Source organism: Phragmites australis, chromosome 1 (genome assembly GCF_958298935.1).
Source record: "Phragmites australis chromosome 1, lpPhrAust1.1, whole genome shotgun sequence".
In the NCBI taxonomy this organism is placed as follows: Eukaryota; Viridiplantae; Streptophyta; class Magnoliopsida; order Poales; family Poaceae; genus Phragmites; species Phragmites australis.
Genome location: NC_084921.1, coordinates 51,589,842 through 51,732,871, shown reverse-complemented (window position 1 = coordinate 51,732,871; position 143,030 = coordinate 51,589,842). Strand labels below are relative to the sequence as shown.

Sequence of the window (143,030 nt, the reverse complement as noted above, 5' to 3'; positions counted from 1 at the left end):
CTTGGCCTGTCAAGTTGGTAGTTTAGTGTCCACCCGATCCACGAGAGGCTGCAAATGGTGTCTGCGAAGCCGACCGGTCGTGAGAGTCACCCAGAGATATTGAATGGGGAAGGAAGACAAGCCGCAAGGTAGATTGTCACTAATTACGCGGAGGTCCTCGTTGGAGCAGCATATAGGAACTATTGTGCACTTACTTAAGTTCGTTTGGAGGCCAAAAACTTCTTTGAAGAAATGTAGAATATCCAAGTGTGCCCGGATATCGTGCGAAGTTGGTGATACGAAGATCATTGCAACATCGGTGTATAGAGAGCATCGATGCACAATCGACCCATGACCCATGGGCTGAATAACGTGTGCTTCCCCAGCCTTGGTCAGCAAATGATTGAGGATGTCCATCACCAACATGAACAAGAATGGGGAAAGTGAGTCCCCCTGCTGTAGCCCACACACGTGGTAGATATATGGTCCTCGGATTGAGTTGAGAAGGATAAGAGTAGACGAGTAGCCAAGTAAGGCCTTAATACATGAACACCATCGGGGGTCAAAGCCCCAAGCCCTCAATACCTCCAAAAAGAAAGCCCAGTTGACGGTATCAAAAGCCTTAGAAATGTCCAACTTGAACAAAATCTTCGGCCACTTAGATTTCTTGGGCAACCTCGCAGTTGAGTGGACCAATATGAAATTATCATGAATTGAACGACCGGCGATGAACACACTTTGGCTACTAGTGATTAAGGAACACAACCGAGGCGCAAGGCGAAGAGACATAGATTCAAAGATCAACTTGCTGATGCTATGGATTAGGCTTATAGGTCGGTAATAGGAAGCCGAGGCTGCCCCTTCCATCTTCGGTAAAAGAGTGATGAGAGCTATGTTGAGCCGGTTGAAGCCTCGGCGGTCGCCAATGCCGAAAGCACAAATAGCGAGGGCTACATCATTCTTGATGATAGGCCACACGACGTGGTAGAATTCTACGGTGAAACCATCGGGCCCTAGATCCTTGTTGAGAGGCAAACTCTTGATAGCCCAGAGAATTTCATCCTCATAGAAAGGAGAATCAAGGTGCTGGAGATCAATGGGGGAGATGTCAAGACCCGACAGGTCCATTGAGTGACTGGACAGGATGAAACCCAGGATAGCTTTGAAATGGCCAGACAAAGTTTGCTCCATAGCGGGATGGGAGGAGACCGGCCCATCCGACGTGGCTAGAGAGGTGATTGCATTCTTGCGTGCTCGAAAATTGGAGAAGGAGTGAAATAGCCCAGGAATTGGCGTCACCTTCATGGAGCCAAGCCAAACCAGAGTGACTACGAGCGATCGTGCGCTCAAGGGAAGCTAGGCCAAGGATATAATCTTGAGATGCTTATGCAGCGCCGCCTCTGCGGTCGTGAGCCTTCTGCCATCCTGCGCGATGTCAAACTGAGCGACAACCTCCCGTGCCATGAGCAACTGATCTTTGATATTGCCAACACACTTGCTGCTCTAGCGCTGGAGGACTTTGGTAGTTTGCCGATGCAAAATGGCTAGCTAAGTTAGCTGAGGTTTAGATGAATCACCTGACAATAGCTTCTAGCTGTCTTGGACATCATCAAGGAAGCCAGGCTATTTAGTCCATAAGGACTCAAAGTGAAAGCGTCTATACCTCCAGGTTGCCACCGAAGAAGAGAGCAAGATGGGGCAATGGCCCGAGCATTCAGATGATAAGGCCTGCAAAAGGCAGTTAGAAAAGGCCATGTTCCATTCCGAGGAAGCTAGCGCCCTGTCATGCCTCACGAGGGTGGGGGCGGCCTACTCATTAGACCAAGTGTAGTGACGGCCAAAGAGGTGAAGATCCTTAAGCTCCTATTCCGCGATGAACCTCCAGAACCGAGCTATGGACCTCCTACTGAGGTTGGCATTGTTCTTGTCAGCATACGAGGAGATCATGTTGAAATAACTAATAATCAACCAGGGGCCTGGCATTTGCGCACGGACCTGAGCGAGCTCTGAGAGGAAGGAGTCCTTAAGAATCTCGTCATTTGGGTTGTAGACAACAAACAAAAGGAATGAGCCATCTACAGATGAAGTAATCTAGATGTTGACAGAGAAGCTGAGCACTTGCACAACAGTTAAGGCAAAAGGTTGCCGGCAGGCCATGATGATGCCGCCCCTGGTGCCGATGGCAGGCAGGTAGGAGTAGGCAGAAACACTAGGACCGCAAATCTCTTTAACAATAAACGGAGTGACAAAAGCTAGCTTTGTCTCAAGCAAGGACACAATAGCAGCCTTGTGATCAGCAATCAGAGAACGAACGACGTCACGACGAGCCTTGAGATTGAGGTCGCTAACATTTTAACTAAAAATGTTAAAATTATCCATGTGAGACTGCAACGGCCACTGCGAGCACCAGGCTCCTAGCAAACTAAGGACTCCATGGTGATCGTGGAGGCGCCAACCGGCACCCCCTGGCACAGGAAGAGCTCCTTGAGTGCCCTTAGGTGTTGTTCAGACAGAGGTTTATTGAACAACTCAAAGTAAGACTTGAGAATCTTTGATGAGATGGCCTCAACATCATTTGCCAAGCCTAGACGGTGTATGATCAGAGCTTCCTGAAAGGACAATGATGTCGCCTAGAGGGGGGGTGAATAGGCGTTTTACAAAAAATTCACCGCTTTTTACCGTTGGCCTAAACTTGCAGCGGAATATAAATTAACGGATTTTTCACAAGTGAAAAACCTAAATATGCTAGGCTCAATTAGTGCACAATCACCCTAAATAAGTGTGAAAATTATAATCCTAAGGTGACTAAAATTATTCAATTCTAGCAAGAGATATGCAATAAAACTTAAATTGAAAAAGGCTGAAAACACTGTTCATATACCTGAAATTACTGTTCACCAGAGACTCAGGTGTAGTCCCGATACTCCGGTGTGTACAGGTCCGGAAACTCCGGTAAAGGCTGGATTCTCCGGGTTCTGTACAGAACTGAGCCCGAAACTGAATAAAATTAATGAGTAGAGAGTTCTAGCTCAAACCAAGTGATGCCGTGTGTTCCCGGAGATGATTCCAAGTAGATTCACGAAGAACCTACACACAAATACACACAAACAAGTAGATCGAGCAATATGCACAAAGATTTGAGCAAGAACATAAAAGTAAGGAAACAAGAGAGGAGACACAAAGATTTGTTTCCCGAAGTTCGGATTCACCACCGTGAATCCTACGTCTCCGTTGAGGAAGCTCCAACGAGCCGGGTCTCTTTCAACCGCTTTCCTCGATCCACTAGCTTTATCTCTTCCCTTTCGGAGGCGAGATCGACCTTCATAAACTTTTCCACGGCTCACCACACGCGCGGGAGCTCACCGGGCAACACCTAGCCGGCTAGGAGGCTTCACCTCCAAGAGTAATAAACGCAATCGAACTTCTTGCCGAGAACTCAAGTGCTCAAGATTGGATTTTAGCTCACTTGCACTCAATCTTCCAATCTCTCAACCCAACTCACTTTTCTTCTCAAATCACGTACTAGAATGGAGTAGGAGAGGTTCTTTTGGCTCTAAAAATGTGTTCTTTCGTGCCCCTTGCAGCAGCCCCAAAGGATGGGGTGAGTGGGGTATAAATAGCCCACTTCAAACAACTAGCCGTTACTATTTTTGTCAGAACGGTCCTAAATCGGAGTATCCGGCCCTAAATCCAAATACAGCGTCAGAACGGTCACAGAATGTGTCAGAACTAGCCGTTATGCTCTTTTCTGGACTTTTACCGGAGTATCCGGCCTACACTGGAGTCTCCGGTCGGCACTTAACCCAGAAAACAGCCACTGAGACTTCCCGGAGTCTCTAGCCACTCCAGGTACCGGAGTATCCGGACTTCACCGGAGTCTCCCGCCTTTCCAGGTACCGGAGAGTCCGGCCTACACCGGAGTCTCTCCGGCCACAGCACAGCTGACCTCCGAAAAACGGCGATAACTTTTGATCCCGGAGTTCGATTTCGACGATTTTGGACTCTATGGAAAGCTTATTCAGAGGGCTACACATCCCAACTGAATTCATGACTTAAAACACATAGGATCAAATTAGGAACACTCCAAAACCCATTTTGGACACTTCCGCACTTTCCGCTCCGGACTCTTAACAACAAACTCTCACTTTGGGTTTGGTTGGGAACTCTTGAGCACTGAGATGCGACAATTAGCTCACGTTGCATCCCTCTTAATAGTGCGGCATACCTAGACTCAATTTCAAATATAAAACACATTTGAACCAATTTGAGCCTTTTGAATTCTTTCAAGTACCGCTTTTTTACTTTCAAACCTTGAGGGTTGCCAACTTCCATATATTCTTCACTTGATTCTTCATATGATTGATGTGAATCATCCATAGCTTCCCATGGCCTCGCACGGTCCATAGGCGCAAAGCCTTTACTCGCTCTTCACCACCGCATTGGTCCTTCGGCGTCAAGCCATTTACTTACCCTTCACCACGGATGGTCCATCGCAGCCGAGTCTTGCTTGCCCTTCACCGTCTTGCCATAGAAAACCACTTTGTATTCGACATCTTCAAGGAATTCATTTTATCAAATATGAAGTCCACTCTTGTTCTTCACTCTCGGCATATATAATTTCAATTCAACTTATGCCTTCTTATGAATCCTAACCCCAACTCACTCTTAAGCATAAAGCACATGAGTTAGTCCATAAAATCTAAATGGCAACATTTATACCTTAAGTTACTTGATCTCCACAAGTAACTTATTAGCCTTCATGCATATTGTCAATCTTCGTATAGAACCTAACCCCATTCATTCTTAAACACATAGCACACGGGTTAGTCTATAAAACTCTATTGACAAGTCATACATTTAGTTACTTGATCTCCACAAGTAATTTAGCCTTCAAGCTTATTGCTAATCTTATTGAGTTTCTTCTTCTTATGAGCATCACTAAAGTCTCAATGACTTTTGATGCAATTCTTTGAACTCATGGCATTTCTCAAATAATCCATGCTTCATCATAATGCATCTCCTATGGAATAACCTAATAGCAATTCTCAATATGATTATTAGTCCATAGGCATTGTCATCACCTAGAGCTCATTCATCTTGATGCATTTTCAATCTCCCCATTCACCTAGAGCTCATGCGTATCTCTCATCCATGCATCACCTATGGAACAACCTACTAATAAACTCAACACCATTGTTAGTCCATAGGTATTGTCATTAATTACCAAAACCACACATAGGGGCTAGATGCACTATCGCTTTGAAGGCCTAATCGTGGAGGTACTAGACTGGGCGGCCAGCCGGGCAATACGCTGGGAACAACTCAAAGTAAGACTTGAGAATCTCTGATGAGATGGCATCAACATCATTTGCCAAGCCTAGACGGTGTATGATTAGAGCTTCCCCTCGCTTTGAAGGCCTAATCATGGAGGTACTGGACTGGGCGACCAGCCGGGCAATACGCTGGGAACCGAGGTCAGAGCTCGGCAAGAGGGGAGTAACACGGGCAGGCATGGCCAGAGGTGTAGGATTTCCCTCGAGAGCCTCTGAAGGAAGGAGGAAACTACCGAAGCAGCCACGTCACCCTCTGCAATGGCTGAGGCGTCTGGAGGGACGCAGATGCTCGCAAGAGCATTATTGACTACTAGTTGCGGGGGGAGGGCGGGGGGTGTAGTCCGACCGACAACATGCCTGACAACGGAGCTGACAGCCTAGACACGAAGCTGAGGACTGTCGGGCTGAGCATGTGGAAGACCGGCAAGCGTGGCCCATAGAATGTGGCCCGTCTAGAGGGTGGCCCAAGACGTTGGGGGAGATGGGCGCCGAAGTAGCAACTCTTGGGGAGGGAGCGGACCCGTGGCACCTCAAAGGGGGGAACAACAGCCGACGCATGATGCTGATGCCTTGAGTACACGAGAGAGACATGCCGAGATGCAACGGGTACCCCACGGGCTTGCTTGACCGTAGGGACGGAGATACTAGGCTCCTCTACCATAGGGTCGCAGGCTCTGAACAGAGCGACGTCACGTGAGGGAAGGTAGGCCGCTATAGGGTCTAGAGGTGTAAACTGCGATGCGCCAAAAGTAGAGAGCGCAACATTCATGCCCATAGGCGCAGACACGTGAGCGGCTATCACCTCGAGAGATGCAACCTAAAAGGAATCAAACGGCATATGCACGGAAGCCGAGGCGATCAAAAGGGCGCCAGCCACCCAACGGATGCCATGGCCGCGACCTTGAAGAGCGATGGAGCAGACCCAAACACCATGGCCGGTAGTGGCAGGGTCGACAACCGGCGCCTCAGAGGAAGGCCTGAACCCCCCATGCCGCCCTGCCCGGCCTCATTGCCGGAGGAGAAGGCATCCTCACTACTTGAAGAGGAAGGGACCCAAAAATCTGCCAGGGAGATAAGTCGAATGGAGACATCATAACGCAGTGTTCGCACATCCATGATGTATGGTGGAATGCTTCCAAAGAGTTGCTGCATGTTGGGGTCATCGTAGTGGATGGCGCAACCGGGCTCTGTGATCTCCAAGACAACATTGCTGGGGATGTTCGCAGGAATATCACACCAAGCAACAACACGGAGGTCCACAAGATTTTTCCTGTCCGTTAGCAACGTCTCTCCCTCCAGCTTTTCAACCCAGCAATGGTTGGCTAGGAGAAGCTGAGCTGTGGAAATAGACCCAGTGTGGGGCAGAACGCCTTGGAAGGAGATGAGAACATGGTACGATAAAGTACCACCGGCCGCGTAAGCTAGGCGTGTCTAGGGCATGAAGAACCAGAGGACGTCGAAGGACAAAGGCATGCCGCTGGCGACGAGGATGGCATCACGTGCTATCTGGGACCGGGGACGATCAAGAAGTTGTCGGGGTAGAACACCGTAACTCTGAACTCCGCCGCTGGCACACCAACGCTATCAGCGATGTTGGTAGAAAGCTCTGACGCCTGGAAACCCTAACAGGCACAGTCAGCATAAGCCAAGACCGCCCAGTGGTTCGATTTTCCTCTACTGAGAAAGCCTCCGACCAGGGAACAACACACTATGTAGGTGCTAGGGCGGAGACGTGGACAACGACCTCCTTGGCGGAGTTCTGCGATGAAGTAGGAGCCGCATGCGCCGGTGGAGAACCTGGAGGGGTAGACCCAAACTCCTCAGAACCTGAGGGGGTGGAGCCAGCCCGAGAGGAAGGTAACTCAGACTTAGTAGAGAAATATGGCGTAGAGCCTGCGGCCCCGAGCCAACTGGGGTGGAGGCGGTAGGCGAAGTCCGCCTAAATTGACGACGACGGCCAGAATCGTCTGATCCTGAGTAGGCGCGCCACGGACGCTTGCACTCTCTGGCATGATGTCGGAAACCTCTGCATCGGAAGCACCTTGGTGGAAGATGGTAGTCCATACGATGATGCGTCGTGGACAAGCAGTTGAGGCAACGGCCATCAAGAGAGGCGGGCACACTTCGTTTACGAGGGGGAGGTTGCTAGCGGGGAGCGCCACCCCTCAACGCTCGGGAGCGATGGTGTGGAGCGACCAAGGTCTAGCCAGCATCGTCGGATGGAGACGCGGCCAGCAGACGAGGAGGGAGAACCGGCGGGGCCCTCCTCACGGCCGCCATGAAGCCAGAGGGAATAGCCTGACGGGGAAGGTGGCAAGCCTCCTCATCACGAAGGATAGACTTCCCTTTAACGACAGCGGACAACCTCGAGGCCTCAAGAGAAGGTGACCACCCCGCTGAGGATGCAGAGAGAGGGGTGTCGTGGAGCCAGCGCTGTGCTTTGGATCTACAAGCAGAAGAGGCGCCTAGGTAGAAAGGCCTCGCGAGAGGAGAGAGCGAAGAGGGGCGCACAGGGGAGGAAGGAGGGGAACTGGCCAACGGATAGGAGTACCAATTTTATCTGCATAATCCGGCTAACAAGATTTTTTTTTTTTTTTTGGTTTGATTCCTACTTGTAAACTGCTCAGCCATCTTCTTATCATAGCTTCACTCGATCGCTTTCCACTTTTCGTTGTGGTTAGTTGCATGAAAGGTGCAAGGGTACAGCTTAATCTCATCTCCAGCTCTGCCAGTTAACTGCATAGTTTACACGGTCTAAAACAACATGTGCATCTGGGCTAAATGGAAAAATAAGTTGATATATAAAACGATGAAAATAATGTGCAAATTAACCCAAATGAAAATCAATTTATCAGAAGATCTGATGCCAACAATACCTGAAACCTGCAAAAAGAAGGAGCAAATCTTTTTGTTCTGGAGTTCTGACAAACTCTGAAGGATGAACTGCTGAGGATAATCTTGCTTGCCAGGCACTTCCATTGTTGTTACTGTCACTTGATTGGAACCAGGCATTGGCTTTCATCAATAACCTGTTGCTACAAAAATAGACGTGATGATCACATTTGGGGAACTTTATCTGTTTGTAAAAGTATTTCTTGTTATTTTTCTTTTCAAAACTGGGTTAGGTATCTGTGCGAATCAAGTCAGCTTCTCTGAGAAAAGGGCGACAGGTAGAACAAACAATGCATCCGGATGAAGGTGATAAAATCATTTGTTTACCATATCTGTTTCTGTATAAAAATGCCCATGTTTGGCTCTACAACAATAGGTACGGATCAAATTAAACAACTAAGTAAAGAATGAGGCTAGAAATTAAGCGAGATAATGTAAATTTCATAAAATGGAGTTGATCTCTCAGATTCGTTGTTGCGAAACCGTTTTGGCTGGTTCTTTTGTTTTTGTTTTGTTTTTTTTTTTTTGGAAGAAGAAGAAGAAGTTTCTGTGTCCAAAATTGTTGTGTTCTTCAGTCAATGAAATTTTTGTGACCAAAATTCAAGTGCGCTCGCTTGGATTTTTGGCTGGTTCTTATCCAGGCCAGGTCTTCTGCAGAAACTTGCCGTGGCGAATCAAGCTTCCCTCCCCTCCACATCGGCAGCACGTCGTCATTCAATCATGATCGGAATTCCATATAGCAGTATTGGAATCTCAAGTTTCAACGCTGAACGATACCAGACTGATTACCAATAGACCGATCATAAAATCTTATCAGGTTGTTTCTTCTATTTAAGATGCGAGGACCTCTGGATTAGCATGATAAACCATGTGGCGTTTCGTGTGATCGTTGCACGTCACCGGTAGCTCGGCATCTCTATCTTGTATAAATAAAACCACCCATCTTGTATTTTGTAAACTGAATCGAACCATGTTAGCTTGTTCGGTATTCATGTCACCAGATGCCATCAGTTTGTGCATTTCTATGCAAATTTGCGCAAGATGAAGCTGGGATCTGTAAGTTGATCCAAAGAGTTGAGTACTCATGCTAATTTTCCCCTTTCAAGAATTTAGTGTTTTGATTGTTGTGACCAGAAATTTGGAATGAATCAGGTCATCGTTGAGCTTGTGTTAAGTTGGTCTGGGATACTTGTCAGAACATGTCTAGCAGCATGGCGCATTGATTGGTTGTTGCAAATCTGGAAAATGTGCCCGCCTCAAATGTAACGTATCAATCCTCTGGAAAACCTTATACCGCTAGCGATGGCGTCAGGGGTCAGGGCACCGTTGAGCTGACCTTTTGACGCTACCTGATCGCTCTCTACCACATCAAAACTGACTTAACGAGCAACACGGCACGAACTCGGTCCTATCTCTATCCTAATTGCATACTGCATTCTTTAATTTCTTCCTGCTTATACCGCCGTTTCGAAAAAAAGTCTTACTTCCTCATCTTTCCCCCAACCATTTTCTTTTTGACACTTCGTCTAAAATTTTTCTTTTGACACACCCTAATCAAATGATTGCCCCATTAAGAGCATGAGATTCTAGACATTTCAGAAGATAGAAACATCGCCAGAGCTTCAATAATGTGGCATACCGGGCCACCAACCAATGCTTGCACAGTTCTGTTTCATCAGCTGGACAACTACAGTTACCCAGGACGTGTTGGGATTTCTTGCTGCCGCTTGTCTTGCAACAGACGAGTTTATGATTAATCATTCTATCACATGACATAGAGGATGATAGGTAAATCTATAATAAAAAAATTATAGTTTTTTTACAATATATATTAAAATAATTGTAAATTTTTAAACATGTATTAAAATATAAACCTACAACATGTGTCAAAACCTACAACTGGCAGGCAGAAGCAACCGATCGAAGCCGGAACGGCCAGGACCAGGAGGCAATCGACCACACGCAAGAAAAAACAGCCCAGGCCAAGCGACTTTTCTGAATCCGTCTCCTGAAAGTGAAGCTCGGAGGAAACCAGCGACGGTGGCACGGCGACTCCCCCACCTATAATACAACCAAGCGTCCAGCTCACCGGGCTTAACACCAAAGCCAGCAACCATTTCACCGGCGACAGTGGTAGTGATTGGCATCGCGTCGGGTTAACCAAATGGAGGGGCTCATCCCGTTCATCTACAAGGCCATCAAGGAGCGGCGGAGACGGAGCTACTCCAGGTGCAGCTCCACCGGCTCGGCGCACGGCCGGTTCGGGGCCCGCGTGGACCACGGCGTCTGGGAGCAGAAGCAGTGGGTGGCCCCGGCGGCCGATGGCGGAGGCGGCAAGTTCTCCGCGGAGAGGGAGATGACGCACCGCCGGCACCGGTCGCTGGAGGAGCTGGCCGGGGAGGTAGGAGGCTCGCCGGGGTGGCGGTCGGGCGCGCTGCCGAGGGGCCGGAGCGTCAGGATCTTCTCGTGCATCAGCGGCATGTGAGGATGAACTGGACGTGCATGCGCGGGCGAGAACGCCTGGGTGCGTGCCGGATGAAGAAATTTGCTCGTTGTTCTTCCTTAGTTTTGATGTACGATTCAGGGGGTGGAGTAAGGATTTATGTAGCGACTGTACCGTGTTATCCAACCAAGATGTATATACACATGAATTTGTGAAGATGTAAATGATGGTTTCTATGCATGTTAGCCGTTCGTACTATTGATCATGCTGTTACAGAGGAGATTTCCTGAGCAAATTTGCTCTGCCTCGGTCAGGAGCACAAACAAGTTCATAACCAAACACAATTTTAAGCTCTTATCTTCTTTCGAAATATAGAGTTTGTTTAGCAGAACTCTGACTAAAAAATAGATATTCTTAAAGTGTTTGGATGAATTATCTAGTTTAAATTCTAGACTAAAAATAAATACACTCTCTACATCTCATGCGCCTGAAAACGCCTAAGCGTCTCAAGCCACCGTGTGAATGCACGAGTTCACACGGTCCGTCAGGATTCTAGCGAGCTTTAAGGTTTCGGTATTAGAGACTTTTCATAGCTACCATCCTTAGAGAAAGGCCTTGGGTAGCACGGCCGACTGGCGGTAGTGGCGGGCGCGGGGGCGGAGCAGTGAGGTGGTGGGGACACCGCCGGCCACGAGTGACATCGGACCGTCGGATGGGCGGGGAGAGGGAGGATTTGAGAGGAAGCGCACCGACAGAGCCGGTTTAGTGTGGTGGGGGCAGCGACGGTGGCTCCGCTGATGGGCACGTCACTGGAGACGGCCAGATGAGGACGAGAGGTGGGGGGTGAGGCCAGTGGCGACACATGGACACAAGACAGTTGCGAGGAAGAAGAAAGCCGAAGGTACAAGAAAGAATGTGATCTGTCCAATGCAAATCGTGTGGTTGTGGATATCAATTGAAAAGTGACCCGTTTTCAGGTGTCTAAACAGTAGCATCACCCAAAAATAAGTTCTTAAATCTTTCCCTTGGGTTTGAGCAACGACCGGCTAAATTGGACTGCAGAGAAAACATCATCCAAGCAGGTTCTGCCATTCTGTAGGACATCAGAAAAAAAAATATGGATGATCCCACTTGATAATATTAATTCCATGTGCAACTGAAATTTGCAAGTACACATCAAAACATCTCTTTTGGTCTGTTTGATCTTGTTATTGAACATGGCGCCATCACCGGCACGACCTCCACATGCATACGCTCCTCATCCAACGAGACATGACAGAGCTCCCCAACTGCTCTACTCTGACAATGTCGCACCCCTGCGGTAGCGTGACTCTCCCCCCAACGGTGAGCTCCAACAACGGCTCTTGTCAGGAGGCACAACGAGATCCAGAGGCGCGGCGAGATCCAAAGGCATGTCGAGCTTCGACTGCGGGTGGTGCTTAGACGATGGGCTACCCTCTGGTGGGATTGGGAGGGTAGCTAGCGCGGACAATGGAGTCTTTCCCGTTGGCTTGCTTTGTGTGGCCACTGACCGATCGCATCCGTAGGAGGGAGGAGAAGGCGGTGGTAGGGAAGATGTGGGGAGGAGGAAGCCACATGGATGGAGAAGAGGGAGGCGACAACGCAAGGCGCCTGTGCTGGCGGAAGCGTGTCATGGGAGGCGACGGATTGGGTTAGTCGGGCGCAATGGAGGTGGTGGTGCAGGCCTTGACAAGAGAGAAGAGGAAGCGATGCAAACATGATGAGGTGGTGGAGGTGCGGTGGATGGCACGAGACGAGAAGATGTTCCAAAGCGGAGACGGATTGGGAGGGGAAGAAACTTAGCGGCAACAGTATTTTCCTTTCCTTCAATCGGAATGAGACATCCAGAGTGCACTAGGCTCGTTGTGAACCGGTCGGCGTCATCTGTCCCGCACCCAATGGAGGCCACCCAAATAGGCAGCACCACAAGATCAAAATCAGATGGACGAAAATAAGTGGATGACGTGGCCAAGTTGAGGGCAAGCGAAAACACCTGATTGAGAGCAGTAGAGATTGCAGAGACAAAAAATATGAACTCAAGAAATAAGATTCGTTATGTTTCGCTGCATTGAATTATGTATTTATATAAGATGGACAAACATGAGCACTATAAGGATGATGTTAGCGTCCGAAGGTTCGATCCATCAGACACTCTAATAGTCTGTCAATAGTCTATTGTAATATCTAAAAATAACGTTTGCAACATCGAAAAAATACATCAAAAATAGTTCGTTATATGCATCCGATTCCGAGAGAAAAATTTCTAACACAACATCCTGTTATGTTCCACGTAACATTTCATGCAAAACCTATGTTGTGTATGATTTGGTGCAACATATGAAAATAACTATAGGAACAAATTTTTCATAACATCTAAAATATTAAATTTGAACATCTGAAATATTGAAGGTACGAAAATATAGAATTAACTCAAATGTATAATTCTTTTGAGTTCGGATCTGTACGCAAAATATTTCGAGATGCAATATACGAAAATAACTATTTCAATAAATTTTCATAACGTCTGAAACATTAAATTTGAACATCTCTGGAACATTGGAAATACAAAAATATAGGAATTAACTCAAATAGATAATTTTTTCGGATCTGGATCTGGATGCAAGAGATTCTGAGATGCAACATATGGAAATAACTATTGCAACAAATTTTTATAACGTCTAAAACATTAAATTTGAATATCCGAAACATTGAAGATGCGAAAATATATGAATTAACTTGAATATATTTTTTTGTTTAGCCTGAATCTGTGCGCAAAAGATTTCGAGATGCAATATATAAAAATAACTATCACAACAAATTTCTATTACGTCTAAAATATTAAATTTAAATGTCTCAAATATTAAAGATACCAGAAGATATAAATTAACTCAAATAGATAATATTTTCAGATCCCAATACATGACCGGTCCAATCAAACGTCCGATGCTCCGGACATCTGCTTGCCAGTATTTTCGACACTATAAAGTAGCTATCCGTGTTGGTGGGTAACAATTCCGTCGGGCTGACGATTCTGGTGCCCTGTCCTAGGCCCCCGATCGATCTCCATCACGATATCCACGTACTGTTCCACATGGATGCTTTTGGAGATGTCCTGTACGGTGCCAGGCCGTAGCGTGGCTGGGCTTAATTTGCACAGGCGAGACAACTCGTCAGTACACGTGCTGAATCCCGTCAGGATGGCCCAAGACTTGAATACAGGGGCAAACAGCAAACCTTTGCGCACCATTGGACGGAGCTAAGAAACCTGGGATTTGGGCTAATCTTCGGACTCGGCAAGACAAACCTGGGGCAACACTATAGAAGGACGTCGCAGAGAACCAGCGCCATGGGCGTCATGGTGTCAGCTGCGGGGTAAACCTGCCGGCCCGGCCGGCAGCTGCTCGCCGCGGCCAGGAGGGGTGCAGAGCCGGACCCCGCCCGAGAATCTCCACGGACAAGCCACAGGACGGTGGCCGAGCCCGAACACGCGCGCGCACGTACCATCTCACGACCGAAACCGTAAAAGCATGCGTCCGAGCCGCGCCCCCGCGCCACCCACCGGCTGCCTCCCGAAGACTGGGCGAGCTACGAACGTCGCAACGTTGCGGCACAGGGGAGGGGAACGGGATCATGGGAGGAGCCAAGCCGGCCGGCCGGCCAGCCAGCCAGGCAGGAAAGGAAGGCATGCAGCGCGGCATGTGATTGCACGGTACGTGCCCACCAAGCCTGACAGGCCAGGCGTCACGCATCTCGAGGCGTATCTCACGGCTAATCAACACCACCCGGCGGTCGTGTCCGGACAACCTGAAAAGGCTCCGGCTCCGGCTCCGGCTCCAGTGGAACCATTGTATTCATGCCTTCCCACCAACCCGAGGATCGAGCGCTAGCTGTAGTATGTGAACAGGCGACTGTAAGGTTTTTTTCCCATACGAGGAGATAGATGGATTATGCTAGTAGTAAAACTGTGAAAGCTAGTCCATCTCTTATGCACAGCAGGACAGTTGGAACGGTGGTGAATGTACGACCCGCAAGAAGTAAGAACGGTCGTGCTGCGGCAGGGAAAGCTTTTCACCTTGGAGCCAAAAACTGGAGCCTTTTTACGCCAAAACCGAGGTCAGTGGCGCTTGCACTGCGCCTTACATGTTAACGTAAGGAGTGAACTGAACTCTTCTTCCTTCGTTCTCTCTCTTACAAGAGGAAGGAATCAATACCACAGAGCTCTCTCTCTCTCTCTCCCCTAGCCCGGCGTCGTCCACTCTAGTCTCACTCTTCCAGCTACTCTTCGTCTCTCTTAAACCCTAAAGAGCTCTCATCTGGAGCCGCGCGGTTCGAGCGCTCTGCTGTAGCCCGCGGGCAATGTCGACGTTCATCCCCCCGACGCCGCCGGCGTCAACTCCGCCATCGCTTATGGTGCCGGTGACGTACGGCGGCGGAGGAGGGGCGGCAGCGAGGGAGTCTTACGGGCCGGTGATCGCCATGCTGGCCGTCGTCGTCGTGCTGGCCGCGGCGGCAGTGGCCGTGGGGCGGCTCTGCTTCGGGCGCCGGGCGCTCGGCCACGCCGGCGGCCACGACCTGGAGGCCTGGGTGGAGCGCACGTGCGGCCCGTGCGTCGGCGCGCCCCCGGCCCCTGCCACTCGAGGCGGTGGCCCGGCGAAGGAGGAGGAAGGTGGTGGCAGTGGTACCGCGGTGTCGGTCGCCGCGGCGATGGAGCAGCCGCCGAAGGAAACAGAGCGAGGGGAGTGTAGCAGCGGCGGCGGCGGCGGGTCCTGACCTCTCCTTCTGAATCCTGATACGAGTCTTGTAAAATTTTCCGTCAAACATTTCTTGGAATTCGTGTCAGAATTTTTGTAATGCTAATCTGTATGCCTCTCCTTGGAGGCGAGATAAACCCCACCGGATTCTTGGTGAGGCTGTGTGAGCTGCCGCGACGTGGCATGCAAAATGGAATGGATTTGATGTCTGATTTACGCGCTCCGTAACTCAGTGTTCGACGCGTTTCTTCTTCTTTCGGTTTAGCCTCTAGTCCGTACACTGTTTCAGCTTTCGCGTTCAGGCGCTCGCCACCATCGTCGTCAGTCCCTGTAGCGTAGAGGTGTTGCGCTTTCGCTGTTGACCCGGACATGCTGATACGAGGGAGCAGGGCAGGCGCAGCCCTTTTTGTTCGGGGAAAATACACTGTCAAACTGGTTTGCGTGCGATGTGTTTTATCCACATCATCCGTATTTGTATTGAGATTTATGTACTATATATATGGGACAAAATACATGGGTACTACACATGAAAATCTCATTGCACAATAAGCCACCTCACCAAGATAACATTTGGGAAAACTTTGTTGTTTTGTTTGGCATCGGGTAGGATGCACGAAGGACGAAGCCCCCCCCCCCCCCGGGCAGCCTGGCAGGAGCGGCACATGAGGAAGCCAGAGCATGCAGCGTTGACTGTCCTTGGTGGCACGGGATTTTTTTCGAAAGGACTTGGTGGCACGGGATTAGCCCATGAAGACACACTCTTTCAGATGGTTTTTTTTACAAATCAAAATGATTAATACCACCAAATGGACACCTATTCACTATAGTAACTCTATTCGTGAGTGATGTCTCCCGAATGACTATTTATCATATATAAATACCAACATCTATCAATGAGAAAATCAATAATTGAATCTACTATTATCTTTCTACTTTACATTACGATCATAGTTCTAACACGTTATCAGCACTCTCTCGGCTGAGCGATCAAAGAACGAAAGAGGCGCGAAGGCCTCTGCACAGAGAAAACATCCAACCAAGCGTCAACGACCTCCATCCCCAGCACAAGGATTTGCCGACGGCCACCGCGCTCTACTAAGTTCAAGCACAGAGGTGCGAAGGCCTGCATCCATCAAAGGTGAGAACCATGGAGGATTGGAGCTTACCCTCTCTGCCCATGTCATTGGAGACGGCTCTGTTCTTCATCTTGCCTTTGCTGAATCATCCCTGTCGACGTCCACTCAGCCATCGACTTCACTTGGGTCGCCACCGTGGAGCCCCAAGATTCTATCATGGCCGAGGACGTCGGCCCTACCACGGCTACCACCGTGCGTCAAGACATGGCCATAACAATAACGCCCCCTCCACCATTGTGACCCCGACGACACTTTCAGGCGGCAACGACGTGGAAACTAAACCCCCTTCCCCGACATCTGTTGCACCCCCTCCACGTCGAACCCTTCTGCGCGATGTGACTGGTCTCGACCTCTACGACCCCGCTACCGAGGCTGGCTTTGGCCTTGGTGCCAACCAACGCCTTCCCGCCGATGACAATGGAGGCATGATGACTTTTTTCACCGCGGCTGTTGGCGAATCTAGCCAGGTGAGGGCCACCTAGGGGCACCCGATCTTCGTCCTCGGCACCATGGCATCACGCCGAGGTGCGCTGCCCATCTTCACCGAGTCAACGACGGTGACACCTTCTTCTTCTGCATCCCCGACGGACTCCGCCTCCACGCCTCCAGCTCATCGGCTCTGGCACGCGGCTACCAAGACGGCCAACTGTCATCCGGGCCACAAGTCGTGGGATTTGGAGGCCCTTGGCCTCCCCTACAACAGCATCTAAGTGGCGTGGCGCGGTGGCGTGGCAGCGTGAAGGCAACGGCGATGGAGTAGCGCATCGGCGCAAGCAGTGTGTGTGGTGCGATGACCGGGGTGGGGAAACCCTACCCTAATCGTCGCCCCACCCTGGTTATTTGCAGTCGCGTGTGAGCCCTAACCTGAGCTGGCCGAAAGGCTGCCAAGGTCCAGGCCCAGGCTACGGCCTGTCTTTTACCCGCATGCTACCCTGCTCCCGACCGCATGGGCTGAAAGGCCGCCTGGGCTTCGATCCAGGTTCTCTCAGCCCCTAGCGCCTACTTAGGCCACTTTACAAGAAACCCCCCGTGTTTCCAACATATTGCATAATAGTCCAACTATTAGCACTATTTATTCAGTACTTGTCATGTTTAGGCCACTAATGTTTTCTATAATTACATCATGTATTATTTCATGTTGCAATTTAACATGTCAGGCCCTGTTTTTCTAAAATATTATGCAATGTTCAATGTGTTTGCTTTGTGCAATCCCTATAACATGCTATTATGATTATGACATTGTTAATTTTGCAATTGAGATTATTTTCTTATAGAATTACACATTAATTCACCTTAACTAAGCCCAAAGTGCTTTTATGCTCAATAACTGCTTAACTCAAACAGAATTAAAATACAAAATCAAATAAAGTGATTAACTCCATTTAAAATTTGTGAAACACAAGGTAGTGGAACTCTTTATCTACTGCATATTTACAGATTATCCACCATTATTATGATGTCTATATTTTATCATCTTGACTTAATGACTACCTTCAATGTGCTCTTCTAAATATTCTATTTAGCCTAACACAAGGTAACAGAAATACAGGCATCTACTGACAAATATCAGATTATGCCTCCTACTACTGAGAGATCTACACCACATTTGGGGATTATCTTCAATGTGTTAGCTACATAATTTGAGGTCTACACTATATAATTCAAGTTTTAACTTGACTTTACAAAATTTTGCATCATTATTACAACAATATCATGATAATTTTTAATTTACACACAGTAAATTAATCAAATCTATAGTCAAATCCATTTAGGATACAATGACCGGCCAAGAGTTCGATGAACTCGCGCTTGACGGTCACAATTATCCAATATGGGTAATGAACATCAAGGTCAGTCTTGTGTCCCATAGAATAGCAGTGGCACTCCAAATCTCCTCAATAGTGAGATCCACCGCTACCAGATCAAATTAAATATAGAGCTTTATACATAATAAGACACCATATCCATTCGGATCTCAAATCTAAGTATCTAATAGAAGAAAATTGGATCACAGTATAGCTAGCTCTCAAAACAAGATATGAACATCAAAAGATGGTCATTTTACTTGATGCTAGTCATGAATGGACACATCTCCAACTACAAGACTTTAAGTCCATCACAAATTACAATCATTCTATTCATAAAATCTATTCTAAGTTGCGGTTTTGCGAAAAAGAAACTACAGAAGCGAAAAAGATAGAGAAAACTTTATCTACTATACTTCCCGCTAATAGGATCTTACAGCAACAATATCGTGTAAGAGAGTACCAAATTTATTCTGACTTAATCCATGTATTACTTTAGGCCGAAAAGCATGATGCTCATTCTAAAGAATCATCATTAGCGTCCAATCGGTGCTGTTTTTTTTATCTGAAGTACATACTAATGTCCAGAATAACAACAAGTTTGATGACTCTTTTAGACGCCATCCAAAGAACTTCAATGGTAAACGCAAACGCAGCAAAAAGCAGAAACCCAATGCACCGAATCAGGGTTAAGGCATTTCTAAACTTGAAAAATCTAATATTTGTCGCAAGTATAGATGCTACAAGCACTCCACTAAATAAATAAATGCCACACTCTAAGTCATTTAATTTATCTACATTTATAATCCCTGGGACGTAACCGACCTGCTCAAGGACAAAGATTTGAAGCAACCTTCAATCTTCAAACTGGCATCACCAAGAAGACTAGTTTGTTCACAACAAGTTCTACAAGAACCAAGTAACAACTAGACTCTTCTGCAGCTAGAAGATTCCATGAGCACGGAAAATATGATTGTCAAATTTGATTTGCACGACATGTTTGGAGACCCTATTTAGTCTCCCAATTTCTTCGATGCCATGTTATCTACGTCCCATTAAACATTGTATATTACAATATTGTATCAGCACTATGGTACTGCATAAAGTTTGTATGTATTTTATATATATGATAAAGAATTTTATATCAAAATGTTCAATTCTATATATAGATTTTTACAAGAGTCAATCCGATGGAGGAAGAAATGCGTTTAGTGGATATATGCACCACAAACTCAATATATGGAACTAAAATATTTTCAAACTCTTACTAAGAGACAAGGAAATATTTTAACAATTGCTGGATGCGATGCAGTAATTGATGACTCTGGTTGTGCCATAATTATTCTCTCTATGGGTACTCAAGTCATAATCGATGATGCTCTATTGTATCTCGATTCAACTCGTATCTTACTAAATTATAGAGATATCTATCTGAATGGTTTCTATATCGAAACTCATGATGACAACACAAGATAAATTTCTCCTCTTAATCAACGGATATGGCAAGCTTCCCTATATACCTTATAGATTGTACTATACATACATCAAACTCGTATAACATATTACGTACAAAATAATTTTTCTATCTTGATCAAATCAAGACTTAGCATGATTGCCTTGGTCACTCTACCTTAGAGATAATGAGAAAAAATATTAACAATTCTATTAGTCATAGCATCAATTCACAAATTCTTCAGATTTATGTGCACCACATGTGTCATAGGGAATTAAATTTTAAAGCCCTATTACCTTAAAATTTATAATGCGCCACCCAATTTCTTGGACACATTCAAGAACATACATGTGACTCGATTCAGTAATTTTATGAACCATCTAGATATTCTATAATGCCAATTGATGCATCTCCATAGAAGGGTTACTCCAACCACGATAATTGTATATGTATGTTCATAATGAAATCCCAATTGAATTTTGTATCATCTCCAAATCACACACGACAAAGTATGTAATCATCTTAAGACGGAATTTGAAATGGATGATTTGGGTAAAATCAAATTTCTCTTAAGTCTATAACTTAGCATATTCATTCAGAAATATTTATCCATCAATCCACAATATCCAAATGATATTGGATAATCATATTCATCAAACACTTATAGTTATTCAATCCCTAAATATGAATAAAAATATATTCATACATTGGGTTGACGATAAAAAGATATTGAACCTAAAGTTCTATATTTTAATGACATCAAAGCGCTCATGTATCTTGCAAACCGTAACATGCCTGATATTGCATTTGCAAATAATTTGCTAGCTCAAACAGCGTAGCTCCAACAACACCATTAGGTGAGAGTCAAAGAGAATATCCGCATATATCTTTATGACACTAAAGATCTAGATTTTTCTATCAGAAAAATCAAGATATGACCATCCTAGGATATCCATATTCTGGCATATAACTAAGCCTCATAATGCCAAATCATAGAGTAATTTTATGGCGATATAGCCATTTCATAGGAGTCATCAAAATAGATTCTAGTGGCTACTTTTACATATCATTCTGAAGTATCACATATTTATGTATACCTTTGCAGAATGATCAACCACATAAAAAATTATGTGGTATTGATTCCATTGAATCGTCTACCATTATCTACGAAGATGATGTTGCTTATGTTACTCAGATGCAAGTAGGTTACATAAAGAGCAATATCGCTAAGCATATTGCCCCTAGATTATGTTTATCCTTATGCAATAAACTTCTTACAAACTAAATCTTATAATAACCTCACAGATTTATTCATAAAGTCCTTACCAACTTTGATATTTTAAAAATATATTTATGGTATTGGTATGCGACGACTTCGAGATTTGCAAAGTTTAGAGGGAGTCTTCTCCTGAATTTTAACCTATTTATACATCATATTGTACTCTTTTTCCTATATGAGTTTTACCTATGAGGTTTCTCATAAAAGATTTTAATAAGACAATATCTACACAAGAATATATGTCATATTTTCTATTTTCCCTATTGGGATTTTTAAAGAAAGTATCAAAGACATATTGATCCACAAATCATACATATTGTTCTCTAAACTTGCTTATGGGTTTTTTCTTTTTAAGTTTTTCTCATATGAGTTTACAATAAGATAATAATCAATATATGTTGTATTATTTCTCCTTATTTTGTCACTAAATTTTAATATAGTTTTAACAACATATCACTATTAATCTCATATGAGATTACAAACTGAAATGATCAACACCACTTTGCAATAGACACCTATTCGGAAGTAATGTCTCCCGAATAAACACGACTATTCACCATATATAAATACCAACATCTATCAATAAAAAACCAATAATTAAATATATTATTATCTCTCTCCCTTGCGTTGCAATCTTAGTTCTAACACTTCACGTTCGCCGCGTGCGGTCATGCACGTAACAGAGGCGGGGTGACTGCATGCACGCGAGGGTTGAGAGCTTGGGGTTGGGTGCAGCGCAACAGAAAAGCTATTTTTTTTGACGGGGTCCTCCTTCCTCCAACACTGTCCCGCAGGCTGCGCCATACGTATCGCGCTGTTCTTCTAGGTTCTTTGAGTGCCTTTAGCATGAAATCGTCCTGATGTACTCCACGCAGATAAAACCACGCATGCTCTGTTACTCCGTCGACAGATTTGATGTATTGTGAAAATGCGAACGCTTGCGCGCAAGAGATGCCGGCCAGAAGGTTAGGACCGGGGCCGGGCTTGTGAAGCAAGCTCAAGCTAGCTCGAATGGTTTCTGATTGCACGAGCAGTAGAGAATTGAATGGTTCCCAGTCCGGAGAGTACCGTGGTCCCTGTTGCCTTTTCGAGATCAAGAATCGATGATCGATCCATTCGTCCAGTGGATGAAGCACGTACGTAAAACATAATTGATCGATGGTACTTTTGAGGCCTTTAGGTTCTGACGTCTATCCCTAGCTAGTTCTAATCTGGTAACATAAGTACGACTAATACTTATAACTGGACGAAGCAAACGACAATGATATATTCCCGTCCCGGTGGATACACGATCTGGATCAGAGGGGCTACAGTTAGATAAAAATTAATAGATCAGATCTGATACTACAGTAATCGATGAACAGTAGAAATCGTCACTATTATGACGAAATACTGCTGCTAAAGTGTTTCTGCTACAGTTACACTGCAAAATCACTGTTTATATACTCATATTTTACTTTACTGTTCCATGTGCTGCAGTAAAATACATTGCCTTCTCTACTGCAGAGGATCGGGATCCGTGGATACAACACACCACAATAATTCGTCAACACATATGAAAGTTCATGTATAAAGGTGGTACGTACGTAATACAGACAAAACGCATACTATGCGTCGTGTACATTATATTATTCCGTATGGATGAAAATCTGGTGGATATATACTAGAAACCATTTGCGCATGATTGAGCGTGTATATATTTTAGTTAACCATTTGAGCATTGAACGTACTATTTGAAGCGACGTACAAGGTAGACCGTTGTGGCGCTGTCGTGTTTCAATATACCATATACGGTATATATAGCCGAATTAATCATTCCCGTTGGACCATTCGTGCCGTACCAGCATGATAAAGAAACTAGCTAGGAATACCATTCTGAAGCAATATTAAAACAAAATGCTAAACGCCATCAACGTCGTGACAAGGTCGTTAAATTTTGGAGCTCGGGAAAGCATACAGAGGGCTCATACATACGATTATACGAATTGGAACGACCAGCAGGCAGCAGCCGCACCAACGGTGCTGCCTGCAAGCAAGACCTCTTGAACAGTCTTGATCATTTCAGATTGAATGCGAAAGCTGCTTCATACTGTGACTCGAGTTAAGTTTTTATTTCGAGAGGATTAGAGGATACTCGGAGTAGAGAGTACACTGAAAGTAATTAAGAGATCTTGGGCCCAAGCGGCCCGCAGTTAAGATATATGCAAGATCAGATAAGCAGGGAGGCCCATGCAGGGCCATGAGCCAGCGCTAAAATCGCTGAATTGATCGGGGCCGGCCCGTGACACGACTTTGGTCAGGATCAGTGTTGGGTCAGGGCGTCAGGATGGCAGCAGGGCTCGGAGATGCCAGTATAGCTCTGTCGGAGCGAGATTGAAGTTCGAGGTCCTTCCACGAAACCACTTCTGTTCATGTAGTAATAAATTCGAACAAAGAAGCACATAGCTGACTAGAACCGCTCTTTAGGGACCGTTTAGTTAGACCGAGGATTTTTGTTTTTGGTTTTTGTAGTTTCTGATTTGTAGTTAATGGTATTTTGTTATTGACTTTTATAATAAATGTTAAAACGCCCACACTCGAAGCCTGGTTATTTGACACGCGTCACAGGATCTGTATGTGTATAACCAACCAAACGGTTTGGAGAAAAACAGGGGCAACACAATTACGAAATTGAAGATGCACGTTTCAACTTCGGTGAGTAATCTTTGACAATCCTGTGTTCCATCCCGATCACGATAACCTTTCCGTCCGTCTAGCTTAGGTGAACGCGTGCTCGGATGCCGGATATATCGCCGATCCGTCGTGGACCGGACAAGCAGAGAAGATGGCAGGTTGGACCATCCAAATCCGATGCGCAAGGTGATCCAGCACTCCAACGTGCGTAACCCCTTGGCAAAGCATAGCCAGGAAGCTTCGGTTCGGCTGGTGTCCACGTCGTCGTCCCTTCGACCACAAAAGTTGGTGCACACGTCATCCTGTCTGGGATTCTAGGCTGCGTTTAATTTGGTGAGCACGTCACTCGTCCGAACTCATCCGAACCACGTCACTCATCCGAACTCATCTGACGCAGGTGCGACTAGCGGCGGTCCAGTACCGTAAGACCATCTCCATTCATTTTTTTTTCATTTTATTTCTTTTTCGATTCCTTTTTCTGTTTTTTATTTTCTCTTTTATCTTCAACAGTTTTCTTTCGAGGGAATCGTGAAGGAAAATGGGAGAATCCTGTCCTGAAGAAAATAACTCTAGAAATTCCTTCGTGAAGGAAAATTGTTAGAGTGCTGAAGGGAACGAAAATCACTTCACAATGAGATTTTCACCCGCGACGGGAATCCTTTGGGCATAGTCTAATAATGAGTATACAGGGTTATAAAAATTATACGATAATAATGATAAGATTTAAAGTACAAATTATTAGTAATAATGATAACATATTAACTAATATAAAAGACCTACAAACGAAAATTGAAATACCACTTTACATTCTTCATCTTTTAGAATTGTCGGTGTATAGAATAAGATCTCATATTCTGAGGGTCCATATCAACTAATATCAGTTGGTAGAAGATTTTTTTCTGCGCCACATTCTCCCCGTGCGACCAGTCTGTGCGATCAGTCTGCATCTTTACGACCATGATCCTTATCACATAAGGGATTCCCGTAACCAACCTACACTGGTCGTGGGACAGATACTCATCAAATTAGTTTCTTCTCATTAAATGCATTTCACTTAAATATTTTTCTTCCCTAAACACTCCTACTCAGTGGACAAGTCGTGGTTCGTGCAGTGGTGTCATGCCCCGTCCTGTAGCATTAAACGTTACGAGACGTGCTCACAGGTGTGTCAGGCTCCTCGATGGTCTTCGTGGCGCCATCAAAACCTTCAGAGATGGCCGGGATGAGGTATGTATCCGGAAGGTGCTCGTGGACGCAGGCTAGGGCAAGACAGACGCTAATGGCTCTGATATCCAGTAAATGGTCATCCACCGTCATGTGTAACCTATCCTCGATGCCACTCATCTCCTTAGAGGCCACCAAAAAATAGTCAAAGTGACAAGTCATGGTGCCCCTAGATGTTGAGCGAACCTGAACATTGGCGTACCGTAACAGCGAGTCAAAGGGTGTACAAGCTTGGTTAAGGCGATCATAGAAATATTTCCGCCGATGGTCACTTTCTCTAGCCATCTGTTCCAGGTCTCTCCGCGTCGTGAGCAGCTCCTCCCGATAAGCTAGTCAATGAAACAGGTTGCACATCACACATAAGCTAGCCGATCGGGTTCCACTCGGCTAGCCTAGGACTAATGCATGGCTAAGTGGTGTTAGGAATGACTCACCTCGAAGATCACCCTGCAGGTTCTCTCGCTCGACCGCAAATTCCAACTCACACTCAACCACCGCTTCTTGGGTACGCCAGTCAACATAATCTTCAATAAGCGTTGTTAGGGGTTCAGGGCGAGCATGTGTGTCGGCCATTTCTAGTCGCACCACTTCCAGCCGGCACTGGTCGTGGGTGTTATCGGTAGGTGTGGTCGGGGGCTCGGGGCGGGAGGGAGTTTTAGTCATTTCAGGGCTTCTACGATAAGGGCGGTAACAACAAAACCCATCAGAGAAATCAAAAAATTTCATCCAAATATAATACATAACATAAATTATAGTTTGATATCTACTCCTCGATGACCTCCACCCGAAAGATGGATCCTATATAGTCCATCGCCCCTTGGCACTCCTCCTGCAGTCTCTCCTCGGTTACCGCAACCGCCTCCTGAATGAGGTCGAGGTTGAAGTTAGGATTGCGGTTGCGATAGCACCGGAGGACGTACCCTGCCACATCCCTCATCACCTGCGCCACATCCTCGGCACCCCTCACTGCCAAAATTCCTAGGAGATTGGAAAGGTTTTCCAAGAGAACCTTGGTGGCATAGGCCCAGGCCTGAGCTATGTGCGTGTCCTTCAGCTCGATGATCTCCAGCTCAAGGCTCCTCAGGTGCTCCTTAACGCTTTAAATGCATCTTGGAGAATGCTATGAGTGGTGGTCTCGTCCTCCCTGAGCTGGGTATGTTCGGCGGTGAGCACGGCTTTTTCTCGTTAGAGCTCACCACACTTCTGCTAGAGCACGAGTTGCGCCTCCTTTTCTTCCGCCAACTGTCTCTCCATTTCAGCACATCTGCTAGCCATCGCTTCCTTATCGTTAATCAACTTGCGGATAAAGGCCGGGAAGTGGGTGGCTAGGGAGAGTAGGTCGGAGGCTGAAACGAGCTCAATGACCGGCTCAACGTGCGCGAGAGCCGCGATCAATGCTCTCGAGGTTAGAGCTGGGGGCCGAAACATGTTGCTGACATACAAGTGAAGGAGTTACAACCATGGTCGTGGGTAGGGTTGAGGACCTGTAGTGACAACAAATTTACAAAATCTGGAAAATAAAGAAAACTTGAGGTGTCGACACAAACCATGAAACCCTGACCCAGGAGAAGACTTGGAGATGGAAGTTCCAAGAAAAGGCTTAACATATCAATCTAAGCCGAGCCCTCTCCGACGAAGAGAGGTCGCACAATGGAGGAGCATTTCATGATGGACCATCCTTCCTCAAGGCTGCCGCCATGAGGAATTTGACCTGTGACTCGACATACTCATCAAGGAGATCTGCATAAGAGGGATACTTAAGACATTGCTCGAATAAACAAAGAGCTCCATGGAAGCGGTTGCGATGTTACCTAGGGAGCTCTCCCTGGTGACATCGTCACTTCCAGTATACATATATGCCGGATGTGCTCTTTTCTACAAAGGGCACAACCGACGCTTGATGAAGTCATGGTCAACATCTGATCCCATCAGCCCGGCGTTAACGAGGTTTTTGACCCTGGCTGCGAGACTCAACAGATCCGGAGGGGTCACGAGGGAGTTCCCTTAGCTCTCGGAGACCTGTGTCGGTCTGTTTGGCACACAGATGTTATCTAAGTAATCCTCTGTCTTGAGGTAGAACCATTCTTCCCTCCAGTCCAACTATGACGATTTAAGACCCATCTCAAGGTAGGAGCCCGCGATGCCGTCTTGAAGGTGGAATCCACATCTCCTAGTGGCCAGCCCAGTTTGCAACCTAGCCGTGTAAAAATACCTGAAGAGATCGAGGCATGGCTCGACCCCGATAAAATTCTCGCACATGTGAGCAAAGACGCTCAGCATGACGATGGAATTGAGATTGAGATAGAGGTAGCAGATATCATAGAAGTAGATGATGATAGTGAAGAATTCAAAGAAAGACGGCACAAGGCCAACCAAAAAGAATGAGACAAACAACATGATCTCCCCCTTGCGGGGGGCAAACACGTCCTCCCCTGGGCAGTACCCCGAAGAAAGGCGGTGAAGGAGCAGACAGTTATCGTACATCTGCTTCAGCGTCGCCGCGGTGCACTTAAACTTGGGAAAATCTGGCTCTTTACCAGTGCGCGGTGCCATTAGGAGCGGCAGGGATGGCTACGGGAACACGAGTGAAGATGGAGACGATGGGCTCTGAGCACAAGGGCTGTGAGACTGTAAGGGATGGTGAAAGGATTCATGGGCAAGATTTGGCTTTCCAATTTATAGGGCCAACACAATATCCCAAACATCACGCGAAGCTCAGCTGTCTCTAAATTCGAAAGGCCATGCTTTGGAGGTCGAAATTCTCTTAGGTCCGACGGAAATCAATGTCTCTATCTTTCACGACATTTCTCTCTCTGAAGGTTTAAAACTTTCCAATGGGATACAGTTTTGTGGGCCTACCACAAAAGTGAACTGCGTTCTTATCTTGATGTAACACCATGCCGGCCGTATCTAAATTTGGGACACGACTCTACAAAATGTCAGACGCGTGCACGAAGATGCATGCTGATATGCAGTTCAATTCTCAAGAAAACCTACGAATTCTAAAGAAGAATGTTAAAAGCAACTTGATCTTAGAGCTTTTCCAATAGAGTATGTGAGCGTAGGAAACAACCATGGTGTTCATTTTTTGAAGCCTCATAGGCATTAGATTCCAGTAATCGGACCAAATTCATGGGATCAGCCATAAAATTAGCTCCCTATAATCTGATAATAACATAGGGAGGCGACTAACGCCTGTACGTGTGTCCAAACGCACTTCCGTCTGCACACCCCTCTTTAAGAAACAAATCCTAATTAGTAGCCTTTCTATTCGGGCCACCCATATTAGAAAAGCGCGGGCGTCCCCCTAATCACCCAGCACGCTCATCCATATTAGAAAACCCACTCGTAACATGCATGTCCCCTTCACTAATGAACTGGTGACCCAACTGTTCACTAGCTATGTGCGCATGCCTTGCTAATCAGATTCAGCATATATGCAGAAGGAACGAAGTGAGATTTCACAACACTAGAAGTGAAAAGCATTTTGATTCATTTCGCTAGGAAAAAAGTGAATAAATATATATGCATATCAATACAAAATGCGAAGCAAATTCGTAGAGAAGATAATGAAGCGAGACATTTTGCCACAATACAATACTAATGGCAACAGCGAGGACCCCCTCCATCGGCGGTGGAAAGCCCCATCGCACAGCACAACATCCCATCTAGGCAGCACAACGATCCATTTTGTGGTAACGACAGTGCTGCGAGGAAACATCATACCCATAGTCAGCGTTCGTGGCATCCTAACGCGACTCGACACCTTGAGGAAGCGGTAGGGATAACGAAACCCCAGCACCTAGGCTAGATTGGAGACAACAAAGGTCGGGCCTTCACCATCGCCGCTTCCTCCTCTTCCATCACCAACATACCCGAGTGCATCACCGGCGAAGAATCCCTCCTTTAGGAACGAACAATAAATGAAAACAACAAATAAATTGTTTCAGGTACATCATACCAAAGAGTTGTATCATATATAGTTAGAATGTGCTTTATGAGATTATTGAACTCGTACATTTGCAAGCTTGCAGATGTGCATGCAAATCTCATTTCTCCATTAACTACACAAATCTGGGTGCCAAGAATGCATTATATCAATGATCACATGTGCAATTTGAACTTGCTTTCAATAATTAGAAATTCTTTGCAGTTGACTATGTATTGCTTTCAAAGATGCTTAAAAATGCTTTATGAAATATGAGATACTCAATCAACAGTTTATTGAAACCAGAATTGTGTGATTCATTTGAACTTGCTTTCAGTAATCAGAAACAGTGCTTTGAAGTTGACCGTATATTGCTTTCATAAATGCATAAAAATGTTACAGGAACATGAGGTGCTCGATCAACAATTTATAGTAAATGAGAATTATGATCCATTTGAACTTGCTTTCACAATCAGAAAAAATGCTTTCAAGTTGACTATGTATTGCTTCCATGAATACATAAAAATGCTTTCAAATGTCATTGTTCTGCACCAGAAAAAGCATGTTTGTGTCAATACAAAATCAACTTGTTATTCACTGATGATCTGGACTGGATTGTCGACACATGGATAAGCAAATTATAAGAAATTTAAGATATTTTTTTATGAAGTCATGACAAAATCACACACAACCACATAAGCAGAACATGGGAAATTCAAAAACAAATTAGATTAATTTCTAAAAGAAAGTTAAGATATCTGGAAGATGATTGAAAAACAATTTGACGCACATTTAGGTAGACAAAATAGCATTGATTTTGAACAAAAATTGCTTATGAGAGCAAATAAACATGACCCAACTCGGGAACCAAAACCAATCCTAGAATTTAAGAACATTCTTTATAATCCGTTTAATCCTAAGAACACTTCTCTCCAACCAGACCTTATCCACGTAAACACATATTTCTATAATGCAACTAACCCAAACAGATAGATGATATGTTCAAGCATGCTTCACCGCATCAACTTTACGAGATCCCTTCAGTTTGCTTGAGGTGACGCTACAGATCAAATCCGAAGCACGAAAGACTAGGAGAGCGCATCGGGATGGGAGTCTTGCGTGGAGGGAAGGCTTGTCGGAGCTGCGCAGATCGAGGGAGAGGACGACCTTGGTGACGACAGGGTTGGGGTTGGCGTCGGAGGAGGAAGTGACGGAGGCGACCTGCCAGGCGCGTGAGACTGAAAGGGGACACTTCATGAGCCACACGGAGCGGTCAGCTCGCGTCGTCTCCGAGCACTAAGCCTCCTCACCCATCGGTCCCGCCGCTGTGGGGCGACTCTAATCCGTAAGGCTATTGCGGAAGGGGAGAGAGCTAGTGAGGGGGCATGCGAGTGAAGGGGAATGAGATAAGGAGCAGCAGGCGTGGAGAACGTGATTGGAATCAGACGACAGAAATGATGTCCGGACGGAACGTAAAAATAATACACACTCCAAATTTAGTCTTCAGGATAAGGTAATGAAACCAGTACCAATTTATGTACGCTAGCTAATCTAAACCAGCTCGAAATATATCAGCAAAACAAAAATGGCCTTTCTACAAAGGGGACGAGGCGGCGAGATGGCTCTGCGCGTCGAGCGGGACGAACGCCAGCGCCACGAGGACAGCGAGCAGGCCCACGGGCACCAGCAGCAGCAGGAACGGCGGCGGCGACAACGGCGGCAGGACCAGCGGTAGGAACACCAGCGACGCGGCCACGAAGAGGAGCGCCATCACCAGCTCGGCGGTGTAGTAGCCCGGCGGCGTGGGCGGAGATCCCTGATGGCTACGGCTCGTCACCGTCCCCGGCCGGCGCTGCTGCTTGTGCTCCCCGTGCATTGCTCCCTTGCCGTGAGGAGCGCCTCTCCTCGCCGCCCTCCTCTCCATCATGCACCGGTGAGAATGTACCGCGAAAGCTTCTTTTTGCGATGGGATCGAGAACCAGAGTTTAGGCTCAGAACTTCCCCTGAATATTAACTGCTCCGATCATAAGCTGAGGAATCGAATCAGCAGGAAAGGACTCCGGCAGGCTAAGAAGGGAAGGTTGCAAGAAAATGGGAGCTGAGCTATATACAGATGCAAGAAGGGCGGCTCCTTGCTTGCTAAGCAGGCTCGTTGAACGACGCGGAGGGCCAGCTTAGGAGCAGAGCATGTGCTTTTGCTCGGTGCAGCTGCAGATTTTGACCGGATTTGCACCCGCGAGCCTCATATTCCATGAACCGTCAGAGGCGAGTCGGCTCGTGCCCGGTCGTGGCCGTACGCACCTTGTGTGGGAGGACAGGGATATCTGCTTGGGGATCACGGGGGCCGCCCAAGAGATCGAGATCCTGGACCCGGCCTTTCGGCCGGTGCAGGTGCGGTGTATGTGGCCGGTGCAACAGGGGTATGAATGAATTGAAGAATCCCAGGAATGGTAGGAGCAGAGCAGCCGTCATGTTGGTTGTGGCGGCGTGGGGTGGGGGTTGTCAGTTGTGGTTGTTGGTCGCCTTTTGGTTTGCTGAACTTCGCGTGCCTCGAGCCGGCCGACCGTTTCGGCGTCGGGCGCTTGCCTGCAGCAGGTCAGTGTTGGACTGTTCGGCGAGTTCGTCCCCCCTGGTTGAGGACTAGTTAGATATCTATTTAGTTGTTTAAAAAACTATATATTATATCTACGTATAACTTAATTATTTTATAAAAATAATAATTTTATATTTGTTATTATTAACAAATTATACTAATTAATACTAATCATTACTAATTCTAGTTTTCATAACTTAACTTGTCAATAATCACACTAAATACCTATAATAATTAGTTATTATTAATAACATCTAATTGTAACTAATATTTAATTAATAATCCTTAATAACTACTAATGGTTACTAATTATCACTAATAATAAATAATTAGCGGAGTTAACAGAACCTGTACGGGTCGTTCAATCGATTTTTTCGCACGACTCGATACAACATCTTCTCAATATATTTTAAAAATCTGAATCATCTCATGCTAAATAGAATGATATGATTCAATAAATCAAATATATAGCTAGAACTATTCACATCCACATGATCACATGCATATATCGTTGATTCAACTAATCATGTCGCTTTCTACTTCCCGATGCTGATAAGCATTTATCCGTAAACAGTGACCGAAGTCATGGACGAGGGGTTGCTTTTTTTTTTCTCTCTCTCCTTTTTATTCATCTCATATTTCTCTTTTTCTCCTTTTTCTTTTAAAAAATGGATAAAGCTATGGAGGAGTGGCAGTCGATAGGTGGGGTTTAAGTCCCTCCCCAAAGATCCGCCACTGTCCGTGACTGGTTTGTTGATATCATTACGTTGATCGATTGATCGTTTAGTTACTGTATTAGTTAGAGCCTTAGAAGGGACACTACATGTGGAAAATTATAATGCTAGTTGCGCATCGGATCGACGTCAGTTGTTAAGGGTGACCTTGTACCCTTTTCTTCCCTCGAAATGGGACGTCTCATATTCCATTATTTACGTAACAGAATACATGTTCATTGTTTACACGAACGAGGCAGAGAGTAATTAAACCTGAAGGTAAGTAAAACGACACAGGCTAAACATTACAAGCCACATGCAAAAGCATCAGGTTTCTGAGATAAGAAAGTCAGAGTCACTCCTGCCGTTTCCTGGAATCTGAAAGCTTCCAAAAGTTGACCACAACCCTTGTACTCTTGCACTGTCAATTGAGTATGGTTCATCAGAGCATGTTCACTAATAAAGTACATCATTATGTATAAGCATCTCCATATCATCGGGTGTTTGTCTACAAGTTTGTCTCTTGAAAAGCTAGTGGTATGGTCCAGTCGTTCCTTTTTCGCTCTTTCTCTTTCCTCCTTTGGTGTATCACCATTCAAAATCTATTTTTATCTTAATTTAAATGTAAGATAGATTATATACGTATATCACACCTCTTACTTTTCTCCTATAGGATTAATCCACTATGAAAAATTATCCCCAACACCCAAACATTTTTATATTTACAAAACTACATGGTCATGTAAAAATATTGCACCTCTAATTTACCATGACTTGTTGGATGGGTGATACCAAGTGTCATCCCAATGAGCGATACTTTTTAAAAAATAAAGGTATCGCACATTCAATGGACGACACCTTAAAAAAAAATAAAAAAACACGGCATTCCATTACTCTCAAAATTCAAAAAGATATCGAAATTATCATGATTTTTTTTGAAAAAAAGTATGCTGTAAAGGATTCTATAATATATCTCTAGAAAAATTCTATAATATATCTCTAGAAAAATTCAACTCAAACAATAACTTGTGCAATGAGAAAATAAAGAGACAAATTTTATTGTACGCAGTCTGTGCTTCACGAACGATTCATCACTTTCACGAGTTCTCTAGGGACAATATGTATAGGGAGAATTGACCATCTTGCTATTGTACTGATCATGGACGCGAGATATGGCTTGACGTGTTGTATCTCGAACACCGGCGATGAAGGTTGCTATTGGGGCATTGTGGAGTGAATGCCAACAACTTGACGAACATCCATTCCTTTATCTTCGCTTCGCTCGTAGTCGTAGATGGTGACTGCTACCTTCCATTTCACATATCCAGTTCGTTGCTTCTTAACTCCCCTGTAGATTGACTTTTTTGTATGTCCAAGTCCAGAAAGTACTCTCCATAGCAGATGAGGAAGGTGTCCAGTATAAAGACCATCACTCTCATAGACATTGGGAACGAGATCTATGTTACGGAAAGTGGGGCTACCAATCTCCTTTTCGGTTGGAACACGTTGAAGAATGGGCGGATAACCTTCAGTTGACTTGCGAGTAGTGAGCAGCTGATTTACCATATATAAAGGAGAAGATATAATATAAAAAAATAGCCTTAAAGATAGCAAGAGATGAGACAAAGAACTAAGAAAAACTTCTACGAGTTGAGATGAACTAGGAGAGACATTAAAGACGATCATTTTAACTAGGCTTACGGTCCTACAGTTAATGTAGCTCTGATGTCACCTCTGTCACACCGATTTTAACGGACAAAAATCGGCTTACGTATAACTAGAAAGTTCAACACATATAAGGGCATCACATGTGAAGTAACACAAGTAATATTTTAACTTACAATCGTTTAACTCTTAAAAAAGACTTCAGCTAATCAACTCTATTAGCTAAACTATAGTAACTAAATGACGGCAGTGAAATGAAAGCATCGGCGACCATATGACTCTACAGACACCGACCGGAAGACACACTCCTAGAGCTCTAGATCGTCATCTTAACGCACCTGTTTTGTTAGTATAAATGATATGAATTCAATTGAATTTGTAAATACGTGTAATATATTGACCCCCTGCGTCGCCTCCTAACCAAAAAGAAAGTTTATTTGATTTTGTAGATTTCTGGAATTGAAACATCCTTTGGCACATATGGAGCATATGCTACAATAAATATGTATGAGCTCTTTGTGAAAGCAGTAAACGGGGACCACAGTGCAGCTTGGGTGCATATCAATAAAGGGCCTAGAGAAGGGATCGGAGAAGGCTCTATTGTAAGTGTACCCAGTGCAACTATTTCAATTTACAACAATCAAGATTGTTTTAGTATTTTTTATGTCAAAAAAACAGATCTGAACATACATAGGACACATATATAAGGAACATAACCCTTTTTATTATCACTGAAATGATGTCAGAGATAAGTTTGAGCAACTAGAACTAGATAACTTTTTTTTTTCTAGTTCTAGTTGCCCTTGTTATAACCTTCCAAGATTTAATTATGCGAGATCATTATAATGTACATGGCCGTTATCGCCAGAGGCAAAATGACACACCTGTTTTTGTTAGTATAAAGGATAAGACCGGATTTCGAAGATAGATCCTAGATAGATCCAGCGTTCTCCATCTACAGTAGCTAGAGGCGAATCGCAGACGATTTCGAAGAACCGGTGTCGATCTCACCTTGTCCCCTCCTTCGACGGTCTCATCGGTGCCAAAGGGGTGGGGATCAGATGGATCGACGTCCGGCGAAGCTTGTATAGTAAGTAAGTAGTTGATAGTAGCTTGTGGGCTTGCTAGGTTTTTTCCCGATGGAGCTATCGACAACGAATCCATGCGGGGGTGCGACGAGCTCGGCTGGATGCCGACGCCGTGCTATATTTTGGGTCTCCGAGCTACCTCCGGCGATGAGGCTGTCTGCAATGTCATCTCGGCGGGAGCTGTGCGCTCTAGGTCTTCTTCCTTCGCGTGGTCAGGGGTAGAGGCGCCAGTGGAGTTTCCTCGACCGTTCTGGTGATGTGGTCGCCGGCGTTCTTTCAGAGGCTCAAATGCGTTCCAGGTGTGGTCCGGGATGTTGACTGTTGCGGCTTTTCCAAGGTTTGGAGGCCGTCATCTAGATGGATTGGAGGCCTGAGCTCCGGCATCAATGGTCTGCATTGTGCTCGAACGGTGCATCGTTGGTCGTTGTCAGTGCCGGAGGTTGAAGATGACAAGAAGACCCTGATCTTACTTCTTTCCATTTTCGTTTCTTCTCAGGTCCTGTATGTAAAAGGGGTTGTACTGTACTTCTATTTTAATATATCCCACCACTTCCCATCGCAAAAAAAAAGACTAGAACTAGATAACCAGTCCAAGATTAATACACATATCTAATATACATGTATTTAGAAGTACAGTAATTATTTTGACAATATTATTCGACATAACTTTCGCAGGTATGGTCAGGTTTCAGCGGGGACAACTTTGTTAGATTTCATATTTATTGGGTATGCACAAATAACTGACTACTACTTATAGTTCTTAATGACCACTCGATCAAAATCACAAGCTCACAAAAATCCTAAAAATTCTTTGCAAGATTTTTGTGGACAGGTTGACAGTGTGCTGAACAAGGAATACTATGACTTCAATGTCCTGGTTTTGTGCAAGTTAGTCAGAGTATTGGTCTTGGAGGCAGAATAAGTCCAGTTTCGATTTACGATGGACCACAATATATAATAAACCTTTGTGAGTAATGCTATTAAGTAGTTGAGATGTTGCGATAAGAGGTAACATTAGTGGTATTGCTCGAATTAGTTGATGGAGAAAGGCAAGGCATGAAATGTATTGGAGCCATTTATACGAAGGTAATTCGATGAAACAGATATTTGTGTCCACTAGGTTAGGTGGATGTATATATATATATATATATATATATATATATATTAGTTGGCCATTCAATATATACAGGCACATGTTCATAATATGCATTATGATTGACTATGTACACTAGCTCTATTGAAATCCTTACCATGCACGTCCTTCGGGAGCCCTTTTCATGTGGTTCGAGTGGCCTTTTTTTGTGTTGCGATGTCGGAGGCTAGGTTTTGTGTTTGGGAAGTCGAAGTTGCTTGGCTGTTTTGTGCAACGAGTTTGACGACGATGACTTGGTTGCAGACTTCATTTGTTTGTTCCGAGGTATGGTAGTGTTCGGCCTTTGTTGTCAGGGTGCTCATGCCATTAGGTATTCCGCCGGTTGGCCCTAAATTAACTATACAGTTATTAAGATTTTCAGATCTAATTTTTCTTATAAACTAAGTTAACTTTCTTTTTTTTTAATAACATCAGTATCACTGGTACCATACTTTCAAAAAAAAAAAACTTACCATACAGTATGGTTTTGCATAGGACCCGAAGACAAAAGATTGGTGGTTATCATACGGTGAAAACAAAACTCCAGTACCAATTGGATACTGGCCAAGTTCACTTTTCGCTTCCATGAAAGACAAAGCCGATTATTCATTTTTCGGAGGATATGCTCGTGGCCCAACAGTCAAAGCAGAGCCACAACAAAATGGGAAGTGGACATTTTGCTTTGGAAGGTTCCAAAAACGTAGCTTTTGTCAGGAACGTGCAAATTGTAGATGGAAGCAACAAGATTATCGTTCCACCGTACCGCATGGCACGTCCAAACACTACGAGAGAAAAATGCTACACCATGGATAATTGGGGACAAGATGGCGGCGTCATGCATATCTACTTTGGTGGACCTGGTGATTGTATTTTAAAATATTGCTCCTACCAATAATAAACTTGTTTTTAGTTGCTTGCCCTTGTTCCTTCTTAGTAGTCCTCACCTTCACCCGGCCGACAGTTTTTGAAGTTTTTGCTACGGATGTGCATGGCTGCCTGTTTGTCCATGCGGCTCTACCTGCAGGTTCAGATCTAGTTCATTCCCACTGGCTGAGGACACGTACTACAGTTCACTGATAAAGCTCACCCAGTCACAACGAACTCTGTGGATCCTGAGATGGTCTCTGGATGAAAATCCATTTTTGATGTTTTAGATTGATTGACGATAGCGTCTTTAATGTCGTGCACGGTTAAGAGGTTTTGTCCATAAGAGACTCTCTTTGTAGCATTCGGCTTTCTTCCGTTTTAAATATTACTGATTATCTTAGATGTAATCTAGCACGATAAATATGAATCGTCTCTGTGGTGCTCTAGATCTAATTTAGTTAGATAGTTTATATACCGTGTCTTATGATTTTTGATTGGTTTTCTCTCAACTAAGTAAACAAATCAGCTCATCACACTATAATCTTAATTAATACAATAAACAGTTCTCCGGCTGGTTGTTTAGAAAAACAACCGTGCGGGCATCGCCCCACGCGATGCGCTGAACAAGACGGTAGGTCACATGCCTGGCAGCAGGCTAGCCCCGCGGTCTCACCATAAGCATGCTTCAGGTTCAGATGGATAGAATAGGAAAGCTAACTGCGCTGTGCCCAGCGGCCATAGAATCCGTCGAGTTACGGTCGTTCCAGTACAGAATTATAGCATTGTAACTGAGATTTACGCACCATTTACAGCACCGTCAAAACTCGCAGTGCAATCACTATTTGCAAATGACGATGCTCAAACGATGGAGCAAACTGTAAATCCCTATTACGCATTAGACACAAACTTCGGTAACAATAATTTCACAGAGTATAGAATAACTCTTATGCGGCCAAGAGTAGTAGCACCGGTGAAGAATTTCTAGAACTCTTAATTTCTTACGAATTACACCCATAGCAAAGCAGCCTTGATGTGGGAATTTGTACCATCATCAGAGAGCCCCCTAATATTAGAATTGAAATTTTCGTATATTTTGGCCAGCTATATCTATATATGTGCGTGAATCATATGTAAAGATACATAAGAGAATGATACATCAAATTCTTCTCATAAGTCATAAACGTCCAACCGACTATTTGTGCAAATTAATCTAATGTGACGAAATCCGTTCTGGATACGCGCCTGGCTGTGCTACATTAGTTTGCATTAGTATCCTCCAATCAACTATATTATCTTATGAATTTTTTTAGCTCCATAGAATGAATGAATACTCAATTAGTTTTTAAAGAATACTAGCTCAGTGCTCATGAGTTACAACAAAAATATAAATATTGGATACAGTAATATCAAACATGTTAACGTACAATGGGAGCGCCACTGAACAAATATGTTTGGAGCACTGTCGTAATTTGATTTCATATTGAATTTGAAAAAGGAGGAGAACATTATCTATTAATTTTTCTCTAAGTTTTTTTTATCTATTTTTATTAGTGAAACATGTTCTATATTCGTAGCCGATAACGAGGCGAGGTGGCTAAAGAATGAGAGTGAATGATAAAAAAGGATAAATTATTTGAATTTTAGAGAATCTGTTAAATGAAAGCAGAGTATGAGAAGAGCTAACGTGAGGACTAACTTGTGCTTTATATAGTAGAGATAAATTGTAAATATTATTTTTTGTATAGTGTGAAAATAAAATGATTATTTGAAAAAAATCGTAGGGCCCCTCCTCGGTCCAGCTAACTATGGGCCTCATGATTGCAGAGCCCACCTCATCCGATTTCACGCAAAGCCCAAATCCGCCATTATATAGCCCGTGAGCCCATTGAAGCTATGTGACTGATCCCTAAGCCGTACACTGACGTTGCGCCGCCGCCTCCCTGGTCCGCAGCTCTACTCCACGCCGTCGCCGCCTCGCCGGGACGCATCCAGCCAGCCTGCGACACGCCGCCGCGCGTGCTCCCCCGCTACCCTTCGCTTTCTGGGGACAGCGTTCAGCCGACCAGCACCCGCCTCTTACTGGGTCCTCGCCGAACAACAGCTCTCTGCGTCCCTCCATCGCCGCTTCCTCACTGGTCTGTACCACCACCGGCAGCAGCAGGGGGAGGCCATGAAGCTTGACGTGAACGCCCTCCGCTACCTCTCCAAGGACGACTTCCGCGTCCTCACCGCCGTCGAGATGGGCATGCGCAACGTAAGACCCCAAAACCCTATACTCCAACAAACTCCAGAAAGAACCTACAGTCCAACCTCTCACCTCGTTACATTTGCATTTGTGAAATTGCCGATTTCTGCGTCTGACGGTTGATTTTGTTGGACTATCAGCACGAGATCGTGCCCGCGGAGCTCGTGGACCGCATCGCCGGATTGAAGTGAGTCTTTCGCTTTGAAATCCTTCTATTTCTGGCTGCTGATCGATGCTTGTGGTTGCTAGTTTTAGGTGTTAACTATGAGGATGGGAGTTTAGATTGGAAATTGGCGCTCTGAGGCAATTTTATGTTAGACTGGTTCCCTTTGATGTCCAAATTATTGTTTTGAAAGGTGATTCCAATCGTATTACGTCGATTGGAAATAGTACTGGTGTTTGGACTTTGAAGAATTTACATATTTTCTTAGTTCTGGATGACTTTTGGAACTTGCAGCTTGTGGTTCAGAGTCAGGCAAAATTATTCATATGATAGCATAAATTTGCATCTTTTCTGCTTATCCTTTGCAATAGGCGAAAACGAAGTTCTACTTTGTACTTCTTTGATATAAACATTTATGTGCTGAAAAAAAGGCTTAACATGGAAGTTTCAAAGCAGATAATGTTTGCTCTTAGTAATGTTTGTTGTCAATCTGACCATTTAACTAAGGAAAATACCAGCTGTTGGGTGTAAAAGATTTGTACTTTATTTTGATGGAATATGTTCTTATGCTTCGTGAACTTAGGCATGGAGGCACATACAAAGTGCTGCGGAATCTTTTGAAGAACAAGTTGGTGCATCATGATAACACTAAATGTGAGTCGTCAGTTAATCCTGATTATTGAATTTTGGGTTGCTAAAACTTCGCACCTAGTCTTGGTTGCTTTATCGGTTTCATCCCATACAGATGATGGATATAGGCTCACATATCTTGGATATGACTTCCTTGCCATCAAGACTTTGGTTAATCGAGGAGTATTTGCTTCAGTTGGCCGTCAAATCGGTGTTGGAAAGGAGTCAGGTGTGTCTTAGTGTTTACTCCCTGTTCTTAATCAGGCATATAGTTCTTTCTAATGTCTCTGTTACATCCAGACATATTTGAGGTTGCCACGGAGGATGGTACAGTGCTTGCCATGAAGCTTCATAGGTTGGGTAGGACATCTTTCAGGGCTGTGAAATCCAAGCGTGACTATTTAGTGCATCGAAGAAGCTATAATTGGCTGTACCTCTCACGACTTGCTGCCTTAAAGGAATTCGCCTTTATGAAGGTCTTTTATCCTGACCATATTTCCATTTGCTCAACTTGAGCTATGCCCTCATTTACCTTTTTTGTTTAGTTATCCCTGATTGAGTTAATACTTATATTTCCAGGCTTTAGGGGACCATGGGTTCCCTGTTCCAACTGCCGTGGATTGCAATCGGCATTGTGTGATCATGTCACTTGTGCAGGGATATCCACTGTGAGAATATATATACACTACCCAATGTACTTATATCAACCAAAGAGTATGTTCCTTGCGCAGGATTTTATATAAGTTGCTTTCTGTTATGTAGTGTTCAAGTCAAAGAGCTACAAAATTCAGATGATGTTTTCGACACAATTCTTGGTCTTATTGTTCGCTTGGCAGAGCATGGGCTGATACATTGTGATTTTAATGAGTTCAATATCATGGTATTTATTCTTTTGCCTTTTTGAGTTTGTGTTGATTTATAAGTCTTAAATCCTCGACTATGCATAAAACCAAAATTGCATAATAGTTAAATAAGATAATATGGAAATTTAATTAGTTTTTGTGGAAATCACCTGAACTGGATCCATCCTTTTGAATAATTGCTACTGCTGCTTTTCAGCATTTGGTTATTTGACATAGGATACAATTGTACATCTTAATGGTATATAGTTTTCTTTTATATGTGGGCATATAATTTACTTTCACCAATGCCAATGTTATGCAGATTGATGATGATGAAAAAATTACGGTTATTGACTTCCCACAGATGGTATCTGTATCACATCGTAATGCCCAGATGTATGTAGCTTACTTGTAGGCTTGTAGCTAATTGATAGTGTCATCTGTTTTCCTTTTAAATGTGTTTTGCATTTGCAGGTATTTTGATCGGGATATTGAGTGTATCTACAAGTTCTTTAACAAGAGGTTTGTAATATATGCAGAAACCTTCTAAATCATCCTGATTCGGTATCAATTCCTTTTTTTATCGATTTTTCTTTCTTGTTAGGTTTAATCTTTCGTCAGAGAAAAGTGAAGAACAAGATGGATCTGAAACTGATGGTGAAGATAATGGCAGGCCATCCTTTCTGTCTATACAAAAGGCTGCTGGTTCCTTGGACAAGGAACTAGCTGCCAGTGGCTTCACCAGAAAAGAGCAAGTGGATATGGAGAAGGTGGGTCAGATGTTTCTGCAACTTTGTTATTTATGCTTTCATTTATAGATGTTTCATTGTTTGTCATGGTGATTTATGATTTTCTGTTTTTGAAACCGATTACAGTTCATTGAGGAAGATGCTGAAGAACATAACTCTAGCTTAGATGATGACGATTCGACATCAGATCAGGGATTCAATGGAATTGGTGATGCTGTGCCTATTGATTCCCTGAAGATAGAAGACCAGGTATGAATCTGCTTTACAGAGACAATTTAAATATGTTTCTTACTGTGGAAGCAGTAAATCTAGTTAGAAGCCACAACTTTTATAATATATTTTGGAGGTGTTTCTCAGGACCGTTCTGGTGAGCCTGATGGTAGTCTTGCCTCAAGGGATTCAGATGGACCTGGAAATTTTTCTGAAGAGGTTAGTAGTCAATTCATCAGAGTGACTGAACAGAATTTTTATGGACTTCTCTTACATTTTTTCACTGCGCAGCATGGAACAAGTTGTACTGGCGAGACAAGATTGAAAAGCTCTCCCTCAGGTAGCAATGGAGATGCTATGGAACCGCTTGAATTAGGGGGCAAAATGCTTTCCCAGGGTGATGATTCTAATGATGATGGCTCATCGGAGGATGCTGATGATGAGGAAGATGCTGCGCTCGCAAGACAATTGAACAAGCAAAGGAAAAAGGTAATAGCAGCCGCTCATGGGCGGAGAAGGCCCGTGTCCTCCAGGAATGCCTACAAGGACAAGGGCAAGGGCACCATGAATTCCAAAATCCAGAGGCAGGCATGCAAATGGTGATTATTGGTCTCCAGCGTTTCTTGCAGCAAAGCTAAGGAAGATTAAGAATACGTTTGTACGGCTGTGAAATTGCGGGAGTCATTGTTACATAGCAAGCCATATGGTTGTATTTTGTTTTTCGTTGTACCTTCTGCACACGGCCTCGGTCGTCTGAGTGATGCTTCTGTTATTGCCTGCTGAATATCTGGAACAAAATTGCTTGGCATCCTATTCAGTGCAAACTTTAGTTTGGTCCTAGGTTTGGTAGTATATTCCTTTTCGTGATGAACAAAACTCACCAGTATTTGTTCATTTTCTTGGATTTTAACGAATGCATTGCAGCCCCACTGTCAGTGTCTTCCTACTAGCGCATTATGCGCTCGCCATCGGATTGACTTGCCGACGTCCCGTGCCTGACGCTCTAGCCGTGACCGGTTTTCAGATGCTGGATCGCGCGCCGCACAGCGGAGACGCTGGTTCATGCCGAGCGCGAGCACCGGGCCTGCAGACTCCAGATCGTGCGCCGCTCAGCGGACGTTGTTTCCGATTTTGTGCCACCGCGCGCGCACCGGCGGAGCAACCCCAGCTGCCAGTGGCCGGCAAGGATTACGTTGATCGGACCGTCAGCCTCGGTGGTCTCGGCTACCGCCGCTGCACCCCGGCACCACGCCGCCCGGACTGCGACACGGATTCGGTGCCCCGCGAGCCCCGGTGCCTAAATAAAAGTCGCCTCCATGGATGCGGGTTGGACTCGGTGCTGTTAGAAATAATAGCACTTTCAAATTTAATTTACTTTTTTATATAATATGAATATAAAAGAGGTAGATAATCAATTATCGGCTAGTTCGAATGAGTTCCAATAAGATTCGAGTAGAATCGACTAGAATTTGATCAATTCCAATCAGTCTCGACTAGATACTCGAGAATGATCTTAACTAGCTCACTCGAAAAATGTATCAATTAAAACACTTAAATAGTATATCGACTAATTCACTCGATTAAATATTCGAGTATTATTGTAGTATACGTACCCGATGGCGACGTGAGATGCAGAAGTCACCGTAATGTCGATGCAGTAGACGATGACGAAGATAAAGTAGTCGAAGTTGATCTCGATGTAGCAGACGGTGGTAATGTAGACAAAGTAGTACACGATGATGTAGAGGAAGCAAATCGTGAGCAATCACGACGAGCACTTTCAAAAACCTTATTCGTCCTCTCCCGTTCATCGGTGCACGCCCGCATAGCGGGATGTAGTAGTTTACGTGCGACAACGCAGTAGAGAGAAATTGATAAAACCCTAATTGCGAATATGCAACTCGCATCTCACCTTTGCGCAACGGTTGACAGGTATATATAGAGGGAGAATCACGCAGTTAAGACGCACCACGATTAGAGTTAGTTATACTATCACGATCAGAGTCTTGACCGACATGATTTTAATATATTTATCCGTTTGCCCAAACAGCAAAATAGAATAAAACTGTAAAAGAAATCTAGATCTGCGCAAGCAATTAGACCCGATTTCGACAAACCATTCATGCAGGTGCCATACGCCCTCGCCTGCACTTTGGACATGACCTGCCCCAACGAGACGAGCGAGCGTGTACGTGTTCTTTTAATTCTTTTATCCACATATGCTAAGTGGTGATGAATGAGAGAAACCTTTTTAAATGAGCTTCATACACATCTACTTAGCAAGATAGGACTAAAAACATAACACCTATAATTAGGTCTTTAAGATCTATTTAGAATTATATAAATATAATAAGCTAAGTCTATATATTCTAGTGGCCCGTGCCACCGTCACCGCGTCGCCACGGTTGGCTCTGCCCTTCCCATCGATGGCAACTCCCTCTGCCCAGCCAAACCCACGCTGGTCGGCCGCGCGCCCCCGACCCACGCTCCACGCACGGGTCCAGAGCTAAGAAATAAGAAATATGGGGCTCTCCTTCTTCTTCCTCCTTTCCACGGCCCGTGCCTGAAACTGCGCATAGGTCTGCTGCCCTCCGCGCGCCGACCGCGGAATCGTTCGCATCTCACACCAAACGAGTGCTTGGATGCGACAGTGGTCGTTGTTCCAAACACCGACCGGGGTTACAGAAAGCTCTCTGCATAGCATGTCTCAACCGAAAGCATACAAACATCATACCACGCTACAATACTGCACAACATCTTCTGACTGTCCCGCACGCTTCTTGCTGTCCCAGACGCGTTCGCTACAGCTTTCGGGCCACAACCCCGTCGCTCGATCACACTGCATTTCACCGCCGTTAATCGCCACCGCTACTGCCTTCTTCCAGAGCGACAGCCCGTCTCATCAGTTCGAGCCTCGCAGATGGATGCGACGACCCGTTTGTGGATCCGGCCGCGCCACTGGCGCCATTATTCTTCAGTGCTTTCCTCTTCTTGGCCTTCTGCGCCCAGCCCACAAGGCCCTGCTGCACGTGCTCGTCGAAGATCTCTTTCTTGAAGAAGGTCCCCATCTTTGCGAACAAGAAATAAAACCATGTTGATTAGTTTTTGAATTACCAAAACGGTGGACAATCACTCATGGCAAGTATCGGCACACACACCTGGGTGACAATTGCGTATAGAGGCAAGGTGCTGTAGCTGCAGACGAGTTGGATAATGGCCCTGCAAAGTTAAGATCATCAGTCTCCAACGTATGGATGGCTTGGCTCTTTGATTGTCTCAAAATTCACGAGTAGCTGGAAGCACGTGAACTACCCGACGACGAGCCTTGGCACGATGAAGGGGACGTGGTCCATGATGCAGGAGTTGAAACCGTAGGTAGTCTTGCAAAGAGAAAGGGGACGAAGTGGCAGTAAGCCTTGAATCTTAGTTGTTTCGTACTTTGAGGAGTTCAGTTACACTTACAAGAATCCAGAAGAAGAATGCAATCTCAAACGCATTCTGGAAGAGGATGAAATGGATCAGGTATAAGACTATCCTCGGCCGTCCAAACCAGAAGTGCTCGTCTGACGGATTGACAACCAAGTCGCCCTCAATTGCAGAGTGCTTCTCAGCAACCTCATGTGCCAACTGAGTTATGACATGCTCCAGCTTGGTGCCAACAGCCAACAAAAGCTGCAAGCAGCAAATAAAGAAGTGCCCAGTACGTAAGTTCTCAGTCTTGAATCCTTGCACAACTCAAGCTTTAATCTGTATGCTGGTGTCATAGTAACTTCAGAAATTCCAGCTGAATCTCACTAGGAACCGCAGGTGTATTATATAATTCATATCTTTTTTTTATCAGGCAAGTCACACTATTGTTCTGTGTAAGCTTATCTCTGAAATTCGACCAAAACTAAGTTTGCACTTTCCAAGCATCTTATTCAATTACACAGAAACACTTACGAGAAGGGGAATGAAAGAGATCCAAAAGTATGTATGCCAACCTGCAGATTTGCAAGAGATATATGATCATTAACATTTAGACGCTGAAAAAATACTAGTTAACTATGAATACTAGAAAGCTCTAGAGCGAACATGCAGTGGCAGGTAGGTCTAAAAAGAAGTGAAGACTGCAGATTCTTGATGAAAATAGAAACCACAGAGCGGTTCATTCAGAAATAGTGTGATTGGAACTCACCATTAACATTCAGCAACATGAATACCACAACAAATATCCACAAGTACCAGCTAAGTGAGAAAAGAAAAGGCAAGATAGTTAGGTTCAATAACCGTTAGTTCATGACCCAGAAACAAGCATTTCTACAAACTGAGCCGGAAACCGTATGAATTCCAGTTTGGAGTACCTTATGCCAACCACCTTTTTAAAATCAGCCTCCAAAGCTCGTACCATGTATCTGTGGAAATCAAATTTCGGGTTTCCCCGGCAATGTGTCTGCAAAGAAAAATTGTCACCTGTTACAAATGAAAAGGGAACATAAACTTAGCTAATGGCTGTGTTATCCTTACCATGATGAAACCAAGTCGCATTGTTGTGTAGTCTGATTTAGTAACTGACCCATAAAACTGCTTAACAAAAGAATGCTGAAAGAAAAAGCTAGACAGGTTGGTCAGACTGATACTTGATAATTAGTACTTCGAAAAAATAACTTGATGATGGTGTACTAAAAAAATTGCTTGTACAGAAGATACACTCTTTTGACTGAACACGACATGAGATCCATTTCTTACCAGCCAGCTCAGTACTGTGGAATCTCTGCCAATGCCCTTAAAATGTTCCCTGATAAACTCAAATTGATGCACATGGGTCACCTTCCTAGGTCCTGCAGTTCCATAGGATTGTACCAAAAAGTCAGCCTTAATTTTTTCATTAACGTAAGCATTAACTTATTTACAAAAAGGACAGTTGCTACCAGACTACCAATCATATCATTCACCAAAATATGAGTAGCAAACAAGACACTAGTACCATTTCCTGTAACATCCTTCTGAATTTCATCCTCCCAGTGTTTCCATTGACGAATCTGAGTAATAAGATTAGTTAAAAATTTACTTGAAACCAAGATTAATATATGCATGAATCAAACGAAATGTCATCAATACTTTACCCTCGCGCTTCCTAAAAGCATAGTCAAAACACTGAAAATCACATGTGCAATGGCCAAAATGAAAATGAAGATATGCAACTGATGTAGCGCTTCAAGTGACAGCAAAGGAACTTCTCCCTGTTGACAAAGGTACTGGTGTTACAACAAAAATCATAATATGCCTTGGAACCTTAACTTGTATTGCTCCATAATGTCACATATTTTCAGGTTTTGAAAGGAAAAGTTCAGTCATGCAGCAACAATATCATAAGGAAACATCATTATCATTGACTGTTAGTGTCCCCCACATAATGTTAACACCATTCAGTGAGCAAGGCAAGCTGCAAGCACAACTAGGCCCTGAATGGAATACAAGAAAGCCAATATCAGTAGCTAGTACATGACAAAAGTTGATATTTTTGAACGGAACATCTGTAAGAATATGCTCCTTGAACTAATTGGTAGCCTTTTGAGTTTTGAGGCTAATTCAGTCTCCAGGCAGTTTTGAACGGAACATCTGTAAGAATATGCTACTTGAACTAATTGGCAGCCTTTTGAGTTTTGAACGGAACATCTGTAAGAATACACACTAGAATTGCAATTGGGCAATAAAGAAAGACCAACCCTGTGGTATCTCAAGTTACCGACCAGCAGCATACTACATGAAGCACAAGTCATATGAATGCAAATACTAGCATACTAATGATGCAAGCTAGCAAATTTCAGGATGTTTTGTCAATTATTTGAAGCATAGACTCTTCTAACTCGCATCAGATCGAAACAACACGTAGTAACAATGGGACAGCAAGTGTTGCTGCAACATATGAGCCATCCACCTTCTTCTGGCAATGCTGGGCCCTAGGGCCGTTCTCGGCAAGAAGCCGCCGATGGGTGAGGCCTAAAGCTCCGGCAACCATGTCATGAGCCTCCGAGGGGCTCATCTTGGCATGACCCCCCGCATTTTGGCATGGCAGCATGTAGCTGGTCCACCCTGGAGGAATGCATGTCCTCTGAAGCGCCCCTTGGAACACCGTCAGCAGCAGGGAGATGAACCCCAGAAGCATCAACTCTGCAAAATCGCATCAGGCTGAGTGCTAGGCAACATCTTGAACTCTATTACAGGTCCACATTCGCGGATTGATCTAAGTTAGGACAGCAGAGAAAGGAGCAACATTTTGCACTGAGATGTACGAAGCTCCCTCTTTGCTGACAGAAGCAAGTAAACCTCAACGTCTCCGCAACGTCAGCTGAAAATACAGGCTAAATGGCACACAAAGACAGATGAATACCTTCTTTGACCTTGAGGAGAGCCTCGAAGAGCGCCTTCTGGTTCTTCCCCTTGAGCGTCTGCCCTCGCAAAGAACAACGGCAACGCGCAGCATTAATCCACGAGGGAGATCAGCGACGCGTTTAGAATCTAGAAATGCAAGCAAAACATCAATCGGTTACCTTGCCGAGGTAATGGAGGCACCTCTCGGCGGCGAGGGAGATGAGCACGATGAGGGAGCAGACCACCGCCACGATCCACGTCGGCGTGAACTCCAGCGCCGACGCCTCTGCCTCCCCCTCCCCGCCGCCACCAGCCATCCCCGCCGCCTCTCGCCCACTCCAGCACCTTTCCCTCAGTTCACTGTCCCGCCTGCTCCTGCGCAGAGCAGCGCCGCGCGGGGTGGTGGTGGTGGAGTGGTTCGCCTGGAACCCAGCACTCCAACAGTGGGGCTTGGCTTGGTTTGGTTTGCTCTGCCTCTCCTCGGAGCGCGGCGCGTTGTCTCGAGCAGTGTAATTAGCCCAACGCACGCGCGTACGTCGGTTCGAAATAACGCTGATCAGTATACTTCACCGCACTGATTGTCCCGGGTTGGTGCGCGGGCTGCTCACGGCGGCGTCCTTCCCGTCCGTAGCTTCGTGCGGCACCGCGTGTGTCAGGTCAGCGACGCATGGACCTGCGCCATCATCAAAGCCCAGCTGCTGGTGCTGGTATCCTAGGAGTACTACGGCTCCTGTTCTTACGGTGATGCCCTTCGCTTTGCATTAGTCGGTCCTCTCTGCAAAAGTCGGTCGCTTTCGTGCGTGTCCCGTTGCCGTTTTCCATGGTCGCTGCACGGACAAGTGACAGGACGGTGGTGCGTCGGCGAAGAACTGTGCATGTGCGCGAGAAAGAAGAGGAAGAAATTTTGCGCGATAATCCATATCCAGTCGGTGGTAGTAGCTGCAACTGGCACGGTGCAGTGCACATCTCGATCCTTCGTCTCGTCGAGAGTCTGTCAGTCTGATAGGGGAAGAGCCGATGGCGAGGTAGGAGGACCGTTGCTTTTCCTGCGCCTAGGCTAGAACGAAAGGCATGATATGGCATCTCCAGAGAGGCAGAGACTGCAGGCAGCAGGACACTCACTCCATGGGGTCATCTCCCAACAGAAACTGCACTGTTCAGAAATCTGTGACACGACCTTTCAAACTTGGTGGCAACGAGCGGTGAAAGAAGCTCCCAAGGAGGTAGGTTTTAACTTCTTAAGTGATTTTGGTGGCATGATTTATTTGGAAGCTACGGAATTGATATGTCTTTGATGGAGCTCGTTCCTCAATCGATGGTCTTCTGTACATATTCGTGAGGAGGCACGGTTGTGGTGTTTAGTGGTGCATTTCAGTTGCGTGCCTTATTAGGTTGACCTTTTGATCTTGATCGTCTGCTAAGTATATGGCGCGCTGAATCACCTATAACTAACCCGACCGTTGGAACGGCATTGTATTTTAACTCGTCTTTCGAGTTCCTTCTTGACTTAATATATTGACACACAGTTCTCCTACGTCGTTCGAGAAAAAAAGAAATCTGTACCCCGAACGAGTTGTGGTTTTAACCACCCCCCGCAAGCAATGACCATCAGCGAGTTTGCTATCCTTGGGTTGGACACCGGTCAGCAGGTCTATGGTAGGAGGGGTAGCGAGTAAGGTTATATTTGTTTCAGTTAGAGAAAATAGATTGTCATTTATAATTTATAAACTGAAATAAATAGATTATTATTATAATCTAGCTGGTAACAATCTAGCTTTTAAAATATAACAATCCAACAATTAAGGTTTCATGAGTTTCTCCAAACAACTCAGTTTTTTATAATAAAAATTCTACAAATTATTTTTCACAATATTTAATTAAAACAAACCTGCAAGTACGGGTTGGAGGCATCAATGAGCCTGAATCCTTAAAAGGCACGGTTTGGGCAATTGGGCCTCTTGCGCTTTTCTGATGTTGGCTTTTCTGACTGAGTGCTTGGACGGCTTAAAAAGCAAGCCTTGGGCTTTAGGGTTTCCTATCTTTCGAATCGAACTTGGTTTTAGGATTCGTGCTGATTAAATAAGCCCAAGGAACTGTGCACGGTAAATCGTCTAAAATAGCTGAACCGGAGCAAAGATCGGCCGCGACGCGCCCTTCGAGCATGTCCACATCAGTTGGCATGCCGGGCCTCATGTCCCGCCTGTGCTGGATGCAGCAGAGCGCCACCGCCGCCACCTCCCCCACGTCGATGCGCGCCATGGCCGCGTCCACCACCTCCATGATCCCGCCCGCCTCGCACCATCCTCTCCCGCACGACGCACGGGAAGAAGTCCCGCGTGTAGCCTGTCTGGCGTCGCACACCCTCTTCGGTTTGAGAAGAAGGCTTGAACTTGCCGGTGGCAGCACGCGCATCGAGACTCCGAAACGAGTGGAGCATGACAAGAACTTTTTTTTAAATAAGAGCATGACAAGATCGTATGCTGTACAAACTACTTGATCAGCAGAGAAATAATAAATTGCAGGGGCACCCTTGACTGCTGCTGCTGCTTTCAGCAGGAAACTTTTAGGCCCTGTTTATTTCAAATTATAAAAGCTAGATTATGATCAAAATCTAAAACTTGAAGTAAACAGTTGAATTGTTACAATCTAACATACAGATTGTAATAATCCAGCAATTCGTCTTTCATCATATTGTAATAATCCATAATCCAACTTTTACAATTCAGTTTATTACGATCCACAATCTATAAGCTATTTTTCACAATTTCCAGCTCAAACAAACAGACCCTTAATCTGACCAGAGGCAGTCATCAATCACAATCCAGGTTTTCAATCGCTGTTTTCGCGGCAAGGTCCGAAAAAAGTTCCAATCGCGATCTCTAGCTAACGCGGCCGCTATCATTCGCCGTGTTTTTAATAAAAAAATAGAAAATATGAAATAAGTATGTAATACGATTCATATTCAAACAAATTATAAAACCATGGCACTTTACAATATACCAAACAATATATAAAATCATAATACTCTTGCCGTAAAGAATTCAATGAGTAAGAAATAAATGCGAATATTCGTGTAACCAGTTGAAGTTAAAGAAATGTGTTTGCTTGTTTTATGATGTGCAGGTGATAGATGCAATTTGGCAGTCGATGGTGAGCAATGGGGGCAAAGCGGGTGCGTGGTGCTGGACAATTAAGGAGGTCGAATAGAGTCAAGTGTAATCCTAGCTGTACACGTGGAGGTCAAGCAAAGTATGAAACGGAGGATGAAAATGACGTGCTGATAAAGTCAAGTGAAAGAGATATTGGTATAAGTGACAATGCGGCCCGAGGGATCGGGAGCGGGAGAGACTTGTCAACGGTTAAGATCGCAAAACTGAGTACACACGTTGACATCAGAACGCTTGCTTAAGGTGTAAACAAGTGGTAAGTCACGCTTTGAGAAGCATGCGGAAAGTTTTACGGTTGAGCCTCAAAATAGTGGGAAGATTGGAGGAGTATGTGACACCATCGCGAAGCTTGCGTCGAGGCGAAGCTAAGTTGTAAAAGCTTTACAATCGTTTGATGGACGGAGCAAGAAATAGACAAAAATACTCTCGATGGTAGTTAAGAGTGTACTATAAGAGGTCAAGTTTCTTAGACCTATAAATAGAAAGGTAAAGCTATATTAGAGTTGAAACTAGCACTTGAGCCACTTATGCCATCTATTTGAGAGCCTAGTGCTAGGATTCTAAATGAAAGGAAGATGATCCACCTAAAATATGGTTGACCTCCTTGAATAATGAAGTTTATGTTTTTGCATATACTTGAATTTCCCTTCTTCTAGCCTCTCTTTATTGGTTCCCTTTAAGTTTGTAATTTTTCTTTTTTTATTGTGATTTTCTTGTTGATTTTCATTTTTGCCTTTGAGATACGATTTTTCAACTTTGAGAAATTGTTCTTCTTATTGTTAGAGGTATAAACATTTATATTCACCTATCTCTATACTATTAATTTAGAGAGTTACTTTTTTCGGTGGGTGACTTTTTGTTTTGTTTTTCGTTTAAGTTTTAAGTTTTTATGTTTAAACACATATAAAATGGTCTTAAATAGAACATATAGTTTATATTCCATCTGTGGAGTTATATTGACTTGGAACATTTTTTCTCGTTTTGTCTATCTAAAATTTATGATTCTATTTGTGTGTTTTGAGGAACGTTATGTGAACCAGAAATGAATCATCTATTTTGTAAGAAATTTATAAGATACCTATTTACCTATATTAATTGCCATTCTCGATCCTATGTATAGCTAGCTATTTAGAACCTTAATCACAGTCAGTATTCACTTCTTGCAACTGATTGAGAATAATGTACCAACGGCTCACTGCATCGTCAGGTAAAGGCGTCACAAGAAAACTACTGTCGATCAACTAGTGCTATAAGTTTAAGAACGTGAATATAACATAATACTTTAAGAACGTGCTGTTAATTTTTCTTGCCTCTTCTTCTTATAAAATAGATTCTTAAGGGGTCGACATGTGACTCCTCTGGATGAGTTACACAACTCCTTTCTTGCCTCTCCCTCCCCTCTTGGTTCCGTCGATATCTTCAAGTATGAGTCCTCTCTCCCAATGAGGAAGACTCACGTTTTCATGCGTGCGCGCGTCGATCGCGCAGTTTCCTCCCCAGAATTAGCCATCAGTACCGGCCACATCATGCATGTTTCGTGGACGCCCAAACCACAATGCTACTACCTCCTGCAATCAGACGCACATCACCAGAAAAGCTGCATCATGGCATCGATCCCTCGATCGATGAGGTGAGCACATGCAGTTTAGCTTCAACAAGCTAATCATGCCCCGGCCATGCAATGCAACACGGCCGCGGGACAGTAACCGTGCGCGCGTGCGCAAAGTCAGGCCCTTTATTACCCTAAAAGCGCGCTTTTCCTACTAAGCCCGCGAATAGTTAATCATCAGCGGGATGAACCTGAACCTGAACCTGAACCTTAACCTGCTAGCTCGACGCACGCGTGGCGTAGGAGAGCGAGGGGTCATGGCCAGCGTGGGCAAAAGCGATCGAGGCAGGCAAATAGAGAGGGAGGGAAGGGGATCGATCGGTCTGAGTTGCGACGGAGGTGGTTGTTGGGAAAATATCAGTTTATAGATAATATTAAGGGACATCGTCGAGAGCTTTTTTCGAACTCTTAACTCCGGACTCTCGATACAAGAGAAGAAGTTAGTATTTGAAGAGAATATCTATAAAAAGAGAACACCTAAAGATAATTAGTCTGATATAAAATGACCGACAGTTAATACCGATGTAAGTGATAACTATCCTGATCTCTCGATGTAAGTGGAGGCTATTCTGACACTTAAGACAGTATGACGCTGCAATTAACGACCGTCTGAGTACCGTGTCTTTAGGGGCACTTGTACTACCATATTTGCCACAGTAGATAATATCTTCTGAGCAGAAAAAAAATATTCTAACTAGGTCCGGGCTATACAATTCGGCTAGCCCTATGTCCCTGCGGTGTAGTGATAGCTTGTATCACTATCACTATAAATGCATACTTATATATTTATACCTTAAATGACACTATAAATACAGACATTTGATCACCAGAATAAGGGACCTAATCCATTTTACTATCAACACGGTTTTAGTTCTCCATCCTCTCCACTTCTTCTCCAAGCTTGAGTCTATTCTCTATAATAAAGTCTTGTTGCACTTTGTTCATAGAAGACATCTTCTCTTCCGCCAACAACGTGCCATCCATGGAGAGCTGGACATAGAAGTATAAGAGAAGGTAGGATACCGCCAAAGACCATTAAGGTGCTAGCCCAAACAGCCGCTTCCATCGCCACATCAATGCAAGCGTATACATGGCAACCGTGATCAGGCACACTGTGTGCACTCATCAACTCCACAGCTGAGTGGAACGACGACCATCTGGTCACCTCTGACCCAACAACTTGGGTTGGCATGGAGGCCCAAATCGGCACAGAGGTGTTCCAATAGTGGCGCAGCGAGGACCCCGTTGCACCCCAGAGGGTTACAGTCGAGGCCATAGCCAGACAAGTTGTCTTCCAATGATTTTGGGCGCTTGAGCCCAGGGGCACTCATGCGTGGGCCCAGTCCCTAGACGCCTCCTATGACGACGCCTAAGGCACATTCGTTAAGCTAGTATCCTCTAAGAGTCTGGTTGTCCGGTGACCCCGACAGCCTTCCCACATGGAAGCAGCCTCTGGGGAGATCACCGTTCCTAGGAGTGTAGATTCTGCTGACATCTTTCGCACTGACCACAAGCTCCGGAACCACCGAAAGGGTATTGGTGCATCCTGTACGGACCTGGACGTGGCTACAATACAGACGGTTGCGTAACCCTCATAGCTTTTTGGGAAGATTACCTCAAGAGGCAGACAAGACATCCAGCAAAGGGAAAAAGATGGTGACAGACAACCCAGGGGCCGCAAGCCTACAGTGGGTCGTCAGGTGGCGGTCGGACCTTACTGAGCCCCTCTCGGCCCACTATGTCGCCCCCAGCTCGGCCGCCAACGGTGCAATACCCTAGCGATGAGTACTGAGTTGCGAAAATGTCCTAGCTATAAACAGAGTCCGTCAAGTGTCACACCTGGTTTTAATGGACAAAACCAGATACGTCTTATGTGTGTTCAGGATGTTCGACACATATAAGGACGTTACATGTGAAGTAAAAAAAATACTTTAAAGAAATTAACGTCGAACTCTTACAACAATTGACATATATTATCTTCTATGTAGATATCTACAGCGGAACAGAAGCACTGATGCCCAACAACACCGCAGGTAACCGACCGGAAGACACGCAGATAGAACGTCACAACCTTGTCCTGATGGTCTTCAACATGTCTACCGATAACTCTATAGGCAATTGATGGAGAACACATCGCTAGAATGCATCTTTCACGAGGTCTTCGAATTCTTTTCCAACTGAGTATTTGGTATAGCAAGTATGAGCACATGTGGTACTCAGCAAGTTGTGAAGAAAATACTATGCATATGAAGGCTTTGACAAGATAAAGCTAGTTTGGCTCTTTTGCATAAAACAACGTTTAAGTAAAAATATTTGAAAAGCAGTAGTAATTAAGTATATGACTATAAACAACCAACTATCTCAAGATTCCACCCATCTTGTCAAGGGTGATCCTAGCTGCACATGTGAAGGTCAAGCATAGCATGAAATGAAGGATGAAGACGGTGTGTTAACAAAGTCAAGCGAAAGGGATGCTGATGCAAGTGACAAGGTAGCTCGAAGGATCGGGAGTGGGAGAGACTTACCGGTGGTAAGGATTGCAAGAGGGAGTACACATGTCGATATCAAAGCGCTTGCTTAAGGTGTAAGCAAGTGGCGAGTCACGCTCAGAGGGTTTCGTGGTTTGGCCTCAAAACTGTAGGAGGATTGGATGAATATGTGGCATCATCGCGAAGCTAAGTCGTGAATATGTCGCGGTCGTCCAATGAATGAAAAAGAAAATTAACCAAAATACCCTTAGTGATAGGTAGGAGTGTACTATAAGATAGGGGTATTTTGGGAAAAAGTTAGAAAACTTAGGATCAAATTTTCTAGACCTATAAATAGAGAGTTAGGGCTATGAAAGAGGATGAACCAGCCATTTGAGCCCCTTGTGCCATCTATATGAGAGCATTATGCTAGAGTTTTAGAGAAGATGAGGATAAATGTTTAGCCTATATAATAGGTAAGAGTTTTAAGAGGATTTTTTTTAATTCGTCTTAAAAAGGACTGACCTATTTGACTAATGAAGTTTATTTTGTTACATATACTTGAATTCCGTTCCTTCTAATTTATCTCTCTTAGTTTCCCTGCCTTGTGTGCAAGTTTTTCCTCTTCGGGGTTGATTGTTGTTTTTCTTTTTGAGCTAAAATTTTAACACCTTGTGAGGTTATTCTTCTTGATGTTAAAGACATATAATTCACACATGCATATGTGATAGGGTTTTGAATTTAAACCATCATCTTGAATATCTTCTTCACTTGGTGTTCATCTCTTGATCTTTGATTGATCTTTTCTCAAGATTCAATTTTTGTGTGGGTATGAGTCATGGATTGGTTTGCAGTGGAACCTAGTGTTCGATTCTAACTATGAGACCCACTTTTGATTGAATCTTTAAGTTTGGTTTTTTTATTTTTCTTCGGAGTCTTCAAACTTTCTGGGTAGGTGTAGTTTTTCCGTTGCGTATTTGTGTTATGTTCTGTTGTGATTTTTCTGTAGAGATATATTGGGTGATCGAATAGAAGAAGGCTATCAATTTCCAAAAAAAAAATTATACACCTATTTATCTCTCTCTAATCGTTACTCTCGATCCTATATTTTCCTTCTCTTCTGCAAGTTGCCTTTCTCCACCACGACGTGGATCACTTCCATGGCCTCCATGAGCGGTTGTTCAAAGCGCTGCAAGTAGAGATCGAACCGGTTAGATACATTAAGCTCCTGGGCTCCAGGTCACCCAGTTTCTTTGCAAGTACAGCTTGGGATTGCTAGATTGTGTCTCTGTCTGGCGTGGTTTTTTGAGCTAGCCTTTCTCTTCTGCGGGCCGCTTGTGGAGTTTTTTTGTTCAGGTGGAGCTAATGGTGGGTTGTTAAGGAAAAAAAACTGGGTTCAAGTCTGGTGTTGAACACTTGTATGAATGTGTGGATATCTGTTGTTGTTGGTGGGATTCGATCCTGTGACTGTAAAACTACTTCAGATTAGCCAACCGTAAAACTAGATCAACTTGCTCAGCCCTACCAATAATAGACTGTCAAATCCAATATATCAGAAGGCCTGTCTTCAGACACCAGAATCCAAACAGACTAGATAAGTTACAGCCAGCACTAGCAGACCAAGAGGAACAATCATTTACTACAGTCTACAAATACAATTTGGTGGGTAGTCCCTGAGACCCTGACAAGAGAACACTGTACATGCAGAGAGAAAAGACAAACCCTGCCATCACATGGTTGTCCCAAACTCTTCGATCCTCGCATCTCTCTGCTTCTGCATTCTGCAAAGATTGTGCATACACCCGACATCCACTGCCGGCAAGTCCTTTCCCAATCATTCAAATAGGCAATCTCTGCCATGGTCTTCTCCCAATCATGCAACCAGCCGTCATTATTTCATGCGCAGTGCAGTGTCCAAAGTCAGACAGTTAAAAAAGAAGCACTTCTAATAGACAAGCATTTACTGGTACGTGCACCACTCTATCATGGGCATTACCATGTCCTGATGGTTGATAGGATCGTGTAAAAAAAAGTGATTGGAGAATTGTCACATCGATCAAAGAGAAGTTATTATATGCGATTCAGTAGGAATTACAGCTTAGCTATCCTGAATTAATTCTTGATCATACAAGTACAAGTTGGTATGATCTATGGTCTGATTAAAAGGGTATAGTTGTCTACAGTGATTGTTCCCTCAGAATTAACCGTGATTAACCCGGAGAGAGAGACAGATCTACATGGTAGTAGGTGTAGGAGTACCATTAGGACCGGAATGTGCGCCGCCATGCACGCGTACGGAGCTGTGGCATACTGGCATGCATGCGGCCGCTCTGTAGGCGTCACATGAATCCGGCGGTGCTGTAATCTCTAGCTGCCGCGTCGAGGATCGGATTCCAGTCCCAAATCCTGTCAGAGATGGCGGCGAGCGACATCGGCAGAGTTCCGAGAGCCATTGGCTGCGACGACGGCGTCGGCAGGGGCAGGAAGTGGCTGTGACCGCCGGCCTGGTGGTTGAAATATGACGGTGGGCCGTGGCCCACCAGTGTGCTCAGCTCGTCGATGGCCGCGGCGGAGCCGCCCATGGAGGCCGCGTTCACCAGGCTGAGCAGCGAGTACGTGGAGGCGAACGCGTTCGTGTTCCTGGAGTGATCGTACATTACCGCGGTTCCCTCGTGCTGATCGCCGTCCGCCGTGGTGGAGCTCGTCGCGGAAAGGTAGCTGCCGGACGGCTTTGCGGGGAGTTGCCGCGCCGCCGCCGCAGCCTTGTGCGCAGGGGCGTGATCCGCGATGGCGGGCGGCGACGTGCACTCGCCGTGGAGAAGGTGGAGCTTGGACGGAGTTGTGGGCGGCGTGGGCGTGGACGACGACGACGCTTGCCTGTTGTCTTGCTGCGCCGTGGAGCCGCGGGAGGGCGTCGAGCGCACCGAGGGATGTCCGCGGCCGTCGTCGATGCCAGAGCGCTTGTACACGCGGCAGAGGGAGGTTTCCGTCTGCAAATTCATGGACACGCCCACATCAAGACTCCATGTTAATGCTGTGAAGAGAACAAGTGCGAGCATGCATGGATAACTAGAGGAAGTAATCTAGCTTGGAACAAGCAGTTGGGCTTGAATCAGAAAGCCAGAAAGATGCTGCAGATGATGTCTCCCCAGAAATTTAGTTCCTTTAGATGTCACTGATCACATCTAGCTAGGATTGGGGAATCTAGGATTCCAGGTTCATATATTCATGCATGATAGCATCTAGGAGGAAGAAATCGAATAGGGTGCCTTCTCGTTGTGTGCCTAAATATGTACATCCATGGCAGGAACAGCAAGATGCAAACGAAAGATGAAAAAAACCCTAATAACTAGTAGACCAGAAATTGAAGGCGCATGTGCACCGCTCAAGGGAAAACCGTGTGGCCAACTAAAAGTAAAGTAAAATTGGGCGGACCAGAATTAAAACCTCGCAACATCTAACTCCAAGCAAACACAACCCTAGCTACTGGCTAGTTCTTGCCTTTGTCAATTGCTTGCAAATCAACTCGTCCCTAGCGCCAATTGAAGGATGACGATGCGCCGTGTAATACAATTGCGTATGCCTACCTTGTGGTAGCGGCTGGTGTCGTCCGGTGGGAGGCGGTACTCGTTCATGATCCAGCTGCTGCGGACGCCCTTGGGCGCCTTGCCGGAGTAGAAGACGAGCGTCTTCTTGAGCCCGATGGGCCGGTTGTTCTCCGCCCGGATCATCCGGTCCGCGCCCGTCGCCTTCCAGTACCCTGACGCCGTCACCCGGTTCGGCCTGTCCCCGTTCCGGTACTTGCGGTCCCTCGGCACGTAGAAGAACCACTCCTTCTCCCCAATCGCGGCCATTGCTGCATGAACGCGCGCGCGCGCCGGGCGCAAGAAATCAGCTCTAAATGTTTCCCCCTGATTTTCTTGGGGATTGGTCACTCGTAGGAGATAAGAATGCTAGTAGCAAGTGTTAATTAGCATCGGCAGACCAGGGAGTTCCCAGGGGTCGTAGCGGTAGAGGTCGAGGAAGGTGATGAGCTCGAAGTTGAAGCGCTTGCCCTCCACCTTCCGGCGGAGGTAGAACTCGATGAGCTCCTCCTCCGTCGGGTGGAACCGAAACCCCGGCATCACCACGTCGTCCTCGTGCGCGTCGCCCCCTGCCCTGCCTCCTCCTGCTGCTGCCGCCGCAGCCGCGGCAGCGGCGCCATGGCCGTTCTCGTGCCTGCCGCTCATGGTCATGGCTACTGCTTCTGCTCCTTCCTCGCCGTCGTCCTTCCTCCTCGTATATATCTACCGCAGCCCAGTTAGATAGCTAGGGCAGGCGGCTGTAGCTAGGTAGCTAGCTACAAGCCACTAGATGCTTGTAGCTAGCTAGCACGAGCGAGTTTAGTGGCTGCTGCTCTGGAAAAGCTAGGAGGAGTCGCTGCTCGCGGGTGCAAGTGGGGAAGAGGAGAGGAAAGGAAAGGATAAGAGTTTAGTGTATGGGACAATATATATTGGCCAAAAGCGTAGTGATAATCGATCATGCAGCCTAGCTAGCTGGTGCATCAATTAACTGGATCGGTGTGGTGTCTAACCACTCTTGGGAAAGGCATATGCTATCTCGTTCGTCCATTACTTTCATATGATATCTATCAATTTATTATTATCTCATATTATATGAAAAGCAGACAAATAAAACACGAAATTAGTGACGGATCGTAATATGATAATAATAACGTGTCGTAGTTGTGACTCGTCACTAATAACGACTTATTTGCACTACTACAAAAAGGCATAAGAGTGCCAGTTGAAAAACAGCTTCAATGTCGATTTTTCAACTGGCACTCTTTACTTGGTATTAATAGTCAATTACTATCAGTATCGGATCTAGAACCGGCACAGTGCCAGATCTGGCTTCCAACCGGCACTGAAATTGTTTCCTGAGCCAAAAAATAAATGAGTCGGCTCGGCTGCCGCACTCTCGTGCCATCGCCGCCGCCGCCGTGATCCTACCTCCGCCACCACAAATCGACTCATTATACAAATCAAACTCATCATACAAATTGACTCATCATACAAATATGATCATACAAACAGAGCCCTGAATCGAACTCTTAACAAAACCGTGACAGATGAATCGAACTCAGATTTTGGCACGGGAGATTAGCCGAATCGAACTCGAATCCAACCAAAATCATCTTAACACACATGAACGAGCTACAAACAGTGACTAAAATCACTCATCACACACTGTGGACGAGCTCACCGGACACCTTCTCCGTGGATCCAATCGACTCTCCATGGATCTGGTCGCCTTCTCTGTGGATCTGCACCGGTGGTGGGGGAGAAGGCAACAGAGAGCCGGTGGGGAGGGGAGGAGGCCGGCGGTGGGAGGGAGAAAGAGATGGGGAGGGGAGGAGGCCGACGGTGGGGGAGAAGGTAGCAGAGAGCCGGTGGGGAGGGGAGGAGGCCGGCGGTGGGGAGAAAGCGCTTGGTGGAGTAGGAGCGAGAGAATGGGGATAAGGATGAGGAGGACGCACGAGTGAGAGAACGGGGAGAGAGCCGAGAGTCGCGAAGAGATAAGATGGACGCGAGCCGGACGAGAGCCAAAACTCCATTGAAATAAGTTTTCGTGCCCGGACAAGGCATCAGTGCCAATTTTTATCTGAACGGACATGTGGATGTCTGGTTTTGGTATGAACCGGCACTGATACCCTATCAGTATCAGCTTTGTTTGAATCGACACTGATGTACCACTACTTTTGACCCGTTCTATAGTAGTGTCGTGATGAGTTATTCTAGGTCAGTCATAGATGATAGATCACAGTTGCGACCCGTCACTTATGATGACTCATCAGTAATGAGTCATCCTCGCTAGTCATTAGTGATAAGTTAAGTTGTGGCCCATCACTAAGGATGGCTTTATTTTTTAGATAATAAAATAAAAGCTATCTCGGCCTCTACCTCTGTAGAAGCATCAACCCGTCATCAATTATGAATATAGGAATAATAAGCGTGATGCTATTTTTTTTAATATTTTTCTCTTATTTTTTCTTACTTTAGCAGCACTAGAATAAAAATTATTGTATATTTCTGCTCAAGTTTGATATAAGAGGTGGTTGCTATGGATAAAAACACATGTTTCAAAAACTGTGCAGAAATTTAGGGGGCGAGAACTCAATCTTTCAAACCGTTTTTGGGCTCAAAAAATTCCTCGAACCCGACGAAGTGGAGAGAACGAATCTAACTTTTTCTAGAGATATCTGTATAGTAAAAAAAGGTCAAAATTTGAGTCTATATATAAAAATTATACTTGTTTTATTACAGAAGGCACTCCAGGTCACCTATTTGAAACATTCATTATATTGCTTATTTCAATTCTCGCAATAGCTTTGAGTCAAAATGAACAGTTCAATTGAACTTTAATTCATCCAAAACTCTAAATTGAACTATTAAAATTTTGCTCTTAAGCTCTGGAGCAACCTGTAATTCAAATTAGTAACATAGTCATAGATGACGGGTCACTGTTCTGACTCGTCACTAATCAGTCATTGGTGACGGGTCACGATTATGATCCGTCACCTATAATTTTTGGCGATAAATGTTAAAATGATAAAATATCTACTTTCTATTACAACGATATGATAGTTGATGTGGTAAGGTTGGTTCTTGGGTGAAGGTAGGTTGCATGTTCGATTCAAATGGAACGTAAAGACCGAAAACAGTTTGAAAAATAGCGTGTTTTGTGGGGCATGTGATAGGCCGCTATGTTGGGGTGGCTCGGGTAATTTTTTTTCGTATCTAATAAAAATAAAAAACATTCATCAATCGTAAGTAACGTGTCATAACAAGTCATTGGTGACATATCATTATTACAATCCATCACATATGATCTTCATTAGTGACAGTCAAGTTGTCATCTGTCACCAATGATGACTTATCAGTGACACGTTTGGAGTGATGGATGCAGAATGTTTTTTCACTAATGACGGTTACCATCCGTCACCCATGATCTTTTTCACGTAGTGTCACTAAATTATAATTTTTTTCAACTATTCTTCCGATATGAATCTTAACCCAAATAAATAATTCTTATAGGCAATATGTCCACAAGAGCTATTGGAATTTTCCATTTCAACCACTCTTCTACTCTCTACGGGCGTATACCAGGCGCACTCAAACAAGATGAGCGACGCCTGACGCCACGCCACACATGCTTGCGCACCACACCCGCAAGCTGGGGGTCGGGGAGGTGGAAATTATGAATCGCGGAGAGGAGGGACCGGCCCCGCCGTTGGAGGAGCGGTGGAGGAGGGAGAGCGACGGCGGAGCGAGTTGATAGAGGGAGAGGGACGTCTCAGGAAGCCGACAGCCATGGGCGGTTGCCGGCCGGCCGCCTGCATCGGTCGATGGATCTCCTCGTGTGCCTGTGCTTGCGTCCGGCTCCGATCTGATTGACGGGCGATGGCGCTGCTGGACTTCCATTGTTTTCATTGATATAGTGTTTTCTCTGCTCTCTAGAGTAATCAATCTCTTGTCATATAACGACCTGTACTACAATGTATTAGGCTATTAGTTAGGAATTTTTGTAAATAATATTATTTTATTAAAACAATACAAAAATAATATACAAAATCTGATATTGTAAAAATAAATACGTGTTGGCACATGAAGTATCGACTAGAGATCAATCGACACGCAGAGTGCTGAGTAGAGACCTATCGGCACCCCAGAGTGCCGACATGCTACGTGGCAGTGTGTTCTAGGGCTTGTCGGTACTCCGCGTGCCAACAGTTTCTTAGACACTCCGCGTACCATCATGTTATATGTCACCAGACGATATTTAAAGAAAAAATCATAACTTTTTTATATGATTTAGGATAGAGATGATCTTTAAATAAAAATGTATTTATGGATGATATCTACAACTTTATAGTTGAATACTTTTCTACTTTTTGAAACCTAAAAATGGTTATAAATAGATCTGATAAACTAGATCTGAATTTCTAGCTACTTTTTATATCTAAAAAGATTCAAATAGAAAAATATTGAATTACAAAGTTATAAATATCATCGATATATACAATATTTATATAAATATTCTATTTAACTGAGAGCATATATAAAAATTATAAAATTTTCATATACATACAACCTGTCGGTACTTAAAATACCGATAGACCCTTCACCTACTGCCACTCGTGAAAACCAATAGTGAAACAAGAAGCCACGTGTATGCAGCCATTTGTTCTTCTTTCATGGGACACATGCATCTTTATTTTTTGTTGCAGTTGTTGTCGACTCTGTGATGTGCACAGAGCCACAGACCTCTGCGTGTTCTCTGAAACTCTCTCTTGGATTCCAATTCCCTCTGCATGCGCGCGGGTGCATCGATGTGCATGAAGCCACAGTGCTGCATGTCTGTGGAACGCAGTGCGATGCTTCTGACTTTCTCAGACATTCCTTTCAACTGCCACTTTTGCGCAAAAGGTACTACAGGTAAAGCAAAAAAGCACGGGCAGGATAAAACCAGTAACTGCATGTTTCTGAACACTATTTCTGGTAGCTCGTGGGCATCTACATACGGTCCCAAACGAATCATGGGTCGATCATATATAACAAGGATATGCCGATGCATGTTGATCGGTATGCGAAGTGAAGTGGTGAGATGGCCAGATGTTTCCACTGATCTATGCCTTGTGTTGAGCAAAAAATACATGATATGTTGGATATCGCTACCTTTATATAGCAAATATACTGGTGGTATTTTTTTGCATCAAATGGGAAACATGGACAAAATTACTTTGGACTTCAGGAGAGAAGGATCAGAAATTCAGAACCAGGGACTGCCCATGGTTGAAAGTAAAAATGACAGAGTATCTAGTTGCAAGAATTCGACAAGCTAGGCAGCATGCATAGATTACTTATGAACGTATAGCTTATCTCATATATCTATCTATCTCATAATATTTATTCATCATTTGTTTTCTTCATTTATCTCATAATTCTTTTTATATATTTTTTAGTATGAATTTCAACATAAATAAATATCTAAATAAACTACGTATGCGCAAAGACTAGTGGAAATTTTGCATTCGATCATAATCATATGCCATTGCTACCAGTGTAGCTGCCACGCAAGCCGGTCCCTACCAAAGCCAGCTTTCAGTAGGGATGAGATGGTTAGGTAGTTTTTATCCTACTTGACACATCACATCCTCTCTTTTTTTCCAAAGGAATTGGCACAACCCATCTCAGCACATGTCTAGACAAAACGCTCCAGAAGAAGTCAAGCCTCGTGACAGAGCATAAGACGCACCGTTTGATCTCAGAAAGGGGGGCATGTAGGGCTCAAGGGCTCCTGCATGCACGCTTCATCTTTTTTCTTACTTACTGTCATGTTCTGAAGTACTCTGAAAAAGTGTTCTGAACATTTTACGAGCATAAATCAAAATCATTTAACTGCTGGTGTTCTGGACTGGAGGATCAAGCGAAGCCCGTGACCACGATACATGCCAACCAGCTACCTCATGTCCTGCTCGGCCGAGCAGCAGTCCTCATTTGCCGAACCTTTTATTCATTTGCTCCGTATCTCTTTCGTTTTTCATGGATTTTTGGGTTGGTTGAGAGTTGAGACTGTTGGACTTAATCTCAGCGTGGGTGTTGGGGACTCGTTTCATGCAGTGCGAAAGCAAGAAGTATGTACATGGTTCGTATATAGCTGGGACATCGTTTAGGAATTTGTAACGTGTGGTGTGAAGTCAGAGTCTGAATCGTGGGATAGCACTATTCGTGTTAGGATTTGAAGTTAGCAGGTTCTATAAATATGAGTTATAATCTCTAATAGAAGTTAAGTCGCAAGTTTAATAGAGTCGTAAATTATTCTTTAGATAATTTTCATCTTGCTTCTTTTGTTTTGTTGTTCTCATCGAGCATCTGGTTCTCGTCATGTATTAGATACTTCTCGCCGAGTAGTACATGACATGCACGTAGCGGACTTGTGTTCGAGTACAACTCCCACTAGCTGGTCACTCTCGTGGTTGGATCTAGCTGGTCGGGCGTGTGGTCGAGGCTGCATCAGCTGGTTGCTTGCGTTGTCATGGTTCGACGGACTGATCGTGCTCCTGATCCTGGGAGTCGTAACCAACATCTAGTATCAGAGCCGGAAGGGCACAACACCAACTTGTGAAGATATCGATCGTTCCTCAGGGCGAGGCGACATGGGAGAGCGGCGGTGGGCCGTTTCAGTACCCGTAGTTGACGGTAACTAACTACATGAGCTGGGTGATTCACGTGCAAGCGATGATGGGGGATCAAGACGTCTGGGGAGCAGTCGAGCCGGCGGCCAGTGTGATCCTTGACGAGAAGAAGGATAAGAAGGCGAGGTCGCATCTCTTTCAAACGCTCCCAGCGGACCTCCTGATGCAGGTGGCGAGGAAGAAAATTGCAAAGGAGAACTAGGACTGTCTCAAGATAAGGTTCGTTGGCGCAGATCGCGTCAAGAACGTGCGGCTGTAGATGTTGAAGAGTGACTTCAACATCATGCGCATGCAGGAGGGAGTGATGCTGGACTAGTATACCAGAAGGCTCAACGCCATGTCCCTCAGGTATGCCAATCTGGGGGGGACGTTCGACGGCGCTGCATTGGTCAAGAAGCTATTTGACACCGTGCCAGATTGTTTCTTGAGTGTGATCGTCGGGATCGAGTAGTTCTAGGATCTCGACACCATATCATTCGAGGAAGCCATGGGGCAGCTGAAGGCTTTTGAAGAACATGCTCGCCTACGTGCATCCAACAGCAACTAAAATGGTGACAGTCAGCTTCTGCTCACTCAGGCCGAGTGGCAGGTGCAGCAGAAGAAGGATGGTGGTGACTCCTCGTCAAGCAATAAAGGCAAATACCACCCTCCAGTAGATAGAAACCGTGGCCACGACAGAGGCCATGGCAGAGGTGGTCGCGGTGATACATCACGTAATGATGAGGAGAGCGACTTAGACGGCGGTCGCCACAACAAGAGTCACATCAAGTGCTACAATTGCTACAAGATGGGGCACTACGCGAATAATTGCAAGGCACCAAAGAAGAAGGAGGAAGAGAAAGGAGAGACACCTCACATGTAACGATGACACCGAGTCGGCCTTACTGCTTGCAGCGTCGGAGGAGACTGCACCAGGGCTGCTATAAAGGCGGGATATCATGTTACTAAATGAGGAGAAGTTGTAGCCGGAACTATACGACACCACGGAGGGAGGCTTCAGCTCTGAGGTCTGGTACCTAAACAATGGAGCTAGTAATCACATGACCGGTGATAAATAGAAGTTCGGAGAGGTGGATGAAGGTATCATTGGCAGGGTGATGTACGGGGATGGTTCCATGGTACAGATCATGGGCTTAGGGTCTGTCATGTTCAGTTGCAAGAACAACGACCAGTGGCTATTGCAGAAAGTCTACTACATTTCAAGACTGTGCAGCAATATCATCAGCTTAGGATAACTTACCGAAGTTGGTCATAAGGTGATCATGGATGTTGGATATTTACGTGTATATGATGGAAGTCTTGCTCGTTTGCTGATGAAAGTGAGGTGAATTCCAAATCGCCTCTACAAAATAAAGCTACATCTAGCGATGCCAGTCTGTCTCCTAGCTAGTGTTGAAGACCCAGGTGGCTCTAGCATGCGGGACTTGGACATGTCAACTTCGTAGCTCTGAAGCTACTTGTGTATAAGGAGATGGTGACGACGTGTCGTCGATCACGCATCCAAACCAACTATGTCAAGGGTGTTTTGTGGCGAAGCAGACGAGGTAGTCGTTCCTGGTGGCTGCAAGTTTCAGGGCAGAGAAGCCACACGAGCTGCTATATGCGGACCTGTGTGGTCCAATCACACCCACGGCCCTCGATGATAATAGTTACTTTATGTTAATTGTTAATGATTACTCACAGTGGATGTGGGTTTATGTGATCAAGACGAAGGATCAAGCCTGTTCAGTGTTTAGAAAGTTCAAGCTGCATGCCAAGAATATGAGTGGGCGGCACGTCAAGACATTAAGAAAAGATCGCGCCAGTGAGTTCCTCTTTGCCAAGTTCACCCAGCTCTGCGAGGAGGGTAGGATCGAACAACAGCTCACCACACTGTACACGCCACAACAAAACAGAATGATAGAGCAGAGGAACAGGACCCTGATGGCGATGGCGAGGTCCCTTCTCAAGAGCATGAACGTGTCTGGAAGATTTTGGTGGGAGGTGGTGCAACATGCAGTGTATCTGATAAACCGCTTGCTGACGAAGGCGCTGGATGCTCGCACTCCATTTGAGGCCTGGAACGGAAGGAAGCCGCATTTGGCGCACCTTCGAGTGTTCGTTTGCATAGTGCATGCGAAGGTGACAACGCCACACTTGAAGAAACTTGAGGACCGTAGCCAGCTGATGCTATATCTTGGTGTAAAGGATGGCTGCAAGGCGCACTGTCTCTTTGATCCATGGTGCGAGAAAGTTCATGTAAGTTGTGATGTCAAATTTGAAGAAAATATGGAGTGGAGTTGGAGTATAGGCGCAGGCGGTAGGGATCCATTGGACTTCATCGTCGAGGAGGAGTTCAGCACTGAGCCGGTAGTTGGTGGCTTTGTGCCTCACGTAGGTGGCTCGGCAGGTGTGCCAGCGCTCGTGGCACAATGTGATCTAGCTCCTTCATCGACTCCTCTAGCTGGCGAGGTGACACTGGGAGGGCCAGTAACCAGGGCGTGTGCTACGACACACGCGGCAGCAACCACCCTAACAACTCCCACCACTTTATTGATGTTGTCGACTCCTGAAACGCCGGTAGATGATCTATCTGCACCATTGCTGAGTGGGAGCAGCAGTACAGACGAAGGGGCAATTCATTACCGACATATCGACAACATCATAAGAGATGCTAGAAGGGTGCAGCTTAACGAGGAGAACATGGAAGAAGAGGCCATGCTCTTGGAGGCGGAGGAGCCGTCATGCTACCTTGAGGTCGCTGGGCAGAAGGTCTAGGAGGATGCCATGGCTAAGGAGATAGAGTCCATAGAGAAGAATAACACATAGACTCTCACAGCGTTGTCGGCTGGACATAAACCGATTGGACTCAAATGGGTTTACAAACTTAAGAAGAATACAGAACCAGACATGATCAAGCACAAGACAAGGCTAACTGTAAAAGGATATGTGTAGCGGCAAGGAATCGATTTCAAAGAAGTGTTTGCGCCGATGGTGAGGTTGGACACCGTGCACATCATCCTTTCTGTTGTAGTCAATCGAGGTTGGCAGGTTCATCACTTGGGTGTCAAGTCGACATTCTTAAAAGGTGAGATCGAAGAGGAAGTACATGTGGCCCAGCTAGAGGGTTTTGAAGTGAAGAATAAAGAGCATCTTGTGCTCAAACTCAGCAAGGCGTATATGGACTCCGGCAGGCACCACGGGCATGAAATATTTGGCTTGACAGGAGCTTGAAGCAACTTAGATTTGTGAAGTGTGCTCAAGATCATGCCGTATACAAAAGAGGGTCAGGTTTTGCAGGTGTGATAGTTGGAGGAAATGTTGATTATCTCATTGTGACATGAGAAAGTCCAAAAGAGATCATGGAATTTAAGCTATAGATGATGAGTGAGTTCGAGATGACCGATCTTGGATTGCTCAATTACTATCTCGGGATTGAGGTAGCGCAAGAAGATAGGCGAACTACAATCAACCAAATAGCATATGCGAAGAAGGTCCTTGGTCAATTTGGCATGCTAGATTGCAATCCCATAAATTCTCCATTAAATAAAGGGTGCAACTGCATAAGGATCCAGATGGACAGCCAGTTGATGCAACTGAGTATCATCGCATCATTGGTTGCCTAAGGTATTTGCTCCATACAAGACCTGATCTTTTTTTTTGCTATCGGGTGACAAGCAGATTCATAGAGAAGCTCATGGTGATGCATCGTAATGCAGTGAAGCAGATTCTTGGGTATTTGAAGGGCACCATGCATTATGGTCTTGTGTATACCAGAGGAGGAGAAATAACAAGATCACCTGCTACACGGATAGTGATTTGGTTGGTGACATGGATGACAGGAAGAGTACTGGAGGTATGGCCTTCTATATCAATGATAGTCTGGTGCCATGGAACTCACAGAAGTAGAAAATTGTGGCTTTCTCTTTGTGCAATGCTAAATTCATGGCGGTAATGGCGGTGACATATCAAGCACTATGGCTTAGAAGTCTGCTGGGGGAGCTGACAGGAGAAGAGCTAAAAGTAATGAAATTGTTTGTTGACAACAAATCAGCAATTGCATTGATGAAGAATCTAGTTTTTCTCAGCCACAGTAAACACATTGACACCAAGTTTCACTTCATTCGTGAGTGTGTTGAAGGAGGCCAAATTGAGGTAGAGTTCATCTGCATGGAGAGCAGTGAGTCGACGCTCTAACAAAGGCATTGCTGACGATGAAGCTGGCGGTCATGCGGCATCTTCTGGGAGGTTGTGATCTAGGCCCATGTCAAGATTAGGGGGGAGTATGTTGGACTTAATCCTAGCGTAGGCATCGGGGACTCGTTTCACGTGGTGTGGAAGCAAGGAGTACGTATATGGTCTGCACAAGTCTAGTTTGAGTCAGAGTCTGAATTGTGGGATAACACAATTCTTGTTAGGATTTGGAGTTAGCAAGTTCTATAAATATGAGTTGTAATCTCTAGTGGAAGTCAAGTCGCAAGTTTAATAGAGTCGTAAATTATTCTCTAGAGAATTTTCATCTTGCTTCTTCGGTTTCATTGTTCTCATCGAGAATCTGGTTCTCGTCAAGTAACAAATACTTCTCACCAAGTAGTACATGACTCGAATGTAGATGGTCGATTAACATGATCAGAGAGTAGCACGTACGAGGTAGACGCGTGTTCGATTATAGCTCGTGCTAGCTGGTCGTTCTCGTCATTGAAACTAGATGGTCAGGCACGTGGTCAAGGGAGTGTCAGCTGGTTGCTTGCGTAGTCGTGGTTCGACGGACTAGTCATGCTCGTGATCCTAGAGTCGTAACCAATGGAGACCCCACACACACAATGTGTTTCAACATGGCCTTTTTACATTAATTGCAATCAAGCGATGCATCCACTATATACTGGCAAACAAGTTGCAGTTGAAGGTTGTAGGACCAAGATAGGCAACTATAGATGGCCTACTCCTTTTCACCTAACGCTCCTAAAAAACGCACAAACGGAAGCATAAACTTTAGGAGACAAAGGTAGAAAAAAGTTCTAAGGAAACATGACTCCATGGTTGGAATATGAACCATATGTCATATCCAAGACCATTCCATGTGTCTTTGTACACAAAAGCTTGAAACTTGAATGAATAACAAAACAAAAAGAGAGCCAATGAAAGAAACAACTCTCCAAGTTGATGGTCTTGAGGCAAGAGGATTCAAGACCCTCTCAAATACATGAGTATATGAACATTTATGCCTCTTGCAACAAGAAGAATTACTTCACAAAGGTGAAAAAAACTGCAGCTCAAAAAGAAAAAGAAAATCATAACCGAAAAAACGAAAACTTACAAACTTGCAAGAGAACCAATAGAGAGAGACTAGAAGAGGGGAATTCAAGCATATACAAAATATAAACTTTATTGCTCAAAGAGATCAGCTCTAATTTAGGAGGATTACAAGGATTTTTTCCTAAAAAACTCTCACATATTACATAGGCTAAGTACTCATCTTCCTTTCCTCTAAAATCCTAACATTAGGCTCTCAAATTAGTGGCACAAGGGCTCAAGTGGCTGGTTTAAAATCTCTAATAGTCCTACCCCTCAATTGATAGGTTTAGGAAACTTGACCCCTAAGTTTTCTAGCTTGTTATCAAAATACTTCTCTCTTGTAATATACGCATACTCACTACTGAGAGTATTTTGGTTCATTTTTTGCTTCATCTATCAAACGGCCGCGACACCTTCACGACTTAGCTTTGCCTCGACACAAGCTTTACGATTGTGCCACATACTCATCCAGTTCTCCCACAATTTTGAGGCCCAACCATGAAACTCTCTTCACGCTTCTCAAAGCGTAACTTGTCACTTGCTTACACCTTAAGCAAGCACTCTAATGTCCACATATGTACTTCGTCTTGCGATCCTGACTGCCGGCAAATCTCTCCCACTTCCGATCACTAGGGCCACCTTGTCACCTGTACTGGCATCCCTTTCACTTGACTTTTTCAATACGCCGTCCTCATCCCCCGTTTCATATTTTGCTTGATCTCCACGTGTACAACTAGGATCACCCTTGACTCTGCTCGGCCTCCTTAATAGTCCGACACCAAGCACCCGCTTAGCCTCGATCACCTACCGTCAACTGGCAAGTTGCATCCATCACCTGCACACTATGAGATAAGCAAACACATTTCTCCAACTCCAACTCTAGTTAGTGCATAATCAAAATACTCAAACCAAGCTCAAGCAATCCAAAACTCGACAACATTGTCAATCACTCATCACATATAATCCAAGGCATATTTCAACTTGATTTCTCAATCCCCCCTTGATAAGTGCATTGATAATACCTCAAAACACAAAGATTTTGGTTTGAAGAAGATAGGCTCATCCAAGTGAACAAAAACTAAAGAAAGATAAAAAAATATGTCACTTGGTATAAGAAAGGTTGCATAAGATCTAAGAGAGATAAAAACAATCCAAAAATCTCAAAAGAGCAATAAAAGCTATAAAACACAAGATCAAATGCCCCCCATGATGAATGCACATTTTTTATTTATGCAAGATTCTTCTTATGCATACCTAATGAGCTTTCACAAGTATACCATAAGGTATTTGCAAATACTAGAAATGTCAAAGGGCTACGGAAAATAGCGGATGGAGCTCACAATTACACAAATGCTCAAAAAGAGGCAGAGACACAAGAATATGAAGCTTCACAAGCTAAACCTGAAGACTTGGTCGGCACATTTAATTTCACATAGCCGAATCATATTCAAAGCGATCACTATATAAGAATTCACTCATGTCAAGGCAATACAAGCCTTAAGAACTAGCCAACTTCAATCTCAAACTAGGCAAATAAGCATTCATGACAGTAAGCTTTGTAAACGCTCACATATGAAACTAAGACTTAGTTAGATCAAGTGATTAAAACAAAATTGATCTTTGAGGCACATTTCTTTCATTTTTATCCTCATGTTGCCTCTTATCCATGCGAAGTGTCGCATGACTAGGTACGACAAATACCTTGAGGCTTCATGAAAATAGTATTGGATCACATTTTTTTGCGTAAGAAACTTGATTTTCACAAGATAATTTTCACAAGTTTTCAAGTTTTTACAAGATCAAGTCAAGTAGTGTCTTTGCGACATAAGGAACATATGTTTCCTCAAGGTTCTATCATTAGATAAACATTTGACAAAAATAGAAAACATAGTGCGATATTTTCAAATCTACTGACGTGAACCAAGAAGCCTAGAGCAAGATATTCATCAAACTAGCCTTAACACAAGCATTGACTCATGAAAAGCAATTATAAATATAGTGATCAAGAATGTAGCATTTTATAGTCTATATGATTAATAAAATTGCCAAATTTTGTCTTAAGAAAAGCTAGCTTTATTGAAATATTTCGTGTCAAAGCATCAAGATGAGCCTAATATTAAAAGCTTGCTCTGCACAACTACTTAACTTAATCAAAATTCAATTATAGAAAACGAAAATGCTAAAGACATATATGTCAATGCTCAACTACTATGATTATCTTATATGATGCGATGTAATGCAAATGCAATAAAAATAAGATAGAGTATATACAAAGACAACTCCCCCTCACACAATGTCATAGGGATGACACACACCAAGCTCTCCCCTCAAATAGGTAAATCTAGTAGTATCTAGAGGCTTGATGAAGATATCGGCTAGCTAGTGTTGGGTATCAATGTACGTCAAGTCTGTCCCATTTCTTATTGTGGTCTCTAAAAAAGTGGAATATCACATCTATGTATTTTGTTCTGGAGTGCTGGACTGGATTATTGGCTAGGCTTATGGTACTGGTGTTGTTACGCAAAAGTGGGACACTCTTTAAATCTAACCCAAATTCTTCCAAGGTAGCAACCATCCATAAAATCTGTGAGCAACAGCTAGCAGCAGCTACTTATTCAGCTTTAGTAGTAGACTACGCAACACTAGACTGTTTGCGAGAAGACTAACACATAAGAGAAGTATCAAATAAATGACAAATAGCAGAGGTACTCTTCCTGTCAATTCTACAGCCAACAAAATTCACATCGAAAAAACCTCGAAGAGAAAGCGAAGAGGCAGCAGAAATCTAAAGTCCACACTCAAGAGTGTGCTTGAGGTATCTTAGAATGCATTTCACAGCTTGGCGGGGAGACATCCTCGGTGAAGCTTGGAAGAGTGCGTAGAGGCAGATGGTGAAGTGGATGTCTGGTCTTGTCGCCGTCTGATACAGGAGGGAGCCAATCATGCTCCTGAACTTCCGCTTGTCCACCACTTCTCCATCTTCATTTGTATCAAGCATGGTCGAGGTAGCCATCGGTGTCACCAAGGGTTTCGCATCGCTCATATCGAACTTCTTCAACAGCTCCTTAGTGTACTTCATCTAGTGGACGAATGTACCCTACTTGCATTGCTTGATTTGAAGTCTAAGGAAGAAGTTGAGCTCGCCCATCATCGACATCTCAAACTCCATATTCATAGTTTCTGCAAACTTGGCCACAAGTGCATGAGAAGAACCCAAAAAATGATATCATACACGTATATTTGAACAAGTATGAAATATTTATCATGCTTGAAAGTGAATAAAGTTTTATCAAATGACCACATGACATATCCATGCTCTAACAAATAAGACCTAAGCCTATCATACCAAGCCCTAGGTGCTTGCTTAATCCCATACAAAACTTTCTGAAACTTGTATACTCTGTGAGGGTACTTGGGGTGCTCAAAGCCTGGGTGTTGCTTAACATAGACCTCTTCTTATATAAAACCATTTAGGAAAGCACTCTTGATATCCATTTGATACAACTTGAAACCCTGAGATGCCACAAATGCTATGAGGATCCTAATGGCTTCTAGCCTAGCTACTAGAGCAAAGGTCTCTCCAAAGTCTATCATCTCAATTTGAGTAAAACCCTGAGCCACTAGTCTAGCCTTTTTTTCTCACTACAAATCCATCCTCCCCATATTTGTTTTTGAAAACCAATTTTGGGCTTATAGTGTGAACATTAGGGGGTGGCTCTACAAAGACTCAAATTTAGTTTCTCTCAAAAATTTCAAGCTCTTCATGCATAGCATTGATCCAATTTAAATCAGATAAAGCATTTCCAACATCATGGGGCTCAAAGAAAGCAACAATTGCAAAATTAGCAAAATGTGTATGAGAAGCAGATTTCGACCTCGTTATCCTCTCATTGATATCACTGATCATCGCCTGTGGATGGTGTCACCGCTAAATGTGTTGAGGGGCCTCACGCTTTGAGAGAACCTCCCCCTCAAACAGAGCTGGTGCATGCTCGAGAGCAGTTGAAGTGGAAGTAGAGGTTGCAGGACCCTCTGCTGGAGTAGAAGAAGCAGGAGCCAGCTTTGAAGCAGGTGTGGTCGAGGGAAGTAGTGGATCATCCTTGTCATCACCAAGAGCTGAAAGGTCGCCATCTATAAAGATGCACTCGCTCATCTCATAATCACATGCACACTTAAAGACAGAACTAGCACAATGGGTTGACTTATCAAAAGTCACATCACATGATTTTATGATGGTGTTAGTGTTAAGATTGTAAACCCTATAAGCATGACTATAAAGAGAACACCCCAAGAAAATGCCATCAGAAGAAGACAACTCGAACTTGTCAAGATTGCTACACTTTAGAATGCAAGAAAATTCTATTTGAGATGTAGCATGTTGTGCTAATAGCCTCAGCCCAAAATTTCCTAGGGCTCATATGCTCATCAAGCATAGCGCTAGCTATCTCCATCAAAGTCTTGTTCTTTCTTTCAACCATGCTATTATGCTGAGGAACGAGTGGGGCAAAAAATTCATGCTCAATGTCATATTTAAGGCATAAAGCATCAAAGAGATTCTTGAACTTGGTGCCATTATCACTACAAATTGCTTTCAATGCGCATGTGAGTTCTTTGAACAATCTCAAAGCTAAGATCCAAAAGTGTGAGAACAGCTCATCATTGCTTACAAGAAAGAAGACCCAAGAGTAGCGAGAGTAGTTGTCAACAATAGCAAGTATATACCACTTCCCAACAGTCGAATGAACTCGAGAAGGACCAACAATGTCCATATAGAAAAATTCTTCCGGTCGTTCAGTCATCACTTGACTGGTGGGTGAGGAGCGGCAACCATCTTACCATGCCGACAAGGAGCATAAATAAGATTCTTCTCAAACTTGAGCTTGGGCAACCCTCATATCAAGCCTAGGGCACTCAAATGAGTAAGCAAATCAAAGCTTATATGCTCTATTCTCCTATGTCACATCCAAAGCTCAAAATAAGGTTGGACAATTAAACACCGAGAAGAACCAGAAGACTCGGAAAAATAGGCTCTAAAAACTCTCCCAACTTGAGAAATCTTACAAATCAAAGCGTCAGAAAAATCAAGAACTCAAAAAGTATCACGCTTAAAGCGCACTTCCAAGTCCTCATCAAGCAACTGAGATACAGAAAGTAAATTGTATCCCAGATGCTCAACTAAAGCCACATCTTTGAGAGTGAAACACTCATTTACCTTCATCGTTCCTTTGCCCTTCACTCTACCTTTTCGGTCATCCCCGAATACGATATACTCATGATGCTACGTTGGGGTGAGGCTGTAGAACCATGATGAATATTCGGTCATGTGACGAGAAACATCAGAGTTGAAAAACCACTTGTTCTTCAGGCCTTCGCCTGCCACCTATATATGAGAAGAATAGAAGGTGGATGACTCGATATTGGGGTTAGTCAAAAACCTCTTGGGAATCCATTATTGGGTCATCCGTCCAGAAGCAGAAACAGTAGGTATATGCAACTTAACACCAACATGCTGGGGACGAGTACAACGAAGAGGAAAACATGTTCTACCTAAGTGCTGGGACTCAAAGCCTCTTACACGTGGACCAAAACTATACGAGTCATGGTAAAATCTACATCGGGCAATGCCTCTAGGAAAAGACTGAAAAGCGCTAGAGACTCGTGGGTAGGAGCAAAGAAAGGCTCATGTACACCAATAGAGGGGTAGTACATGTCACGGGTACTCTACTCTCACTCACGCTGCTCATCTCTCATATGGTGAAAGCAAAACCCAACGAAGTAACCCTACCGCTGACATTTGGTGCAATGGCAAAGTCTCTCAGGAGCTCAGCTATTGGGCTCTCTCACAGAGGCTCTCACCTTAGGTTGTGGGGATTTCTTGGGATTTGGTGATGGGTTATGGTATGGATTTTTTCTCGATGAGTGGTGGTATGATATTGATTTTAGACTTCTCAGCATCTAGGGTAATAGGTGTGGTGAACACAGTCTTACTCTTCTTATTGTACACCCGCCTTGTTAGCACATATCTTGGTCTTGATCAAGATCAAATTCATTTTTCCTTTGCACTCTGAGCACTTCTCCACTAAAGAAATGAGGTACTCACTTTTTACAAGCACCTAAGAGAGTATACTTAGACTCCTCCTCAAGGAGCTTTTTCTCGGCACTTTCAAGTCGACTGATGATTTGAGCATACATATTCCAAGGCTCAACATGTTTAGCCATGACAATCAAAAAATAATCACACTCCACAACATCAGGCCTAGACCTAAGCAATGCGAGTTCAGCAGACACAGACTCATACTTAGGCTTAAGATCCTTCAACTCACGTACAACTTTCTTAAGTAACATATCCTGGCTAATAAGAGCATCATTTAAGGTATTGACTTGAATGGAAAGCTGGTCGTAGGAAGGCAATACCTCGGAAGGATCAAGCTCGAGGTCGATGTTGTTGTCGCTGTCGTTGTCATCCTCCATGAAGCAAAGGCCTCCATGAAGCAAAGGCCGGTGAAGTCCTTGGCCTTCTTCTTGCTCTTCACTTGCGATTCCTCCTCCTCTGAGCTCTCCTCCTCGCTTGAAGAGGTATTGATGTCGCCGAGAGCTGTAAAAAATGTCCTAAAAGCTGCCTTGGTCCTCTTCTTAGTTATCTTGTCACGGTTCTTTCTAAAGAAGGGCTTCTTGTTCTTCTTCTTGTGCTTATTGTAGTCGTTGTCGTTGTCCGCCTTGAAGTGAGTGGTTTCACCATACTCAAAACAAGCGCGAGAACCCCCTCCCTCTGGTCTCATCTATTGTTGTAGAAGAGAGTGAACTTCTTCACAATGAGCACAAGGTCCTCATCATCCAGTACGTCTACCTGCTCCTCTATGATAGAAACCAAGAAAGACAAAGCAAATCCACTCTGCCACAACCTGATTGTCACCACTAGGTCAAAAAACCAACGCCATATTTTGAGACAAGGGGTTTTCAAGACCTATTCTAGCCGTCTTGGCTATCTCGGTGGACTTGAGCTTGCTACAGAGTTTATCACAAGTAAATATGCTTAACCAGATGACTCTTCAATGCTCGAGATCTTCACTTCCCATATGATACGGTCAAGAGCATAGAGAAGCTTGATCGCTCTCTCATGGTCAGAATAGGGCAAAACACCAGTGGATCTAAGGATGCAAACAATTCTATCAAAACGAACAAACATAGCATTCAAAAATTCACCGGGCCCTTGCCCAAATATTTGATATTCTTGTTGTATGTTCTTTGGTGTCTCGCCTTAATCTGATTAGTGCCTTCATTAAATACACTCAGAGTAGTCCAGATCTCTCGAGCAGTACGGAGTTGCTTGACCCTGTCAAACTCATTCTGACTCAGGCTTGTGAATAAAATATTTTTGGCCTTATTGTTGGCCTCGTACTATATGATTTGAACCTGAGTTGTGCGAGCAGCAGGGACTTTATAGTTGGAATTAACTATTTATCATATTGTACTTCCTTGGCCTAGAAGATAAGCCTCCATGCGCACCTTTCAGTACGAAAAATTACGATCATCAAACAGCATAATCTTCCCACTTCTATCCATATCGCCTACAGATCATAAAACTGGTTAAGATAAACAAGTAATCAAACTGACTCTAATACCAATTGTAGCACCGAGATAGGCAACTAGGGGGTGAATAGGTGCCTCACAAATTTTTTGAAAAATAGATGGCCTACTTCTTATTCACCCAACGCTCCTCAAAAACGCATAAATAGAAGCATAAACTTTAGAGAGACAAAACGAGAAAAAAGTTCTAAGGCAACATGACTCCACAAATGGAATATGAACCATAGACTTTATTCAAGACCATTCCATGTGTCTTTGTACATAAAAGCTTGAAACTTGAATGAATAACAAATAAAAAAGACAGTCACCAAAAGAAGCAACTCTCCAAGTTGATGGTCTAGAAGTAAGGAGATTCAAGACGCTCTCAAATACATGAGTATATGAATATTTATGCCTCTAGCAATAAGAAGAATTACTTCACAAAGTTGAAAACAATTGCAGCCTAAAAAGAAAAAGGAAATCACAACTAAAAAAGGAAAACTTACAAACTTACAAGGGAACTGACAGAGGGAGACTAGAAGGAGGAGAATTCAAGTATATGCAAAAAAATATAAATATCATTACTCAAAGAGGTCAACTCTATTATAAGTGGATTACAAAGATTTCTCTCTCAAAAACTCTCATCTATTATATTGGCTAAGCACTCATCTTCCTCTCCTCTAGAACCCTAACACTAGGCTCTCGAATGGGTGGCACAAGTGGCTCAAGTGGTTAGTTCAAACTTTCTCATAGCCCTACCCCTCTATTTACAAGCTTAGAAAATTTGATCCTTAAATTTCTTAACTTGTTAACAAAATACCACTCTCTTGTATTACAATTCTACCTACCACCGAGGGTATTTTGGTCCATTTCTTGCTCCATCTATTGAACGATCGCAACGCCTTCACAACTTAGCTTTGTCTCGATGCATGTTTCACAATGGTGTCATAAATTCCTCCAGTCCTCCCACGGTTTTGATGCTCAACCGTCAAACCTTCTGTACGCTTCTCAAAACGTGACTCGCCACTTGCTTACACCTTGAGCAAGCGCTCTGATGTCGATACGTGTACTCCGTCTTGCAATGCTGATCGCTGGCAAATCTCTCCCGCTTTCGATCCTTCAGGTCACCTTATCACTTGCACTGATATCCCTTTCGCTTGACTTTGTCAACACGTCATTTTTATCCTCTATTTTATACTCTGCTTGACCTCCACGTGTACAGCTAGGATCGATCACCCTTGACTCCGCTCGGCCTCCTTAATCATCCGGCACCAAGCACCCACCATCGACCAAGTTACACCCATCACCTGTACATCATGAGACAAACAAACATATTTCTCCAACTCTAACCTCAGTTAATCCATAATCAAAATGCTCAAACCAAACTCAAGCAATCTAAAACTCGATAAATCAAATCGACAATCTTATAAATCACTCATCACATATAAATCAAATCACATTTCAACTTAATTTCTCACCGGTAGAGATACATGTTACACCAGTCCAATGTCAGATTTATCTCTCTTCTAGCTTGGCCCATACACACCAGCTCTCTCTAAATTTCCTTTCTGGTGAAGTGTGCTACTCGTATGATTTTTGTAAGGCAAACATGAACTTTAAATTTCATTTTTTTTATGAAGTGCACACATAGTGGCGGATTTACCACGCTTTGGAAAAGGTATATATGTGTGATTAAATTTTCTTATAAATGCTCTACAAGTTGGTGTGTTAGGTTCTGATCGAATATGGATTTACCTCAAAACCTGATTGAATAAATCTGACGGATAAGAATTTCATTTGTAAGTCTTATGCAGAAAATCAGAAGGACGTATACTGTGGCTCCTTTTACAATTATGATCTTGCTGGTTGTGGGTTGCCTACTATGTTGTTGAGTATATATGCACCTCTGATTTTCTTCAGTATTAAATTAGCGTTAATTTTGATTGATAATTTCAGGTCAAATTATACTTGAAATGATCAGGCACCTTAATTATATATAAATTACAACCCCTCAAAGAACTCTGAACTTTTGATGACTTTCTGGCACTCTTGAGCAACCTTTCCAAATGAAAATGACTTGATATGTTTCAACAAAAAAAAGTCATATGAAAAGACGGTACGTGCTGTATCTAGAAAGCCATATGAATACGAAGTTAGACAAATTAAAGGCCCTTCTAGTAGGCCCTTGATTAATTAGTTGACGATATTAATTTGTCCTTTTTGTTCACGTCAAAAACCAGATGGCGCTATATATTCTACTCCAGAAAAGAAGATGTCTATTCTATTTTTTTTTTCCTTGTGTGCTATTTTCCGAGTTATCTAATGAAGATTGTGTCGTATTTGTCAGTTTCCTTCATTTTCTCTCCTGGTAAATGCTTGTAGAGAGAAAGAAAAAGGAAAAAGATCTTGCTAGTAGCCGACGACAAACTCACAATTTGATGGTGACAAGCACCGATCTTTTTGCCGGCCTTTGTATACGAGGTTCTTGAACATCTCAAATTTTGGTCGCCAAACAAGCTTTCTCGGGCAAATATCTGCAAGATGTACGTCTTACATTTCTATCACAGTATTTGCAAATATATGAAATAAAGAGGCCGGGCAAATGCAATTCCATTATTAATCCTGCATAAAACACTGTAAGCTTTTCTCACCCCGATCGATCCAAGAAGAAACGTTACTCCCAATATGCATTGCAAGCAAAAAGACATATATTCACGTAACTACAAACTAGTGCAGGGTTCGAGCAATTAAAGAAGCCCTTGATAACTATGCGCATCATATCAGAAAGAAGAACCCTACCGGCCGTGAATGAACCCTACCTGTGCCTGAGACTGAGAGATTCCACAGCTAATAGCCCAGCAGTTTCTGTGTACCCAGTATGCATGGATTTTGGAGTGTGCATGGGACCTCAATTATATCGCTGCATACGTACTATATCTAGCTAGCTAGCTCCTCGTGAAAGAAGAAACAAAGCTAGCTAGATGGACAAATCTTATCGCTGTGATCAGTACATATTCCTCTGAGCATCTCTCTGCGAATCAAACGAAATATATATATATATATATATATATATATATATATATATATATATATATATATATATATATATATCCTGCATGATTGCAGATGTGTTCGTTACATTATTTGGACCTCTGACCAGATCTAATCCAAGTGACAAAGTCTGACACAAATGTACGGAACGATCGAACAGCCCTATCTTTTGAAGTTTGAACAGTGTCATGTGAGCTTGTTTCGTACTGGCATTGATAAGCCATTCAGACTGTCACAGTTGCACATGCATCCATTATGCATATACACGCTGCTATTCTCTACTTACGTATCTAGATGCATGCTAACACACATATATATATATATAAGTAAGAGAGAGATAGAGAGAGAGATGGCGTATGTATATGGATTGTTGGACCACGTACATGCATGCGCATGCATGGATGTATGTATGTCGGTATGTACACCCGTATGCATATGCATACATAAACATGCAGCAAAGTCCATTATTTTCCTGGACGGAGGGTGCCTGACAGGTCACTGCATAAACATAATGCATGCATGCAGCTAGCGCATGGCTCCAGATTAAGCGCCCATGCAGCTTGTGCACGCACACGTTAAATCACTTAGGATGTGTTTGGTTGAGTTTTGCCACAATAATTCTCATTGATGGTTAGTCGTGATATAAAGTACACGTTGTACAGAGTTTACAGATTGTTGTATCACATCAAAATGCAACAAACTACAGCTACAGCTATCGCCATGCAAGGCGATTCTATCCATCCGCATGCTTCGGTTGTCGTTGACGTTCAGATGCCGGACGGGGAACAGGATCGGTACATGGTGTAGATACTCTAACAGTATGAGGTGAATGGAATCGGATTGTATGGAATGGAATGGAATAAGATGATGCCACTTGAGTGTTTTGTTGAAGGATGTGATGATCCGGTTTAGGTGTTTGGTTGGAGGGATGGAACCCTAAAGAATTAACTTTTGTACCATTGGATCGAGATCAACGGTGCTCGTTCATCTTCCTCGCCTCTCCCCACATGCTGGGCCTTGCCTACACTGCCGACTGCATGCCCGCAACATGCCACCACTCACGTTCTCCATCTCCGGTCACGACCCCTTGCCTTCATATCAATTGATGAACTCGATCAATTTCTTTTTCCCTGCATCCATTCATCTAAATCAAACTTGTTTCAATCACCTTTTATCTTTGCGGGGGCGTGAAATTCGTCTTCTCCGATGCCCCCCTTGCTGTCGCAAACTACATCACCATCTTTCGCGTTGCATTCTACATTAAGGTCCTCCCTTGACTGGAATGAACGACAGTTGAGATGCTAAGTGTGAGTTTAGAGATTGCAGGTTTGACTTCTAGAAAATGCACTTGTGGTATTTTACGTGAAAAATTGTGTGACTTGCGACCGCGCTTATATAATAATATAGGGGGCTAGTGTGGGTAGGAAAAATATTTTTTTAGATTTTTTTAGCTTCAGAAAACTTAGTACAGATGGTTCCAATAACGAACCATCTGTACAAATTATTTGTACAAACGGTTCCAATAACGAGCCATCTGTACAAATTATTTATACATATGGTTCCAATAACGAGTCGTCTGTATAATTTTGTATAGATGATTCAAAACCCGTCTGTAAAAAGCTGATTTGTACAGACTCTTTTCTACAGACGGTTTAAAAGTGTCCTGCACGAGGTTTCCGAACCATCTGTATAAATCATTTTTCTACTAGTGGCAAAAGAATCGGAACGAGCTCGTTCTAGTTATTTTCCGGAACACGTGGTGCAGCATAATTAGGAAATATTCCCTTGGTGGATGAACTCATGGATCCATCCTCATCCATTCAATTGACCAAACACATGGATCACCCTAAAACCTGAATGGGATCATCCCATCCAACCCCATTCAATCATCCAAATACACAATGAGGTTCTTAATGGAATTATTGTAGGAGTATGACAGTAAAGTTACATTGAATTCTCAAGGATTTTTCTTAAAAAAGAACATTACCATGCTCTCATGTTCAACGATGGCTGCTTGTCATATTCAGATGCATGCAGAGTTCTGGCAGTAATATTCAGAGGTGAGGCCAGTCAGACCAGACCGCCTCCCTGCGCTCTTTCCGAGGATCTCGTGATTACTCTAGCTTCGTTGGCTTGTACGACCATTGACTGCTGACCTCTGTTGTTGACATGTCAGTTGACCTGTTGATTCCCAGTTTCTGATGGATCGGATGTGCGTGGAAACAGCACAACAGCAACAGCAGGCCACTGTCCCCATGGCCAGAAAGCTTTCCCTCTGAACGAAATGACTTCACTGTCCGGTTTGACTGTGGCATCCAGTGATTGGATTGAGGCTTGAGGGAGGGCATCAGAATCTTTGCGGCCATGGTTGGTCAGCGCGCGTGCGGCATGCTGATGGTGGAAGTCGTCGTCGCCACAAGTTGGGCCTGTCTGTTCTGAGTCTGCGCAGAGGCGATGGCACAAACGCCAAGCGCAAGAGCCGGGATGCCGCGGACAGGTGATTCGCACAGTGGGAGATAAAAGAAAAATGCTCTGCTAATCGTGAAGTCTTGTGGTGCATGACTGAGGAAATACGCATCCTTGCACTTGAATAGTCTCCTGCAGGCCTCTCGGGTGCTTTTGCAGGTATTTGAGGGTGTGTTTGGTTAGAGAGGCTTTTGCAGGTATTTGAGGGTGTGTTTGGTTAGAGAGCTAAGTTAGATAGAATAAGACTATTTTTATATTTAATGTGATGATTTAACTTTTTTTTGATTGGATAGATAAAATGATTCAGTTTTATGTTTGATTGGTGATATTAAAGTGGATAGGATGAACCGATTTTCTGTTTGGTTGGATGAATTGGATGAGCTGAGTTGGTTATAATGATATTTTAGTGAATTTACCCCTTGTTTGTAGATTTTGTGCATGTTTGAATTTATTTAAATTCAAATTGAATTAAAAAGATAATATCAAATGAAATGATAAAAATACATATAAATGAATTAAAAGAATTTATTTTTCACCAAACAACATAGGGTTAGCAGTATTTTTATAAATTAGTACATCACATGAAAAGAATATTAGTGAATTTTTGAAGAATTAAAAATTGCTAGAAGTTATAAAAATAGACTTATTTAAATAATTTTATTTAAATATTTGTTTAGGGTTTTTGATCAAACAATTAAATCAGGTTGGTGGAAGACAGTCGGCGGTGGTCTTGGTAGGTACACCAGGTCTGGTGTGCTGACGCCGCATGTGTGGAATAGGAATTTAGGGTTAGAGTATCTCCAACTATATTCCCTTCATTTCGTTCCTTTTTCGATTCCCTTCTTCGTTCTTATTCCCTTTATTTTCTCTTATCTCCAATAGCTTCCCTTCGAGGGGAATCGCGAAGGGAAAGGAGAGAGAATTCCGTTCTGGAGGGAATGACTCTGGGAATCCTTTCGTGACGGGAACCGTGAAGGAAAATCGTTGGAGCGCTGAAGAGAATAAAAATCCCGTCATGAAGAGATTCTAGATTTTAAAAGGAACCTGTTGGACACAGTCCTAGAGAATAGAGAAGGAATGAGGATCGGGAGCAGTTAGAACTGGGAGGAGGGATGCATCAATGCGTTTAAGACTACATAGCCGTGCGACCAGGCGAACAGTCAAGGAATCGATGATCGAGTCCATTGCGGGCCTTTCCTTTTTCTAATGGGCTGGGCTGCTGAGCTATCTACTATGCAAAAAATTGGAAAAACCTAGGATAATCCTAGACCTACCCAGAACGGAGAAATATTTGGTGCAAATGGCCTATTCGATGCAAAGTGCAAACAACCAATTCGAACAGTTGGATCTCGATCTAAGGGCAGTGTTTCCTCCCACCATCCCATACATGCAATTTTACAGAAACCCCCTGCGCAGATTTTCCGTATCGCGAAAGAAACACTCGGCGCTCCACCTAGCGCACGTCCTTCTTTCTCTCTTCGATCTCAGGTCGTGACGCTGCTCTAGGGCTTGAAGGGAGGACTCCGATGTCGGACTCCAGGATCGGGGATGTCAGCCGCTAACACCGTGCATCTCCACCCCCGTAGCGAAACCATTTGCGGCAAACGACGCTCGTGCTTGCAGTGCCCGCACCATCCCTGTCGTCTACACCTATGCCTACGCCAACGCAGTTCGCTCCCACGCCAACCCCGTCCGCAGCAGATGGAGTAGCGCGTTAGGTTCCTGGAGCGTTTGATGGCAAACCCGTTGACGATTTGCTGGGAGCAAGATGCGCAAGCAGGTGTGGCCAAGCATGAGAAAGCTGACGAGATGCGCAAGAGAAGCTGGGAGAAGTCTTGAGTCTAGTGTTATACTTTGATGTATTTGACGAGATCGGTTGTAAGTCTGAAGGCGAAATCTAAACCTTGACCTGAAATATTTGGTTCACAAATCATTGTACATATCAGTTTGTACTCTGGCTCTGGTCATTGAATTCCGGTATACAGCAGAATCGTTCAGCTGAGATGCGAAGTGCATTCTCGGATGCTTGCATTGCCGAAGTTCAATAAAGTGCATTCTCGGATGCAGAATCTGTTCAGTTTGTTAATCTCTGAAACTGCGAGAACCTTTGAGCTGTCTCAATCGTCCAAAATTGGTTGCTCCTCCAGAATGGAAGTAATGCAATCCAGTTGCCAAATTCATGTAAACTGAAAATTGGTGCTGCCATCTTCCCGAACAACAATCCTCCATAAGCTTTTCTGTGAAATAATATATGGGCAAAAGTATTGAAACACACAAGACCATCCTGCGAATCAAATAACTTGTTTATAACTTCGTACGTCATTAAGACAGGGGTACATCAAAACATGTCTCCAGAAGCTAGAGGAAATAATGACCAAACACGTTCAAGTGCCATATTATTCATGGTTCCAAAAATAACTGATTACATTGTTTTGATCTCTAAAATACATAAAAGGACAGCGGCAGTTGTTCAAGTCGTGGACGTGGGCTTGGACACTAGCAATCGTTCCTCCGACGCGACTAGCGACGAAGCAACAAATTATTTATCTGAAAAGAGATAGAAAATACAGCATGAGATTTACAACTCTCTATGATCAAAATTCACAAAACAATCACAAATTTGATTTCTATTCATATATATACTTGCGTTACGGAAGTGTGCCCTTTCTAGGGCAATTACGTTTATCATGTAGCACCAACTTTTTGCATGACCCACATAAGCATGGAACCCTCGCTCTCATTTTTCTTTTTCATATCTACCTCCTCCTTCTTATCGCCCCCACCCTTATCAAGTGTCTCCTTCTCTTGACTCTTCCCCTTAGAGTGTAACTCGTTTGGCGGCAATGTAGTGATTTGGGAAGGAATGGAACACTCAATGAAACGTTTAATCTCTCCAACTCTACTTTGTCGATTGATAGGAAGCTCTTGTTTTATTTCGTCCACAAACTTCTGAAATTTCCTTTTAACAATGTGCGTGGTGTCCATTGAACTTCCAGCTGGTTGAAAGATGTCTTCCATTTCCTTTCACATCAAGATTGACTTATCTTACCTTGGGGTTGTCATCAGTTATGGAAGATATTTTGAAATTACCCTCTTTCTTCTTGCTATCAACAATACAATGATCTCCGGCAGTTAGCACCTCCTTTTGGAATTCCAAAAATATATCATATGTTAGCACTTCACTTTCATACTTCTCAATTGGCCATTCTGTCTTCAATACAGGCTCTATATAGAGGCTATCATTGTCTTCTGTTAACTCGTTTTCTCGCTGTTCTTCAACCGCAGTGTCGAATTGAACCCAGAACTCGACCAAACTATGCTTGAAACCAATGAAACATTTGAAAAAAGAATTAGCACTCTCAGACCTTGAAGTTGTTCTAAGAATTCCAGCCAAAAATATATCCCTGAAGTAAGTTGGTATCCAAGATGCACGAATGTGATATCGGTTAGCCAACCATTCACTGCCTTCTAATCCAAAATATTTAATAAATTTACCCCATTCTAACTCAAACTCATCTGTAGTTTCAGAGGAATATACACAATGGTTCATACGCTCATAAAACTCTTTGTTTTCCCTGACGGGTGAACTAACCTTGTTCGGAAGCTTTATCAAAATGTGCCACATGCATAATCTAAGCATGCTACTGGGAACACTTTGGTGATGACCGCCTTCATGCTGACATCTTCATTGGTTATGATTAGTCTAGGTGCAGTTCCTCTCATTGCTTTCAAGAATGTATTGAACAACCATATGTAGGATTCTATTGTCTCATCAAAAATCAATGCAGCCTCCAACAATACACAACCGCTATGGTGGTTAACTCCCGTGAATGGTGTAAACTTCATGTCATACTCATTGGTATTATATGTATAATCAAATGAGAGCATTTCTCTAAAATGTGCGTAGTTCTTCCAGTAAGTAGTATTTGCCCAAAAGACGTGTTCTTGAAAGTGCATCTAGACCCCCTAAGTGGGTTTTGGCTTATTGATAACAAATGATTAAGAGACTAATGGTTTGCTGAGTTTATGAACAGGTTTTAAGTTTTATTGGTTAAGATAAGGGTTGTTGACGTCTCTCAAAAAGAAAAGAGAAGCAGCATATAGTTATTCAATAGGTTTTATTTTATTTTATTTTGAATTTGAGTTGAGGATAGCCGTACTATCAAGAGGGATACATGTTGATATTTTTGAAGATGTCTCAGTGCTCAAAATATCTTTTTAGGACTAAAAGATGAAAGACACAATCACTCACGGACATCGAAAAATAGTTTTTGTTGTCTAAGTCCGGAGTCTCCGGGTGAACTTGGATACTCCGGACTCTGTCCAGTTGGCCGGAGTCTCTGAGTGAGACTCCGTCAAAGAGTCTCGATTTGAGTCTAAAAAACTCAACCCGGAGTCTCCAGGTTAGCTCGGATACTCCGGGGTTTTGTTTGTGGCCGGAGCATTCGAGTAAGACTCCGTCAACAAGTCTCGGGTAAAGCTTTGTGTGCTCAAACTAAAGTCTCCGGGTTGATCTGGATACTCCGGTGTTCTAGTTGTGATTGAAGTCTCCGAGTGAGACACCGCCAACGAATCTCGGGTCGAGTGGGTCAAGATCGGCCCATTGCCATTGCTCACAGCCGAGTGGGGCAACACCGGCCCATTGCAGCCCAGCTCCTAGGCAATAATTCAATTGTTATGGACCAGCCGCTACCAGAAAGTTAATGGCTATAGACCGGCCATAATTCAATTGTTCAATTACATATACCAACTGGACAATAATCCATTTTCGATGGAACTCGGTCTCCAATAGATAACTCGTCCTCGTCATTCCTTGTTATATGTTTCAAATGCTAAATATAGCAAACCTCTTGTACTTTGGCTTGTCGATGATTTATGTTGATCTCTATGATTACAACCTAGTCTTTTCGAAGATCAGTGCCGCAGATCTTTTATCTGAAGAATATAGGAATTTCAAGCTTCTCAAAATGTGAAGCTCCCTTGGCGTCGTTGTAGATTGTAGAAGCAATAGCGTTACACACTCTCTCTCTCTCTCTCTCTCTTAGAGCAGCAATAGCAGTTCCTTCTAACTTCCAAGTACATATATTATATTTTTATTGAGTGTTAAAAGGAGCGACTATATTTATTTTTAAGGTTACAAAATTATTATATTAATTAAAAAAATGATATGAATCACTTATTATTATGAAAATCTAACAGCCTATATTAAACAAAAATCTATATCAAATATGATTAATAAATAGCTAAATTCAAAATAAAAATTGTAGAAAACTAGCCGTTTGATTTTTTATAGTTTGAGAAGCAAAAATATCTAAATAAAAAGTATAAATATAATAAAATTAATAATAAAAAGAGATTAATTTTTAATCAAATATTATTATAATAAAATATTATAGCGAGCCTAGCCATGCTATTAATGTGGATCACCTTGCTAGTCTTTTTAAAGAAGCTCTGAACTATTAACTGGTGTATACTTAAAATCTCGAACTATAAAATCAGGTATTATAGACCTTAAATTTTGTAAAATTGTTTACTTAATCCTTTATCTTGGTTTTTAAGGCTATTTTCGCCTCGCTGGCATCCACCCTAGCACTGGTTTTGCCCCATAGGTTGGACACCATTTTGACTTCGGTAAAAGATTGGTCGGATTGTGTTGACCGCGACAACGACAACATCGCCGGCGGCGAATGGTGCAATAGCTCGGTCCATGAGTAGCACTAGTAGATCCAACACTATACGCAGAGTCGAGTAATAGGACATGCAGTATATGGCAACCACCAGAGTGTGGGCAACGGCGGCCATGGCAACATGATGGCTTAGAGCTCCAGTGACGTTGTGGATTTGGCCAAGAGGAGGGGAGAAAGGACGTTAGGGAGCCTTACCTCACTGTGAGGGTTCGGTTTGGGGCGTCCTTGGCTAGAGGGGGTGACCAGAGTGACTAAGCGTCGGTGGCAGCTCGTCACGGTGGTGGTGGTGGAGCTCAGCTCGAAGAAAACTCCCAACGACCGCGTCCTTGTGCTCGGCTTGAAGGACCTCAGTGCAGCGCTAGATCTACGGAAACCACGCTCGGATGGCTCAAATTTGGCTGGTGGGCAATGGATTTTGGCCGGCGGCATCACTGCTCCACGCTCTGTTCTTGCTTGGCTCAGCAGTAGGAACAAGGAGATGGAGGCGGGGAGCAGATGGGCGATGTCGGTGTATCAGGAATCGGGGTCCCTGGGTCCCGAGGCCAGGCTAGCCGTCCGCCACGTGTCACCATCCTGCGAGGTCCCTCCTACAGGATGAGGAAAATCTAACTTCCAGGAGAAGGTGCTCGGGGTCACAGCCTCTGTTCCTCGAGCACCCCAGTTCCCCGATAGCCCGTAGAGTCCAAGTACCGGGAAGAAAGTGCTCGGGGAGGTGCCCGTTCGCCCCCGAGTACCCTAATCCCCCGATGGTCAGAAGAGCTAAGTGCTCGGGAGAGAGTGCTCGGGGCTGCACGTGGGAGCCCCCGAGCGCCCGGTTCCCCGAGGGTCAGTACAAGAGTGCTCGGGAGAGAGTGCTCGGGGCTTCACGTGGCAGCCCCCGAGCACTCGGTTCCCCGAAGGTTCGTGCGAGAGCACCTGATGCCCCGACGACCCAGAAGGGCCCCCGAGGGGCCCGCCGACGAGGTGTCAACCAGTCAGAGGTCCAAGGCCGCATTTAATGTGCATGCGCAGCCTGACATCCTGACGTCCTGACATCCCCAACTGCTCCCGCCGCAGTGTCAGTCCCTGCCATGCTTTGGCAGAGGGGCGTGGGGCCATTAATTGCACGGGTCCCGTCCCGTATCATCCGGTGTATCTCGGGATAACGTTGTCACGATCAAAGCGTTCCGCCGGCCACCCTGCCCTGGCAGGGGAACAAGACAGGGTGGGCGCGCCGGGTGCCTCTGTGGCTGCTCGGCGGGCCCTCCCAACGGCGCCCGGCGCCAGGGCGTCCACAGTGGCGGGTGGTCGGACGCGCGCCGCGTTTTTCCACCGCCCCTGTCACTTCGCCCAGAGGAAACGATGACGCCTTTCTCAGTCGTGGCGCCTTGGAACATGTGCCCCTTCTTTCCCATTTGGGGTATGTCGTGGCCGGCGAGTGCATAAAAGAATGGGCATACAGAAAGAAGAGCACGACCGAAAATATCACGGAGAAAGACAAAGAACACCGCAAGAAAGCTTGAGCAGAGCTAGAACAAGGGAGCCTCAAGCTCTTAGCCATACAATATATTCTTGTAACCAGACATATCCCTGAGGGATCCCCCTCAGGGAAGGATATTGCATCCACACAGGAGTAGGGTATTACACCCCCGTGAGGCCCGAACCTATCTAAACCCCGGTGCATTTATTTCTCCCTGCACTAGGTCGATCATCCCCCACCACCGGCCGTTGCATTTATTTTCACTTCCATTTATTTCTCCGACGAACTCATTCAGGATCATCTCCCGGCCGAATCTCTAAAAAGGGGTCTCTCGGGATCCTTGCGACAGGAGTTCACCCTCCGACAGCTGGCGCGCCAGGTAGGGGGGAACATCCCTGAATCTGCATGTGCGGTTTTTCCCTCTCAAGGGGATCAAGGCGCTGGGCCCAGCAGGGCCGCCGCCGCCGCCGCCGGTGCCCCCTCCGACCCCCAGCAGGTGGTCGAAATCCTAGCCGCCAGGTCCGCCTCTGGGCAGCGCCGGGTGCCACTTCGGCGTAGACTCGCCTTTAGCGAGGCCAGCCCGGGGAGCGCGCTGCTTGCGGCGCATGCTCTCCTCAGGCATCCGCCCGTCCAGGCAACGCCGAACACTCCAGAAGGCCGGTGGATCCAAGATGTCGTCGCCCTGGTCGGCACTGCTCGCCGCCAGGTGCTGGCCGGGAGTTCTCGTGCCACCACCCAGCGCGGCGCTGTCGGAACCGGCTCATCAACGGGCAACGTTCGCGCGGGCCGGGGGGCCTCCAGGCGGAGCGCCATCCCCCTAGCCGTGTCTGAAGCCCGGGACCTCCGCTTGCGTCTCAACGAAAAGAGGGGCCACGAGGATGCGCGCGTCACTCTCGAGCGCCAGCGGGAAACCCAGCAGGAGGCCGAGGCGGAGGATCAGGCTTCCTCTTTCCCAGCCCACGATCACCGGGAGTCCCCGGCTCGCCGGCATTCGCCACCAAGGACTCCCGCCCGCGCCACAGGGTACGGCACCGGTTGCCGTGCCTTTACCACTGAGCTCCGTCGGGTCAAGTGGCCCTCCAAGTTCCGCCCCGAGCTGCCGGAGAAGTACGACGGGTCCATCGACCCCGTCGAGTTCCTCCAAATCTACACTACGGCCGTTCAAGCGGACGGAGGCAGCGAAAAGGTGATGGCGAATTATTTTCATGTTGCCTTAAGGGGCTCTGCCCGTTCTTGGCTCATGAACTTACCCCCAGGGTCCATTAGCTCCTGGGATGACCTCTGCCACCAGTTTGTGGCTAATTTTCAGGGCACATTCACGCGCCCCGGTTTGGAGTGCGACCTCCATGCCGTCAAGCAACAGGAGGGGGAGACACTGCGGCGCTTTATTCAGCGCTTCAGCCAGGTCCGCAACACCATCCCGCGGGTGGCCCCCCACGCTGTCATCGTCGCCTTCCGGCAGGGCGTCCGCGACGAGCGAATGCTCGAAAAGCTAGGTACGCACGAATTCGAAACCACTGCGGAGCTCTTCGCACTGGCCGATAAGTGCGCCAAGGCGGCGGAGGCTCGGGCGTGGCATGCTCCACGCCCCACCGTAGACCAGCCAAGTTCTTCTCGTTCCGATAAGCGGGAAAAGAAGAAGAGAAGAAAGCGCGAGGCCGCTCCTGTCGAGCCGACCCAGGGCCCCGCCCATAGGCCGGCCCAAGAGCCTGACCGCCGGCAAGAGCGCCGGGCTGCCGCCGACAGACGGCCCGCGCCCGCAAGGGCCCCTCCTCGGGCCCCGGCACCCGCGAGGGCCCCGGCACCAGCTAGGGCACCGGCTCCCGCAACAGCACCGGCAACCGGTCGGGCTCCTGCTCCAGCGAGGGTCCCCGCTCCCGCGGGGCCCGAGCCACGCAAATGGTGCCCCATACACCAGACCAGATGGCACGATCTCACAGAGTGTCGTACGGTCAAAGGCCTCGTCGAGCAGCGCCAGAGAGAGCGCGATGAGTCCCGCGGGGGAGGCGACGCCCAGGCTGCCCCCGACAACGCCGAGCTTGGCTTTCAGGAGCCCGAGCATGCCGTCGCCTTCATCGACGAAGGCGCCTACACGCCTTCCTCGCGCCGTGGCATCAAGGTCATGCGGCGCGAGGTGTGCTCGGCAACCCCGAGCGAGGAGGCCGCCAGGCCCCTGAGGTGGTCGGACGCCCCGATCACGTTCAGCTTGGCCGATCACACCGCGAGTACTGCAGCCGTGGGGCGACTACCCCTGGTGGTGTCCCCCACCGTCTGCAATGTCAAGGTCGGCAGAGTGCTGATCAATGGTGGTGCAGGCCTCAACCTCCTCTCCAAGGAGGCTTTTGAAAAGCTACAGGTGTCCTCCAGGCGCCTAAAGCCGTCGCTCCCCTTCTACGGAGTGACACCCGGGCACTCCCTGCCCCTCGGGTAGGTTGAGCTACCCGTGACCTTTGGGAGTCGGGACAACTTCTGCACGGAGAACGTCCTCTTCGACGTCGCGAAGCTCCCCCTCCCCTACAACGCCATCCTCGGGCGTCCGGCGCTCGCCAAGTTCATGATTGCCGTGCATTATGCGTATCTCACGGTTAAGATGCCGGACCTAGCGGGCCCCATCTCCGTGACCGCCGACTCCTGCGGCGCCATCTCCTGCGCCGAGCAGTCGTACATGGCTCTGGTTTCAGCGCGGGCCGAAGTCGAAGGCTGCACAGGGGGCCCGGGACCCTCTTCATCCAAACCCCGAATCGCCGCTGACGCCTCTGTTCCTACGAAGGAGGTCGTGGTGGGCGAAGGTGCTACCCAGGTCGTCCGGATCGGCGGTGACCTGGGCAGCAAATAGGAAAGCACGCTCGTCGCCTTCCTCCGGGCTAACGCAGACGTGTTTGCCTGGCAACCGTCCGACATGCCCGGGATCCCTAGGGAGGTGATCGAGCATCACTTGGCGGTGCGCCCGGACGCCCGCCCGGTGAAGCAGAAGGTCCGGCGGCAGGCGCCTGAGCGCCAGGAGTTTATCCGGGAGCAGGTCCGCAAGCTCCTTGACGCCGGATTTATCCGAGAGGTCCTCCACCCCGACTGGCTGGCAAATCCAATCATCGTCCCGAAGGCCAACGGCAAGCTCCGCATGTGTGTGGACTACACCGACCTAAATAAGGCTTGCCCTAAAGATCCTTTTCCCTTACCTCGCATTGATCAAATTGTAGATGCAACTGCAGGATGCGATCTTTTATGCTTTTTAGATGCAAACTCTGGGTATCACCAAATCCGCATGGCCGTAGGGGACGAGGAAAAAACTGCTTTTACCACTCCGGTGGGGACTTACTGTTATATGTCAATGCCTTTTGGTTTGCGCAATGCTGGGTCCTCTTTCCAGCGCGCCATTCGCATTACCCTTGATTCACAGGTTGGCCGCAACGTCGAGGCTTACATCGACGATCTCGTGGTCAAATCCTGAGATCGCGCCACCCTGCTCAAGGACCTTGTCGAGACTTTCAACAGTCTCCGCACCACCCGCCTCAAGCTCAACCCTGAGAAGTGCGTCTTCGGGGTGCCGGCGGGCAAGCTCCTCGGTTTCTTGGTTTTCGACCGAGGAATCGAGGCCAATCCAGAGAAGATCTGGGCCATCGAGCTGATGCGACCCCCGGCTCAACTCAAAGAGGTCCAGCGTCTCGCCGGCTGCATGGCGGCCCTCGGGCGCTTCATCTCCAAGCTCGCGGAGTGAGGGCTCACTCTCTTCAAACTTCTGAAGAAGACCGGTCGTTTCGACTGGACACCAGAGGCCGAGCAGGCCTTCCGCGATCTGAAGAAGTACCTCACCTCGCCACCCGTGTTGGTGGCTCCCTCCGAAGGTGAGCCACTACTGCTCTACGTCTTGGCCACTCCTCAGGTCGTGAGCATGGTGCTGGTGGTGGAGCATGATGAGTGCGTAGGGCCAGGTGCTGGGTCCCAGCTCCCAGTGACCCCCGAGCACTCACCCGTCCTCACGGCTCCCTCCGAGCAAGGGGTCGAGCCCGAGCACTCTGCTCCTCCCGACCAGGGAGTCGAGCCCGAGCACCTGGCCAGCCCCGACCATGCCGCCGAGCCTGAGGGCTGTAGCAGCCCCTCGGGTAAAGCCGCCGTCCGGGCCTGCCGGGTACAGCAACCGGTGTACTTCGTCAGTGAAGTCCTCCGGGAGGCCAAAACAAGGTATCCCCAGGCTCAGAAGCTGCTCTACGTCGTGCTCGTCGCTTTCCGGAAGCTGCGCCACTACTTTCAGGCGCACAAGGTCTCGGTGGTTACCACGTATCCACTGGGACCCATTCTCCGGAACCGGGAAGGTACCGGGCGTGTTGTCAAGTGGGCGGTGGAGCTGGTGGAATTCGACCTGCACTTTGTCAGTCGCCAGGCGATCAAAAGCCAGGCGCTCTCCGACTTCGTGGCAGAGTGGACACCCGTTCCCGAGATCGTCCCAGAAGAGATCTCTGCGTATCCCGGGCACGACGCGCCCGGGTACTGGGTCATGCACTTCGACGGCTCCCTCTCGCTGAAAGGCGCGGGGGCCGGAGTGGTTCTCACCTCCCCAACGGGTGAAGAGCTCCGGTACGTCGTGCAGTTGCAGTTCCGCGCATCCAATAACATGGCGGAATATGAAGGTCTCATCGCCGGCCTCCGGGCTGCGGTGGGGCTCGGGATTCGTCGCCTCTTGGTCAAGGGGGATTCCCAACTGGTGGTTAACCAGGTATCCAAGGAGTACCAGTGCGCGGATCCTCAAATGGCGGCGTATGTGGCAGCGGTCAGGAAGCTGGAGAGGCGTTTCGATGGCCTGGAGTTGCGGTACATCCCTCGCCGCGACAACACTCTGGCCAACGAGCTCTCCCGCCTAGCCTCCTCCCGTGCGCGCGTCCCTGCCGGAGTCTTTGAAGAAGGACTCGCACGGCCTTCCGTCCTGCTGCCGAACAGGACGAAGGGGAAACCTCGAACTCAATTCAGGGGACCCTGGCGGCGCCCTCAGTGGGAAGCCCCGTCAGGGTGCCGCCGTCCGGCGAGTGCGCTGCACTCGCTGAATGTTCTCAAGATGCCTCGTGGATGTCTGACATCTGAGGGTACTTGAAGGAAAAGTCCCTTCCTGGGGATGAGGCGTCTGCCGAAAGAGTTGCTCGGCAGTCCAGACGCTATGCCATAGTAGATGGGGATCTCTACCGGCGTAGCGCAGGAGGTGTCCTCCTGAAATGCATCTCCCGGGCAGAAGGCGGAGATCTTCTCGCTGAGATCCACGAGGGCGAGTGTCACCATCCACTGGGCCCGGGGGCTATTGTCGGTGTATCAGGAATCGGGGGTCCCTGAGTCCTGAGGCCAGGCCAGCCGTCCGCCACGTGTCACCATCCTGCGAGGTCCCTCCTGCGGGATGAGGAAAATCTAACTTCCAGGAGAAGGTGCTCGTGGCCACAGCCTCTGGTCCCCGAGCACCCCAGTTCCCCGATAGCCCGCAGAGTCCAAGTACCGGGAAGAAAGTGCTCGGGGAGGTGCCCGTTCGCCCCCGAGTACCATAATCCCCCGATGGTCAGAAGAGCTAAGTGCTTGGGAGAGAGTGCTCGGGGCTGCACGTGGGAGCCCCCGAGCGCCCGGTTCCCCGAGGGTCAGTACAATAGTGCTCGGGAGAGAGTGCTCGGGGCTGTACGTGGCAGCCCCCGAGCACTCGGTTCCCCGAAGGTTCGTGCGAGAGCACCTGATGCCCCGACGACCCAGAAGGGCCCCCGAGGGGCCCGCCGACGAGGTGTCAACCAGTCAGAGGTCCAATGCCGCATTTAATGTGCATGCGCGGCCTGACATCCTGACGTCCTGACATCCCCAACTGCTCCCGCCGCAGTGTCAGTCCCTGCCATGCTTTGGCAGAGGGGCGTGGGGCCATTAATTGCACGGGTCCCGTCCCGTATCATCCGGTGTATCTCGGGATAACGTTGCCAGGATCAAAGCGTTCCGTCTGCCACCCTGCCCTGGCAGGGGAACAAGACAGGGTGGGCGCGCCGGGTGCCTCTGTGGCTGCTCGGCAGGCCCTCTCAACGGCGCCCGGCGCCAGGGCGTCCACAGTGGCGGGTGGTCGGACGCGCGCCGCGTTTTTCCACCGCCCCTGTCACTTCACCCAGAGGAAACGATGACGCCTTTCTCAGTCGTGGCGCCTTGGAACATGTGCCCCTTCTTTCCCATTTGGAGTATGTCGTGGCCGGCGAGTGCATAAAAGGATGGGCATACAGAAAGAAGAGCACGATCGAAAACATCACGGAGAAAGACGAAGAACACCGCAAGCAAGCTTGAGCAGAGCTAGAACAAGGGAGCCTCAAGCTCTTAGCCATACAATATATTCTTGTAACCAGACATATCCCTGAGGGATCCCCCTCAGGGAAGGATATTGCATCCACACATGAGTAGGGTATTACGCCCCCGTGCGGCCCGAACCTGTCTAAACCCCGGTGCATTTATTTCTCCCTGCACTAGGTCGATCATCCCCCACCACCGGCCGTTGCATTTATTTCTACTTCCATTTATTTCTCCGACGAACTCATTCAGGATCATCCCCCGGCCGAATCTCTAAAAAGGGGTTTCTCGGGATCCCTGCGACAGGAGTTCACCCTCCGACAGGCGAGGTTGGAGCGGAGCTCCCTAGGCCAGTTGGAGCAGTTGGGTGACGTCAGGGTGATGTGGTTGTCTCTACAGCGATGAAGCTATTGCTGCTATCTATGGTGGAGCCGAGAGCCCGAGAGGGAGAAGTGAGGGAAAGGAGAGAACAGGAAGAGGATAAGGTTGACTACCCCTTGACATGGAGTCAACGACATCAGCTAGCACTGCAAGGAGGCAAGGAGTGAGCAACTCATGGTGCTTGATGGTGTCAAGTTTAGACAAAGCCTGTGTGGCCGTGTGGCCAAGTCTTTCTGCGTGCGGTCGGGAGGTTGAATAAGCTAATTAGCTACTAGTTGTTGTATTTGTGTATGTATATATTCATTTTTTTATTTGATTCTCTAAGTTTTCTGTCCAGTCTATATGACAAAATCAGTGCCAATGTGAATACCAGCAAGGTGAAAAATACCTTAGAAACTAGGTTAAAGTTTAAGTAAATGGTTTTTTAAAGTTTATGTTTATAATATTTATTTTTATAGTTTGAGATTTTAAGTATACACCGGTCTATAGTTTATAGTGTAACGTAGACTTTTTAATTTTTTTTAAAAAAGAAAACGAGAGGAAACCCTCCTAGTCCACGATGGACCGGTTCTACCGCCGGTAAACAAACACGACACGACACGACGAGGAGGACGGCAGCGAGGTTCGCCTCCGAATCGAGCACCACTGCACCAACACACGTATCAAATAAACCGGGCCCAAATCCTCGCCGAAAGGCCCAGGAAATTCTCCGCAAATATAAACCCACTCCTCCACCTCCGCCCTCCACTCCTTCCTCCTCGCAGGTTGCCCATCCCGCCGCGCCCGCGCCCGCGCCCTCGTGTCGTCGCTGGGCCCGCCCCGCCCCGCCCCGCGCCCCCGAGCCCTAGCCCTAGCCTCCGCCATTACCCCGCGCCGCGCGCCCCGATGGAAGGCGGCTCGGGGGCGGCGTACGCCGCGCGCACCGCGGAGGAGGTCTTCCGCGACTACCGCGGCCGCCGCGCCGGCATGATCAGGGCCCTCACCACCGGTACGCGCGCCTCGCCTTCGCCCGCCACCCGATTGATTTCGCACGGCTGCGTGGATTCGTGTGATTGAGGTGTTTTCTTATGCTGTGCAGATGTGGACAAGTTCTTCAAGCTCTGCGATCCCGGTGAGTGCGCTCGATCTCTTCCGGTTCCTCGTCCGGGATGGGGATTGGTAGCGGAGGAGGTTTTCGAGGTTTTGCTGCTTGGGTTCGGTTGCCTTGGTGGGAGATTGGAAGCTAAATTTGGAGAATTTTTCTCTCTATCTCCTCTATCCCCCCTCGCTCTATACGCTTGAAATTTTAATTATTGGTGGTCTTTTAGCTTTCGTTAGTGCTGTGCTGGATTGTAGCTGTTGGGTTTTGGTAAGAGATTGGGAGTCGATATGACAGTTTTGTCGAGAAAAAAATGTTTTGGTTGATCGGAACTGTGGAATTAGGGGAAGACCTTCTTTTTCTTTTAGGCTGTTAGCACTACGGGTGTTGCATCAACCATGCATTGGTATTTGGTAGCTTAAATGGACGATGTTACAGCAGACTGCAAGATATTCTAGGCTAATTGATGCCAGGGATTATCGACTGACTGACTGTTGTTTGCGTGGGTGTCTATGTGTCTGCATGCTAGTGTGTGCTGTCTGTTGGTTTAGATGCTCGTTGTTGTTGGCGCAGCCAATTATGTGGAGTCAGTGACATAATGTGGACACGCATACTGAATCAGCAAATCTTCCTTCAATGCATTGATATCACTATACGAGTGGCTGTAATACGTGGTTGCTTTCGCTGCTTGCCCGGTCCATATATTCAATGTGAGGTTTTGGTTGCTTCTCATATTAAATATTACGACTTGGTCTGCAGTGCCTTCTGCTTCAGCCTTGCACCCTGGCGAGCAACAGTGCATAGTAGGAGTGTAGAACCAACTTCTAAGATTTCGACACTGGAGTTGTGACTATGATTACTCATCTACTATGTAGGACCTTGTTATGGCTACTAATTCCATTGGTTTTGAACAGAAAAGGAGAACTTGTGCCTTTATGGGTATCCTAATGAGACGTGGGAGGTGACCTTGCCAGCTGAGGAAGTACCCCCAGAGATTCCTGAACCAGCATTAGGAATCAACTTCGCTAAGGATGGCATGAATGAGAAGGACTGGTTGGCGCTAGTTGCAGTTCACAGTGATTCCTGGTTACTATCTGTTGCATTCTACTTTGGAGCCCGGTTCGGGTTTGACAAAGAAGCTAGGTAACTGTTCTGCTATGATTGAACCATGCAGTTTCCATAATTACTTATTATTCTATGGTCCTTTTTTCCCCTTCATATTTTTATTTGAATTTGGCATAGCATAAAAGTACGGATGCAAATGTACAGATCTGTTAGGTTACCATTTCCTAGATGCACCTTTTAATTCATTAAATATGGAAAAAGACATCCACCTAAGTTTGGGAGCAAATGCTTTTACTCGAGATTTGGTCAGTTCCTTGCTGCTTCCATGCAGTAGTTTCTACAATCTGAACTCTGAATAGCAGGAACTATATGTTGTTAAATGTTGGGATTGTAAATGAAATATGTCCTGTGCATATTTTCTTATTGTTAAATGTGTAAAGAAATGGAATTGTATTTGTGTACTATGCAATTTAAGCTAGTGAGAAATATCATACCTACATATCATTATAGTATCAATGTGAAATTTGAACCAGTGGTTGTTATATCCGATGTTCATTTTACAATTTTCCCTTCACAGTTAGGAATCAGAATTCCTCTGCTACAATGCAAATAGGAGGGTCTGAGATTTTGAAAATATCATTTCACCGTAAAATGCAATTTAGTATGCTTTCTATCATACAGTATGGGTTTCAGTTGCAATCATTTCACCTAGTTTTCATGGATAGCAAGTAGGATATGGGAACCATCTTATAGCATAGTTTTGCCACCTTTGTTTCCCTATCAATCACACCTAAATGTTGTAATGTAGATTGTGTACCTTATGTATCTTGAACTCATATCCAGTTCTGTCTTTCATATATAATGCGAGGCAGAAGGCTAAACAGAGCATCCATATAGCAGAATTTGCATTTGCCTGCTCTTCCTAATGTCACAAACATCATAAATTGAAATTTAAAACATCACTTTATCACCATATAAAGTATATCAGCCTTTATTTAGTGGTTGCCAAATATCAAAAGGAGAACAAAGCTACATGGGATATATATGCTGCATGCCTGCATGGATGGATGGTGCTAATGTTGATTAGCATGCTATTAATACTAGGTATACCTTTTGTTAACTTCACTGAAATCAGCGTTGTATGAAGTTCTACGATTGCCACCTTAAGTTCTCATCCTCGTCGTATTATACTGGACCCGCTTACTCTTTTGAACATGTGATATCGGTATTTAGTATTTACTATGGCCTGGTAAGCCAAGTTTAAGAATGCACCTCCGTATTGCTGTTTGAAAGATGAATTTATTTAAGGAAGTGGATTTGTTACTACTCAAGAGTAGTTACTGCAGTAATTTTGTTCATTTTGTAATAGCATAATGGCATCTAGGTACGACTTGGTGTACATTTAAAGATACTTGGATACATTTTGCAAAAATAAATTGTAGAAACTATGTCAGACACATAAAACAGTGTACACCACATTGTAGGAAGGTGTGCATCATCTTGTTACTCTAGAATTAACTTAGTTGACTGTAGGAACCACTTGTCTAGTAACTAACTTTCCTTTTTAAAATCACTGAAACGTTACTGCAGTATTTGGGTGAATGATATATGTTGTCTAACATTCATCCCCCTTCATTTGTTCTCTCATCTTCTTTCATAAAGGGTTTGCTGTTTTGCTTTCTCCCTTCTCCTTCAGTTTTGCTTCCAGTTGTATCTCATTCTGTCCAATTAACTGGTCTCTTATCGTGTCCAGATGTCATAATGTCATATGGTGTGTGTGTGTGTTTGCTATTTGAGAATAACAACATTAATTCTAAATATGATCACATAGGACAACAGCAGAACAACAAAAGAGAGCATTTTTCTAATTGGCTGTCAGAATTCTTTATATCCTTCCTAAGGAGAAGATCCAGGGTTACAGTCATACAGTGTGATATGAACATGGGTCGTACATGAAATTGCTAGGGTTTGATGGGAATATAGACATACTAGATTCTCTCCACTCCAATGGAGCAGTGTGTCTTTCCCAAAGTGCTGTTTCTTTCCTGCTGCAGGGGAGTATCTGCTACTTTGCAATGGATCTACAACCTTATTTGGACTGGACTCTTGTAGACTTTGACATGTTTAAAATTTCTTTTCTATTTGTTACAAAGAGCCAGTTTTAGTCACTAGTTTTTTTTATCCTTGGTCAGGCTTGTCTACCTTCCAAAGTTGCATTTTCATGATACTTAATTATTCTTATGTAGGAAGCGACTCTTCAACATGATAAACAACTTGCCTACGATATTTGAGGTAGTGACAGGAAATGCCAAGAAACAGACAAAGGAGAAGACACCTAATAGTAGCAGCAAAAGCAACAAACCTAGTACAAAAGTGGTAAGTGTTATGCCTTTCCTGTTGCCATCCAACCTGAATTCCCGCTGATAACACGACTTCTGTCTGCAGCAGTCAAGAGCTGAGTCTCGTTCAAAGGCTAAGGTTTCAACCCCCAAAGATGAAGAAGAGAGCGGTGACGACCATGGGGATGAGGAGGAAGAGCGTGACAACACTCTTTGTGGAACTTGCGGAACTAATGATGGCAAGGACGAATTCTGGATCTGCTGTGATAACTGCGAGAGGTGGTACCATGGAAAGTGCGTCAAGATTACGCCGGCTCGAGCTGAGCATATCAAGCAGTACAAGTGCCCAGATTGCAGCAACAAGAGGGCCAGGGCGTGAGTAACAACGCATTGACGAGCTTGTTAGGAGGAAACCATCTCCAGGTGTCAAGATCCCTAGATATGGCGTAGTTTTCTAGTTTGTAATCTTGCGTTTTTATTTGTGGTTATATCTGTTGATTAGTTGTCCGACCTAGTTGTGTTTAAAACTTAACATGTATCGTGTGTTGACGTCGGCATTCCTAGTCTGTAAACGTTGTCACTGAAGGTACTTCCCAACTGACCAGGTGTTCATTCTTCGTGTTTTCACATCGTGCGACCATTTGTTGATTCGCACACAGGCGAATCAACAAGGCCCGGCGGCCGCATCCGCAGCTCTGCGAGTTTGGCCCGTTCCTCTCGTGCACGCGCGTGTGGTGGGCGGCACCCGGCGCTTTAGCTCTCGCCGCTCCAACCTTCAACGGTTGGACGGATTTGCCGGTTGGGACCGGATATTAGATCGTTCACAACCATTTTCTTTTTATTTTGTTCTCTTTCTAATTTTTTTTCATTCTTTTTATTTTTTCTTATCCTCAATAACTTCTCTCCGAATGGATTTTTAAAGAGAAATGAGAGAATATTGTCTTAGAGGGAATGATTTTGAAATTTTTTTTTTGAATGAAACCATAAAGAGAAATCACTAAAGTATTGAAGAGAATAAAAATATCTTTTAAAAAAAATTGGATGTAAAGAGAATACATTGAGCATACTCTTAGAGCGTGTTTGGTTTGGCGCACCGGCGGATGCACGCACCGGTGGATGTAGGCACCGGCGTATACGCTCCGCGAGCTGCGCGTTTGGATGGTGTGACGAGCTATGCGAGGCTGCACCCGCTCGTGCAATTATACGGCCGGCCGCTACATCAGCGCATGTGCTGGAAATGGCCGTAGGTCGCATGCAGGCCGGCCGGATGCAGCGGCCGACAGCTTGGATCCACTCGTCAGCGATAGCGAGCTCCCTCATGCAGCCTCAGATTCAGTCTAACAAACACAAATTTAAATTCAATCTACATCCGCTCATCCAACCAACCAAACACATTTTTTTTTCAGAATACGGATCCTCTCAGACTACTTCCCCTCATCTAAGATATACGATGCAGCTCTATAAAACCTCGTGCGGGCAACCAAAAACACCCTTACCCCCACGCGAAGTCGCGACTCCGCTCCCGATTAAAAAAAAAATCCCACAACATTTGCCGAGATCCCCCACGCGGGCCGTGCTCTCCGCGCCGCCGAAGAAATGGACAGCCCAAGACATAATGCCCACGTATGGAAACAGGCCTCCTTCTGTTCTTCGTCCGGGCCAAGCCCATCGAAATTGGTGAAAGACAGTTTTTTTCTATATTTCTTAAATAGAAAAAATAAAAAAATAAACGTCTGTTTTGGAAATTACACACCTATACTATTGTGGCCGTTTGAAAGACATGTGTCTAAGCTCTTCTAAAGTGCAACAGGTAAAAAATACAATATTTTATTTAAAAAATTCAAAACATTATTAAAATAATCATAAATTTTTTTAAAATAATTTGATAGTGTAGAGGATATTATGATCTAGCTCTCTAAAATTTTTTAAACAGCTTTATTTTTTAAAATCTGTCATCCATTGAAAAGGTGCATGTCATTTTTAATGATAATAGTCTAGATGTGTCATTGTTTATTGTTTTTATGATAATAATCTAGATATGTGATTTTTTAAAGCGGACATATATTTTTACAAATTTTTATTTAAGAAATACGAAAATAAAAAAGGACATGAAAAACAATCAGAATCAGATCAGCCCAACCCCCTCACCTCGCTCCTCCGGTGACGCTCCGCTCACCGCCGCCCGCGCCGAAATGGCTCGAGCCCTGCTCCTCCGAATGACCCGCTCGCTACCCCCTTCTCCCCTCCTCTTCCACACGCGCCCCGCCGCGGCTCGTGCCGCAGCCGCTTCTCCGCCGCCACGCGCCCTCGCCGCTCCGCTTCCTCTCCTTCTCTCCCTCCTCGTCCATATCCAACAGCTCAGATGGTCCCAGCGCCGCCGGAAGCGGCAGCAAGGGGGAGGAGGGCGGCGGTAAGCTGGCCCAGCATCGCAACAAGCGCGAGTCCGCCGTCCGGCTGCGACACCTCCCCACCGGCATCATCGCACAGGTCGGCCTCCGTTCTCATGTCCTGCAACTCTTGCCGCTGTACAGGAACTTTGCCAACTGGTGATGTGGTAGCCTCCATCGTCCTGTTGAACCCAATCATATAATTCACCGGCTGCAATGCTCCGGCCAAACGCAACATATCCGATCAATGCAATCATCCGATCACTAGCCCATCCAACTTCAGATAAACTACTAAATGCCTAATTTTTTTACCAGATTTTCTTGTTTTCCTTCCTGCAGCCTGCAGCCATCCGTCTCTTTGCTTATGTGATACTCTTACATTAGAACTACCGAACTAGCTCTTTCCCTAACCTCTTTGAATGTTAATTTATTGCCATTGTGACTCCCGGCAGGCTGCGGAGGATCGGTCACAACATACAAATCGAGCATCCGCTTTGGCTCGGCTTCGGACCCTGATTGCTCTCAAAGATAAATGTGCTGTGCTCCAAGTTATGTTCCAATGTTGGATAAGCAACTGCTTAAATAGTTGAAGGAATATCCCAGATTACCCTTTAGTTCAAACACATTGGGAAACATAGTTTGTTAGCTGCAAACCTGCCCATGATAGTCCGCTGGACGCAAGTGCTCATAGCTAAGTACTGTTAAAGACACTGAACTTCCATGTTCAATTCTTGATCATTTACATCTTAATTATATCAGTTAGGAGGCCGATAAACCTTGAGGACTACACTCCACCAGTTGAGCAGTCACTGAAGAAGCAGCTGTTGGTATTCCTGCCTGTGTTAGGACTGAAGAAGCAGTCACTGAAATTGCTTATTTAGCTGGTGATCCAGTAGAGATTGATGAGAAATCTTTGAGGGGATCTGGACCAGTGAGGATAAAACTGTCTTGTAGAGATCCATTACAAATCAAAGGTGAAACTGAAGTTTTTATCAATGGGGAGGACCACAACATTTCTTGGTGGGTAGAGCCTGCTGGTAAAGACATCATCTCCTCTAGATACTTCATCATCCAAGTTTGATAGACATAAAGAAGATGATGAGGAAGATGATGGGGAAGATTCTGGGGGGCATCTGATGGTAGTCATGACTCGGGCTTTGCCAAACTCATGGGCTTACACCAGCAGGGAGGTGACTCAGAGCCAAAAAGTGGCGGTGGTCCTAGCAGTAATAGAGGTCAAAAGACTAGGAGTGATCTTGGGAATGAGGTGTTGGTGGAAGAGATGATTGAGTCACAAGGGACCCAAGTTGTGATTGATCATATTACATCCTAGGAAATTCAAGGTTTGACTGAGCACATTGCTTCCCAGGACACAACTACAGAGATGTCTGAATCCCAGGAGAATATCTTTCAGGGGGGCTGAGGAGGAAATAGAGGAAGATAATAGGGTCTATGGGGTAGATACTATGGAAAAGGAAAAAAAAGAAAAGAAATGCAACTGCTTGAAGCTAGAATTGAAGAAAGAGCTAATCAGGTGGCACCCCTGCTGAATCTTAATCCTATAAAGGATAATCAAGTGGTTCAACTAGACAAGGAAAGTGAGGTTCATGCAAAGGACCAAAGTAATCCAGATGGGGCAAAAGACTCAGTTCTATCTCCAAGTATGACAGTCCAGCACCATGATGAGGGTTTCATTGTAGTGGAATCAAAAACAAGAAAGGTCCAATAGTGGCAAAAAGGAAGAGTACAAGAATCCATGAAGATGGTGTCCCTGTACACATCAAAGCAGAAAATATCAAACAACAAAAGAATGACAAAGAATGATATCTCAGGTGATAAACATGTTTTTTTTCTTCTGTTTTTAATTCTTTTGATCCTCTTCATTTAGCTAGAGTAGCTTCTTCTTGCAAAATCAATGTTGGAGTTGACGAGACTGAGATTGTACATAATATCTCTACTCTTCAAGCAGCAGAAATGGCTAGAGCAACCTTAGAAGCTGCTAGAGTCGGACTAGAGGACTCTAAAAAACAATTAGTAAGTGTTGATGAGCCAGCTGTCACAAAGAGTGAAGCTGCTTTAGATGACTTGGCAAGGGGCTGTGAACCCCATCAGGGTGGAGATGTAGAGGAAAGTCCTGCTTCTGAGTCAGATTCTGGTAATACCAGGAAGAGCAGAAGAACTGTGAGCAAGATAATGGTGGTGGGGAGGAAAAAGTGTAAATCATGATAGTGCTTTTTTGGAATATTAGAGGTTTGGGGGGTAAGGGCAGGAAGAGACAACTTACAGAGTTAATATCTTCACATAGAGTGAATATTGTCTGTCTCCAAGAAACAATTAAATCTAATTTCACTATTAGAGAGCTATAAGAGTTAGTGAATGACCAACACTTTGCTTGGAATTGGACTCCAGCTCTAGGTCATTCTGGAGGGACTTCGATTGGTGTTAAACAGGGTGATTTAGATGCCATTGATATGGATAGTGGAGATTTTTTCTCTAGTATTACTGTTCATAGTAGAAGAAATAATTCTCAGTGGGAAGTTATTAATGTTTATGGCCCTGTACGATATGAGAGAAAACCTCTTCTTTTTCAGGAACTATACAGAAAAATCAGTCTCCCTGAGCATCCTTTGTTGTTAGGGGGCGGGGGGGGGGGGGGCGCTTCAACTTTATAAGATATGCTCATGAAAAAGTCTCTGACAATGATGCTACTTTAAGAGAGATGTACAGAGGTGGGAGTAAATTCATTTGGACCAATAAGCAGTCCAATCCTGTTAGATGTAACCTTGATATGATAGTCTTTACTAAAGATGGGTAGGATCAGTTGTATCCCCTAGCTTCTTGTAATGCTTTAACTAGAGTGGGTTCAGATCATAATCCCATTTTGGTGGATTCTGGTGAAGATAAGATGGACAAACATCACATCTTAGGTTTGAGAGTGCCTGGTTGACACAGGAAGGTTTTAAGGAGCAATTGATTCAGAAGATTCTAGATAGAGGTGAGTTAAATGCCCAGGATTATTAGAAAGTGGTGAAGAACAATTTGAGGAAATTCTGTAAAGGTTGGGAGACCAATTTAAGAGGTAATTTGAGGAAACAGAAGGATGACTTGCTCAGGAAGATTAAAGATCTAGATATGAAAGATGATGTTGAGGATCTGAGTCCAGAAGAGTGGAATAAGAGGTATCTTTTAGAGGAGGAATTAGAGAAGATCTACCTTTATGAAGAAATTTTATGGCAAGAAAGGTGTGGAGAAAAGTGGATTCTCAAAGCAGATACTAACACGAGGTATTTTCATGGGGTGGCTAATGGCAGAAAGATGAAGTGTACAATTTTCTCTTTAGAAGAGGGAGACAGAGAACTGACAAATCCCATAGAGCTGAAGGAACATATAGAAAAGTTCTATAAAAACCTTTTTGGCAGAGAAGAGAGGAGGCCTAACTCTTAGTGAGGATATTTAGAGTGAAACTAGGGCTCTGACAGAAGAGGAGGCAACTTCTCTTATACAACTTTTTACAAGTGAGGAAATTAATAATGCTTTAAAGTAAAATTGAATTAATAATAATTGAGATTTTCATTTTTTTCACGTACCAAGGTAATCAAATTTCTTTTTCACGTACGAGAGAGCTTAGGGAAGTCCACGTTGGCATACTAAAGTGGGTCTTCAAACGCAACCAGCGTCCAACTCGAAACCTGACTCGGACAATTCGATTTGCACATCTCGCCGTGCTTGTTACGAGCGGTGACGCGGTCCTCAGACCTCTCGCTGAGACTCGCAGCTGCTCACCGTTCAGAGCTCACCCACCACAAGAAATTGGTCGAAATAAAAATACCAACACTGCACTACTCTCTGTATCTACTGCACCACATTAACACGGAAAGAAGGATTGCAATTATTATACAGCAAGTATGTACACAGCAAGTCTTCACTGAGGAAAACTGGAATTTACGGACGAGCCTAAGGTAGTAAAGGAAGAGAGGATCAAGTCAGCTAAAAGAAACAACGCCAAAGACTCTCAAACATAAATACTCCGCAGCCGACCAACACGTAACACAGGTTACAGCAGGATGGCTACCCAAGTCGGATACACCGGCAAACATAAATACACGTCCCTAGTCTGTGCAGTTAGCAGTTTCAAGTCCCCCTCCTCGTTGACCGCCTTCGTCGTGAACCAGCATACCTCCCTCGTGCCCGTTTTATTGTTTTTCGTTCAGGCATTCTTCATGTCGATGTCAAGAAATTAAAACAGAAAACGCTCGGCAACCGACAGCACAGCGTAAAAAGGCCCAGATGCGAAAGAGGGGGAACTTACATATTGCAAAACTCTTGGTCTCCCAGGAATTTGGTAGCGTGAGATTGATTGAAGGTCCACTGATTCACATCTACTGCTGGGCGCCAACATATGTTAGTTCAGCTCCTACAGCTGAGCATCCCGTCTTGTCAGAAAGTTAAGTCTCACGAACATGAGATGGTATCATCTCGTTGATACAGAAACAGTATCTCATTGTGGTCTTCTCCCACACAATCGAGCCTTTCCAGGGTTGAGCAGTGATTCTGACATGATCCAACCCTGAGATACATAAAACAAATATGGTTGGTTATGTAACAAGTGTGTCACGATCGAAATTAACTCACACTTATACTGGAAAGAGGTGCATTTATCATGAAGACTGGGAGTGTTACCTGCTCTCTTGCTTTCTTCTTGAAAGTTCCATATGATGAGGAAACGATTTTGCAAGATTCAGCGATGTGCGCCAGGAAATCCATGTTTCTTGAGTACAGGTTTCCATAGTTATCTGATCGGTTGGAGTTCACCTGCTTCTGCTTCTGTTTCAGCATCCGAGCATGTGATGCATTTATGAAATGCAATAGCACATGAGCCTGTGCAGCAGAACACCATGTCTGAGTATACGATAAAGAAACCAAAACGCCCCTAGCTATTGCAATGGAGTGAGAAGCAAATGCTTACATGGAAAGCAGCTTTGAGAATGTCATCTGACTTTGCTTGGTCCTTGAGCAAAGCATATACCTTATCCTTTGTTGGGTTATATGTTACAATGTATCTCTCATCCTATAAATAAGATAGCAAATGTTGGTCACACCAAAAAAGTAAATTCAAAATGCAGAAAATACTTCATATATACAACAACGCGGGGTATTTTCTGGGTTTGTTTTTCAGTGCAGGTGGCCAGGGAGGGCGAACCTCAAACAGAGGCCTTATGGCAACAAATGAAGCAGGCTCTTGAAATGCTTCTCCAAATCGTGAACCTGAAAGAAAGTTGAATCAGACTATCAAACACTGTCCCACATGTCTCAAGAAAGGACCACAATCTGAATAACACTTGTACCAACCTATTGCAATTGGCTCATGCCGCCAAGGTGGATTAAATATTGTCTCCTGTGAGTTTCCTTCCTTCAAGGAGGGGATGGAACCTTTACCATAGAAAATTAAAGAAACAGCAATTAGACAGAGTTACAATCAAGCCAAGCGAAATGGGATTTCAAATTTTTCTAGTTAAAACTTCTAGAGCTTTAGAAAGGTCAAAAACGAGTTTTAAACTCAGAAATTTTGAGACTTGACTATCTTAAGCTCTTTGAACTCCCCTACTTTTTGTATTATATTAAGGTAATTTGTCTTCAATTTTGAATATTTTCATAAAGAAGTACTGCTTCAATGGTCCAATAAACAATTGAATATGAAGCGATTACAGGAACTTGTAGCACTTCCCAGAACAATTCGAACGTATATTTTTGGAGTCTGACCTACCAGTTTTAATAAAGGAATCCACTGCGACGGTAAACCTTGCTCTGTTTAGGGTATTCAGCACAACAGATCTCACCTGTTAATAAGCAATCAATCATAATTACAGAATTTTAGTCTTTCTTTTTGAACCAGAATTTTAGTCTTTTAGAAAACTGAAGCAATACACTAGAAGAATGAATGTGAACCTCATGATATGAACTCAGGAGGTATCCACAGGACAGTAAGGCAAACGAAGTCACCAATGATGGATTCCTTTTTGAGATAAAGATGCTCAGACCAGTGCCCAGCTACAGGTGAAATCAACAAAGAGAAGTCAGTGTAGCTGCTCAATCAAGCGAACAGACTAACATTCATAAGCAAGCAAAAGCCCTGCACATGCTGTATGTGTTGTAGTGAGGTGACAAGCCAAATGAAACTTAGACATGGTCAAATTTCTCTTTAAAAAAAAGGGTGTTTCAGCTGCATGTCCAATTGGCATGCCACCAAATAACAAAAAAGATGTAAAGGCAACACACGGTGATAATTACCAGATCTGCAATGTTCGCAACAGATTCGCCTTTAGCAGTGACATCTCCAATATTTTCCCCTCTTGCATATGCCTTGTAGATTGGAGTGCGAGTTGAGGTCGATGTAACAGCAGCTACATTCTAAATGTTGCATGAAGCAAAAAAGAATGTTCTTCATCAACACTTTTGAAACAGAGTAAGTCCAATTTACAATGGCTGGCGCTTGGTGAGAGCATACCTTTACAACATTTGCTACGCAAGCCATAGGCAAGAAAAATTGAGGGAATGCTGCAGTAGCTAATTCTATCCCAGCTCCTATCTCCAGAAAGAGATCACTAGAAAACCTCAGCTGCAGATGATTTTTGTTTCAGTTAGCCACGCACTTGGGACCAACAAATTGAAGTGGATACTGCAAAACTGAATGCATGCTTTCACATGTTTACCTGCTTTAGGTCGTAGTCAAACTTCTTTCCTTGACGGGCAAAAAGCATTTTTCCGACACGCCCAGCACCATCCTGAGGTAGAAGTGTAATCACAACTATATTACATTACAAGGCAGATCATGACATACACATGATTGCTAAATATTAAAGCTCGGTACAACAGAAGAACAGAGTATATGGCTACTGTCTTGAGTACATAAAATGACCAATGATTATTGAAGGGTAATACTTTACGGATTGTTTGCCCACTACATAGTAATTTCCTTTTGCTGACTTTCATTGTGGCCATGTTAGTGGATTAACTGTACTCTACATGAATTAAGACTTGGATACATTGTACAGGCTAATATGGTGAGAGAGAAAAAAGAGAGTTCTTGAATGGACATGATGTTTTTACCTTGAGGATCCAGTTGATAGCAATGGCACCTGGTGTTACCTTGTTTTGAGAGACTCCAACAGAGCTCAGCAATGTTCTTGTCGTAAACACCCCCATGGCTCCACCAAAGAAGTGCTAAATAGTGAAAAATACTATTAAACTTAGCTAAATTTATTTAAATTCAGCAGTGACAACTGACTAGTTAACATAAGTTCTACAATATACCTTCAGCGCCCTCCAGGTCATGTATGGGACGTATGAAGGTGTGACACTGTCTGGAAACCCTTCAGGCACAACATATGATCTTATGAATGTCATTATTTCCTGCATCCATATTCCACAGTATAATTATTTTTTAAGATGCCTTAATTATGATCATTTGGAATGAATGAGCCTAATTTTTCACACGGCACTTAACAACTTTCTGTAATAATGGAGAACCATATGCTCAAGGTGCAGCCGTGCAGCACAAATTAAATTCAAAACTTGAAACATAACTTAACACCAAATCAACAAAACTGATCGATCGAGCACAAGTTGATATCATATTAGGCTAGAAGTAATTTTCCCTACGCAGGACGCCAATTAATAAGGCTCCAATGAGACCAACATCCATCCTACTAATCTTCTACTTTTCCATCGGGACCTACACAGTGAGAGCAATCAATCTCACGTCTAATTCACCCAAGTGTCCAATTCTCTACGAATTTAGGTGAACCAACTAGAAATTGAAAGGGGAAAACTACCACGTGACTAAAACCACGAACGAAGTTACAGCCTCGGAATTCCCGATCAAGTCTAACTTTCCCTAATTTCATCTAAAGTTACCTCGAAAATATCGTGTTACTCCAATCAGAAAGTGTGCGTCCTATGAGAGGGGAAACACATCTATTCCCGACCATTATGAATCCCGATTAGATCAATATCCAAAATAAAATCCGCAAGTTGTTATGACTCATACACATCAATCCACCAAACAGACACCCCAACCGACCATCAAATTGCCCAAAAGCTGCTGGTAATTACATCTAATCAAACCTTAAAAACCGCAGCGCAGAACCGTAACAACACCGAATCTAAACCACAAGTCACAATTCCACCCAACTGCTCACCTCGGCGGGCGGAAGCGGCGACTGAAGCGGCACGGCCCTGATGGAGGGCCCCGCTGGGACTGCGGCCCCGCCCCCGCCCCTCCCCTTCCCGGCCCCGCCGCCCGCCACGTAGCTCCACCTCCTCCCGTCAACCTCCTCCAGGCACAGGAACCCCTCCACCGCCGCGGCGGGCGCCGCCCTCTCTGGAGCCGCCAGCGCCTCGGCGGGCGGCGTCGGGATCGTGGACCGCATGACATCGCGCACCGCAAGCTGCGCGTCGGGCGGCGGCAGCGTGATGGTCTGCGTGGCCGACCGCTTGAGCCCCACCTCCGGCGCCATGGCTGCTTCAGCGTCCGGCTGCGAGAGGTGGCTGACCTGGCAGTGGTTAGGGAGGGGGGGGGGGTGTTAAAAGGCGGGAGGACGCGAGCAATGCCAAGATGAAGAGGCGAGCGGCTAGAGAGCGGAAGGCCTATACATTACTACCTTCTTCGCAAAATGTAGGTGTATTTTTTTTTCTTTGAATTTGAATTTTGATTAAGATTATTCTCACAAAATATAATGTTTATATTATAAAATCTATATAGTGTGAAATTATTATAAATTATAAATCTTGCTGTATATTTAATTAAATTATATAAAATTTGATTTTTTAAAAAGAAATATGCTAACTATTTCTGAAAGAAGGAAGAGTACTACCAGCGCTATTAGGAATTGTTTGATGCATTTGCGCCCGGATCCAATTCAAAGTGTGACATATGATATTTTATTTTTTTTCATATTTTCTCACACATTATTTCCTCTAGCTCTACTATAAATTTTATGATAATTTTTATCATATAAACACACTATAAATTACGTCTAAACGATAAATACTTTAGATTAGATTTTATAGGATTATTTTCGAATTATTTCCCTGGTACTCTACGTACACGAGCCCAGGCGCAGCAAACGTACGGTCGCGCGGCAGCCTAGGTGGCGGCCGGGCTGGCAGCGCCGCTGGTTTCCGCGGGCAGCCAGGTGGCCCCGTGACGAGGCGGCAGCGGCGCCGCCGGTTTCGTCGAGACGCGGCCAAGTGGCGCCCGCGGCAAAAATTCGATTTTGTACAACATACATGACCGTATTTGCTTAAATGGACAACTATTTTTCGTATTTATAATTTTAGCACATGTATTCGGCATACGGTGTGCCGAAAACGATTTTTCGGTACACGATGTACCGAAAAATGCATTTTCGGCACACCGTGTGCCGAATACAGCCAAAAAGCGTATTCGGCACACGGTGTGCCGAATACAGTTGGTATTCGGCACACCGTGTGCCGAAATACCCTTTTGTCACGTCAAGTCACGTCGTTCTTTTTACTTTTCTCTTTTCTTTTCTTTTTGCTTTTGTCCTTTTGTGCCCACGATTTTTGGCCGGCTGCAGCCAACTGCATGGCGCATGTGCTCACCCATGCTCACCCATGTGTTGTTGTCTCCTCGGTGAGGCTTTAAATGGAGAGAGCAAGGAGGCATTAGCGAGCAGAGAAGAGCAAGGAGGCATCAGCGAGCAGAGAAGAGCAAGGAGGAGAGCAAGGAGGAGAGCAGGGAGAGGAGAGCAGAGAGGAGAGAAGAGCAGAGCAACAAATTAGTGTGAGCAGTCGAGCCCGAAGAGCTGCGGTGCAGCAAGACAGCTTTCTTAGTAGTAAGTACTTATATTTATTTGAATCATAGATTATGTATGTACTTATATTTAGATTAGAAAATATAGTTATAGCATGTAGATATTAAGTTACTAAAATAGAGTAGGTGTAAGATTTGCATATTCTATGATCTTGTAATAATAGATGGTACTATAGTGTAATAGTAATCGTAATATTTAGATTAGAAAATGTAATTAGAGCAAGTGGACAGTTCGAATAAAATGGATAAACGATATTAAGTTGGTAAAGTAGAGTATGTATACTATTTATATATTCTATTATCTCGCAACAGAAGCAACTATAGTGTAACATTAACTGTAATACTTAGAATAAAAAATGTAATTAGAGCAAATATAGTATTTATTCTGCTCGAATACATTGGATAAGTAATATTAAGTTGGAAAAACAGAGTAGGTACAATATTTGCATATTTTATGATCGCACAACAAAAGCAACTATAGTGTAATATTAATCGTAATATTTAGATTACAAAATGTAATTAGAGCAAGTAGATCGTTCAAATCATTTAGATAAACGATATTAAGTTGGTAAAATAGAGTAGGTATACTATTTGTATATTCTAACAGAAGCAACTATAGTGTAACATTAACTGTAATACTTAGAATAAAAAAAGGAATTACAGCAAGTATAGTATTTATTCCGTGCTAATGCATTAGCTAAAATAGAGTACGTATGTAACATACATCTAATTAGTTATTTGGTCATTTATGTTTGTTTAGCAGAGACGCTATGACTATCCATATTTATTATGGAGAACGTCCCGCTGTTTTGCATGGGAGACTCGTGTCCATTCAGAACTGCCAGCACGTAGAGAGTACGGTTGAGCTACCAATTGATCTAAAAGGTTTACAAACACATGTTATGAGCCTTTTGTGTCTAGACTAGCAGTCCTACAATGTTATCCTAGAGGGTGTTAGGCCACGGCCTGTACCAAACAGCTCGCTCATTGTCCATACGTTGTTCGATTTGAGAACGAACAACGCTTGGGCCTTGTACTCACGTAAGGCATTAGAGGAGAACTTTGAAATGGGAGTGTACGTAACCATAGTATCACGACCGGTGCATGGTGAAGAGGTGGCTACTGTGGAAGGATTAGACCATAATGTGATGCATGATGAGGCGGGAGGGAATGTCGGGGAGGGCACTTCGGGTACGGATGGACCCGAAGTGGACCATGGTGAGGTAGATGCACAATGCATGGAGGATGAAGCCGGTGGTAGTGGCGATGAAGAAGGTGCTGACAATGATGACCCGGTGCCAGCGATCCAGTACTTTCATGGTGCTGGACTGCTAAATTGTACCATCAGTGAGTATAACACCCTATCTAATTGGGGATATCATAATAGCGACATCCAGGTGGGGCAACGGTTTCGGAACAGGGAAGAGGTCATCCACTTTATCAGCAACTATGCTGTAATCACAAGAAGGGACCACAAGTGTGCCCGATCTAACCATACAGAGTATGAGGTTAGGTGTACGAAGCATCCGACTTGTCCTTACTTCGTACGAGCCCATAAGCCAAAGCACGAGAACTATTTTGTGCTGAGTAGACACATCCCACATACATGCAGCGAAGAGGCTATTAGGAATGTGAGCCACGCGGTTGATGCGAGGTTCATAGCCCAACTACTCATCACCCTTGTTGGCACAAACATATGTTTGTCGCCAAAATCCATTATGGAGGAGGTGCAGACTAAGACGGGTATGATGATCAATTACCACACCGCGTGGCGAGCAAAGCAGAAGGCATTGAAGATGTTGTTTGGAAGTTTCGAAGATTCATACCACTACGCACCGAGGCTGATGCAGAAGATTGCTATGACCAACCCCGGGACCCAGTGGGCCATGGCGGATGAGCCGATCAGGCTGGATGATGGGTCATACAGCAACACTGATCGATACCTCATTAGGTTTTTCTGGTCCTTTGGCCAATGCATCGAAGCTTTCAGGCATTGCAAACCGGTGGTATGTGTGGATGCCACATTTCTTAGTGGCAAGTACCATGGTAACCTAATGACAGCGATGGCGGCGGATGCAAACAATCAGATAATTCCTCTCGCTTATGCATTGGTTGAGAGTGAGAACAATGATAGTTGGTTGTGGTTCCTTACCTTGGTGAGGACACGTGTGGTCGGTAATAGGGAACGAGTCTGCATCATATCAGACCGCAATAAGGGCCTCTTGCATGCATTGGATGTGCTGCATGCCAGCACAAACCCCTCCATTGCGTGGCCTGATGTGGAGAGAAGATGGTGCATGCGACACTTAGGTGCGAACCTTTACTCAAGGTATCACAACAAGGGTCTTGTGAAGAGGTTCAAAGGGTTATGTCTTCAGAACCAGCAGGCGAAGTTCAACGAGATATGGCGAGAGTTAAATGAGACCACTCGTAAGATGATGGCACAGCAAGAAGCACAGGAGGACCATCTACGGACGCAAATGGTGGGGGGCCAAATCATCATTAGTCGTTCGCGTGGTACGTTTAGACAGTGGATAGCGGGAAAGCCGGCGGAGCGTTGGGCCCTATTCCATGATACTCACGGTTCCAGGTGAGAACATAGCGTTTTAAAGATCGTAATTTCCTTTTGGTTACGCAAAAAATTGTATCTAAAATTGTTGTATCTTATAATAGGTATACGATTATGACAACGAACATAGCTGAAGCATTCAACAATGTCCTAAAGGGTGTACGCGGCCTCCCATTGTGTGCCATAATTGAGCTCACATTCTATAGGACGGCTGACTACTTTCGAGACCGTGGTATAGCTGCAATGGAGTACAGCACGCGGTTCGCACCTAAGGTGGAGGAAATCCTATCCAGAAGGAGGAGTAAGGCACACTTTCATCGGACTAGGATCTACGATCGGACCAATAATGAATTTGAGGTCATGTGTCGTCGTCGGTACACTTCTGGATACAGTGCAGGTGACACTGTGCAACAATGTCAAATTGGTCCTCACGAGGTGAAGTGCACATGCAATAAGCCAAAGCTATATCATATCCCGTGCTCCCATATCTTGGCCGCTTGCAAGGACATGGGCGGGAACGACGGATCATAATACGTATCACCCTATTTCACGATCGATGCACTGAGGAGCACATGGCTTCCAAAGATGCGGTCATTTAACATAGGATCCAGCTACAAAGCAATCGAGGGGCCTAAGTGGGTACCTTATCCCAGGGCCAGACGCACGGATCCTGGAAGGCCTAGAGCCACGAGGCTTCAGGGTGACATGGATGCAGCAGATGCTGTTGATGGACTACGTAGGTGCAAAATATGCAAGCAATCCGGCCATGACAGGAGGACTTGTCCGACCCGACGGTAAACTATTAGGCTACGATCGAATTGGATTGTATTAGCTTTGGTGCTAGTGAGTATGTTGGAAACATGGATTGTATTGTAATTTGTTATGAACGTATTAGGTGTTGTACCCATTTTGTAATAGCTATTATCTTACTTTATTTTATAATTGAACCATGAGGCTTGAAATCATTGGCATGGCTCACATTCACCTTCCCGAGCTTCTTCAACTACGGTATGACGAGAACCACAGGGGAAGGATGATTTTCGCAGGGCAACAGGTACATCGATATTACGTGAATTTCATTTGCTCTAATACCTTGGTACTTACTCTAAAAATGTATTGCATACATTTGCAGTTGCTCCCATTGCGTTCCAGGAGTGTGCGAAAGCTTAAGGAGTTAGACCCTCGATTCCACGAGCCCCTCGCACAGGCCGGACTCCTACCGTTTGCACTTATGATGGCAGGAGCTCCCATGGAGGGTGGTGGCAGGACTCCACTGCCGCCGATCGAGGTCTCACTGCTCACAGGCCTGGTCGACCGCTGGCGTCCTGAGACGCACACATTCCACTTTCCTTGCGGAGAGATGACCGTTACTTTACGGGACGTTGCCATGCTGACTGGGCTCCCGATAAGGGGCACCCCGTTAGTACTTCCACGACCAGGAAAGGAGCAGTGGAAGAGTTATATTCACGGCAGGTAATTATTTGTTACATAAAGCATTTTATACGTTGGAGTGTTGTTCATGGTTCATTGATTCTCTGTATCTTGTAGGTTTAACATGCATTATGATATGAAGGATGTAGGGCTCTCCATGTCATGGATTCATGGCCTACCACAGTTCAGCCCTTGCCCACCGGATGCGGACGAGGCAACAATTATGCAGCATTATGAGGTGTACTTGTATATCTTGCTTGGAGGCATAATGTTTTGCAACACGGCAGGTGATTATGTACTTCCGCATATTTTATGGTTAGCGCGTGAGCTCACATCACGTCCGTACAAGCCGACACATTACAGTTGGGGATCTGCTGTGTTGGCTGCTACATACAAAGGATTGTGTGCCGCAACCCAACGGTCAACAAAGGTGGGATCTATTTTTGGTTGCCTACACCTTCTACAGCTTTGGAGCTGGGATTATCTCCCGGTGTGTCGACCGTAGGTGAGCAAGACCTACTATCCAGTTCCCATCTCTGACGGCGTCGCCGACGACATGAGGCCAACGATGGGTTATAGGTGGCTTCATGCCAGGCTACGATGGAGTCACCACCAAGACCATGAAAACTACTCCCGGGTGATCAGTGACCTTGATGTCCTCAGTGCCGATCTTGTGGAGTGGGATCCATGGCGTAGTGAACGAGTGGCCGAAATTGCGACTGGCGGCCTCATCGCACCATCTTGTTTCCGTGACTCCGACCTATGGATGACTAGATGTTTTCTGCTTTATATGAACAATGTAAAAGTGTATTCTCCTGACCGTGTGCAGAGGCAGTTTGGTCATCGTCAGTTGGTGCCAGTACCTCCCCCACGAGACGCTGGTCAGGCGCACGAGTAAGTGTGTTACTGTAGATACTATTTTGATGTTACAAAATTTTAACTATTTATGTCACATACAGGAGGAGTGCCCAAGGAAACGCAAGCACCCACGACTGGGCGAAGATTAATGCAGAACACATAACCCGGTGGATGGAGTCTGGTGCAGTGGATGTCGTCGTTCCTGCGGGACAGTACGACGATAGCTCGTACTGGGAGTACCTTGCGTGGTATCAATCACGAACGCGTCCCACCTTACTCAGCGGCAGCGTACCGCCAGCCCCTAGACCCTTCCCCGAAGATCGTGCCCGGCTTCTACATGTGGTGGTAAGTGATGTTGTACTTATAACGATTTTCATTAGTTTGTCATCCGTATTACTGACATAACCCTCAACAACAATAGACCGAAGCGGGGATCGAAATGCATAGGCATGCGGAGCATGACCGTTGGGAAGCGAGTGGGTCAGCCACGCGAAGGGATAGGCACCCTCTCCGAGACTACATGAGGACGAGAGGGTCTCGCCTTTGGTCCGCGATACGTGGACTAGGTGGTTGCGCTCCGCGTTGTAGGGCATACGACGTACCCGCCATGGACCCGTCCCGTGCCTCCCACAGCAGGCGCTCATCCAGTGCTCATGAGGCACATTCACGGGAGGTCCCTTCGTCTGCGGCACATCATGGGACACGTTCTTCTGCTGGAGCCGAGGAGGTGATACCTGAAGCTCCCGCTCCTGAGGAGTGCATACTGGGTTCCCAGCCCCCTCCGTTCACACAACCTACTCAAGCTACGCAGACAACTCCACCAGGATTATCAACTCACAACGAGGATGTCATTGACTGCACACACCAGACGCCCACCTGGAGTGGCACTCAAGATTTTGACTGGGCTGGTGCATTGCAATCGAGCAGCTTCACGGAGCTACTGAGCGGCCAATACCCCCAATATCCCGATGCACCAGGGGGTTCACACTGGTACCAGGAAGCTGGGACTTCATCATTTCGGACTCCCACCGAGCACGTACTACCGGCGGTCACACTCCCGCATGACGATCCTACAGCGTGGTATATGCAGGGCCGAGTTAGCGGTTCTGGATACACATTCGGCGGAGTTGGAACACATCATGAAGACGAAGATGAGGACCAAGGGCACACATGGCAGGGGCCAGCTCAGGCGGCTGGGATGAGGGTCACACACCCGCCAGACGCTTACACTCCTGAGGATTTCTTGCGGCGTAGGCATCGTTAAAGAGCCATTTGTACTATGCCATACACTATATTATGTACTCATTTGTACTATGCCATACACTTCAGTGTTCAAGTAATTATATTTAGTTTACATAATCTTTTTTAACTAATTATGACACATAACTTATTTATCAGTAACTTATTAAGTATTTATATATATCATTTTCGACATTTCATACATGTTTATTGTTTGTTAAATAACCAGCGAATCGTGCTTTGGTGCAGACCAAAAAAGTTGCAAGGAAATCTCAATATGGCGAGAAATTCTACTACTGCATTCCCATGGACATATACAACGATCGATATAGCATTAACTGCCTGCTTGCAGGTTGTGCGTGGAGGGAAGGATGATCCCTTCAAAGAGAGCAACCTAATCCAAGCTGTGTCTAAATTAAATACAAGACCGCCATGTTCTGCGTTCACCGTTCCACTTCTACATGTAACAACCGACGACCTTAGGACCCTATTACATGAGCGCCACCGAATATACCTCAGGGTTTGCGAACTAGCCGACCATCCTTCGCCTTAAAGACTGTTTTTTTACTCATGCATTTTAAAATATTTTAGATTAGCAAATTTTTAATTTTGTTACATAAATTACACAGGCAAATCACGTAATGGGAGGAGTACGAAAAAAAAGGTATTTCGGCACACGTTGTGCCGAATACCAACTGTATTCGGCACACCGTGTGCCGAATACGCTTTTTGGTTGTATTCGGCACACGGTGTGCCGAATACAGTCATTTTCGGCACACCGTGTGCCGAATACAGCGTATTCGGCACACGGTGTGCCGAAAATGCATTTTTCGGTACACCGTGTACCGAAAAATCGTTTTCGGCACACCGTGTGCCGAATACATGTGCTAAAATTATAAATACGAAAAATAATTGTCTATTTAAGTAAATACGGTCACGTATGTTATACAAAATCGAATTTTTGCCCGCGCCCGCCGCTGTCTCTTGTAAACGTCAGATTTTTATTCCCTCATACCGGCGTGGCGCGTGCCGGTCCGACGCCCATGACGAGTCGCTCTTGGCCGGTCCGGTCGCTTTTGGCAGTTGGCTGGTCAGTGGTCCTGTGGTCGTCCAAGCCTGCCAGCCCCGTGTGTCATGCTGTCCTTGCAGTGCACTCAGGAGTCTCCGAAGTGTCCGGACTGCTAAAGTTCCCCTTGGCTTGTTCGGCTTCGACCCGTCTGTTGTATTGTGAATGGAGTCCATAGGGGTCGGTTTGCACTCGTTAGAGATAGAATTGGATTATTCAAAGTGTAATCTATTAGGTATAGTTTTTATCCAAGTTCAAATTGATTTCGGTTGGACTATTGCCGGATTTTCCTGTTGCCGGTGTATATGGCACGGTTGGAGCTCTTCCAACCTATATATTAACTAGGTGGATTAGAGACTCTACATCGCGTTTGTTTTTTATTACATAAAGCATGATAAAAAGACTAAAAATTAGATTCGTCATTTTTGATATCTCAATATTTATTTATTAATTTATCAATATTTAATGTATTTATTTAATTATAGAGAAACAATGATAGTTTCATGTATGCACATAATTTTAACATGTAAACGACAGTAATACGAACCTAACTAATTTTTTTCATATTTTTTTTTTGAGTTTTAGATATTTTTCCATACATTTTAGATTATTTCAGCCGATTTACCAATATAACTATTATTCCTTTAGCTATTTTCTGGAATTTAAAAAAAATTATGTGTACATGTGTGTATATATATGAATGCATAAATTATACATGTATGTATATGTATCTATATGTACATATATACGTGTATGTATAGATATATGTATGTATGTATCCCTATATATACGTACACATACGTAATACCCATATGAACAGCTGCTACATTAGCTTGACCCCTCGAATTCATCCAATTCTTAGCATTTTAATATAGAGTGAATTGCACAAAACTGTAAATATTGTGCTGTTTGTAACGTAAAATTACAAGTAATGAATAATAACACAAAACTATCATTACTGTGCACTTTCATACAAAATCCGATTTTAATTAGATTTATAAAAAAAATGATCTTATGTTTCTCTAAAAATTCTAAAACTTTTTTATATATTCCATAATCCATGTGCAACCTATTTTAATTGGACTCACTAAAAAACCTTTGTAAACTTTAAACTAAAATTCTCCAAAAAAAATACTGATATAACTCCTAATAATTGTTAGGATCTCAAATAAAATTCAAAAAATATGAAAAAAAAAGTTACTAATATTTTTCTTATATGATGGATTAAGTTTTAAAATTATTTTCAGACCTAGATTATACGGTGAAAAAGTAAGTTCATTTGTAAGTATATAAATAGAGTATTACAAATGAACTCACTTTTTCACTGTATAAACTAGGGTTGTAAATAATTTCAGAAATTATTCCATCATATAAGAAGAATATTAGTTATTTTTTTCATATTTTTAGAATTTTATTTGAGGCCCTAATAATTGTTAGGAGTTATAAAAATAGTCTTTTTGAAGAATTTTAATTTATATTCTAATAAGCTTTTTAGTGAGTCTAATTAAAATAGGTTGCACATTGATTATGAAACACATAAAAAATTCTAAATTTTTTGAGAAACATAAGACCATTTTTAAATGAATCTAATTTAAATCAGATTTTATACAAAATTAATGTACAATACTTATAGTTTTGTATTACTATTTACTATATTTATAGTTTTATATTATAAATAACATAATACTGATAGTTTTATACCATTCACTTTTTAATATATGTAATAGATTAACATGTAAAGCAGCTCTTTCGCTTTTGCCTGTTGCGGCACAGCGCAATCATCTATTGTTGCACAGGTGCCTTCATCTGTTCTCACACAGAGCATTCACCTGTTTTATAACAGCGTCTTCCTCGAGTCGTGCACTGCATCGTCGCTTTTACTTGCACAAGATGATAGGAACCACTAACCAGACGAAGTTTGGTGGCTGGCTGGCTGCTTGTGCTTGGCGTGACCTCTGGTTGTCGCGGTTTGCACACTTTGGAGTGCTACCAACTCGCGGTTCACTCGATCAGGATCATCACGACCTATTTTGTTTTGTGGGTGTCGACCGACGACACGCCACTTTGTCTCTCTGAACCTACATTAGAACAAAACCTCTAGAACGAACCTCTTTTTTGGGACTGTCTTGAATATAAATCACAAGGAAGATGCCACCTCACCTCATTGCATACACCAAAAACGCTATCCTTTTTAGACTCACAAGGTACACTAAAAATGCTTCGATGGGAACTTCAATTAGGCTTCTAGGACAATTTGTCTCTATTTTTCCCACTGCCTTGGCCAATGTTTCTTGCGATGGACTCGATGCAAGAGACAACAAGAAAGCCCTCCTAGTGTTGTGTACTAGCACTAAAGAGGCGGCACATCTTGACGTCTGATCATTGGTTGTCTGTCTAGTATTCTCAGTGATGGAACAATGAACACAGCAGAAAGAGTTCCCAGCTTATAGTCACGGCTATAATAATTCTTACTTTCTTTCTCGCAAGCCTAGCATGATCTTTAGGAAAGGAATGCCCTTAGAGAAGGACGAGAGCTTGCTTGGTATACCTACTACGACCTACTAGATTGAAGTTTCTATTTGCTTGCATTGGGTTCTTACTTGTTTCTTGCTACTTTAACCTGCATACCGTCACCGATCGACTTGCGGTCAATTGAAGTAGTAATAATCAGTTATGTCATTACACTAATCATACGCAAGGAAAAGTAACAGGACAAGTGCCACATGCCACACAAAACCTATTACCATTTCTTTCTTTTTGACGAACGAGCATCGAAAAAAGAAAAACGGAGTCAAGCCAGACGGACGGCATGACCGGCGAACGTAGCTTCCCGCATCTGAAAGGACGAAACAATCAACGAAGTGCATCCAAAGCTACTCCCGTTTGCCCGGTTGCATACACGGTGACGGATGCAGTGACTAGATACTCCGAGGGGAAACTAGATTAACGGTCACTCGTGCACCCATGCATGGCAATGTATATTCATGCACGCCTTCCATCACGTTGAACGGGATCACGCACGGGTGCTGACGTGGCAGGGAAAGAGATGGGGTGGGACCCGTTAAGCGGCCCAGCTGCACGCCAATGCTTCTGTACAACCTCTACGAATACCGTCGAGTTCATGAAACCATTACTGAGTTTAATCTGCGTATTTAGGCAGGGTTTTTCTCGTGTGCATGACATGCATGGAAGGTTCAGGCCAAAAGCAACGAGACGCGCGCACCAGAAACGAGTGCTCCGCGGTGGATTTTCACTTCTCCCTTTCGGGCCGAAAGAAGTGTAGACGAGCCTCGAAGTCGAAGGCATTGTTCAGTTTTTTTTAAGATAATGGAAATAACATTCCGACCTTTTGCACTGTAGGATGCATATAGCCGTAATCCTTATTATACAAACCAAAAAAAAAGGTATGAAGCTTAAGTACATGTATCAGTACTAAATTTCAAAAGAAACAATGAAGTATCTTAGACCAAGCCACTACCGAAAACCGTCATGAATTATGGAGTGCATCTCTTGTACCATTTGGGCACCCGCCGAAGAACGCAAGCCAAGTGAAACCGATGCCGGGAGGGGGCATGATCTGGGCATTATATATGCACCCAAGAATCCCCACACAATCGGCTTAGGCGAATTGGTGCCACCAATTATTAGCGTATCACCAGTGTCGGTAGGCACTAAAGAACTCCATCCGACAATGTCAAATTGACTGCTGCCATGTCCCAACGCCATCAAAATGCTGGCAATCAGATATTTGCTTGCTGTTAATATACAGCTCACAAGCATCATCATCTAGTAAATTTGTACTGGTATGCAGCATCATCTTACGACGACGCCTCCGAGGAGAATGATGCTTGTGGGTGTCGCTGTCATCAAAAGCCAACGTGAGACCAAGATGACAAATCACCATGATCTGAGAATGCTTGGATCAGGCAGGGATGGTCGGTGTCTGGTGAGATGATCACCTCCCTCCGTCTCATATCAAGACGGAAGGAAAGAAAGGAGCGTAGTCTGGTGAACTTGTCTCCTCCCACCGCCTCAGAATAAGAGAACTAGGTGGAGCAAACCCGTTATAGCACAAGGAGGGGAGGAATTGCACCAATGATATTAGCACACAGCCCCCCACGACGTGCCCGACCAGCCTCCTCTAATTTGTGCCACAAATTGGACCACCACCTCGCAGATCAAGTGCAAAATTGGTGCCAGTCGTTGGTGGAGGAGTGAACGGGTTCAGAAGAGATGTCGTAGACGGAGATCGATCCCCACAAGCAGCCAGTGCTCATAGGATCAATATGGAGCTTGTCCAGTTGTCCCCGCATGGCCTTCATATGTCCGTTGGTGTGGGGTGGCACAGCCCTAGCACCACCATGATTCACTGGAACTAATCAACAAACATCATCACCCTAATCAGCCACAGTGACACATCGCCCTGGGAAATGGATCGGCCCGCCACCGCACAACCATGAGGCCATCATGATGCGGACGCACCATGGGGACTCGCCAACCGCGGGACATGGAAGGAAACCCACCCTCCCTCATCGAAGGGCGAAAATGGATGAGCACCATCGAGACCAGATTGGATCGGCCCATCATCAACCTCCATTAATGGCACACGCGGCGGTGTCTGGGACCAGCCGTAGGATCTTGTCGGCCACTCGCACGTCTTTCAGGCTGTGGGCAGTGACATGATACAGGCTGCGAAGCAAGGAATGGTCGCTCAGATCTAGATCCTTGGGCACCACGGAGAGGTCGATGCAGGCGCATATGAGATCCACCTACACACCACGGAACATCATCTTCATGGCCGGTGAGCACCACCATAGAACGGCGCCAACCGCGATGGCACACGGGCGCGCAACACCGGTCTCCACCAGGAGGCAACTTGCCGACCAGGTACACCATAGAGAGTCGATGCTGATGCCGCGCGCAACCACCCAGCCATGCCACCCATGCAGATCCAGCCCGCACAACAACGTACGGGCGGGAGCACGTAGATCCAGGCAGCCCAAGCGTAGATCCAGGCCAGGGGAAGCATCGGCCCTCGCCACATAGTCGCCGCAGCCCGAACCAAGACGAGGAAAGAGGGATAGGAGGGAAAAGGCGCATTGTTCAATTGGGTGTGAAGAATAGGTCAGAGAAAATGAGAATAGGAAAAGGCGCAAAGAATGAAGACACGAGCTGTGCTGTCACCAAATCTCCTACCCACAAGTTCGTCGTGTTGCAGCAACATGGTTAACGACTTCAACATTTTTTTAGAGGAAATGATTTTAGCATAGTTTATTGTCTCTTGTCAACAGTTTTTTCTGGTGGATCCAAAGCTACAAAGTAGGAGTTTTTCCTCTTCTTCCTTTTTCATTTCCATTTTTTCCTCTTCTTCCTTCTTCATTTCCTTTTTTCCCCTCCCCCTCCTCCTCCTCTTCTTCTTCTTCTCCTCCTCCTCCTCCTCCTCCTCCATATTTAAAAATTGAATGAGGGCTTGAGGACTCCAAGTGCTCCGAGTAGTGGCTTGAGTCTCACATGCCCCTGATCCGCCACTAGTCTTTTCCCTTCTTTTTTTGAGAGAGGGGAATGTCCACTGTCTACTTGAAATTATCAACAGGAGGCCTATATCCAGTAAATATATCAATCATAATTGGGTCATGGAAACAAAATTCTCTTGGACAAGATTATACTACACTCGGGCCTTAAATTCCACTTCTGGACCTTCCACTCATTCTTGTTGGGCCTTTCTGAAAAGCCCAACATCAAATCATGACCCGGGGGTGATGGGATCCAACTTTGCAGGTACACGCACGAACGTCCTGTGGTCCAACTGCTAATGTTCCTTGCACCAAAACATACAAAGAGAGAGATAACTGGTTATGCTCTTCTAAGAAAACCTCCAAGTTAACCACACAGGTTCTACTCCTTTTTGATTTCACTATTCCGACTCATGAAACAAGTTCACTGCATGCGATTGGACCGACCTGAAGGATCGAGATCAGTTCTCATGTCATGTGCGTGCACGTGACAAAAAAATGCAACGTGATAAAGAAAAATATAAAGAAAGGGAATATACGAGCCAGATGTCATCTTTCTATACTCCTATAAAATATAAGAATTATGACAGAATCGAACGATCTCCATCATACATTATACATGATCAAATAGTCTATGGTAAAAAGTTATCCTTCATTCCATGCCCTCACTTTCCTTCCCCGCATCCTAAGGCAATTTGGAAACATCATGCCCACTTCTTATGCTAATTTGAACACCTCACGCTCACCCATCTCCCTAACGCCGCACCCTCGTCCTATGCACTAGCGCTGGCCACTGGCCGCCCGACGCCTCACCCTGATGGTGCACCTCGCTGCCTCAACGCCTCGTTGTTCGCCTTAGGCAGCTTGCACGCCAAATCCCATTTGACCTTGTCATCGTGCATCCGCACCCTCATCCCTTGTGCTAGCGTGCTCCACCGGTCACTTGGGTCCCTCTTCACCTCGGCGGCATCCACTGTCGCATTGACATTGGCCCTGACCCTCGCCTTTGCAGGCCTCATCGTCCTCATGCTATGCCTCTCACCCTCCTCCCTATCCTTGACCCCGCATTCGCACCTCCACCTCTGCTTAGACGCATATGACCACGTCGCACCAGATCTTGTTCACTATGGTCATCCTAGACTCCACCACTGGTGCCCTCAAGGGCCTCCGCCACGGCGGCATGCTAGTGAACTTCACGAGCTCCTACCCTTCCCTCGAGTGTGAGATCGCCGCGGTTGCGCGTGCGGCTCGCTCGCCATCTTCGCTGGCATGCTGGTGGACTTAATGACTTCAACATTTTTTTAAGGAAACGACTTCAACATAGTTTCTTGTCTCTTGTGCACAATCTTTTTCAGTGGCGAATTCGAAGCCATGAAGTAGGCTTAGAGAGCTCCTAAAGTGCTCCAGGGATAAGGGGTTTGAGTCCTCTTACCTCATATTGGATCCGCTGCTAGTCTTTTCCTCTCTTTTTTGAGAGAGAGGAATATCACTGTCTACTTGAAATTATCAATAGTATATTCAGTAAGTATATCAACCATAATTGGGCCATAGAAAAAAAATCCTCTTGAACAAGACTAGACTACGCTCGGACCTTAAATTCTACTTATGATCATCTATGTTGGGCCTTCCTAAAAAGCCCAACAGCAAATCATGGCCTTAGGGTGATGGGATCTAACTGATTTTTTTATTTTTATATTTTTATTTTTTAATATTTACAAAAATACATGTTCATTTAAAAATATTACACATCTAACGTACTGTCGTCTGTTGGAAAAATGACAGGAAGATATCAATCATTCAATATGTGATATTTTATAAAGCTTACAGTATAATAATAAAAAATTAAATACTCTAACCGATGTGATTAATAGTTAACTACACAGGTTCTACTCCTTTGATTTCACTCTCCTGACTCGTGAACCAAATTCACTTCGTGCGATTGGACCGACCTGAAGGATCCACATCAGTTCTCATGTCATGTGCGTGCATGTGACAAAAAATAAAATGCAACGGGATAAAGAAAAATAAAAAGAAAAGGAATGTACTGGTCAAATGTTATCTTTATTTAACGATGGTTCAGCTTGTATATGTATCTTGGTTCGTACTCATTCTTTGGGAAAGCGAAAACTTCGCTTTACTTTACTGCTTTCCACGATGACATTTAGTTTCTACTCGATTGAGCTTTAGCTTTAAGGTTTATAAAATAAAATAAAGTAGTTTATATCTCTTTTTAAGTCTAATATAAGAATAAGATAACTCAATCAAAGATCTTTAATCTATCTTTAACTCTGGAATTTTTAGAGCTAGAAATGATCCGTTCTAATTTTTTTAAGTTGTAGCTCTGCCAAATATAATCTTTTATAGGAAACAAACCTAGAGTTAAATACAAGTCTTGGTTTCAGTGGTTAGTGAAAGTGGTTGTACCTCTTCTCATTAGAGATTAAATTATGTGTTTGTTTCTTATATGTTTCACAGAGGCATAATTTTCTTTCAATGGTGAGAGATGCACTTATCAATAATGACATGTTTACGGTAACTTCGTCAATCTCCAAACTCCGTATCTCCGCTCTTTAATAAACGCTATATGAGCATGTGTATAATGTTGTGAGTGTACAAATACGTGTATGTATTATATTAGGGTTTCTTAAAAAAAACACGGAGTTAAGCATTAACTTCGGATCCAGACAGACTGCTTAGCCCTTCGGAGTTTCTTTTTGTAGCTTCTGAACCGAAAGAAGTTGAGCTGAATTAACATTCAGAGACATTTTGCTTGCACAGTTGGTAATCTACCACGTGCGCACTAACATGCTCAAAGAAGCTCCATTCACGATGACACCGCATACTGATCTGTGCGCCTCTCTTCCAAGGGTTTGCACCATACATGCGGGTGTTTGAAATGTTACGGGCTTTGTTTGGACGTGTGGTCACAAATTCAATTGTTCCGGACGGAGAGGGGCTAAGAGCCTACAAATTTCGTCCGCATACAACGATAAACATGCAAAAACAAGCCTACATTTGATCGAAAATTTAATTAACATTTAAAGCATAACTGCCGACGATTTTGTTTGTATATAAGGCTATGGTTTATTGCAAAGCTGGAGCAAGACCTGACGCCTCAGCTGCCGAGTGCCGAGAGGGCATGCAAAGAGCATGAGTTATTTGATGAGAGAAACGACCGTCCGTACACGAGTTTGCTCAGTGTGGGCACGAAAAAAAACTACACGTGAGGACGCACCAACGTACGGCTAGTATTCAAAAGCGCGCCTACATTATAATCAACCATAAAAATAAATTTAGCAAGGCGTCCGTAGGTAACAATCCAAAAGAAACCTTCTTCCTTCCTTTCAGCACGGCGCATCTGCAGAAATAATGACTATCCAGATTATCAGCGGTGAAACTACGTTGGTGCATAGGTATGCAATTGCATATCTATATTTTTTTTAGAAATCAAATATATCTAATATATATTAGATATACGTGTAGTACACGGTTAATAAAACTCACAATATTAATTTTGTATCAGGTGTCACTGCTGATTCATCCTCACTTTCGCATGCTCCTGTCAACTTACAACCCACGCACAAACACACTTTATCACTCACCAACTTAATTATCATTCACTAATTCGCTCACTCACAATTTTATATATCCAACTAAGAAATCTTGTATCCGCCACCGTCGCAGGTACTCACATCCTAGCAGATACGGCATCTCCGCATCTGGTGCGAGCGACTGATGGCTGGCCCCACATGACGGTAGCACATCCACGTTAGCCTATGGCCCCACGCGTCGGCCTCTCTCTCCCCTGCGAGGACGCGACACCCTCCCACCCAACCCGGCCGTTAACCGCTCCGGGCCGCAGGACAGCTTGCTCAGGAACCGACGCCTCCGGCTCTTTCCACGTCACCTTATCGGACGGCTAGCGTTTGCCCAATCAAATCTCAGTCTCCCACTACCTCCGGCCGCATAAAAACAGGAACCTTCACCACTTCCCACTTCCAACCTATCTCCGCATCGTCGTCCTCCTCTCCGGCTTTCCGCCCCCACCTCGCCTTGCCATGTTCCGAACCTTCTCGAAGCTTCGAGAGGTGGCGTTGCCGCTTGCCTCCTCGGCAGTACGGCGATGCTCCGGCGGCAGCCGGATCCGGGCCGAGGCCAATTGCCCGCGCTGCGACGCCCACATGTCCGTCCAATTCTCCCTCCACCCGCTCCCAGCGCCCCCGCCTGCCTCTCCCGGAGGCATCGATGGCGCTCAACATCACAACCACGACGGGGCGGGCGTGTGCCCGGCGTGCCGCGCGGCGTTCCTGTTCCGCGCCCACAGGATCGACCCGCTGCGCGGCGCGTTCCTCGAGATCCCTGGCGGCATCGGGCGCGAGGAAGAGGACGCAGAGAGGGGAGGCTTCTCCGATCGGATCAAGAGGATGTTATCGGAGCGCCCGCCGGAGGAGTTTCCTCCGTTGCCGCAATCTTCGCCGATGCCGATGCCGCACTATCCGCTGCGACGGAGACAGAGTAGGAGGAGGCAGAGGGAGGAAGGAGGAGGAGGCAGCGGCGGCAGTAACGGTGGGGAATCCTCGGGAGGGGAGGGTACGAGCGCTGCGCCTAAGAGGGAGTGGTGGAGTGGGGCGAGCCTGGGCGAGGAGCTGCCGACGCCTCGGGAGTTGTGCCGGAGGCTTGACGAGTTCGTCATCGGGCAGGCGAAGGCAAAAAAGGTGCCCCGTTTGTCCCCAATTATCTGTTGCTTTTCCACAATTGGTCCGAATTTTGGGTTAATCTGACTTAGGGCCACTGTGAGTGAAACAATGCTGTATGCTGTATAGCTCAGTGCGGCAGCTTAGTACCTACATGGCGAATTTCGGGTTGTTTGGTGCGAATCTGTACGGTATTATGAATTACTGATGCAATGTTACGTTGTCCAAGCCTTAGCTTAAATGTCACGGCTTGTTTCTATGGTTGCTAGCTCAATGACTCTCGATCGACTTCCAATATTTTAGTTTTTGGCTTCGTGCGGATGATAAAGATGGTTGTTGTAGTCGAATGATAATTCACCATGGAAATAGGATTCACTAAGGTAAGGCATTGCGTTTCCTGCTTCGTTGGCTTTAAACCGTGAATGTCCCGTTGACATGCAGATAGAACAGAGAATGTGCCCTTTTCTAACTTATGTACTCGTATTGTGTGATATAGATCTCTGATGGGGCTTGTTAAATTGATGAGTTAATGATGATTGAATTTTACAATTGTATCACCAGAGGCAACCTCCACAGATTCTTCATCCTATCTAGTACTGGCGTTGTGGCCTTCTTTCTGAGGTTCTGGTGTTTGAGTCACATAGTTGCTTCACATCTTGATTGATGGATTTCGGGCAGTGGTTTGGTAGGGATTGCAGGGGTTCCTAAATTTGGTTTGGCAATTTAACATGGAGAAAAGATGGCATTATTGGTACATCAATTGCTTGGTAAGTCATTATGAATGCAGCTGATTGCAGAGTAAGAGCCTGTTGAGATTACCAAGTTATGCAGTTGGATGTATGGCTTGTATGATATATTTGTGGGTGTATGGATACATCATGAACTAAACTAGCAGGAGTTAGCAGTGTTATACTTCTATATAAAACCCAAAAACGTCTGGTTTGCTAGTTTTTGGTTGAAAGGAAGTAATAGGTGACACATCTTGTTGAAAGCAGGATTACTGAGCTATGCGTCTTTTCGCTCATGGAAAGGAGTTCAATGCATATGTGCTCGTGCATTGTGATCCTTTTCTAAGAAAAAAAATATTTTTCTCATACTTATAACAATTTTTTTTCTCCTTTCAGGTGCTATCGGTAGCTGTATACAATCATTACAAGAGAATATATAATGCAACTATACAGAAAGAGTTAGTCTCAGTCCTTTAACTTACCTGCCTTGGTTTTGCCTTTTTAACATATCTAAGTTATAAGATTTCTTACACATTTGTAATGTGCTACTCATAGGGTCACATGTCGAATTGAGTTGCCGATTGCTATGTTATGGCTTTTTCCTGACACGTATGTGTTGCTGCTGACAGTTCCGGGTTTCCTGATGCTGCACATGATGATCAAAATATTGTAGAAATAGATAAAAGCAATGTGCTTCTAATGGGCCCAACTGGCTCAGGTTAGTTTTTTTTTTAAAAAAAATCTTCCATACATCCAATTACACCTTACACATGTATAACTAGAGTTGCTATAAGTTGGAGCTGACTGATATTTTTCTGCATGTTATCTGCTGACAGGAAAGACATTGCTTGCAAAAACATTAGCACGTATTGTAAATGTACCATTTGTTATAGCTGACGCGACATCGTTAACACAGGTAAGTTCATCACTGATTTACAAACGCTATTTTCTTTTGATTGGCTAGGAAAAAGTCCCTACTAAAATACATTAAACTGATTTATGAATGCTCAATTCATAGCATTGCTATGCGTTGCTGCTAGCTTTATTTGTGCTTTATCATTATTCTAGACTTCACGTTTCACACAATACTTGAATATCTTATATTACACCTAGCTTTTGAGCTTATCTGTAATGTAATTTTGGTTAAGCATCTGTGTACAGCGAGCTGGCATCTTTCTTTATCGTTCCCACTTGTTCATCATATTCATCTGTTGTGGACTTGTGACTACCATAATTGCATTGGAAGTCTATATGGCAAACCTGGATGTATGTAGTTATGTGAATCCGAAGGGGGCAACAAAAACTAAACTTGGCTGCATTTTGCAGGCTGGATATGTAGGGGAGGATGTAGAGTCGATACTGCAGAAGTTACTAATGGTATGTGTAGCTGGATATTACATGCCTTTCCTTTAGTTGTTGAAGTGTATTTTATCTGTTCTTGTAGATCTCCAAACAGGAAAAAAATCAGAATATTCAACGAGCCTCACGACATTCTGAATTTGTGTTCAGGCTGCTGAGTATAATGTTCAAGCTGCACAGCAAGGGATAGTGTACATAGATGAAATAGATAAAATAACAAAAAAGGTAATTATTTTATTTTATTTTATTTTGGTAGCTTATCAAAGTTTGAGGTTTCTAAACAATAACCGGCTTTCAGGCAGAGAGTGCAAATGTTAGTAGAGATGTATCTGGTGAAGGTGTTCAACAAGCATTGTTGAAAATCCTAGAAGGAACTGTAAGTGACGACACATATTGTTGGCCTCTTTATCCGGATGGCTGTAGAACTATGAGTTTACAATTATCTTTGACTGAGTTGAACCGCTGCCCGTCAAGAAAACACAGTAATGATCCTGTGTATGTTGAGTATTAACTTACTCGTGTTTTTAATGCAGGTTGTCAGCATTCCTGAGAAAGGATCTCGCAAGAATTCTCGCAATGAAAGTATACAGGTTACATACTATTCATGGTCCATGATGAATACATTCACTATAGTATGTCATATGGGTAAAATATGGATTCAGTTAAATGAAAACAGTTCTTTAAATGGAATATTTTTTTGGTCAAAAGGACACTGTCCTAGAGTACATAGTGAACTGAGGATGTATTGATACATCGAAAGCATTTCCTGACAATCAAATAACAGCAACCCACTGGCTGAGTGGCTGTGGTACAAATGTGCATGGCATAAGTACTCTGTATTTTAGCCACTCTCTATTTTCATAGGTGTTATGGGCATTTGTAAATCCATCTTCGTTCTTCACTGTTTTCAGCGTGACATGCCTGTAACAGAGCCTCATGATAATGCAGATAGACACGTCAGATATTCTTTTTATATGTGGTGGCGCTTTTATAGATTTGGAAAAGACTATTTCTGAAAGGTACTACAGATTTCATTCGTGTAGATTGGTTATTCCAAGAAATCACATACATAAGTTTTATGTCAATCATTTACTTGTAATTTCCATGTGAAGTGTGAACCCTAACTTCTGACATGAATCAGGTGCCAAGATTCATCTATAGGATTTGGGGCACCCATTCGTACAAACATGAGAAGTTCTGGAGCGAGCAATCCAGTGGTCACTTCATCTTTGTTAGAATCTGTAAGCATATGCTTTAATTTTTTTGCATCAATACTATGAAAACATTCTTTTATTTCTCAAAAATTGTTCTTTACATACTCATTAACTGGAAAATCCAATTGCATTGGCAGGTTGAGAGTGGTGATCTTGTAAGATACGGGCTAATTCCAGAGTTCATTGGACGTTTGCCCATTCTACTAAGTTTGGCAGCTCTGAATGAAGATCAGCTCGTTCAGGTAGCTCTGGGAAATATAACATTTTCGCCATTTCATTCTTCAATGCTGTTTATGCTGTAGACTTTTGTACTCAGATAAGAGTATAAGTAGTCTGCTGCTGGCGTATGCACTGATGCTGAGATGTTATGATGGTGACGAAAACTAATTACTCAAGTAGAAGCTCTTACATGATTTTCATCGCTGAAGTTCACTAATATGATTTCATCTGCATTCAGGTTCTTACAAAACCGAAGAATTCACTTTCCAGACAATACCGGAAAATGTTTAACCTGAACAAAGTGAGCCCACAAAAACTTATAATTTTAATACATCTTCTTGTATGGATCGATTTCTAATCTTATATTACACATTTTGGTTCTTCAGGTTAGGCTGCACTTCACTGATGGTGCACTGAGATTGATAGCTAAGAAAGCGATAGCTAAAAGTACTGGTGCACGTGGTTTACGAGCCATCTTGGAAAGCATTCTACTGGAGGCCATGTATGAGGTAGGCCTCTCGAACTGTTCCGTAACAACATGCAAAGTTGAACCATACGTTCTGAATCTCCTTTTTAAGCAGATCCCAGACGAGAAAACAGGAAATGAGCGAGTAGACGCTGTTGTGGTGGATGAGGAGGCAATTGATTCTGTTGATCGGCCAGGATGTGGTCCTAAAATTCTCCGGGGAGACGGTGCATTGGCGCAGTACATAACAAGAACTAATGCCATGAATTTACGGGTAGGATGCCTGATATCAAGCGAGAAACAGTAACACTGAGAAGTTCTTTCTCACCCAGCTTATCAAGAGCATATAATTTGCACCCTTGTTCATCTTCGCTTTATTTGGAAAATGGAGCTTTCCACTTTCTTTGCTAACGCCCGCTTTCACGCGCAGGAAACAAACGATGGTTTAGCCGGGGAGCTCGAGGAAGCGTACATGCTGTCGAGAACTGTTAGCTTGTAACTAAAAGCTCGAGGGAAGCGTACATGCTGAGTTCTGACCAACTTCGTACATCATGTAACATGTCTACCCAGCACTCACACCCGCTCTTTTTTGCTCACCAAATCTCCTGTAATTTGTTTTATTTCTGCCGAGTTCTGACAAGCAGAAGATCCAGAGCGCGGTTTGTTGTAATTCATGTAAACAGGAGTTGCCTTTTGATTGAGCAACCGTCCTGCCAAGTAAATTGTTCCCCCATTCTTTCTGATGCCCCCAACTGGGCACCTCAATTGTTGTTGGCAAAGATGTAAAGATCATCAATTTACTGCCATAATAAGCAGGCGCTTTTCAGAATCTCCATGATATGAATGTTTCTGGAATGCTGAGTTCTGCCGGTTTTGCATGTTCAGAATCATGATTCTATGTGGTCTGTGTAATGGGTAACATTTCCTTTGTAAACGAGAAAACTATTGGGAAACTGTTGTTACCGAGCGTAGTTCAACGGTTCCCCGAGAGCGATTGCAAAAGAGAGACCAAATAGGGAAAAAGTCTGTTTATTCTTTATTGATTTGTTTTTCTGTATGTTATAATGAGGCGGCGGTTCGCTCCCCTCCCCTTTTCATACCCTAAGGATTTCAAACGACGCCTGCCGCGGCGTGCTCGGCGAGACAAACTTCCTCGGCCAGCGCAACCGCTAGGCGAATCTCCCTCGGGCCGCGCGGATGTCAGCAGTCGTCAGGCGCACTACCCTCAATTTGCGCGGTTGCCACGCGTGCCGCCTGCCTCGTTATCACGCGCCGCCCACCTCGTTATTACGCGCCTCGGGAGTCGGCTGGACGCGTGTCCGTTCGGCTCCCCGTTGGGCCGTACCAGAAGACTGGGCCGGAGAGGCCAGCGCCTAAAAGCACGCCACGTGGCGTCGATGCTGGGTTCGGCCTCGCTGACGACGAAGGCCCCATCCGCAGTCTCTGGACCATCGCCTTCCAATGGGCCCGAGGGCTGCTGTTGGTGAATCAGGAACCGGGGGTCCCCGAATCCCGAGGCCAGGCCAACAGTCTGCCACGTGGCGCCCCCCGCGGGGGTCATCTTTGCGAGGTACGAAAGACTAAGTCCCGGAAGAGGGTGTTTGGGGCCACGAACAGTGGTCCCCGAGTACCCGTGTTCCCCGATGATCAGTGAAGACCAAGTGACCGGGAAGAGAGTGCTCGAGGTCATGAACAGTGGCCCCGGAGCACCCAAGTCCCCCGGCGACCAGAGAAGCCGAGTACCGGGAAGGGTGTGCTCGGGGCTGCGAACATTGGCCCCCGAGCACCCGAGTACCTCGAGGACCCAAGGAAGGTAGTTCCGGTAGAAAGTGCTCGGGGCTGCGAACAGCGGCCCCCGAGCACTCGGTTCCCCTAGGATCTGAACAGTCAATTCCGGAAGAGAGTGCTCGGGGCCGTGAACAGTGGCCCCCGAGCACTCGGTTCCCCGAGGATCAAGAGAGGGCGTTTCCGGGAGAGAGTGCTCGAGGAGGTGAACAATGACCCCCGAGCACTCGGTTCCCCGACGGCCCAAGAAGTCCTTCGTCGGTGGCCCCCACAGGGGTCCAGCGGTGAGGTGCCAGCCTATGAGAGGCCCGATGCTGCATTTAAGAGGGCGCGTGTCCTGTCACCTCCAACTGCTCCTGCCACGCTCGGTGTCAGTCTCTGCCACATTCTGGCAGAAGGGCGTGGGGATATTTAATGCAAGGGTCCCATCCCGCGTCATCCGGTGCGCCTCGGGATAGCATCGCAAGGCCCGAGGCGCCCCGCCTGCCGCCCTGCTGTGTCAGACAAACAAGACCAGGCGGGCACGCCGGGCTGCTCTGCGACTGCCCGGTGGGCCCTCTCCACGGCGCCTGTTGCCAGCGCCATCATGACGGCCAAAGACAGGGCGGGGGGCGCGTTTTCAACCCCCCGTCACTTCACGCTGGCGAGCCCATGATGACTGTCTTTCCATTTATAGCGCTGTCGGAGGGTTAACTCCTGTCGCAGGGATCCTGAGGGACCCCTTTTTAGAGATTCTGCCGGGGGGATGATCCTGAATATGTTCACCGGAGAAATAAATGGGTATGAATGCGATGACCGGTGGGGTGGAATGACCTAGTGCGGAACGGAGTAAATGCGCTGGTGTTTAGACAGGTTCGGGTCGCACGGAGGCGTAACACTCTACTCCTGTATGGATACTATAAATGCCTTGAGAATGTCCCTCAAGGAAGTTGCTGGTTACAAGAATGTTTATCTATCTTAGAGCTTGGGGCTCCTTGTTCTTCGGTTTGTGTGTATCTGTTGGCCTTGGGTGCTCTCGATCTTCTCTTCTCTTCGCTACCTCGAAAACTTCTCAGGGATTGTCTAACTTGTCGAGCTTGCTCAGAGATTTCAAGGCTTCAAAGAACTTGTCTTTGTCTATGCTACCGGCTGCTTTAAATACCCGCCGGCAGTAGTGTGCCCCGAACGGGAGGGGGGCACGAGTTCCAAGACACCATAAATGAAAAGGGCGTCATCATAGCCTCTGTGCGAAGTGACCGGGGGTGGAAAATGCGTCCCACGCCCGGTCATCCGTCACCATAAATGCACTGGCAACGGGCGCCGTGGAGAGGGCCCACCGGGCAGTCGCAGAGCGGCCCGGCGTGCCCGCCCTGTCTTGTTCTCCTGCCACAGCAGCGTGGCAGACGGAACACCTCGGCCCTTACGACGTTATCCCGAGACGGGCCGGATGGCACGGGATGGGACCCGTGCATTTAATGACCCCACGCCCTACTGTCAGAATGTGGTAGGAACTGACACCGAGCGTGGCGGGAGCAGTTGGAGGTGACAGGCCACACACGCTCTTTAAATGCGGCCTTGGGTCTTTAACTGGCTGACACCTCATCAGTGGGCCCCTCGGGGGCCACTGTCAGGGGGCTCTCTGAGTCGTCGGGGAACGGAATGCTCGGAGGTTACTGTTCACCTCCCCGAGCACTCTCTCCCGAGAATGCCCTTTCTTGATCCTCGGGGAGCCGAGTGCTCGGGGGCACTGTTCACCTCCCCGAGCACTCCCTCCCGGGCACGCTTGTACGGATCCTCGGGGGACCGAGTGCTCGGGGGCTGCAGCACGCAGCCCCCAGCACTCTCTCCCGGAACTTCCTTTAGTGGATCCTCAGGATACTTGGGTGCCCGGGGGGCCACCGCTCGCGGCCCCGGGCACTTTTCACCCGGTACTTAGCTTTCCTGACCGTTGGGGGACTTGGGTGCTCGGATGCCACCGCATACCTCCTCGAGCACTTTCTTCCCGGTACTTAGACTTCGCAGATCATCGGGGAACTTGGGTGCTCGGGGACCACTGACTGTGGCCCCGAGCGCCCTCTCCCGGGACGTGGCGCCACGTGGCGGATTGCTGGAACTCTCGAACTTTTAGAGAACTCAGAGACACTTGCTTAGAGACCGAAGAACACCTTCGTACAAGCATAGAAGCTGAGATCACCGAAGAACAAGGAGCCCGAAGCTCTAGGATAGACAAATATTTTTGTAACCAGCAACATTCCTGAGAGACATTCTCAGGGTATTTATAGCATCCACACAGGAGTAGGGTATTACGCTCAGTGCGGCTCAAACCTGTCTAAAAATTCCTCCAGTGCATTTACTCCTTTCTGCATTAGATCATTCCACCCCACCTGCCATCGCATTTACATCCATTTATTTCTCCCGCAAACATATTCAGAATTATCCCCCCGGCCGAATCTCAAAAAAAGGTCCCTCAGGATCCCTGCGACAGGAGTTCACCCTCCGACAACTACTGTTTATATGGATCCAACATATACATATGTGTGTGTATATATATATACGTATGCATATATACTTATATGTATGTATAAGTATACATATACATATACGCGTTTGTACATATACATAATTTTTTGCGAAATTCCATAAAATAGCGGAAGTAATAATAGTTATATTGATAAATCGGCTGAAATAATCTAAAATGTATAGGGAAATATCTAAAACCCAAAAAATATGAAACAAATTTAGTTAGGTTTGTATTACTGTCGTCTACATGTTAAAATTATATACATATATGAAAGTGCCACTATTTTCCCATAATTAAATAAATGTGTTAAATATTGATAAATTCATAAATAAATATTGAGATGTCTAAAATTAGTAAACCTATTTTTTTTAAAGCCTTCTTTTGTCGCGCTCTTTCCAATAAAAAAAATAGGCGCAGCGTGGACGCGTCATTCCACCTAGTTTATTAAAATTTGTGGCCCTTCGCGTGCCTTTGCAATTTTTTCAAACGAACTCTTATTTTTACAAATTTTTTATTTTTGAAATGTGCTTGCGCAGAGTGCAGGACTGCAGGGCCTTCGCGCAGAGTGCGGCCAAGCGGGCTCCTCTCGTCCAAGGTTCGACTTACCGTTTGAGGCTTGATTACCGAGCCCGACCGGTAATCGAAAATGCACGATTATCACGATAACCGTTTGAAATTTGACTAAAATTGGTACAAAATTCATTTACTAAAATTTAAATTTAGTCAAAAATTTATCAGAATCGCGACTCGGTAACCGATCGAATCGGACCGGTTACCGAGTGGTTTGGTCTACTAACCGAGCGATTTACACGATAACCGAAAACTAATTTACCGAGCGAATTTGATCGAAAACCGAGCGACTTGAAGCGGTAAACAACCGGATGAACTCGTAATCAATGATTTTGTAGGAAAATAAAAAAACACAAAAAATCAGAAAAAATAACAAATATGGCATGAGATTTGCTATGTTTTGTTTAATAAAAAAAAATTGGCATGACATTTGCTATATTTTGGAAGTTTTCAAGGTAACAAATAGATACTAATAGCAATACGAACATGAACATATAATTGTTTCATCGAATATATGCATACATTACATATGTAGTGCCTCAAATTAATAAATATATGTCGAATTATTCGTACTAAAGTTAAAAACACAATCACATGCTATCCATTAGTATTTAACAAAGTGATGGTCGATGCTTAAAATGTAATTTGCATAGTATCTACGCCACGTGTAACCTACGAGATGAAAAAATAGTATAATATCATGGTATGGAAATAAAGTAGTTGCAAAAAGTAAATTTTCATCACCTTTAGAACCACCAGCTTGAGGGCGATTAAATTCGGCTGTATTGTACTTCTTGGTGGACATAAGCATTATTCGTCGTGTAGATAGCAACTCTGTCTTAAACTCTGCCCAAGTTTGCCCCGTTTATGCAGAAGTAGTTGACCATTGTCCTTGCAATATGGCATAAAACTCAGGGTCTTTCCACTCATAGACCTATTGAATAGGAAGGTCTAACTGAGCATCGGGGATATGATAGTGGTACAGGTACAATCCATAACTACTCTCTATGCCATAGTTGCTGGAATAGCTCCCACTATCTTGTGATCCATCGTGGCCACCCAGTAGGATATGCCTTTGTGAGGATGGGGCACCGTAGTCCTAGTCCTGTGTGGCATGCGAAAACTGACTCTTACTAGCGAATTGCACGGGAGCAACGACAGAGAATGGGCATGGAGGAACATCGCCGCCCTGACCATCATCGTGACCACTATCAGTCTTTGAGCTGCTGTCATTCGATTCTTGGTAAGTTGGGCTCTTTGGGTCACTATCCGTGCTCTCATCGCTTTGCACTTATCTTTTGCTCTTACCCTTAATCTTTTTGCTCTTCTTTGTATGTGCCATTTTCTTCTTCCTCTTTCCCGTATGTGTGTCACCTACCACTTTAGTAGCTCACTGCTGTAAATCTTGTGGGTTCGCTGTGTCTGTCACCAGGTGAGTTGGCAGGGGTATGTCACTGTATGTGTCCTCCTCATCAAGCTCAGGGGTAGTATTTGATTTACCGGTCTCCATCCAGTCCCAGAGCGGATTGTTCTCCTCCTTCAATGTGAGCTCCATAAACCGCTAAAATGGATCATCATCAATAGTTGACCTGATGCCTACATCCAAATTGTTCTGTATTCTCATGTTGTAGTTGACATATACCAACTTATGGAGCTTCTTGTAGCTTAAGCGGTTACAAACTTTGGTGTGGATAAATGCAAATGTACTCCAGTTCCTCTCACACCCACTAGATGAAGCGCACTAAGACACTAGGCGCCTGGTAAGCATTGTTAGTGCAGGTGTAGACGAACCAAATATAGACCACTATTGCACTGCAAGTAGGTAAAGTGATATAAGGGTTGGAAAAGTAGATAAAGTGATGCAACTGTTAGATGTGTCAACACAATTCGTACCAGGTTGAGTCCTGCCGTCACAAGCCATCTGTGAAGCGAGCGGACCTGCGAATGACAGAGACTTTGTCCGATATGTTTCAACCTCAATAAGTGCTTCCGCGGCAGTACTAACATCAGTCATCCTCTCGAATGCTGCTCAGAGATCTTCGAACAAGTTTGGACCCGTGCCATACACGTAGTGCGTGCGGGGATTCAAGGCGGGCGCTGTAAGTTGATGATCGAAGCATTAGTACAATAAGCATTAGAACCATAAGCATTAGTACAATAAGACTGCAAGTGATAGGAGTGTATCACCGGCATTTATGTAGATCCCATTCGCTAAATCATGTATTCTGCGATTGATAATTGCTATGTACTTTTCAAAAGGATCCCTATCATTGCGATACAATGAATCGTACTCCTGT

The 143,030-nt window shown here is 45.0% G+C and overlaps 9 protein-coding genes across 14 annotated transcripts; 5 read left to right on the top strand and 4 right to left on the bottom strand.

The window, feature by feature from the left end:
- The first annotated feature begins 10,094 nt into the window (after nt 1–10,094).
- On the top strand, nt 10,095–10,892 carry LOC133890676 (uncharacterized). The gene has a single exon (XM_062331160.1). It carries the CDS (start codon nt 10,369–10,371, stop codon nt 10,687–10,689), a length of 321 nt encoding a protein of 106 aa, XP_062187144.1. The 5' UTR covers nt 10,095–10,368; the 3' UTR covers nt 10,690–10,892.
- Nucleotides 10,893–30,390: 19,498 nt separating this feature from the next.
- On the bottom strand, nt 30,391–31,373 carry LOC133926226 (ARGOS-like protein). The gene has a single exon (XM_062372037.1). It carries the CDS (start codon nt 30,842–30,844, stop codon nt 30,512–30,514), a length of 333 nt encoding a protein of 110 aa, XP_062228021.1. The 5' UTR covers nt 30,845–31,373; the 3' UTR covers nt 30,391–30,511.
- Nucleotides 31,374–38,868: 7,495 nt separating this feature from the next.
- Nucleotides 38,869–42,708, top strand: LOC133926219 (uncharacterized). Its single transcript, XM_062372024.1, has 13 exons — nt 38,869–39,229; nt 39,361–39,407; nt 39,967–40,037; nt 40,129–40,242; nt 40,314–40,489; nt 40,593–40,681; nt 40,776–40,893; nt 41,178–41,251; nt 41,330–41,377; nt 41,460–41,625; nt 41,731–41,853; nt 41,962–42,033; nt 42,106–42,708. Exons 1-13 carry the CDS (start codon nt 39,146–39,148, stop codon nt 42,415–42,417), a joined length of 1,494 nt encoding a protein of 497 aa, XP_062228008.1. The 5' UTR covers nt 38,869–39,145; the 3' UTR covers nt 42,418–42,708.
- Nucleotides 42,709–44,362: 1,654 nt separating this feature from the next.
- Nucleotides 44,363–48,867, bottom strand: LOC133926209 (MLO-like protein 1). Its single transcript, XM_062372013.1, has 14 exons — nt 48,348–48,867; nt 48,188–48,245; nt 47,735–47,967; nt 46,920–47,036; nt 46,781–46,835; nt 46,543–46,634; nt 46,321–46,395; nt 46,158–46,246; nt 45,992–46,041; nt 45,757–45,797; nt 45,277–45,486; nt 45,127–45,194; nt 44,973–45,033; nt 44,363–44,882 (listed from the first exon to the last, which is right to left on the bottom strand). The coding sequence occupies exons 1-14, from the start codon at nt 48,483–48,485 to the stop codon at nt 44,670–44,672; spliced, it is 1,500 nt and encodes a 499-aa protein (XP_062227997.1). The 5' UTR covers nt 48,486–48,867; the 3' UTR covers nt 44,363–44,669.
- An 8,597-nt stretch (nt 48,868–57,464) lies between these two features.
- Nucleotides 57,465–59,857, bottom strand: LOC133926202 (NAC domain-containing protein 35-like). The gene is made up of 3 exons (XM_062372000.1): nt 59,398–59,857; nt 59,000–59,268; nt 57,465–58,402 (listed from the first exon to the last, which is right to left on the bottom strand). Exons 1-3 carry the CDS (start codon nt 59,645–59,647, stop codon nt 57,752–57,754), a joined length of 1,170 nt encoding a protein of 389 aa, XP_062227984.1. The 5' UTR covers nt 59,648–59,857; the 3' UTR covers nt 57,465–57,751.
- Nucleotides 59,858–65,695: 5,838 nt separating this feature from the next.
- LOC133886035 (serine/arginine-rich splicing factor RSZ22-like) lies at nt 65,696–66,511 on the top strand. The gene is made up of 2 exons (XM_062325760.1): nt 65,696–65,818; nt 66,227–66,511. The coding sequence occupies exons 1-2, from the start codon at nt 65,696–65,698 to the stop codon at nt 66,509–66,511; spliced, it is 408 nt and encodes a 135-aa protein (XP_062181744.1).
- Nucleotides 66,512–86,288: 19,777 nt separating this feature from the next.
- LOC133926166 (protein root UVB sensitive 6-like) lies at nt 86,289–113,254 on the bottom strand. Of its 4 annotated transcripts, none has more exons than XR_009911059.1 (14): nt 112,886–113,254; nt 111,999–112,097; nt 111,795–111,908; nt 111,398–111,469; nt 111,193–111,303; nt 110,976–111,095; nt 110,634–110,735; nt 110,452–110,524; nt 110,037–110,117; nt 109,888–109,952; nt 109,654–109,755; nt 109,368–109,565; nt 108,997–109,254; nt 86,289–86,553 (listed from the first exon to the last, which is right to left on the bottom strand). XR_009911059.1 is itself a non-coding variant. In XM_062371964.1 (13 exons), exons 1-13 carry the CDS (start codon nt 113,201–113,203, stop codon nt 109,186–109,188), a joined length of 1,524 nt encoding a protein of 507 aa, XP_062227948.1. In that variant the 5' UTR covers nt 113,204–113,254; the 3' UTR covers nt 108,553–109,185. The 4 variants fall into 4 exon arrangements, 1 of the variants encoding a protein (XP_062227948.1); XR_009911061.1 differs by lacking the exon at nt 86,289–86,553 and adding an exon at nt 106,320–106,458; XR_009911058.1 differs by lacking the exon at nt 86,289–86,553 and adding an exon at nt 108,553–108,903.
- LOC133926187 (PHD finger protein ALFIN-LIKE 6) lies at nt 98,547–102,912 on the top strand. 2 transcript variants are annotated; one of them, XM_062371989.1, is made up of 5 exons: nt 98,547–98,806; nt 98,897–98,929; nt 99,811–100,039; nt 102,208–102,337; nt 102,410–102,912. In XM_062371989.1, the coding sequence occupies exons 1-5, from the start codon at nt 98,704–98,706 to the stop codon at nt 102,677–102,679; spliced, it is 765 nt and encodes a 254-aa protein (XP_062227973.1). In that variant the 5' UTR covers nt 98,547–98,703; the 3' UTR covers nt 102,680–102,912. The 2 variants fall into 2 exon arrangements, with proteins under 2 accessions (XP_062227973.1, XP_062227965.1); XM_062371981.1 differs by having other exon boundaries at nt 98,554–98,806; nt 102,407–102,912.
- Nucleotides 113,255–131,184: 17,930 nt separating the features above from the next.
- On the top strand, nt 131,185–136,743 carry LOC133926144 (CLP protease regulatory subunit CLPX1, mitochondrial-like). 2 transcript variants are annotated; one of them, XM_062371937.1, is made up of 16 exons: nt 131,859–131,913; nt 132,571–132,659; nt 133,017–133,078; nt 133,250–133,338; nt 133,457–133,536; nt 133,947–133,997; nt 134,130–134,204; nt 134,278–134,355; nt 134,513–134,569; nt 134,928–134,998; nt 135,121–135,220; nt 135,331–135,435; nt 135,651–135,713; nt 135,799–135,921; nt 135,994–136,152; nt 136,309–136,743. In XM_062371937.1, exons 2-16 carry the CDS (start codon nt 132,621–132,623, stop codon nt 136,375–136,377), a joined length of 1,221 nt encoding a protein of 406 aa, XP_062227921.1. In that variant the 5' UTR covers nt 131,859–131,913; nt 132,571–132,620; the 3' UTR covers nt 136,378–136,743. The 2 variants fall into 2 exon arrangements, with proteins under 2 accessions (XP_062227912.1, XP_062227921.1); XM_062371928.1 differs by lacking the exon at nt 132,571–132,659 and having other exon boundaries at nt 131,185–131,913.
- Nucleotides 136,744–143,030: the final 6,287 nt, after the last annotated feature.

Coding starts and splice junctions, on each gene's coding strand:
- LOC133890676 (XM_062331160.1), top strand. CDS start 10,369: ATGGAGGGGCTCATCCCGTTCATCTACAAGGCCATCAAGGAGCGGCGG.
- LOC133926226 (XM_062372037.1), bottom strand. CDS start 30,844: ATGATGGAGAGGAGGGCGGCGAGGAGAGGCGCTCCTCACGGCAAGGGA.
- LOC133926219 (XM_062372024.1), top strand. CDS start 39,146: ATGAAGCTTGACGTGAACGCCCTCCGCTACCTCTCCAAGGACGACTTC. Junction 40,894..41,177: donor TTAATGAGTTCAATATCATG/GTATTTATTCTT, acceptor AATGTTATGCAG/ATTGATGATGATGAAAAAAT. Junction 41,626..41,730: donor AGCAAGTGGATATGGAGAAG/GTGGGTCAGATG, acceptor AACCGATTACAG/TTCATTGAGGAAGATGCTGA.
- LOC133926209 (XM_062372013.1), bottom strand. CDS start 48,485: ATGGCTGGTGGCGGCGGGGAGGGGGAGGCAGAGGCGTCGGCGCTGGAG. Junction 46,836..46,919: donor TGCTTTTAGGAAGCGCGAGG/GTAAAGTATTGA, acceptor CTTATTACTCAG/ATTCGTCAATGGAAACACTG. Junction 46,396..46,542: donor CCACAGTACTGAGCTGGCTG/GTAAGAAATGGA, acceptor TTTTTCTTTCAG/CATTCTTTTGTTAAGCAGTT.
- LOC133926202 (XM_062372000.1), bottom strand. CDS start 59,647: ATGACCATGAGCGGCAGGCACGAGAACGGCCATGGCGCCGCTGCCGCG. Junction 59,269..59,397: donor CGACCCCTGGGAACTCCCTG/GTCTGCCGATGC, acceptor GCGTTCATGCAG/CAATGGCCGCGATTGGGGAG. Junction 58,403..58,999: donor ACACCAGCCGCTACCACAAG/GTAGGCATACGC, acceptor ATGAATTTGCAG/ACGGAAACCTCCCTCTGCCG.
- LOC133886035 (XM_062325760.1), top strand. CDS start 65,696: ATGGGGGATCAAGACGTCTGGGGAGCAGTCGAGCCGGCGGCCAGTGTG. Junction 65,819..66,226: donor CAGCGGACCTCCTGATGCAG/GTGGCGAGGAAG, acceptor CTGCTCACTCAG/GCCGAGTGGCAGGTGCAGCA.
- LOC133926187 (XM_062371981.1), top strand. CDS start 98,704: ATGGAAGGCGGCTCGGGGGCGGCGTACGCCGCGCGCACCGCGGAGGAG. Junction 100,040..102,207: donor GGGTTTGACAAAGAAGCTAG/GTAACTGTTCTG, acceptor ATTCTTATGTAG/GAAGCGACTCTTCAACATGA. Junction 102,338..102,406: donor ACAAACCTAGTACAAAAGTG/GTAAGTGTTATG, acceptor TTCTGTCTGCAG/CAGTCAAGAGCTGAGTCTCG.
- LOC133926166 (XM_062371964.1), bottom strand. CDS start 113,203: ATGGCGCCGGAGGTGGGGCTCAAGCGGTCGGCCACGCAGACCATCACG. Junction 112,098..112,885: donor CGCCGCTTCCGCCCGCCGAG/GTGAGCAGTTGG, acceptor ATATGGATGCAG/GAAATAATGACATTCATAAG. Junction 109,255..109,367: donor AGAAGAAAGCAAGAGAGCAG/GTAACACTCCCA, acceptor TATGTATCTCAG/GGTTGGATCATGTCAGAATC.
- LOC133926144 (XM_062371928.1), top strand. CDS start 131,257: ATGTTCCGAACCTTCTCGAAGCTTCGAGAGGTGGCGTTGCCGCTTGCC. Junction 133,079..133,249: donor AATGCAACTATACAGAAAGA/GTTAGTCTCAGT, acceptor TGCTGCTGACAG/TTCCGGGTTTCCTGATGCTG. Junction 135,436..135,650: donor ATGAAGATCAGCTCGTTCAG/GTAGCTCTGGGA, acceptor ATCTGCATTCAG/GTTCTTACAAAACCGAAGAA.